Source organism: Carya illinoinensis, chromosome 14, assembly GCF_018687715.1.
Source record: "Carya illinoinensis cultivar Pawnee chromosome 14, C.illinoinensisPawnee_v1, whole genome shotgun sequence".
NCBI classification, from domain to species: domain Eukaryota; kingdom Viridiplantae; phylum Streptophyta; class Magnoliopsida; order Fagales; family Juglandaceae; genus Carya; species Carya illinoinensis.
This window is the reverse complement of record NC_056765.1, coordinates 22,304,232-22,429,966: the sequence shown is the minus strand read 5'-3', so window position 1 is coordinate 22,429,966 and position 125,735 is coordinate 22,304,232. Positions and strand designations below refer to the sequence as shown.

At 38.0% G+C, this 125,735-nt stretch overlaps 4 protein-coding genes across 5 annotated transcripts; all 4 read right to left on the bottom strand.

Moving 5' to 3' along the window:
• Nucleotides 1-31,260: 31,260 nt before the first annotated feature.
• Nucleotides 31,261-41,445, bottom strand: LOC122294861. 2 transcript variants are annotated; one of them, XM_043103848.1, is made up of 4 exons: nucleotides 41,291-41,445; nucleotides 40,005-40,276; nucleotides 39,083-39,330; nucleotides 31,261-31,868 (listed from the first exon to the last, which is right to left on the bottom strand). In XM_043103848.1, exons 2-4 carry the CDS (start codon nucleotides 40,240-40,242, stop codon nucleotides 31,512-31,514), a joined length of 843 nt encoding a protein of 280 aa, XP_042959782.1. In that variant the 5' UTR covers nucleotides 40,243-40,276; nucleotides 41,291-41,445; the 3' UTR covers nucleotides 31,261-31,511. The 2 variants fall into 2 exon arrangements, with proteins under 2 accessions (XP_042959782.1, XP_042959783.1); XM_043103849.1 differs by lacking the exon at nucleotides 41,291-41,445 and adding an exon at nucleotides 41,100-41,255.
• A 6,498-nt stretch (nucleotides 41,446-47,943) lies between these two features.
• Nucleotides 47,944-48,702, bottom strand: LOC122293688. Its single transcript, XM_043102198.1, has one exon. The coding sequence runs from the start codon at nucleotides 48,700-48,702 to the stop codon at nucleotides 47,944-47,946; it is 759 nt and encodes a 252-aa protein (XP_042958132.1).
• Nucleotides 48,703-64,134: 15,432 nt separating this feature from the next.
• On the bottom strand, nucleotides 64,135-100,500 carry LOC122293687. Its single transcript, XM_043102197.1, has 4 exons — nucleotides 98,724-100,500; nucleotides 98,404-98,608; nucleotides 98,157-98,322; nucleotides 64,135-64,305 (listed from the first exon to the last, which is right to left on the bottom strand). Exons 1-4 carry the CDS (start codon nucleotides 100,498-100,500, stop codon nucleotides 64,135-64,137), a joined length of 2,319 nt encoding a protein of 772 aa, XP_042958131.1.
• Nucleotides 100,501-120,925: 20,425 nt separating this feature from the next.
• Nucleotides 120,926-121,408, bottom strand: LOC122293686. The gene has a single exon (XM_043102196.1). The coding sequence runs from the start codon at nucleotides 121,406-121,408 to the stop codon at nucleotides 120,926-120,928; it is 483 nt and encodes a 160-aa protein (XP_042958130.1).
• Nucleotides 121,409-125,735: the final 4,327 nt, after the last annotated feature.

The following is a 125,735-nucleotide window of genomic DNA, read 5'->3' as shown; positions in this document are numbered from 1 at the left end:
CAATGTATCATCTTAGCAAGTAAGTATCTCATGCGATAGTGAATGATCTAATAGGCTTATTCCTGGCAATTTTTTTTCTTATATGCAACAATTGGAGTTGCTGTAATAAGTCAACATTTGTGACAAATTACACTTTTGCCGAATTTGATAGTACAATTGGAAGTTTATTATCTACAAACGTGCGACCATCAGTTTTTGTCAGTATTGGAGATATACGGCAATTTTCCTTGCTATTTGTGGCAAAATTCGTTGCGGGAAAATGCTGAATTTGTTGTAGTGTCTATGAATACTTCCAAGCCATTCGTCAATCCAAAAGGCAATACTGTGAACTCAAATTGTCCATAACAACTTTAGAACGCTATCTTGGTGCATCCTGATCCTTGGTCTTAAGATGGTGATAGTCCAATCGTAGATCTATCTTTGAAAACACTGTTGCTCCTTGTAGTTGATCCAATAAGTCATCTATTCATGGTAGTGGATACTTGTTCTAAGCGGTCACCTTATTCAAATTTTGATAACCGATACACATCCTTAGAGTTTCATCCTTCTTCTCCACAAATATGATAGGGCCTTGCCCAAGGAGATGAGCTAGGGTGTATAAACCCCTTCTCCAGAAGCTCCTTTATCTACCCCTTCAATTCCTTCAATTCTGCTGGGGCCATTTGGTATGGTGCCTTATGTACAGGGCCGTAGCTAGCTCTACCTCAATTATGAACTCTGTTTCCTATTCTAGGGTAATCGAGTTAAGTCGTCAGAAAATACCTTAGGAAAATCTTCCATTACTAGAATCCCTTGACTCCCTTCAGTTCCTTTACCAAACTAGTCATAACTACTAGGTAACCAACTGCTCCCTCTTTCATACTCTTCTTAACTCGCCTTGCCATTACAACTGAAGAGATTGACTTAATTACTTCTCCCATATAACAAATCCTGTCTTGTAATGGCAAATCAAAGACTATCTCCCTTCTACAACAATCTATCTATGCGACAACATTCTCTACACTCTCTCATTTGTGCCACTGAGGACACAGACATTCGTGGGGTTCTCCTAGGTCGTGTCATGCCTTGTTCGAAGGGTATGATAGGTGCATATAAAGTCACAACGAGACCAAACAAAACCACACACATAAGAGTTCATAAGGTGATTATCCTCGTATCACTACTCCTATATCAAGACCACAATTAGTTCTTCCAATACCACATGTTATCTACCCAAAGACATTATTAGAACTTTCAATTCACCCAAATTAATATACAACATCCAAGGATCCTACAAATTAATGCCTCATAGTTTAGATTACATTGTTCATGATTGACGCCTAAAACTAGCATCCAAGCCATTATCACACTCGCTTTTGCTTACTCGCAAACTCCTATGACCTTAACCCTTAATAATCATTGATGCATCCTATGGCATAACCATCTCCCAATGAAATAGGGTCTCCAATTGCAAACAGTTAACTCAATATCCATTAACAAAAACTCCCCATGTGACGCCCCCAAATCCCCACGCACAAACACGGGAAAATCGAGACGTCCGGATGATGACATCACGGGTCATCATCCTATCGACGTGTACCAAGTGTGTGAAAAAGCGACAAATGTGCACGAGAAATACGTAGCGAAAAGCAAGTCAATAATTAAGTACCAGAATTTTTCTTGTTTAATACAAAACTATTCAAAACATACATAAATAAATATTACAAGACACAAATATAATTTTAAACTAAATACAAAACATAACATCAGCACCCCGGCTGAGCCGCATCCTCGGGCTCAGCATCCTCCTCCTCATCCTCGATCTCTGCACCAAAATCTACGGTACCAAAAATGGTGCCACAGGTAAGTAAACTCCAAACACCACTAGATAAAAACATATAAAACTCAAACAATATACATGAAATAAAAACCAATGCACATGCGCCATAAAACATAACTTTTACACGCACGCCAAAAACTCATTTGGCCCACAAAAACATATCTTTAAAACCAAGCCTCGCCATTATCCCAGATAATGGCCCAAACCACCATTTTCCCAGAAAATTGATCAAAAACCTCGGAAACCAAACATCGCCATTTTCCCAGAAAATGGCCCACATCCGAAAACCATAAAAACAATCCGATTATGCATGCACCTTGATCTCCCCTAGGGATCACCCGCATACCCTGGCTCTGTGCCACACCGTAGGTAACGACTACGCATGTGACACCTAAACGAGCGATGCCCAGACTTGCGCCTCGCGCGTGCCTGGCCAGGCCATCCTCTAGTCCCCGTCACTCTAGGGACCACAGAGTCGACATGACAGCGTTACTGTATCGTGCGATCCGGTCGTCGCCCTGCGACAACCCAGGGGATGTCACTCAGTTTTATCCACTCCCGAGTGACCAGAGGAGCTCCACCGAGATACTAACCCATCTCGGCTTGGGCTCGTGAGACACACGCACCCAAAAACCATTTACGCCAATAAAACGGGATTTTTCCGATAAAAACAATATGCACATAAACACAATATGCAACTCACGCCTCATAGCACAAATAATCAAGCAAACACAAACAAGCAAAACCAAGCACTCCGTCCTCAATCCATCCGACCCCCGAACTCCTCGGACTCAGTCCGGAATCAGCCAACGAACAACAATTAATTATTGAAAGAGTAAAATATATTTAAATCTAAAAGTAGGGTTTGAAAAATACTTACAGCGCTATATGGTATTTTTAGAAAACATGCGGCGTTACAAACGGCGGAGGAAAAGTAACGTAACAGTGTAATTTACACTGTGGTCGTGGGTTGTAAAATACTTACTTTTGAACGGGGACAAACCAAGGCTCGGGATTGATAGGAAATGGCCTTGAGATATTTATGAAGCTAAGGGAAATGAGTTTTGGCTGTGGGTGGTGGTGGAAATGGCGGTCGAAGGCCAAAAAGGGGCTGAACGCAGTTGAGCTCGTGCGAGCTGCTCCGGCAACGGATCGAGGCCGGAAATGGGTGTTTTAGGTCGGCAAGAGGTAAGGGAAGAAGCTGTGAAAAGATGGTGGCCGGAGGTGGTGCGACGGTTCCGGAAACGGTGAAAAACAGTATGGCTTGGAGGAGCTCGTGGCGGCTAACGGTGGCTCGGATGGAAGTGAAACTTGGTGGGGATGTTCACCGGTGAGAGGGGAAGAAAACTGGGTGGGTGATGTAGGCCACGCTGCCGGCGAACGGCAGTTCTGGGCTGCGAAAGCAATTGGCGACAGGGGTAAAAATAGAGCAGGTGCAGTAGCTTCCGGCGGCTCTCGAAGGCTAACGGCTGGTCCGATGGCTCTGAAAATTGGTGGGGATGATCTCTGGTGGAAGGGGAAGAGAATGGTGGTGGCGGTGCACTAAACGGTGGCCGGACTGCGGAGAACTGGGCGGTCAAAGGGGCAGCGACGGGAAGGAGAAAAGAGAGAAGTGCTGCGCGGGGAGAGAGAAACCGGGAAGGAAAAGAGGAAGAAAAAAGGAAGAAAAGAAGAAAAGAAGAAAAAGAAAAAGGAAAAGGGAAAAAGAAAAAGAGAAAAGAAAAGAAATGAGGTACAATCCTCACTCCGGAAAGCAAAAACAGATTCGCCGGAAACGATATTAAAAACCGTAAAACGACTAAAATAAATTAAACACCACCTCAAATAAATTAAAAACCAATTAAAACACATTAATTTAAAATGAATAAACTAATATATTAATTAAATTAAAAACAACCCTTCAATGAAAATACACGTAAAAACGGGGTATCACACCCCAAATCATCATATAACAAAGTGCCACATTTCTGTTATGTACTCTTCGTGACCTTTTCAACATGTCTAAAGCTAAGGGTCCCATATAGACATCATTCTCTAAACCAACTTCACTCTTTCTGAATCAACTCTTACCACACACCTCGGCAGTACATAGACAATCTTCCAAAACCATGAGCTTTCACATGTATTCTCGTATTATCTCCTACGTTGCTATTCAAAATTCGTGATTCCTTGAAACTTAGCACCAATCACTCCTACACATCAACCAACAATATCAACACGAAAATGTCTAAGGCTTGATGCTAAGAGGGGTGATCTGATAACTTACTCTTAGAAGTCCCTATTCAAAATTATCCCATCACATTGATAAGACTTGAGACCAAAATAAAGCATTAAGAACTAGAATCTATTCATATAGTTCCTATGGATAGGAGAAAACTGACCTAACAAATGGAATCATACTCCAGCTCAACAGGTGTAATACCCACACCCATAACTTGGCAGAGGCTGTGAAAATTTTAGCCTTTTGGTGAATGACACCGTTTAGGTAAGGGATATTTTTTTTTCTTTCCATGTATTTTTCCCTCCCTCCCACGACAGTTTGTTTTATTTGTTGTTTTGAATATGCATGCTCGCCCCCTTTTCTTCGTGTGCCATTTTTTTTTCTCCCCCAACTGTTTTCTCTTCCCACATGTCTGCTCCTCCCCACTAGAAGAAGCTCCCTGCATCAAGCACGACAACTACATGGTAACTGCTGCCCCCATGCATGTGACCACCTTCCTCCTTTTTCATTCTCCCTTTCCCATGCACTTCATAGATGCCAGGCATTTCGGTTTCTCAATACACCTCACCTTGTAGATGTTCTCTCTCTCTCTCTCTGTCTCTCTCTCTCTCTCTCTCTCTCTCTCTCTCTCTCTCTCTCTCTCTCTCTCTCTCTCTCTCTATATATATATATATATATTTATCTCTCTTCGCACCGAGTTACAAGGCAGTTGGAAATGCCACCATCCAACCACTACAGGTTAGCCCCCATGGACCAGCACCTCTTTGTCCTCAATGGGAACTTGCCCATGCACTCATAAGCCTCCGCTAAACCAAACAAGATCACGCCAAAAAAGAATCCACGAACTAGACAACAACTTCTCTTCTTTGCTCAACCATCTTGCAAGGCACCACTTCACATCAGAGACTCCATGAAAATAGCCCAGCCCTTTCCTTCATCACAACAATGTAGTGAGAACCACCACTAGAACTCCATCTTACACAACCCAACCTAGCCTCTGTTTTTCTTGCACCCTAAATAGAGCACCCTAAAGCCATCCACAGCCCTCCCCGAACGAACATCTCAGCCACCAGTGCTATCATTGAAACTGCCACCATAAACTTCTTGACACCGCCAGTCCGTTTTCTGCCACCCTAGACCTGTAGACTCCTCCTCGCTGTCTCACGATGAGTTTCTGTCTCTCTCACGATGAGCTCTCTCTGTCTTTCCTCTCTCTCTCATCTCCTTCTCTCTCCCTCTCTCTCAACTCCACCACCACACATAAAGGCCACTGTTGTTGACCCCGGTATGGCTGCCTAGAACAGCAGTTGCATGGTGTCTGTATACTCTATTTTCATGGGTAAGTTTTGCCGCCGCTCAAATGTTTTCCTCTTTTTTGGCTGTCTTTTACTTCTGTAACCCTAGTGTGCAAGAGGTTGGTTTTTAATTTACTTTGATGCCCCTTTTATTTTGAAAGATTTAGCCAAATATTTGTGAATGATGTTTTATGGGTTTTAAGTTCTACCAGTTGGCCATATTGTTAAATGAACTTTGTTTTAAATCGGGTTGAGTTGAGTTTTTATAATTCAAAAACTGTAGGAATATCTTTTAACGTATTTCTTCTATAAGTTTGATGTTTAAAGCAGGTTGGTGCATTTTTTTAGAAGCCGTGTTAGCAACTTTTAATGGAATTTATTTTATTATAGTAAGAAACTATGGTTACCTGGTATTATTTATTGATATTTTTTATAAAGTATAATTTTACTCAAATAATTAAATAGCCCATATACTTGATTTAGCATAAAATATTAAAGGTTTAATTATATTATTTAGTATTAATTGATAATCATATTAAATAGATTATTTATTCAATTATTTATTTATGTATGAATTCTATTAAGTAGTTATTGAGGAATTTAGAAAGTGATGGTACTTTTTTAGAGTTAAGAGGATTTTAGGTTTTGAGGAATTAAATGGGGTATTTGAGTGTTTTAGGTGTAAATACGAGGTAATGTATTCAACTGAAAATTTATTCAAGTTACTTGTCCTTTTTATAGGTGACGATTGATTTTCCTTTCACACTGTTGTGGGTAAATGCAGAAAAGCTAAGAAGTACCGGTAAGCAGGGTTCCTATGCTAGGTTTTAAATGAATTGTTTTAGACTGAGATTGACTTTCTAAAATTTTTGTATGTTTTGTTATGAAATGAGAACTTGGGAAAAGCAACCGCAGTCGTTTATTTGCATTACTCATGAAATCTGTATGAAAGAGGAAAATGTTTTCTGACATTCACTGTATAGACATGAGCTTCACTTTGTTATGCTGTCTTTGAATTGTGAAAAAGAGCGATATTAAAATTCTTGAAAAATTGTGCATTGATTAGAAAGATGCTCTAAGTTTTGTTTTCAGAATGTGAGAATGATCTGAATATGTTTCTATACTCTGTTTTGTTTTGATATAGCATCTTAAAACCTTTGGCATGGTGTACTGATTCTGTATCTAACTCTATCTCTGCTCTGCTCTGTTATGCTTTATTTGGGTTGGTACCAACTCCTCTGTCTTTGAGTGCACCCACTTTGGACGTAAGGTGGCTTATTTGTGGTCTTTTCTATGTGCACACTTGGGGCTCTGAGAATAATAAGGGAAAGATTTCACCTCTTTCTCTACCCCATTTGGCCACCAAGTTTAGCACAACCCTACCATGGGGATGAAACATAGTCTCTGCTTTATGGGATGCTCAGTTTATGATATGCCAAAATACTCTGGGTTTTATATGTCTTAAAACCATCGCTCTGTTACGTTTGAAAACATGTTTTGTTATGCATGATAACTCTGGAAAATATTTTATTTTGCATACTGTTCTCTATAAATGATCATGTTTACATACTACTATATGTGCTCTACTTACTGAATTGTTGATAACTCACCCCTTATCTCCACAATATTTTTCAGATATTTGGATATTTCAGCTAATGGTCAGATTATGAAGCATTGGGTGAGATTGTGATGCCCCCAGATTTCGCTTGGGATCGAACGGACATTTGAAGCGTCAAGATATGCAATACAAGGTTACCTGCCCCCGTATGCATCTAACATTATGCAATATTCGCAGCGGATAAATTTTTTTTTCTTTAGCAATACTATGCACCAAACTAAAAATATTCCAAATACTTGAAATATACTTTATACATAAAGGCATACTAAACAACCATGATCACAACACTAGTCCAAAATGGTTGTGATCAAAAGAGTACTAGAGATACAACTCCATAAGTACAAGTAGTAATCTAAGTTAAATACTATGCCATCATCGACGTCGCATTGTGGCTTAGTCAGCCGTATTCAGTTGGTCAGATTCCGATTCTCCTTCGGGTCCTGTAACAAGATCTACCATTTGGGGGGGAATGGTAGTTGGGACTACCACAATGAGATTTTATTACAAATCTCAGTAAGTTAACAAGAAACTCTCATACAAGTTAATGATGCATACATGACAGTAAAAACATGAATGCATAATTAAAGTGTAAGTAAGCATAACATAACTTGACATATAGCATGGCATAACTGACATAACCTGAACTAAAATGTAAACCGAATTTTACTTGACATGAAATGTACTTGAACTTAAAACATAACATGAACGTAAACTTGAAACATAACATGGACTTGAAACATAGCATGAACATGAACATACATAACATAAACATGAACATAAACTTAATATAAACCTGAGCATAACATGACATAAATGTGAACTTGAGATATAATGTGAACGTGAACATAATATAACATGAACTTGAACTTGAACATAATATGTATATGAACATAACATAAACATGAACATAGCATGATGTGAACATGAACTTGAAACTTAATGTGAACATGAACATAACATAACATGAACGTGATCTTGAACATAACATAAACGTGAACATAACATGATATAAACATGAACTTGAAACTTAATGTGAACGTGAATATAACATAACATAACATAACATAACAAGAACTTGATCTGAAACTTGACTTAACATGCACTTGATATGAAACTTGACTTAACATAAACTTGGAATCTTGCTTCTTTACTTGACATGGACTTGGACTGGAATTCTGACAATCAAAATAATTTAGCCAGTCATTTCGTCAGGAATATTGAACAATTAGAATGATTCTACCCAACATATTCCAACAGAAATACTCAGACAATTAGAATGATTCTATCATGAGTATTTTAAATTACGTACCCTAGAAATCAGAATAATTACACCAGGAGTACCTAGTAATACTCTGACAATCATAATGATTCTATCACGAGTATTTTAAATAAGATATCCTAACAATCAGAATGATTATGCTAGGAGTATCTGCATAACTGAACTTGAACTGCATTCTGATAATCAAAATGATTTCGCCAAAAGTACCTCGTGTGAATTACAAATAGAGAAGCTCGGACAATTATAATGATTACATCACGAGTATCTTAGACATAACTGACTTGAACTTAACTCGAAAGACATGACTTACTTGAGATAGAAACATTTCGTAACATGGTATAACATGTAATAGATAAGATATTTAACATGACATACTTACAACAGTGAATATTAAATGACTTGAAATACATGTAATCGATATCATACTTAACTTGGCATACTTATAACATATAGCAATACATGACAGAATAGATTATGTAACAGATAAATATTCATGACAGAATAAATTATGCATAACAGATAAACATGTAATGACGTGGCATGGCATGGCATATATGGTAACATACATATATAAACTATAGTTTCCTTACCCTTCACACATACATAGTAAACTGATAGCAAGTTAAGTGCTAACTTACCTCATTTGTCACATTATATGAAAATAAAGATCGAAACACAAGGAGCTGTAAAAGGATATTCTAAAAGTTAGAAATTTAATTACTAACAATTAAAAATGTGTAAAAGAGAAGAATTAGAGTAAAATTACTATTTTACTCTCTACATGTGGAAAAATGACTATTTTACCCCTAACTTAAGGATTTCACATCCTAACTCCAAAAATTTCTAAATTTACATTCCTCATAAAAATTGTCCTAAATCAAATATCAACTCAAAAAAATTTAAAAAAAATTACAACTATGGAAAACACACTATGGCCAAAACATCCATAGGCCATTTATCTTATTTTTGTTGCAAGTCCTTCGTTCCAACTTCAAAACTCATGCTTAAACCAAAATGTTGCAAACAAAGATCTTTCTATCCTAAGCTTAAAACCAAACTTAAAACATCCATTTAGAAAAATCTGATAATCAACACCAAACTTTTTGTAAAAAGATCCAACCCTTGAATCACAAGCTTTAACCCTAGATCAAAATATCTCCAAGAATTCCAAAAAATCAAATCTTACTTCTAACATATTCATAACATCATCCTAAGATCAACCATGCTTTAAATCATCAAACTAAAGTCACCAAAATCACAAAATAACAATTGGAGTTTTTGGTTTTACACTTAGTCCAAAAATAGAAACTTTTTTCTTAACTAGCTTTGCTAAATCTCTTGATCAATGACGTAAGAATGTGAGATATTCGAAATAAAGCATCACATGGTTTTAAAGAATATCCAGCCATCAAACTTAAAATCACATGGCTAAAAATTAATAAAACATGGATCTAATCCAGAAACATCAAATCTTAGGCCTAACCAAAATCCTCTTGTATAGAAAAATCATATCTTTGAAACTAATACTAAATATCTTCAAAATAACATCCTAAAATGAATATTTCATGGTTTAATCTTCAAAGCCTTTATGTGTTTATGACAAAGCTCCTCTCACAGGCAGGGAAAGAGGTCCTCCTCAAAGCAGTTGTCCAGGCTCTTCCAACATACACCATGGGAGTTTTCAAGCTCCCTAAAGGGCTGTTGATGGAAATTAACAAGGTGATGAACCAGTTCTGGTGGGCCAAATAGGATAAGGGTAAAACAGTGCATTGGGTCTCATGGAGTCAAATGGGAAAATCAAAGGAGTCAGGAGGGATGGGGTTCCGAGATTTTGAGTTTTTCAACACAGCTCTCCTGGCTAAGCAAGCATGGCGTATCATTCAGTTCCCTGCATCTTTGCCCTCCCAAGTCCTCAAGGCAAAATACTTCAGGAATTCTAATTTTCTTCAGTCCAAGTTGGGGGCCAGACCTTCTCTTATTTGGAGGAGTATTTATTCCTCAAGGGCTCTAATTGAGAAAGGATCTATATGGAGAATTGGTAATGGAAGGGAGACTAAAATATGGAAAGATAGATGGTTACCTCAACCATCATCTTACATGGTCCAAGGACACGGGCAAATCATGGATGAGGAAGCTATGGTTTCTGAGCTTATAGATGAAAACACCAAACAGTGGGACAGGGAAAAGATCCTAAGGTTGCTTGGACCTTCAAATGCTGCAGTGATCCAGAAGATCCATGTGAGCACGAGTGGAGCAAGGGATAGGCTTGTCTGGTTAGGCACTAAGGATGGTGGTTTCACAGTGAGGAGTGCATATCACATGCAAAGGGAACTCATAGCAGAACAGAAGGGCCAGTCATCAAGTGGATCTCTTGATTTCGAAAACTGGACATGCTTTTGGAAATTAAAGATTCCCAATGCAGTCAAGGTTTTTCTATGGAGAGCATGCCTAGAATCTTTGCCTACAATGTCGAACCTCTTCAAGAAGAAAATAGTGAGCTCTCCTCTTTGCCCAATTTGCTGCAGTTCTGATGAGACAGCAGGACACATTCTGTGGAACTGCCCCTCAGCCATGGATGTGTGGAGCTATGGTCCAAATAGAATCCAAAAAAGTTCTGTGAGGGCAGAGAGCTTTTTTAAGATCATTGAGGAGCTAAGTGACCTATGTGACACACAAACAATGGGGGCCTTTGCTATGACAGCAAGGGATATCTGGCAAAGAAGAAACAAGCTGGTTTTTGAGGGACCATTTCTGCATCCTAGAACTCTAGCACAGAGGGCTGCCCATCAACTGAAGGAATTTAAACTGGCTCAGGTGGTTTCAAAGTCTGACTCCCGAGTGCACAACAACCAGGCATCAATATGGTCTCCTCCTCCAGAGGGAACTGTTAAGGTGAACTGGGATGCAGCCGTGAGTGAAGCTTACGACAGGGTGGGGATTGGTCTTGTTGCTCGGGATCATGGGGGTAACGTGATTGCTATAAAAAGGGTGGCTAGGGAGGGCTATGTTGCTCCGTTAATGGCAGAAGCTTTGGGAGGACTTCATGCAGCTATGTTTGCAGCCGAGCTCAACCTGTCCTCAGTGGTGCTGGAGGGTGATTCTCTACAGGTGGTCCAGGGTCTTAGCCTTTGTGGGGAGAGATGGGATAATGTTGGCTTGATCTTGTTAGACACTAGAGCCTTTTTCTCTAGGTTTGTTCACTGCAGTGTTTCCTTTGTAAGAAGAGGTGGCAATCAAAAAGCTCATTGTTTAGCTAGGGAAGCTTTGGAGGTTTCAGGGGAGTCATCTACAAGGGCCAGTCAGCCTCATTGTAATATGGTCTCTTCCATGTCTTTAAGTTGAATATACAAGTTTATTTCCTTTCAAAAAAAAAAAACCATGAAATATTCAAACTTTCTCCAAATAAAAACTGTATTTCCACTTCTAGTTTTCAAGTTTCTAGATCTAAGAAAATCTATCACCAACAGCTTTAGTCATGCAACAAAACCTCAATGAACACTCATAAACACATGCTAATAACACTCCATAAAATTTTTGGACCAAGATATGTCCATTAGCTTGGTCAAAAACTCACAAACATAACATACTCTCAGTTTCATGCCCAGAGTGACCTTTCTATGGTTAAAAATACTTTTGACCGACCAAATGACCATGTAATGATACGAATAATGTACATATATAGAAACGATACTCAAAGAGAAACAACTTTTATGGAGAAGTCATCGTGTGAAAATACTTACAAATGGTCGAAAATATCCACGTAAAAAGACCCAGAAATCTACCTGAGAGAGCTCTTTTGGGTTTCTCTCTAAGAATGGGCTAAAGAAGTGATGAAAGGGAAGAAAGTGTGTCTTGAACGACTGAAGAATTCTGGAGGGGGAAGATATGGACTTGAATGACCCTTGATTGGAGGTGGCTATGTGACATAAAGTGGAGAATAATGAGGGGAAAAAGACTGCCTGCAGAAGCTGTGAGGAATGGAGGTTGATGAGGTGGATTCTCCTTCACATCAAGGCACTATTGGGTGCACCCAAGGGCAGTGGATGGTCTTCCATGTGGAGGAGGAAATTTCTTCAAGAAGCTTTGTCAAGGTGGCTAAATTCGATTGCCTTGTTGGGCCTCAATCAAGTGGACTTCAATTTGGCGTTTAAAGGGGTTAGGGTTTGAGATGCTATCAAGCCCAAATCCAATTTAGGGTTTCACTAGGGTTGAAACCCTCCTTGATCTGGCTAAATTTGGTTGTCAAATGAAAAAAAGTTTTGCTTAGGTGGCATGATCTCACACCTTGATTTCCTTCACAAATCCACCTAATGGTTCCTCTTTGTGCCAAATGTCTAATACTATTCACTATGTGTGGCTAAGATCTTGCCAAGTTTCCAATTAAAATTTCTCTAACCTAATTTGGACATTCCACACTGTGATTTTGAAAATATTGCACTATTCACTCCAAAAATGCATAATAAACTTAGTACTGAAAAATCTTTCATATTAACCTATAGTGAAAATTGTTTACCAAAACTCAATCTCAAAGTGTCCTTAAAAATAATTTCACATTTTCGAACAGGCATTTCGTCCGAAATTATGAAAAATGAGTTATTGGGCCATAAAATCTTAAATAATCAACTGAATCTAGTGGCGTAGACCATAACGTATTCTGATACTTCTAATTACCTCAAACAATTAAAATCACATTTCTGGCACAATAGTGAGTGATGACACTAACTATGTTGACAGACTAAAACTTTTGGGATTAGTCGATTTGTGAAAACTTTTGGAGTTTTTCACGAGATTCCTAAAGTCTATAGAAATTCCACCATTAAATTTCTAGCAGGCTGTTACAGAGATGTTTTAAGAATGGTGGATTAAGCATAGAGAATTTTTATATGAGTATTGGCTAAGTTTATCATTTTATTTTATTTTTATTCTAATGACTTAGCATTTTGGGATATTAATTATATTGAGGAAATTAGTTTGAATCATAATTTCTATATGATATTGGGAATTTGGAGTCTATAATTATATTGTTGAAATATGAGTTTCAGTGATCTCCGACCCATGTGGAACCGACGCGTTACAGTTGGTGTCAAAGCCATGTTACAGGTTTTGTAGACTATAAACATTTGAGATTTGGATATCTATGGGTTTTAGGGAATAACGTTCATATTTGAGGTGTCGAGATTTTAGGACTATAAGGATGATGATGTGGATATCTAAGGTTTGAGATTATGTAGAATTTATCATTTCATAACATATCCTATTTCTCATCATTTCATATCATTTCATAGATGTCATAGCATATCATGGCATATCCTATCATGTCATATTATCTCATGGCATTTCATAAAATATCATATCATGGAGCTCAAATGCCTTGTTCATATCATATGATTCACATGTTTGGATACCTCATGGCTCCCATATACACCATGTGCTTTCTATTAGTTACCGCATCAACCAACAATCCACTTGATCGAGGTGACTTCATCATATCATGAACATATTCATGTACAGTAGTTCACTTATTTTGCATTCACTGTAATGTGCACCAACTAGATTTAGGTGCAACCTAGCTTTGGTGTCCTTCCATAGGAAACATCATTGACCTAGGGGTCTCCACTTGATTTTAAACACTCCAAAGTGGACAGGGAGTTCCACTAGGGCATTTTCCAGTCCTAGCATTTGAGGTTGGGATAAAACACCTTTGACTTTTTCTTTTGAAAATCATGGACCCGAATGGATGTAACATATGGCATGGACTCACAATGTCATTAATCTTATGCATGCAACATGTAGAAGCCAAAATACATAGTTCAATCCATAGCATGCATCTCATAACATAGCTTGAAAATATTAGAACATGTAAACAAAACTAATTTCAAGTAAACATATTCAATTCATCCACTTAAACACAAAAACATATTTTTTAAAAACTCCAAAAGACCTTGGCCGAATCACAAACGCCCTCTAAACCATGTATTTTCCATCATTCGAATCTCCATCCTCATGTACCCACTTAATCTTATGAATAAACAATCTTACAACCCAAAATATAAGACCAACCTAAACTTCTAAGTGTCACAACACCTATAATTTCCTCATACTTCATCATAACCAAATATAGCATACCATAACATAAGGTTTAAACAATATCATCCTTCAAGATACTCTTAGGCTAAACACTATACCGGAATATCATACTTTAAATCACACTTTCAACACCAATAACTCATAACTGAATATAGCATATCATAACACAAGATTTAAGCAATATCATTCTTCGAGATACTCTTAGGTCGAATCACTATAACACTAGAATATCATGCTTCAACTCACAATTTCAATACCAAAAGCTCGTAGCCAAATATAGCTTACAAGAGATGATAACAAGAACAAAACAAATCACACAAGAGTTCACATAAAATATAAAAATAACATCAAGGATAGGTTAAAAGTTCACTTACAAGAATCCAACGATAAAAATAGCAAAAATCTGAAATTATAACGTGGCATATTAGAAAGTTTCTAAATACATCAAAACCCTAGATTCTGAAACTCCCAAAAACAAAAACTCTAGTTTTTTCCAAGTGGAAGTGAGTGTAAAGGGTATTTTCAAAATCCTTTCCTTTAAACCAAAAACCTTAGGGCCAAAACCACTTGAAGGTCAAAACATTAGTTTTCTTTCCATGTAAAAACTGAAACACATATCCTTTTAAAAAACTCAAGTTTACATGCTCAAAAGACTTTGAACACCTAGGGTTCCATCTTTTTTTAAGAGAAAACCCTAGTTTCTTGAGGGAGAGTGTGTGGTTGTGTGAGAAAACCAAAAACCAAAAATGAAGAAGTGATTTTCTTCACTTTGGTCATGCATGCTCAACATAAAAGAGTGAAAAGAACCTTACCTCCAAGTGCTATGCTTTCACACAAAATATGGAGGATTGATTTTTTGATGATATATGGAAATGGTGATGAGTATGGTATTGTTTGACTAGTGAAAAAATGTGAGAAAGTGGGAACTAGGAGAGAAAAGGTGGTGGTCAAAATACTCTAACAAAACAATAATTTTGGGCAAAAAGAACTCCTCCAATTTTGGCTACCTCTATATATTGCCTCTCTGAACTTTTTCAGCAAGCAATGCATGTAGGACAAGTGGCATGAGGTGGTGCATGTGGGACAAGCGGCATGGCTTCCTTGTCAAAATTCAAAATCTTAAGAGGCTCCTTAGGCATGCTCCTCCATAGGGTCAAGATTCAATGTAGGGCAAAATTTTCATTTGATAAATCCTAACCCTAGGCTTGATCCTGGTAGGCTTGTGCATGCTTGCCAAGTGGCCAGTGGCGTGTTCCCCATGCATCCTTCCCTTTTCCCATGTGTCTCTTTTACTCTTCCTTAAGCAAGAATCTTCATCTTCCTATACATGTTCCCTATGTGACTACCCGACTTCCTTATCCATCTCAAAAAACTCAAAACATGACATGTGGCAACTGGTGACCGAAACCCTAGGGGCACAAGAGTAATTTTTGTGCATTGTCTCTTCCACTCCTTTCTAGAATCTTTCCTCTCGCTTCATCCCAAGGTGACTTTTCATGTACCATTGGTCCATTTGGTACTCTAGATGACAAGTGGCAAGTGATGGTTATGTTTGGAATAAGGGTTTCTGACATTATAAGGGTAGATTAGTCCTTTGTGCAAAAGTCTTTTCATCTTTTCTTCTAGAAGGTCATTGCATAGTTGACACTTGGCAAAAACTAAAGATATCTTGAGTGTAGGCCAAATTTTCCAAATCCCCTTGTGTCCCTTTAGTTTCTCTATGCAAATCGCCTAGAAAACCCACTTTTATCTTCCCTAGGCCCCCTTTCCAAGAGCATTTACCTTGGAACTCGAATTTTAGCCAAAAGACGAGGTGTAGGTGTGCAAGCCATCCTTGACATCCTTACACTTCTCTCTCCCCCATAGTCCACTATCAACACTAGATACATTGTGCCTCATATGTCTAACACATGGCACTAGTGGCAAGGGTATGGGCCATGGTCTTTGGGCCATTGGGCTTAGGTTTCCATATCAGGGCTAAAATTCATTAGGCTTTCAAGGCTAGCTTCACTTGGGCTCAAGTTGCACAACCTAAATTCTAAGGCCTTCCCTTTTCTTAAGCAAGTGATTAATATCCAAGGGTACTTGTGTAATAAACTTCATGCCTCTTCCTTATCCAATGGGTCAATTTGGGCCTTCCAAGGCCAAAATCCTTAAGGGCCGAATTACATGCACCTAAATCTTCTATTTTTCTTGTGGGCTCTTTAATTCAGAACTCCAAGATCCAATCCAACAAATAAGAATAGAGAATGGCTTAAAAGAAATCCTCCCACACTTAGCCAAATAATCCATAAATAGATAATATCCCAAAGAAATATGAACATGGTCTCTTATTAAAATCCGAGATGTCAAACACTCAGACTAGGGTAAAACCAAATCATCAAAGGTCTTATGTTGCCCAGATGACTAACACAAGAGTGGGGTGAATTGAGTTATATTAAAAAAAATAATAATTATAAATCAAATATACAATATAAAATATAAACAAAATATGAAACAGTAATAAATATAAAGAGTAAGGGTAAGAGAGAAGCAAACTCAGTATGTTAACGAGGTTCGGCCCCACTGCCTACGTCCTCACCTCAAGCTACCCCTTGAGGATCCCCAAATTTACTATTCAACCTCCTTCAGATGGAGATAGAAACCTATTACACCTTTGAACAACACCGCTACAAAGGATCCGTGTAGAACACCCTCTACACTTGCAATCACCTTACACATGGTGATTCAACTATTCTCCGTGTAGAACACTTTCTACACGCACAAGGGTTATACACACCCTTTTTGGGTACAAGAGCTGATAGTGGGTAGGTTATCAGAAAACACTCCTCAATGAGTGAAATAAGAACAATACAACGCAAACTATATCTCTCAAAATGAACAAGGATTAAGGCTCAATGCTTAGAGAAGAGAGAATAAAAGCTTTGAATGAATGTTGTATGCTCTGGATGTTATGAATGTGAAGCTCTCAAATGATCTATTTATAGGCATATGAGACTTCATATTCAAATTTAAAAAGATTCACATGTCAAAGACAACATCATTCACTTTTTAAAAAAAATCAAACCTAATCTTTTACTTTTGGCATATGACAAAAGGAGCACACTTTCCTTTTCAAAAAATTCAAACATAATCTTTTACTTTTTGCATATGACAAAAGGAGCACACTTTCCTTTTCAACAAATTCAAACCTAATCTTTTACTTTTTGTATATGATAAAAGGAGCACACTTTACATTTCAAATTTTTCAAACAAAATCATCTACCTTTTGCATAAGTCAAAAAAAAATCAATCACTTTTGAAAATATTCAAATAAAACATGCACATGTGAAAGATGACAATCAATCATCTTTAATATTTTCAAAGTTTAACCCTTTAATCAAGGCATGCACATGTAAAAGATGACAATCAATCATCTTTCAAAATTTTCAAATTTAATTTTCAAAAATATTCATGCACATATGGAAAATGTATTTTAATGCTTTATGATAAAATATTAATTTTGAGCATTAATCCTAATTTCGAATTTTGAAGAGATTTACAACATTACTCTATAACTTTAATGTGAACTTGTTCCCTTCTTGCTCATGCTTGTTTCCTTGATGTGCTTGACTCCATTGTGTAGACAACTTGAGCTTGAGACTTCTTTATTCTTTGAATTCATTTGTTATAATCAAAATTCATGTGTAGATATATAATTACACAAATCTTGAAATCTTGGGTTCAACATCTTAAAATAGCAATGTCATTTTTTATGGGCACCAAGGTGGACCAAGATTTAAAGATCCTTTGTAAGTTCCAAATCTGCCAATTACAAAGTTAAAATCTAAGAAGATCAAGAAAGTTATTCAAGTATGGGTGCAAGAGCCCAACACTCTAGATGGACTTTCCCTTGGGATGAAGCTAGCAAGAATCTGATACTCAAGATGGGCTTGAGAGATTAAGGTCTGGTTTTGATCTACGTGATTCAAGCTATGGAAGAGATGACTTAGAGTTATTGTTTGGGCACTTGGAGTCTTTTAACTTGTTTAATTCATTTAAAGAACTTATTTTATTAGTTTTGAATAATTGGATTTATTATGAGACTTAAGGGGGGTGCCTATTCAATGGAATGTTTGGAAAGTTATTATTTTGTTGAACTAGAGTTTCAAGAAGTTACTATAGCCACATTGCTATAGATGCGGCACTACTTACACAAAGTTATTTTCCGAAGATAGGGATTTATTTTGGCTAGGGTTTTAATTGGGTTTTTGTTTAAATACTCTTTGCAGCCGCATTTTAATGAGTTTATGAAGTTTAATAAATTTTATTCATTGTGAGTTGAGTTTTTCTCCTCTTGTTCTTGATGAATTTTTGAACTTATCAAAGGTAAATTACAACCTTTGTGGCATTCCTCCTTATAATCTGGGTTTTTGAGATAGGTTCTTTAACGGGTCTAGATTTTCATATAATCTAAGTTCTTGAAACGAGTTCCTCAACAGGTCTAGATTTTTCCATTGGCTTGATATTGACTTTCTCGAATGAGTTTTCAAATTGATTGTGCGTTCAAGGCATTCCATTCCTGCGGGTTTATATCATTTGCTCAAGTTCTTTAAGATCTAGTTCAAATGATATGAACCTGCTGGAATGGAATCCCTTATACTCACAATCAATTTGAAACTCACCTAAGAAAGCCAATATCAAGCCAGTGGAAAAATCTAAACTCATTGAAGAACTTGTTTCAAGAACCTAGATTATATGAAAATCTAAACCCGTTGAAGAACATGTCTCAAGAACCTATATTGTAAGGAGAAACACCACAAAAGTTGTGATTTACCTTTGATAAGTTCAAATTTTCATTCAAGAACAAGAGGAGATAAACTCAACTCACAATGAATAAAATTCATCAAATTTCATAAACTCATTCAAATGAGGCTACAAAGAGTATTTAAACTAAAATCTAATTAAAACCCTAACCAAAATAAATCCCTATCTTTCGAAAATGCCCATGTGTAAGTAGTGCCACGTCTATAGTAACGTGGCTATAGTACTCGGCTACAGTAACTTCTTGAAACCCTAATTCAACAAAATAATAACTTTTCCAACATACTCTTGAATAGGAGCCCCCATTAAGTCCTTCTCATGATAAATTCAATTATTCTAAACTAATAAAATAAGTTCTTTAAATGAATTAAACAAGTTGAAACCCTTCAAGTGCCTAAAATGTGATACCCAATTTTTATGTGTATTTTTACTAAATGAGTATTTTAATTTAATTAAAATATTAGTTCTTTTATTTTAATTTATTGTATGTTAATTGGATTTATTTTAGTCGTTTTATAGTTTTTAAAATTGTTTTCGTCGGATAAGTTTTTGGACTCCAGGGGTGAAGATTGGACCTCATTTCTTTTCCCCATCTTTTCTTTTTATCTTTTTTCTTTTTCTCTTTTCTTTTTCTTTTTCTTTTCCTTCTTTTCTTTTTTCTTCTTTTCTTTCTTTCTTCTCTTCCGCGCGGTATGAGTTCTCTCTCTCTCCTCTGTCACTGCTTGCTTCCTCAGCCCAGACCGCCGCCGTCCGGCCACCGTGGCCTACAACACCTACCCAGTTCTCTTCCTATCCAACCGGTGAACCTCCCCACTAAGTTTCACCTCCGTCCGAGCCGTCGTTTGCCGCCGAGAGCCCCTCCAAGCCGCACTGTTTTTGTGCATTTCCACCGCCGTCGTTCCACCTCCGGCCACCATCTCTTCACCACTTCATCACCTACCTCTTGCCATCTTAAACCACCCATTTCTGGCCCCGATCCGTTGCCGAAGTAGCTCCCACGAGTTCAACTCCGTTTTACCTTTTTTCGCTTCTACTGCCATTTCCATCGCCACCCACGGCCAAATCTCACTTCTATTAGTTTCATAAATATCTCTAGGCCATTCCTTATCAATTTCAAGTCTTTTTTTGTCCCCGTTCAAAAGTGGGTATTTTACAACCCACGATCACAGTGTATTTTACACTGTTAGGTTGTTTTTTTTCCGCCGTTTGCAGCTCCTTAATCCTTCGAAAGTTATCATATAGCGCTGTAAGTATTTTTCAAACTCTATTTTAGATTTAAATATATTATTACTTTTACAATAAATTCATTGACTGATTGGTTAATTCCAGACTGAGTCCGAGGAGTTGTTTGTTATTGTTGATATTGTTATTTGTTGGATGAATTGTGTCTTGAGGTGTGCATTGCATGGTGCATTCATGTGCATGTATTAAATTAAGAAAAATTGGTTTTATTTGTGTAAATGGATTTTTGAGTGCGTGTGTATCACGACCCCAAGTCAAGATGGGGTATTATCTCAGTGGAGCTCCTCTGGTCACTCGAGAGCGTAGTATACTGAGTGACGTCCCCTGAGTTGTCGTTGGGCGACAATGGGAGCGGGTGAGATGGTAACGCTCTCATACCGACTCCGTGGCCCTTTGCTGGGGAGGGCTAGAGGATGCTTGGCTACATACGTGCGGGGTGTGGAACTAGGCATCGCTCGTTACGAAGTCACACGCATGGTCGTTACCCGTGGTGTGACGATGGGAGCCAGGGGGTGCGGATGACCCCTAGGGAAGGTCATGGTGCATTCGAATAATTGGATATTGAAATGAATTTGGATTTGGGCCAAATGAGACTTTTGGCGTGAGTTGGAAGATAATGTGTTTTTGGGGCCAAATGGAATTTTTGGCATGCGTGGAAATAATGTGGATTTATAGAATATGTGCATTTGGCATTCTTTCATGCATATTGTTGAGTTTAATATGTTTTTATCTTGTAGCGTTTGGATCTTTACTTACCTGCAACACCATTTTGGTACTATAGATTTTGATGTAGATGTCGAGAAGGAGGAGGAGGCCGAGCTCGAGGAGGTGGCTCTATCAGAGTTTTGATTTGGAGTTTTATGCTTTGTAGTTTGGTTTTGAAACGATAATTGAGACTTGTAATATGTTATTATGTATGTTTTGAACGGGTTTGTATTTAAACAAAAAAATTATGGTACTTAGTGATAAGACTTTTTTATCCGTTGCGCGATTCTATTGCACACTTGTTGCATGTAAACACACACTTGACACTTGGCGATAGGATGGTGACCCATGTTGTCATTATCCCGACGTTTCGATTTCTACGTGTCCGTACGTGGGAATTGGGGGCGTCACATAAACAATAACTCTAAGTCATGTCTTCCGCAGCTTGTATCAAGTAGATCAAAACTGTACCTCTTTCTCTCAAACTCATCTTAAGTGTTTGACTCTTGCTAGCTTCATTCCAAGTGAAAGCCCATCTGGAGTATTGGGCTCTTACACCCATCCTTGCATAACTTCATTGATTTTCCTAACTCTTAGCCTTGTAATTGGCCTATCCGGAACTTGCAAATAATCTTTAAGACTTAGTCCATCTTAGTGCCCATCATTACCCCTCTCCTCAAAATGATTCAACATCAAATTTTCACTTACATCAAAAGGAGAAAGATTAGAAATATTGAAAGTAGTAGAAACATTATACTCACCTTAGAGATCCACTTTATATATGCATTGTCATTAATTTTCTCAAGAATTTAGAAAGGTCCATCTCCTCGATAATGCAACTTAGTCCTTTTATGGGTTGGGAATCTTTCTTTGTGCATGTTCTTCTTCTCTGGCTAGCCATGAGGTGAGTGAGGAATAGGCACGCCAGCTCATCAAAGTTCTTGTGGAACCAGGCGCTAGGGAGCCAAACCATGTTTTCGCAAGTCCCCTTAGGGTCAACGGGAAGGCTCTGCATGCCACTTCTCCTAAAAACTCAAGCAACATCATGTGGGCCTTGAAAGTCTCGAAGTGCTCAATCGGATCTCGTGTTGGGTCCTACACTTCCATGGGTGGGACTCAAAATTTCAATGGCAATGGACTGCCATCACCCTTGCATTGTACGGCAAGCCTGTGCTGATAAGTCGCTGATCTACTATGGACGAGCTCCTCATTTTTCTTATCACCTCCTCATATTTTCCCTGGAGATTTCACAGCTCATCTTGCATGCGCTTTCTTTCTTCCACAGCATTGTCACCCTCTTCTTCCTTTCTGGATTCCTGGTGTTCGTTGGCACTGGGGTCTTCTTAATGCACCAAATCGCGGAAGTTATCCTTGAGGGCCTGATTTTCTTCTTAAAGGATCCACCTAGTTAATGAGCCTTTCAACAAGCTGCTCCACAGTAGCCACCCTTGCTTCCACGCCATTTGTCATCTCTTCATCTTGAAATTGTACTAACTAAGAGCAGGTACTCGCAGGCATATGAAGGACACGCTCAACTTAAAAATTTGTTGAATCCCACAAACAGCGCCAACTGTTAACATTGTGTTTCTTACGCCTTTAGGCTAGGTTGCTTAGATGTCCGAGCCTTCACTCGATCAGTGTCTTGCAACTGGGAAAGGAATGGCCCTTAGTGACCCGTGAAGCCTCCAATGACAAAGTCAGTTTTCTTCTTTGGAAAATGCTACAAAGAAAATACAGAAGTCTAATAACAATTTTCTAGTCATCAATTCATCTCCCCTTTTTACCTCGTAAGTCTAGGCATCCCTTTATACTCGGCTCCTCAAGTTAAGAGGCCATACCTTGTGTTCTGGAGATGAGGGAGGCCTCTCCCGAATCCTCCACTGCCATGCTATCTTTAATGCGGTGTGGTCTCTTGGTGTCAGCCATTTAATGCAGCATTGTTGTCTAGTAGCGTGGTCCTCTGGCGTTACTGCTCAATTTCGTCCCTTCTTCTTGACGTGTTTCTCTCCATTTCCTCCAACTGAGGCTTCCCGCGTTGTTCCAGCAACGTCCCATCTTAAATGAGTGGTTGCCTCCAACCCTTACGGGCCAGGGGCTCTCGTAGGCTTGGACTGATGACATCTTGACTCATGGGGTCAGGGGAAGGTGATGGGCTTGTGGCTGTTAGCATGGGCTTTAGGCCCCTAACGAAAATTTCCCTTAATATATTATATTTTACTTGTGAACTTATCATTTAATACAACATCATAAGATGATAATAGTATGATGAGAAAAGAGACGATGAGTAGAAGCGGAGTCACTACCAACACCTTGGGTTGTACCGACATTACAACTCAGAATTTTTCCATATGTTATTGAGTAATAAAGACCACCAAACACAATATAATAAATAATCAAACACATCAAATACATAACCAAACACATATAATAAATAGAGTAGAAATCATATACACACAACAAAATCACAAACCTTAGCAGTACTATTTTTTTTTTTAGCTTGGAATTACATGGATTCGTGCTATATATATAGAGTGGAAGCAGCCCAAAACCTAGGTGTACACACACAAATATATATATTTCGATCTATTTAACTTTGATTTTTTGTTTTTTTTTTTAATTTGTTCCAATAACCCAGAAGAAATCAGGAAGAAAAATACTTAATTGGCCCGCCATTGTCTCAAAACAAAGCAATTAACCTAACTCATGACTTTGGAGATCAGGCTAATTAATTACAAACCTAAAGTATTATTGCAGTCTTGTGTCCAGCTAGATAACCCACGGTCTTCCATTAATTAATGTGAATTGGACATTGGTACAGTACTATTTCATTATCAATGTCATTAGAAAGGGTTTTAGATAATTGAGCGTCATTAGAAAAGATTTTAGATAATTTAGCTTCATTATCAATGTCATTAGCAAGGGTTTTAGATAATTGAGCTTCATTATCAATGTCATTAGAAAGGGTTTTAGACAATTTACCTTCATTATCAATGACATCGGTATAGTACTATTTCATTATCAATGTCAGTAGTCTTGTGTTCGGTACTACATATCTTTGTTTATCAAATGAGTTTTGCTATATACAAGTACAGTCGCGTACTAATCTGTGTACCAATACTGATTCATTCATACTTATAATTTAAATTAATACTGTTTTTAATAAAATCAACTTGTTGACCAATCACTTCACATTGGTGTACAGATTAGTACACAATTGTGCTTGTAACTATATTTTTCCTTATCCAAATATATATGTGTAGGTAGGCAAGTAGCCAGGACTGAAAAAACTATTTTAATCAAATTTCATATTTTGAACAACCCATAATTTCCCTGTTAAAGGGGAATAGACAGAGAACTGCACAATAAGATATTAATTGTGTGCCATGTATTTTATATATAGATGATCACAAGTTGGTCTAAACAAATCATAAACTCATCAATTAGAAAAGGAATCAGAGATATAAATAATCTTCTCTCCTATACAATTGTTTCCTCTTAGAAGTTGACAAAATTGTAATTCTTTACATTGTTCAACTATGTTTTCGTACCATATATTTTTGGGTTTATTATCATGAATGTAATATGAAGGTTTTAAAATCCATTTTGGGTCTATGCTAAAAATTTGTTCCAATGGAAAATTCAATGTGTCCTAATTAATTCGGGCCATATTTAAGCCATAAACAACCTTTAGTAATTGGTAGTATGATTTTTATATACTATGGGCTCGGTTTCGTTTAGGGTTCTTGTTGGGTAAGTCTAGTTTAGAAATTAAGGAACTAGAATAATAAAATGGTAGCAAATAGAATAGATTCTACGGCCTAATAAGCGTCCAAGATCAAAAGAGGTAGAGGTTGTGTGGTGAATTTTATCTAACAAATCAATCACATTTAACTTTTCAAAATGAGTAACCATAGATGAAACTAAAGGGAAATCATAACAAAACAAAAATTTTGAACAAAATAGAAATGAATTCATCAGAATAAGATAAACCATCAACTAACAAAATTTTTCACGTCATTACAGAAGCACCTATTTTGTAAGGTTCTTGCAAGAACCTTCAGCACTATACAGACACACGCAGGGAACTATCAAGAATCACTCACACACACAGAGGAAACTCAAGAATTGATGAGCAAGATTCAATGATGAATCATGCAGAGAATCTTCGAGGGATTCTCAACCTCCAAGAAATCTACTTCACTGAAAAATCCAAGATACAAACTACTAGCTTACTACTGCTTATATACTACAGTCGTGAAGCACTGAATCAGTATTTGGTTCTGCACAAAACGCAGGTTACAAGGAATAAAACGCCAACTACACACACGGGTAGTTAAACTCCCCGTTTCATTAACACCAAACGCAGCCCACTAAACACTAAACGACACCTCCCTTATTAAGCCTCAAAACAGATCGTTTTATTAACACCATTCTTTCCGTTAAAACAGTTATTAACATCTTCTTCCTCAAAGCTTTCCCCCAAGGCATCCGTAACAATCTCCCCTTCTTCAAGGCCTTGCCCCCAAGGCACCCGTAACAATCACAAGACAGTGCCCACTAAATGAGGGTACATGGATCTCAGTTTGTATAAGTATTCCCAAGAATTATCCTCAACTGCAGCTCCTAGCCACTTTACCAATACCTCAGTAACAGCACGGTTGCCCAACTTCTTCATCCTCCTTTCTAAAATCATTTCAGGCTCAGGCTGAACACTCCCTTCATCATCAACTGGGGGAAGAGTGGACAAGGGAGAAATCTGGTCTCCTAACTTTTTCTTGAGGCAAGAAACATGAAAAACTGGATGGATTTTCGATGTAGGAGGCAAGTTCAACTTGTAAGCCACTGAACCAATCTTTTGAATCACCTGAAAGGGACCATAGAAGCGAGGGGCAAGCTTCATGTTATGCCTCATAGCTACTAATTTCTGTCTATAGGGTTGTAGTCTAAGAAAAACCCAATCTCCTTGCTCAAAACTCCTCTCTGACCTCTTTCTATCAGCAAAGAACTTCATCCTCTCTTGTGCCTTCTGTAAATTCTCTTTTAAAAAAGACAAAATCTGTTCTCTAGACTTCAAGTGTTGATCAACTGCAGCATTAGCAGTAGTGCCTGCCACATAAGAGAGTAACCTTGGTGGTGGCAGCCCATATAAGGCCTGAAATGGAGAGATTCTTGTGGAAGAATGCACAGTTGTGTTATAATGCCATTCAGCCATAGGCAACCAAGTACTCCAGCTTCTTGGTTTAGAACCAGTATATGCTCTTAGATAAGCTTCTACAGCTTTGTTTAATGCCTCAGCTTGACCATCAGATTGAGGATGGTAAGCTGAGCTCATATTCAAGATGGTACCTTGCATTTTAAAAAGCTCTTGCCAAAACCTGCTTGTAAAGACCACATCACGATCTGAAACAATGGTCCTAGGCAGACCATGAAGTTTGAAGACTCCCGAAAAAAATACTTCAGCCACTGTAACTGCTGTATATGGGTGAGACATAGGAAAGAAATGACCAAACTTAGTCAATCTATCCACCACAGTTAGGATGACTGTCATACCATTTGAACTAGGAAGCCCTTCAACAAAGTCCATAGAAATATCTAACCAAGGACTCTGAGGAATAGGTAAAGGCTGAAGAAAACCTGCTGGCAGCACATTCTCAGATTTATTAACCTGACAGACTTGACATTCTTTCACTACTCTTCTGATATCCTTTCTCATACCAGGCCAATAAAAGTCAAGCTTGGCCTTTTGCAATGTTTTATGATACCCACGGTGACCTGCTTTTGGACTGTAATGCACATGCTGCAATACTTTCTTCTGAAACAACGATCCAGGAACTATAGCCAGTTTCCTCTTCCTTAAAATCAAGCCTTGTTGCACAGAGAAATCCTTATGAACCTGTCCACCCTTTTGTAGTTCATCAAGTAAATGAATGAACTCAGAAGACTCCTTATAGCTCTCTTTAAGTTCATCTATCCATAAAGGATTTGGAAATGAGATCATGGCCAATGTAGCTGAATCCTCTTCCATCTTTCTTGAAAGTGCATCAGCTACTTTGTTGTCCCTCCCCCTTTTGTACTCTACTTTAAAGTCATAACCCATAAGCTTGGACATCCATTTATGCTGTGCTTCTGTAGCCACTTTCTGTTCCAACAAATGCTTTAAGGCTTGTTGGTCAGTTTTGATTTTAAATGGCTGACCCAACAAGTATGGTCTCCACTTCCCCACTGCACTTACAAGTGCCAGAAATTCTTTCTCATAAGTTGATAAGAGTAATGCTTTACCCTTAAGAGCCTTACTGAAAAAAGCTATAGGCTGATTTTTCTGCATCAACACAGCCCCCAACCCAACTCCGGAAGCATCACATTCAATTGTAAATTCATGGCAAAAGTCTGGTAACCTCAAAACAGGAGGCTGAGCCATGGCATTCTTGAGTTGTAAAAAAGCTTTTACAGCTTCTTCAGACCAAGAAAAAGAATTCTTTTTTAATAAGATGGTCAATGGGGCAGCAATTGATCCATAGTTCTTGATAAACTTCCTATAATAGCCAGTTAAGCCAAGAAATCCTCTTAAAGCCTTAACTGTTTTAGGAAGAGGCCACTCTATCATTGCTGAAATCTTAGAAGGATCAGCTTTCACCCCTTCTCCAGATATAATATGGCCTAAATAATCAACTTCCATAACACCAAATCTACACTTAGACTTTTTAGCAAACAAAAAATGTTGTTGTAAAACAGATAAGACCGTCTTTAGATGCACTAAGTGTTGTTCCAAATCTTGACTGTAAACCAAGATATCATCGAAAAAAACCAATACAAACTTTCGAAGAAAAGGTTTAACATGATTCATTAAACCTTGAAAAGTGGCAGGTGCATTAGTAAGCCCAAAAGGCATTACTAAGAACTCATAATGGCCCTCATGAGTTCTAAATGCTGTTTTAGGAATGTCTTCTTCCTTTACTCTGATTTGATGATAACCTGACCTCAAATCAAGTTTAGAGAAATACCTTGCTCCATACAACTCATCAAGGAGCTCATCAATCACAGGAATTGGAAATTTGTCCTTGACAGTTTCCTGATTTAGAGCTCTATAGTCCATGCACATCCTCCATATGCCATCAGCTTTCTTTACAAGAAGGACAGGTGAAGAAAATGGACTTTGACTTGGTCTAATCACACCATTACTCAACAAGTCTTGAACAATCTTTTCAATTTCTGTTTTTTGATAGTGGGGGTATCTATAGGGTCTTACAAAAATTGGAGCAACTCCCTCCTTCAAGACAATTTGATGATCAAAAACTCGAGGTGGTGGCAACCCCACTGGTTCTGCAAAAACAAATTGAAACTGTTGCAAAACTTCTTCAACTTCAGGTAAATGCTGCACATTCTCTTTATCATTCTGTAGTGCTACAAGTTGCAGGAACCACCCTTGTTGGCCAATGAGAGAAGATTTCATCATATGAACTCCAGCTTCTACATGCACCTTGTCAGATAACAACCCTTGCAAGAGCAACTGCTTAGCACCAATCTGAAATTGCATTGACATTCTTGTAAAATCCCACTGAATAGGACCCAATGTTTTGAGCCATTGGACTCCCAAAACAATGTCACAACCCCCAAGCGTTAGAACATGGAAAGGGACCAAAAACTTAGTTCCTTGAATGCTTATCATCTCCTTACATGTACCTTGACTAACTATGGTAGTCCCATTAGCCACTTTAACTTGAAGCCCCCCATCATCAATCACCTTCATTTTAGTTGCCTTTATCACCAAAGGATCCAAGAAGTTGTGAGTACTTCTTGAATCCACCAAGATTTCACAAGAAAAAGAACCAATCTTGCCTAGCAACCCCATTGCATTACTATTTACACATCCAGAGATAGCATGAATAGAAACCTCAAGTACCTCGGATTCCTTCCTCACTAACTCTGTGGATTCTTGCATCAGTTGTGGTTCAACTTCTGTCACACTGTCAATAACCTCCTGTTCTTCAGCATCTTCTCCATGTAAGAAATACACCTTAGGATTCTTGCACACATGACCTGGATTCCACTTCTCATCACAGTGAAAGCACAATCCCTTCTTCCTTTTTTCATCCATTAGAGAGGCATTAACCTTTCTTAAAGGAAACATACCCTTTGAAGCATTATTCAACAACTCAGGAGAACCTGTGTTATCACCAGAATGCTTTTCTGAGTACTGACCATACTGCCTCCAAGACCTTCTTGAAGCTAAGACATATTCTTCTTGCAATTTTGCTAAGCCAAAGGCAGCCCCAAGATTCAGAGGATTGAACATTTTAACAGGTATTCTAATCTCATCTCTCAAGCCACTGATGAAACAACTCATCTTATGCCTCTCGGATAAACCTTTCAGCCTATTTGATAAAGATTCAAATTGTGAAGTATACAAACTAATAGAAGTAGTTTGTCTCAACCTGGTTAAAGCTTCCATTGGATCATCAAACATTGATGGTCCAAATCTCCCTTGCAAAGCAACCACTAATGATTCCCATGAATTAAACTGCCCTGAGTCCAATGCATTTTGATACCACACCAATGTCTCTCCTTGCATATGGTGTGAGGCCATCATCAACTTTTGATGGAAAGGTATTTGAAAGCAATCAAAGCACTGATTGGCTTTAAAGACCCACCCCGAAGGATCATTTCCACTGAATTGTGGAAATTCCAACCTAATACTTCTCTGAAACACAGCCCTATCCTCATGATTCCTAGGCTCACCAGATACCTCTCTGTCTCTAAACGAATTTACATTTATAGATTCAACCAAGGAACTCAAAACATTCGAAAACTGATCTAACCTTTCTGTTATAGCAGCAATTGCCTGCTGATGTCCTTCCAATTGCTTCTGAACCAAATCTTGTTGCTTCTGAGATACTTCTTTCATCGCTGCACGTGTACCTTCTGCCATCAGAATCTCTTCCCCAAGGATCGCCCACTGCTGATACCACTTGTAAGGTTCTTGCAAGAACCTTCAGCACTATACAGACACACGCAGGGAACTATCAAGAATCACTCACACACACAGAGGAAACTCAAGAATTGATGAGCAAGATTCAATGATGAATCATGCAGAGAATCTTCGAGGGATTCTCAACCTCCAAGAAATCTACTTCACTGAAAAATCCAAGATACAAACTACTAGCTTACTACTGCTTATATACTACAGTCGTGAAGCACTGAATCAGTATTTGGTTCTGCACAAAACGCAGGTTACAAGGAATAAAACGCCAACTACACACACGGGTAGTTAAACTCCCCGTTTCATTAACACCAAACGCAGCCCACTAAACACTAAACGACACCTCCCTTATTAAGCCTCAAAACAGATCGTTTTATTAACACCATTCTTTCCGTTAAAACAGTTATTAACATCTTCTTCCTCAAAGCTTTCCCCCAAGGCACCCGTAACATATTTACATAGATCGGCACGAGGATGAAGACGAAGGCACGAGGCAACGAAGCTTTGATCAACAAAGGTATCTAGGGTTTCCGACGTGAGAGAGAGAGAGAGAGAGAGAGAGAGAGAGAGATATAACAATATGACAAAACTTAAAGGTGAAAAGAGTTGACATAAGGGTTTGGGTGTATCCATTTTGATACCTAAATGACGCCGTTTTGGTATTAGATTTTTGTTTTTAAAGATCCAAGTTTCTGGTTTAAAACCCAGAACCCGACCTAGGTTTACTAGTATTTCATTATGCAAATTCCGCTCGGATCAAATCAGGGTTAGAACCTCTAACCAAAAATCGAGACAAGGAAAACACTCAGCCTCAATAAATAGTGCTACCTATGATATCCTAACAAACCAAGTTCAAAAGCAATATCAACAATACATATTGATAATATATATATCAAAATTCTGTAAGTAATAATAAAATAATTTGAATTAAGATATTTTATTAAATTTTAGAAAATGATTGAAAAAAGATTGAATAAATATATTATAAAATTCAAAAATTATTTAAATATTATTTTTATTTTGAAATTTATAATAATCATATTGATTTTTGTGTTTTGTTTTAAAGTCTGTAAAAGTTATTTTGATTTTTGTGTTTATATAATTATTAGATGAAAAAGTTTAAAATTTGAAATTGAAAAGTGTGTTGTTTTTTAGGGATGTTTGAAAATAAAAATATGATAAGTTTTGAGAATTGTGTATCTCATCTCTGTGTGAGTCCTTAATCAGCAAGCCAGCTAATAAACAACCATGGATTCTGAAACACAATAATCCCTGAATTTAACAATGCTTCTAAATGCTGAACACGAGATACTGATTTCACATAAACAAAGGGGGAATAAAGCGGGAGAAAATGGTATGATACTGCAGAAGATAGAACATTTACAGCACCAGAAGTGTAGTACCAGCCTAAACGGTATTGCGTAGACCAGACACCAGAAATCAGCAAGGCATGCGTGAATCGAAATTAGTAGTAACGGGAGCCAGTATCATAAACACGACCACCAGGATAGGGACCTCTAGACTCGAGTCCCTGATCTCTGGCACCCCCAAGAAATCGAGCCCGTTCTCTGTATGAATCAAAATGATCACTATTATAGCCTCTACGTGCTTCTCCCACAGCAGCTGAGCTTGCAATTCCAATGTAACCATGAGGATCGCTAGAGCCCATGCTACTGTTTGGGTACTGATCCATCATGGCCTTTTGGTACTGATGATGCCGTGCTTGTGATTCCCTCTGGAGGAATTCTTCTCTACGACCAGCATGCCGAGCTCGAAGTGCTACTAGTTGTTCCTCATACTGAGCGTTTATTGTGTTTATTCTCTGAAAAATGAGAGGACATTGTGCAAGATATAAATCGTGTTGAACATAGGTTGAGTATCATGTCAAAATTTATGATCGAAAGTGAAATAAGATGAGTGAGCAACAAGGAATGGGTTGATGGCAACCAAAAATAAAATATATAAAGCTTGATTTAGAAATACTTAAGATTGTCGTCTTTAATGAAAGGGAGAACAAATCTTGCGGCCAAAAATACAAGTTAGACACTGTTTAAGAAGCCTCTTTGGTAATTCTCAAGAAAAGGGAGTTAGAACAATAGCAAATAAAACGCTTCCTTGGCCTTTAGCAGCATTTCTATGGGTCAAGTAGCAGTGTTTAGTCACAGACATCCCAGTTTTGACGTGAGGAATGTCACTGACTGACCAAAACCTAAAATGCATCGAGTAACTGAAGGCCATATTGTCCATCTCCATGAAGCATTTTACGCACATGATTTATGGTGCCCAAATTTTTCCTTGAGGACTTCCAACCAAAGAGATGAAAAAAATACATTCTGCTATATAATTTTGCTCCCACATGTAAATATCAAAGTAAGAAAAGAATCTTCGTTTAATGGGCTGTAATCATCTTGATGATGAAGAGAAAGACTTGAGCTTTTTATATATAAACTTTTAATATTGTTCAGAAGTGGGGCCTCCACATCACAGAGGAGAATAAGATAATAAATGCAGGAATGGAAATAAGACTACAAGTATAATGACCGAAAGAAGGCCCAAGCCACATCTTGGCTTATACTCCAAAAAGATTAATCAATATTACAATTAGAGCCTAGTGAAATAATTATAAAGTGGAAGAACTTCTTCTTATTAAGCAATATAAAATCTCATTCACCATCTTACCATACTCGATCTGTGAATTAGAATGTTCCCTTTTACATCCATGACGTCCTCATCAAGCCATCTCATCATAGGTTGCACAACTCAAGTCTCACACCTGTTGTTCGGATTGGCTTTGATACCATTTGTTAAGACCTAAATAAAGCACAAGCTACAGCTAGGTTTTTACTCCAAAAAAATTAGTCAATGTTATAGTTGAAGCCTCCTAGAATCATCATAAACGGTATAGCTTCTCCCTTCTAGGCAATGTGGGATGTCATTTACAACCTTCTTATACTCGATGTATGATAATTTCCCCCCCTAATCCCTGAAATCAAATCATCATCATACCGTTCCAACACAGGTGGCACAGCGTATGTCCCACATTTCAGCTAGGATTGGCTCTAATACCGTTTGTGACAGCCCAAAGAAAGCCTAAAACACGTAGACTTGTACTTTAAAAGACACATAATCAATGTCACAATTGGAGCCCATTGGAATCATTATAAAAGGTAAGAACTTATCCTTCCCTCGTAATATGGGATATCATTCACCACTTGTAAGTAGCCCATTGGGACTTTGCACCCATGACTACCTCTATAATCAACCCACTCCGTGTGGGTCATCCATATTCCAATGTAGGACTGAGGAGTAAACAATAAGTAGGCTAAATAGCTTTGCACTTAACTGAGGTGGGACTAGAGATGGTACATCCATCACAACTCACCTCGTGTTATCACAAGACTGAGTACGAGTGGTTCAACCCAACAGACAGGACCATTTTCTAGGCCTTCAAAAATATTTCAATTCACAGAAACAGCTCAACATGGATTTACACTGAATTTGAAGCCAAGAGGTCTCTCTCTCTTATTAATAAAACTCTTATTTACTGATAAACAAATGTTTTTAACCACTCTAGGTGAGGATCACTATGAGAATGTAATTGCATGATGGGACTTGGCTCAAGGAGATGAAACAGAGGCCTAGTGTGAGAAACTGGACTTTGCCAAAGTCCCCGTTTCTTCTTGTCATTTTATTTTAGAAAAGGTTTCCTAAACCCTTCTTTTTTTTTAATAAGAGATGAATAGATTATTGGTTGGATGAAAAGCCCTTAGTAGGTTTTATTTTGGACCTTGAGGATTCTTATATTAGAAGGCTTTAAGGGAAAAGAGATGAAGAGAGCCCAATAAGACCCACATGGATTTCGGCCACCAAGGAAAATACTAGGGTTGGAAGGTTGGAAAGCCGAAAATATTTTCCAAGGCATGTGGTAGGCACCACATGGCACTTGAGGGCCATTTGGTCTTTTAAGTGAGGAACCTACTAGGGAAAGGGCATGGTGAGACACTTGTCTTACATGCATGAGTGTCTAGAAAGATGAGTGGAGGATGAGGTCACCTCAGGCTAGGGCTTACATGCCCCTTTTGGCAAGAAAGGCCAAATTGTGCCATTTGTCAAGCATGTGTAGAGTAAGAGAAGACCTTTGGAGTTCCAATAAGATCTTACTAGGGAAGGGAAACGGTTTGGTTCTAGAAGGATATCGGAAGAGACTTTTGGAGAGGAAAAGAGAGAGAGCGACAGCTTGTAGAGAGAGAGACACCTTGGGAAGACAAAGAGACCCTTAGAGTGACTTAGGGTTTCGGCTAGCTCAAGACACACACTTTTCCGCCACATGGCAACCATGCAAAAGGTTGGAAGAGCCCAAGGAGGATTTGAAGAGCATTTTACCGTTTAACCTTTAGATACAATGAATATGTACAAGTGAATGAAGGGCAAAGGTGCAATTGGAACAAGAGAGGGTCGGTTGGGAGGAGTCACATGTCATCCCTCGGAGTTATCCTTTGGGTTTCAAATGCAATCCCACCTAAGAAAAGTGGAAGAGCCACCTTACCAAGTGGCATTCATGCATGAGACTTTTGGGAGGAAGAGAAGGTTCTCTTTTTAAAGAGGCAACCGAAAAGGTGGGAGGCCTTTTTGCTCCATTCTTCATTTTCTTTCCTAAGGGTTTTGGCACACACAAGTTCTCCCAAGCCATACACTATCTCACCACCCAAATGCCACCTTCTAAGTCAAGAAGCACAAGAAGGTTAGCCTACACCATTCGGCTAGGGATAGAGTTCAAGGAGGTGAGCACCATTCCACTCTCTTCCCCACACACACAGCCAAGAGGGAAATCTCTCAATCCTATTTGGCTTTAACCCTTTTCTTCACAACCACACACTCCCACTTGGGTAACTAGGGTTTTCTCTTCAAGAAAGAATGAACCCTAGATATCTATGGCTTTTTGAACAAAAGAAACACAAGGTTGTTAAGGGTGAAGGTTTCAGTTTTTTTTGCTTGAAAAAGAAAAGCTAGGGTTTCACTCCTAGAGAGAGGAAGAACCTAAATGATGTTTGGTTTAACTTGAAAATACTTGGTAGAAAGAGGGAAGGAAGGTCACAGCTAGGCCTGCACAGTAGCCCACCCGAATTGAATTTGGGCCTGACCCGACCCACAGGAAAGACCATGTCAACTAAATCTGATCCGGCCCGTAAATTTCGGATCGGGTCGAACCTGTTCCTTTCAATCCTTCACCGTTTGTGTACGCAACAGACCCAAAAAAGCCTTCTGATCTTACTGTTGCTCTCGTACTTTCTCGCTAGCTATCTTTTCAATCTTCATAGCTTTCTTTGAGATCAATATCCAGTAAAACACCTAAGGCACCACAATCAGAAAAAGAAAACAAGAACCAAAAAAAGAGGGGAAAAAAAAAAAGAAGAGAAAAAAAAAGGAATTGCCAAGCACAAAGGAGAAGAGTTCGCGCACCGGAGGAAACTCCACCAAGCCTATGTCCACTACAATAAGGAATCCAAGACTTCTATCTATATAGTCATCCGAAACTTTGATCCCTCCTTTTGCATTGCATTGCATTGCGCAGTTGCACCTGGAACTAGAGAAGTGACCACGATGGCATCGGCGAGAGAAAAATAAGGTTGTTTTCATCAGAAAGAGTTCACTGTTCTCTCTCTCTCTCTCTCTCTCTCTCTCTCTCTCTCTCTCTCTCTCTCTCTCTCTCTCTCTCTCTCTCTCTATGTGCAGTGCTCTACAACTCTTGTGAGCCATCTTTCTATTATTTCTTTTGGATAAAACAAGATCTTTAATGGTGGAGAATCCATTAAAACGCTAAAGTGGAGAAACCCAGATAGTGGGCAGTGGTATAGCAATGAAGAAGAAAAAAAAGATGAAGAACAGCGGGTAGAGTTTGAGGAGAAAGAAAACCTTATAGTCGGGTGATCGGTTTTGACCAACTTTGTGAGATGTTGAGCCCGATTTGTTGCCTAAACCGATCAACTCGATTTTCTTTGGATGGGCCCAATCGGGTCTTTCGGTTTGATCAGATTCAAGGCATTTTTGCACAGGCCTAGTCACAACCATGACCATGGGAAGAGCTAGGGTTTTCAGGTTCTAGGGTTTTGAACTCTAGGGTTTGGTTTAAAAGGTCATTTTTCCCGGAAAATCCTAAGTACACACACATGTCCAACCTCACCTCTAAACTAGGGTTTTTCTCTAGTATTTTCTAATACATTTTGTATATATATTTTCAGATTTCTTTTGCTAAGTATATACAATTGGATTTTGTAAGTAAACTTCCAACTTACCTTGCATAACTCTTGTATATGTATGATGAACTCTTGGTTGTTATTTCTTGAATTGATTCTTGTTATATGATAGAGTGCTTTTCGGTTTTGCTATAAGAATGGATTGCCATGCTTGTACGATAGAATGTAATGTATATCTTGGATATGCCATGATTAGGGTTTCAGGTTTGACCTAGTTGTATGCTATGTATGCTTGTTTTGATCCATGAACATGTAGAAGCTTGTAATTATGAAATGTGATGATAAAAATCTATGTTTGGAAGGTTTGGAGGTTTCGGCCAAGGTTCCTTAGGGGGAAACCGAATCTGTTGTGTTCTAAGAGTGTATTTTCTGCGTGTTTATGTGTAATCATCCTATAATTGCATGTTCTAACATTTTCAAGCCGTATCGTGAGATGCATATGGTGATTTGGCTTGCATATATTTCGGGTTGTCTAAGTTGCATGTGTTTGAGGAATTGTTATGTCATGTCTCATGCATTGAGGTCTTGAGCTTTTCAAAAAGAAGAGTCAAAAGTAGTCTTTATCTTTATCATGACCCCAAACGCTAGGACTGGAAAATGACCTAGTGGAACTCCCTATTCACTCTAGACTGTTTAAAGTTAAGTGGAGACCCCTGGGCCGACGAAGTATAGTCGACGCCTTGGAAAGTTCCTATGGGAGGATACCGGAGCAAGGTTTCACCTAAAACTAGTGGGTGGGTGTTACAGTGAAGACGAAATAAGCGAACTGCCATAAAATAAGAAGAGAATGTTTATGATATGACGTAGTCACCTCGATCAAAGGGATCGATGGTTGATACAGTAACTAGCGGTGAACATACGGTGCTTAGGGGAGCCGTGAGGTATCCAATCATGTTAAGCATGAAAGGACTGAGGCATTTCAGCTCTATGAATGATAAGTTGTGCCATGAAATGTTATGATATGGCATGTTATGCTAAGTACAAAAACCCGAGCTCAAATGATATGAACACGTGTTAAAAGTTTAAAAGATGAAAAGAACGTTTATGATAGGTTTAAGTTGCATGTGTCAAAGTTTACATGTCAAGGTTCATGTTCATGCATTCATTATAAACTGTGATTGTTTGTAGTTTGCTTATGTATGCCTGTGTTATTTATTGTATGTTGACTGTTTACTTGCCGAAATTTCTTGAAATCTCATTGTGATAATTTCCACTACTATTTCACCAACTAGAATGGTAGAAGTTGTGGCAGGACTAGATGACCAAATGGAAGAGGACAGCACTCCCTCCGGAGAGGATAGTGCCAAAAATGGAGGTTAACTCTTCAGAGCCTTCGATCCCTGAGCTTTTGCAGTCCATCGACAAGACCCTCACTAAAGCATTACAACTCATTGATGCACTCAAGTGACTCAGGAACCTAAGCAAGGATCGGTTCCTCGAGAAAAGGATTAAGCCGGAAAGGCTTTAGTTTTAGGATCAAGTGTTATGAGGGTTTTATTTTGGAGACAAAACTATATTTGGATGGTCCCTTGTTTTGGGGAGATGATTTCAAACCATTAACTTTCTGGAAACTATGATGGAACACTATCTTTTGGGATCTTTATTATGCTACCATGTTTAATTATTTGTCACCGTCCTTAAGTAGTTTAAGAAAGTTTTCCACTGCAATTTACTGCATATTGCTAGATTATAGATGCATTGCATCTTAACTGTCATGTATGAGGGGTATATAACCTTGTATTGCATGTTACAATGTTTCAGTCACCATTCAATCCCAAGCGGGGGCTGGGGGCGTCACACCTAGAAAATTTCATGGTTTTTCAGTTTTATGCTTCAGTATTTAAGAGATATTATTAAGTATATGAGACTTGAATGATTTTTTTAATAAGTGCCTCTGCACACTTTTATATTTCCAGAATTTTAAATAGAGGAGGATTTTTTTTATCTTATAGAGTCTTTTATACTGGGCTTCTATGTAAATAATCTGACGGTTAGTAGCATTCTGGATCCACTAGATTTCTAAAACTGAAATTATTCTTATAACCCTAAGGGGACGGGGTGTTACAGTAGGATACCTAAGAACATGAACGTATCAGGTAATTCTTGACATCTACTATTAAAAATTGAAAATGTACCATGGTTTAACTAAGATCAAGCAGCTGAATTTAATGATATGTCAGCAGCCTAATTTATATACGCTCAGATGTAAATAAACAACCATTTCATAGCATGAGTCCCCCCTCTAGAAGGATCCTGAATTCAAAGAAGGGTTTGAAATTTTATGTTGTTAAGGCTTCTCCCATTGTCAACCAAGATTTAAGAAGGGAAAAAAAGTAGAGAAAAAGCCTCCTAGGTAAAAAAGTTATTTTGACATTTTATTGTTACTGTAAGCTGGAACCAGATCATTTTTTTAATAGGTATGTCTTTTGTCCCTTGACCCCAAACCCAGTTTCATTCTTGTAAAATTTTTGGTGTCAATTCAGACCATGTATTTTGGTCTTCCTACATGAAAAAATTCGTCACTGCATCCCTTTTTATCATGATGAAACTTATAAAAAAATGGATGCACAAATAATATTTATCACTTCAATATGACTCCATATAGGAGATAAATTGACAAAAAATTTCCGGATACAAAACTGAATTCAGGTGATTTTGCAAGAGACCAATGGCATACTTCAATGTTGTAACCTCATGAAAATGTGTATTAGTAAGTCACCCAAAGTAGCTACGAAAATGTACTTTGAAACATTTTTCTATGCACTTTCAAACATGAACTAACCTCTCTGTGCCGAGCATTTTCAGCATCCTCAATGTCATTCTGCTCCTTGGCTAGTTTCATAATATCATCATGGAATTTTTGCTCAAGACCTTCAAAAGTCTGCAACAGAGCATTGCCCTCAATACCAATGTCCATATTTTCTTCATGAGTTTGGGATCTGGTGTCACTGTTGCTTTGTTTTTCTAAAGCCAGTTTTGGATCAGGCCTCTGACCATGAAAATAGGATCTTGGAGCATCACTCCCTTGGCCTACATGATAACAAGCATGTTTCTCAAAGTGTAAGGAGTCCAGAACACAGTGATAGAAACTAAAATGCATGTCAAATCCACAACAATTCTAAATTGATATCTTGAGCTTATGAAGCAAATATGGTATGTACAAACACAAACATAATTAAGACGAATTGAAAACATATCTATCCTATTCAGTTCTCTAGGCTGGCTCATTCTGTGTTCCATTTATATGTAGCACTTACAAAAGCCTCCCTAAGAAGTCACCCTAGCCCAGTAACCTTGAGCAAGTAATAAAAAAGTTCATTAAAAATGCAGGATGAACAAAAGAGGAACACACCTAGAGAAAGATTATTAAATTCTGGTCTCAATATCACCATTTTCAATTTTTTTTTAATAAAAGTAATGAAAAAAATAAACTAGCATTAGCAATGGTTTAGATAGAGACAAAACCCAATTCTACGAGCATGAAGATTAATTAAAAAAAATTAAAATTAACATAAGATATAAATCAGACTTAGCATTTCATCTCTCAGATATATATTCTTTATGATAAGTAGTATTATACATATGATTAAACACACTTACTCCCGTCTTCTTCATGGAGAGCATATGACTAAGCAATTTACAAGGGACCCCTACTATCCATGTACGGGTTCAAAGATGCATACGCACAGAAAAATAACACTTGCCTTCATTGGACATATAAGATGCCACTGAATTTGAGACTTTTGATCCATCCCTTTCCCATTTCCATCGTCCCTCTGCATTCGAGGTCCCATATGGATGTTCCCTCTCAGGAGTGAAGGCCTCTAGTCGTCCTTCGAAAGGACCCAGCTTCTCCTCCATCCTCTGAGTAGACATTTGATGCATCTGGTTGCCGGCATATGTACTGACACCCGAATGGGTATACTGCCCCTGCTGTCTCATTGTTGTTAGATTGTTGAACGCTTGATTGGTAGACCTATCAAACATAAAAGCCATCAGAAGAATTGTCAAATTATTTATTAGATGCACAGACACAAGCAAACCTTGCTATAAGTCAAATATATTATAGTGCACAATGAAGAGGCATTCCATTCATGGATATCAAAAGACTGGGTTTGAAGTTGAACACTCCATGATCATAAGCAAATGTCTAAGGCATGTTTGGTAAAAGAAAACCTAAGGCTCTAATGAAGAGTTTGTTAACAATCACTTTCATAAACGTTTCCAGTTTTTTCATAAAACATTTCAACATTTCTTGGGCAATAAAATTGAAGCCAATATGAGGAGATTATCATAGTGCCTACAAAAGAAAAATAAGGACTAGCATTATTAAGTATATTATGTCAATAATAACCTCAGCAGTTAGCTTAATTGTCTAACGGAACAACGAAATGACAAAACAACCCGTGATGCAATGTTCTTGAGGTTTCAAAGTGAATGTCGAAACAAACAACAATAAACCTGAACATATAAAAAAGAAAAGCGAATAACTACCGTCAAATGCCATCAGGGGTTCATAGACCAAGTTGTACATGTTTTGTTTGATAGGTAAGTTGTACATATGTACGCACACACGCAAACATGCATGAACAAACACGTATCCGAGCATGAAGCCCACAAAAGAGGCCAATCAATTTCATAGTCATTTCATCAAACAAAATACGTGCAAGACCCTGTAAGAAAAATTAGGGTTAATTTTTGTTCATAAGTAAGGGTTTAACATATCTAGCAAAAAAAACAAAAATTTGTGAAGGTTAACATTTATAATGAAACACCAACTTAAGAGAAAAAAATCTTACAGATAATGTAATAATATCAAAGACCCAGCTAGACCCCTAATGCTCAGCTCTTTATGAAACCCAGGCGAAGAAAACCTTTAGAGTTAACAGGAAAAAGAAAAAAAAAATAACAGAACAAAAAGATCGGAATTCAGAAAACATTAAAAGTTAATTTTCTTTCCTGAATTATTTAAATATTTTCATTACACTACCTTCTTCAACTCTGTTAGATGAGAGCGAACTCCGAGCAGCGCTAGACTATAAATGGTAAGATCTTGGTCTGCTAATCTTTTCGTCCATTACGGAGCTGAACCGGGTCGAGTAGAGTCTGGTCATCGATTCTTTTGCGATTATCTTTATGAATTTTTTTTTTATTTTTTTTTATTTTTTTATTTTTTTTTTTAACTTTATGAAATAATCTTGAAGCAGCAATGTGGTCTAAAAATTACTTTTACGTTTATATTTTCAAGCTAAAAGCAGTCATAGTTGTTTTCTTTCTTTCTATTTTTTTTTTAAAAAAAATTTATGATAAAGAAAATAGAGGAACCCACGCTTATGATTAATCTGAACATCTGATGAGTGCAGACGTTGCTTAAACTTGTTCTTTAAAATCTTGTTTGGATAGGAGAAATATTTAATTTTATCTCATCTCATTTTATTTTTATAATTTTATTAAATTTTAAAATAAAAATAATATTTTAATAATATTTTATTTACTTTAATTTTAATCTTAATTTATTACTAATTTGATCTCAATTCAATATCTAAGCCGTCCTAGGAACGGCTATGGAATTATGCTATGAGATGGGGTTTCTCTTGGGTTTTTTTGAGGGAGATGCCAAGAATATTATTCAAGCTACTAAGGAATTGGATGAAAATTGGACAAAGTATGTGCAGATAATTGCAGACAATAGAGTCATGCTTGTTCGAAATCCCGGTTAAAAAGTTTAACATCAAAGCTAGACAAATATTAATCGTCTCTCTCTAAGGAGAGTTCCAGTCCTCGGTAAGGAGAGTCCCAAGGGAAGGGTGATGGATGAAATTGAAGATAGGTGGAATAATCTAAGGCTTACGAAGGAAGAGGAGGAGGTCATTGAGATCCCTCAAGGAGGAGAAGAGGAGATACAGCGCAAGGGTGATAGAAGTCTTATTGGGAAGATATGTTCGAGTCGAGTTATTAGCAAGGAAGTTATAGCTAATGCAATGGGGAAGATTTGGAGAATCAACAAACGAGCGGTGTTTCAGGAGGTGGAAAAGAACGTTTTTGTTATTACTTTCGCTAACCATGCTGATAGACAGAGGATCCTAGATGGTAAACCATGGCTATTTGCAAGTATGTTATTTATGATTCTACCTTATGATGGAGACCTACAACCTGGGAATATGCATGCCGATAAAGAAACATTCTGGTTACAAGTCCACAATCTCCCTTTAGGCTTTATGACAGAGGAGTGGGGTCATCGAATCGGAGCATCGGTAGGAGAGGTGCTGGATGTCGATGTTGATGAGGACAGGATAGGATGGAGTAAATGTCTGAGGGTGAGAGTTGATATAAAACTACAGAAGGCCATAGCTAGAGGTAGAACTATAATGGCAAATGGGAAAAAGGTATGGCTAAGCTTTAAGTACGAGAAACTTCCAAAGATATGCTTCAATTGCGGGTGGATTCTACACGGCGAAAACGGGTGCATGAATGAAGAAGAAGGAAACCAGGGTTCCAGTTCTCAGTTTGGTTCATGGCTAAGGGCAGAGGACAATTATAAACGACGGCCAGTTTTTAGTCCCTCAAATGGTAACTCAAATGGCCGTGAGGAAGGACAACAGGATCCTATAAAGGAAGTTGGGGGCAGCGAAGCAGAAGGTTCTATGGGAAGCATTGCGAGTAGGAGACAAGTTGAAGATTTAGTCTTGAACCAAAACAGAGTGTGGTTCAGTGGCAGTGAGAACCATGGCCTTGGAGGGGGAACGGCAATAGTGGAAAAGAGGCGAAAGGTTTTGGCGGGAGAAGGAGGGAAGACTACTACAGAGGATGAGACTGATGGGACACAGTATGGGGCAATGCAGAGCGTAGGTATGAGTCTACACTGTGGAGGGAACATGCATGGGGACGAGGATCATGCAGGGCGGGAAAGAAGTGATGCATTGATGGGCCTAACTGAAAAGGGCTTGGCAAACGTGGCTTTGGAAAAGCCTAAAGCTAAGAACGGGCCCAACAAACAGACTCAAGAGAGGAAACAAGATGATGGGGAAGGGCCGACGAAGGAAAGGGATATGTCCAAAAGTCAGTTATTAGCAACGGATCAAACAGAAGGAGTAGCGACTTATAACCAAGGAAGTCACAGGTGGAAACGCCATGCTAGAGGACAGGGACCAACTCCTATAGAGGGAGGTCTGCGACCGGGGACCAAGAGACCAACAGAGAATAATGAAGAGGACCAAGTTGCACCAGCAAGGAAAAGACGAGGTAAGACTGTTTGTTACAAAAGTGATGGAAATGTCACTTCTAAAGCGGTGGAAGCTGGTGACCAGCCCCACTGAAGGCCATGAAAATCCTCAGTTGGAACTGCCGGGGGCTTGGGAACCCCCGGACAGTTCATAGCCTTTGTTTCCAAACAAAGGAGAAAGATCCTGACTTGGTTTTCTTGATGGAAACCAAGTTGTCCCAAGCAAGAGCTACCAAGGTAGCAAGGAGGGCCAGGTTTGAGTGTTGCATGGCAGTAAATGCAGTAGGGAGGAGTGGTGGGATGATACTCATGTGGAAGCAAGAAGTTCAACTAGAATTGATTAACTATTCTCAACGACATATTAATGTGCTAATTAAGAATGATGAAAGCAATGTAAATTGGGTTCTTACCTGTTTTTATGGTCATCCTGAAACAAATAAAAGGAGGGAAGCATGGCAGCTTTTACAGTCATTTAATCCTAGTAATATGGGGTGGGGATAATAGGAGATTTCAATGAATGATGAGAAGGTGGGAGGAAGAGTTAGATCAGAGAATCAGATGGGGTTATTTAGAGAGGTGGTTGAAAATTGCAATCTTTTTGATCTAGGATGGGAGGGGCACAAATACACGTGGTGTAACAAACACGAGAATGAAACATTCACCAAGGAGAGATTGGATAGGGGATTGGCCAATAGAAGATGGTTGGAGGCATTTCCAGACGCTAAAGTTAGCACCATGATGGCCTTATGCTCAGATCACAGGCCTATCCTACTGGAATGTTCAAGAGGAAGGGGGGAGAGGACACCTTTCTATCACCACTTCAAGTATGAGATGAATTGGAACAAGGAGGATGGATGTAAAGATTTGGTTGCAGAAGTTTGGCAAAGAGGAGACCACACTTTAAGGCAAAACAGTTGGCTACAAAGCAAGCTAGAGAGATGTAGCAAAAGGCTTCTGTCTTGGAGCAGGGACATGAGAAGAAACAGATTGGCAGCCATAAAACAGAAAACAGAAGAAATTAAACAGTTGCAGGAGGATGAGAGAGCAGATAACATGGGTGCCCTCAAAAGACTGCAAAATGAGGTTGGCCTTCTACTGGACCAGGAAGATGTAAGATGGAAACAAAGGGCCAAAGTCCATTGGCTAACACATGGTGACAGGAATCCCAAATGCTATCACGCCTGTGTTAACCAAAGGAGAAAAAAGAACTTTATAAAGAAGATAGTAGATGGAGATAGGAGAGTGTTAAGTTCAAAGGAGGAATTGGCATCAGGTTTCAGACTTCATTTCACTAAGGTTTATCATTCCTCTAACCCCACTGAAAGGTCCATCCAAAACTGCCTGAATGGTGTAGGACACAGAATCTCAAGAGGCAAGAGTGAACTTTTGGACAAAGAGTTCTCTCCTGATGAGGTAGCTATTGCTCTCAAACAAATGTCACCATTTAAGTCACCCGGGCCAGATGGATTCAGTGTTGGCTTCTTCCAAGACCATTGGGACATAGTTGGCTCTGATGTAGGCAAGGCAGTCCTTGATTTTCTCAAAACTGGTGAGATGCCAGCAGGATTGAATCACACTCTCATAGCCCTTATCCCTAAGACAAACTCCCCCAAGTCAGTTAATGATTATAGGCCAATCAGCCTCTCTAATGTGTGGTATAAACTAATCTTGAAGGTCTTGGCTAACAAGCTGAAATCAGTGCTGCAAGAGGTCATATCCTAGAACCAAAGTGCTTTCTTACCTGGCAGGTTAATCACAGACAACATCATGGTGGCGTATGAGCTTCTTCATACTATGCAAACCAGACAAAAGGGAAGAGAAGGCAGCATGGCAATTAAGCTAGATATGTCCAAGGCATATGATAGAGTGGAGTGGGATTTTTTGCAAACAATGCTCACCAAACTAGGCTTCAGTGACAAATGAAGGGGGCTAATCATGACGTGTGTGAATTCTGTCACCTACTCAGTAGTGGTGAATGGGGTACCGGGGGACATTATTAGGCCAACAAAAGGATTAAGACAAGGGGATCCTCTATCCCCTTACCTTTTCCTCCTGTGTGTAGAAAGTCTAAGTACCCTACTGCATCAAGCTGAAGCTAGAGGCCTCATCAAGGGTGTAGCAGTTACAAGGGGAGGAAGAAGAATCAGCCACCTTCTGTTTGCTGATGATTGTGTTATGTTTTGCAGGTCAAAGATAGAGGAATGGTCCATCATTGTTCATTTGTTAAAAATTTATGAAGAAGCATCGGGACAGACCCTGAACAGACAAAAAACATCCATCATTTTTAGCTCAAATACTAATACAATAGAGAAAGAGAGCATTTCCCAACAAGCTGAAGGAGTTATTTGTGATAGTTATAACAAATACTTGGGTTTGCCCACTATGGTAGGGAAATCCAAGTATAACACTTTCAGAGGTCTAAAAGAAAAGTTATGGAGAAGGATCAACAGTTGGAAGACCTCCTTTCTATCTTCTACAGGGAAGGAAGTCATGATTAAGAGTGTGCTTCAAGCCATACCTACATATACAATGAGCGTGTTTAAACCGCCAAAAAGGCTCCTCAGAGAAATGGAAGCCATGATTGCAAAGTTCTGGTGGAACCACAAAAAGGAAGGCAGGGGTATCCATTGGAAGAGTTGGAGTAAACTTGGTGCAGCAAAAGGCAGGGGGGCATGGGGTTTCGAGACCTTAATTGTTTCAATAGAGCCCTTCTTGCCCAGCAAGGGTGGAGGATTTTATAGGAACCTTCCTCTTTAATGGCTCAAGTGTTCAAGGAAAAGTATTTCAAGACATGCAACTTGGTGGAGGCACGAGCAGGTTACTGTCCTTCTCAAATTTGAAGAAGTTTGATGTTAGTAATGGATCTGATAAGGGCTGGAAGTGTTTGGAGGGTAGGAAATGGGAAAAGCATAAGAATATGGAAAGACAAGTGGGTGCCTATACCCTCTACCTTTCAGATTCAGACTCCTATCAAGATGTTGGACCCTGATGCAACTGTCGATGAGCTAATTGAACAAGAAAGCAAGTCATGGAAGAAAGTGCTTGTACAAACCATTTTCAAACATGAGGAAGCTCAATGTATCTGCAGTATACCAATAAGCATAAGAGGGACGGATGACAAAGTAATTTGGGAGTTATCAGACAAGGGGACATTTTCAGTCAAGAGTGCATATTATATAGACCTGGAGAGAAAGAGACAGGAAACAGGAGAGACATCGAATGGAGAACAAAATGATAGATGGTGGGGGAAAATATGGAAACTAACAAGCCCGGGTAAGGTGAAACAATTCATATGGAAAGCCCTCAATGAAATTCTACCAACAAGGAGCAACCTTTTCAAGAGAATGATAGTTGATAACGCCACTTGTCCAACTTGTAGCAGGGGAGAGGAAACAGTATTACACGTGCTATGGGACTGTCCTGCTTCAGCAGATGTATGGGGAGAGGACTGCAGTCCAGTCAAAAAATGGAGAAGGAACTATGCTGACTTCAGAACACTATGGTCTGATTTTCAATCCAAGCTCGAAGAAGGAAAGCTTCACATAGTAACTGAGGTGCTCTATGGCCTATGGAAAAGGAGAAATGAAGTTGTTTTTGAAGGAAAGTTCAAAAGCCCTTCTGTCACCTTTAAGTTGGCATTGCAGGAAGTAGAAGCAACCAGGCTGACTTAGGACAAGCCGAGAGAGAATCAAGCCAGTTTAACAGCAGTGATGAGAACCTTGTTGAAACCCCCTAGAATGGATTATATGAAAGTGAATGTTGATGCAGCCATGGATAGAAAAATGGGAAGGATAGGGATTGGCATTGTAGTAAGGGACTGTAATGGTGAGGTAAATGTGGTGTTGGCCTCTCCCAATCAAATAACAAGGTCTGCTTATGTAGCTGAGAGCTGGGCCATGCTTCGAGCTATTCAGTTGTGCAGGGAACTAGGCATTAGACAGATGCAATTGGAAGGAGATGCGAAGAAGGTAGTGGATGCAATCAATTCAAATACACAAGATTCTTCATGGGATGGACAAGTGATAGAGGACATCAAATCGGTATTGAAAGCCCAACCAGGGTGGTCAGTATCGTTCTCGGGTAGAAGCAGCAACAAAGCAGCACATGATACTGCAAGACTAGCCTTATCCTTAGGTTCTGAATGTATTTGGGTAGAGGAGGTACCACCTGAGGTCCTCCCTCCAATTATTTCAGACAAGAATGTTTCTGTTGAGTCATATTAATGAAGTTTCATTTCATTTAAAAAAAAAATAAAAGAAATCCCGGTTGGATTAATTTTATAAATAGGGAAGCAAATGTAGACAAGTTTGCTTTATCATGTGAATGACAGTGTTTGGATGGAGGATGTTCCAACTTCCAGCGCCTATCATGAGTGTTGTTATATCTGATTTTTTTTTTTGAAAAGAGGCTTGTATTAATATCTATGAAACCATAGTTTGAATACAAGGTGGGATGTGTACAAAAGTAGTGGTACTACCACTGATTTTAAAAGCATCCCTACTCAAGGCATGAGCAACTTCATTGGTTGCTCTTACAACATGCCTCACTGACCACGAACTAAACGTGTTGAGAATCTCTTTGGTGTCTGCCACAATCTGTCCTACATAGTTGGGAGCATTTGACTGTGATTTTAGGCCTTCTACCACCAGCAAGGAGTCCCCCTCCAGAACAACATCCCGATGACCAAGTGAATTACATAACATAACAGCCTGTAGGGCTGCATAGGCTTCTGCCATGTGAGGATCAGGGAATAACTCCTGCACCATACGCAATGTTGCTATCACCTTGCTATTCCAGTCACGCAGTACAACTCCCACTCCCACTTTGCCCGAAGCTTTATCTACTGAAGCATCCCAGTTTGCTTTAACTTTGCCTTGAGAGGGAGCCTCCCACGCTTGGATGGTTTGTTGCTTCAGCACCCTTGCCTTCTTGTTCACCGATAGCTTATGCAAGTCTTCTACCAGTTGTTTTGAATGGCTTGCTACTGAAGAAGGATGAGTGAGGTGCCCCTGGAAGACCACTTCATTTCTCCTTTTCCATATGTTCCAGGCAGTTACTGCAAATATTTGAAGCTCTTTTGTCTCCTTAGATTCCATTAAGCTCTCTAGCTTCTCTGCAAAAGAAGGGGAAACCATGCTAGCCTTTTGAAACTTCCTACTGCTCATGGACCATACATCCATTGCTGACGGACACTCCCACAGCACATGTTCAATGGTCTCAGATGTTTGGAAACAGTTGGGACAAGCTGAGTCTTCCACCACCTTTCTTGCCTTTAGATTTGCCCGGGTGGGAAGTGCATTAAGACAAGCCCTCCAGAGGAAAATTTTTGTGGCATTTGGAATGTTTAAACTCCATAGACCAGACCACGGGCCCTGTTGTGTGGTGACTTTTGATGTCTATCCCCTTTCTCGATCTTCCAGTTCATTCTTCAAGTGATAAGCTGATTTTACTGTAAAAATGCCTATAGATGTGCATCTCCAAAACAAACTATCTGGCTTTGACAATGTGTTGATGAGGATTTTCAAAATAGCCTCAGCCTCCTTTTTGGAAAACATGGTGGTTACTAGGTCTCTCTTCCACTGAGAAGTTTGTTCATCGATCAACATAGAAACTTTAGTGCTCTCATGCATAAATCTAACTGACTCTTGAGGCTTGAACGTAGTAGGAATGGGAAGCCACTTGTCCTTCCATATCTCAGTTGATTTTCCATTCCCAATTCTACTTATCATCCCTTCCCATAATAATGGTCTAGCAGCCAAGAAACTTTGCCATACAAAAGAAGAGTTATGACCTTTTTTTGTGAGGAAAGAGCCACTTGGAAAATACTTTTCCTTCAGTACTTGTGCTGCTAATGAACATGGATTAGAGACAATCGTCCAGCCTTGCTTGGCTAATAGTGCCAAGTTGAAATTTGAGAAGTCTCTGAACCCAAGCCCCCCATTGCTCTTACCCTTCTTCATCTAGTTCCAGCTAACCCAATTTATTTTGGATTCCTGATTCTGTTGCCCCCACCAATAATTCCTGACCAGTTTGCTGAGTTCTTGCACTAAATTCTTGGGAAGCCTGAATATGCCCATGCTGTATGCTGGTATGGCTTGGATGACTGCTTTAATAAGTACCTTCTTACCAGCTTGGGACATGAATCTATTCTTCCAGTTGGAAATCTTTGCTTGCACTTTGTCGATCAAGCCTTTGAAAGATTGGCTCCTGTGCCTTCCTACTAAGGCTGGTAACCCGAGATATTTTTCATACATATTGGTGCCCCTTATCCCTACTATGCTGATGATAATTTCCTTAGTTTCCTCTCGGGTATTTGAACTGAAAAAAATGGAGGTTTTTTCTTTGTTTAGCTTTTGGCCAGAAGCTTTTTCATACTTTTCCAGCAAATGGTAGAGGTTGCTCCATTCAATGGAATTAGCTTTACAAAAAAGGATGCTGTCATCTGCAAAAAACAGGTGGTTAATGGATAACTTGGATTTTCTGATTGGTAGGCCTGTAATGATCCTGTTTCTCTCGGCTTGGTTTAGCATACAACTTAACACCTCAGCACACATGATGAACAAATAAGGGGATAAAGGGTCCCCTTGTCTTAAGCCCCTTGATGGAACAAAATTATCTTGAGCTTCCTCATTAATGAGGATGGAGTATGAGACTGTTTCAACACAATTCATAAGTAGGTTGACCCAATGCTGATCAAAACCCATCTTTTTCAGGACTTCCCTCAGAAAAAGCCACTCTATCCTATCATATGCCTTACTCATGTCAAGCTTGAGTGCCATGTAACGCTCTTTTCCTTTTAGTCTTGATTTCATTGTGTGTAGAGCCTCATATGACACTATTATATCATCTGTGATCTGTCTGTTTGGAATAAAAGCTGTCTGTGTATGGGATATGAGGTCTGGTAACACTTCCTTTAGCCGATTGGCTATAGTCTTTGCAATGATTTTGTAAAAAACATTGCAGAGACTAATAGGTCTGAAATCTGCCACCTGCAGGGGGTTAGCTTTCTTGGGGATAAGGGCAATAAAGGTTTCATTCACCCCATTAGACCACTTGCTATCATTCAGGGCTGAGAGAGCTGCTTGAGTAATTCTTGGACCCACTATCGACCAATGATCTTGGAAAAACACTACTGGAAACCCATCTGGCCCAAGGGATCCCAAAGGATTCATACTGAAAATGGCCTCCCTAACCTCCATTTCTGTAAAATCCTGGCCTAGCACTTCTGTCATTCCAGTAGTAATTTTGCAAGGAAGTGATTCCAGGCAATCTTGCATACTATTTGGTTTAGAAGAGGTGAAGATTGCTTTGAAATGATTTTGTATCTCTTCACTTATGCCTTCTTTACTAGTTACCTCCTGCCTGCCCCATTTCGGATCTTGGTGATGGCGTTGTACTTTCTCCTCTGATTTGCACACTTGTGAAAAAAGGAAGTATTTCTATCACCTTCCCTAAGCCAATTCTATTTAGCTCTTTGTTTCCACATTGTATTTTCCTCATCTAGTAACTGGTCTACTGCCTTCTGAATAGCTCTGATCTCATCATAATACTGGCCTTCATTCTGGTCTTTTAGGTGGTTTAGCAACTCAGTTTTTGACTGTAGGGCAGCTTTGTCTTCCTTGTTCTGGTTATGGCTCCACTTCTTTAGACTGGTTTTGTAGCATCTCAACCTTTGCAATGTACTTCCAATTTTGTCCATAGACCCTCGGATATCCTCCCAGGATCTTTTGATGAGAGCTTCACAACCTTCCTTTGTTTTCCATTTGGCTTCATATCTAAAAATTCTTTTTCTCCTTGGCCTGTTATTCCTTGTTTGCAAGGTTATCAATAGAGGCTTGTGGTCTGATGAGTAAGTAGCTAGGTGCTGCACTGAGTGGTCTTCGAACTTGTCAATCCAGGAGGAGTTCCCAAGTACTCTATCAAGTCTTTCCTTGGTGAAATTGCTTCCCTCTCTATTATTTGCCCAGGTATACTTATCCCCCTGAAAACCTAAGTCATTTAGCTCGCATTGTGCTAGGGTTTGTCTGAATTCCCTGACTTGCTTATATGGTCTTATAGCTGCCCCATATTTTTCACTTAAGCAAGTTATTTCATTAAAATCACCAAAACACATCCACGGGTCTTGAGGTGCTGGTTTTAATGCTTGAAGTATTTGCCACATTTCAGACCTCTTAGCAGTATTAGGATGACCATAGAACCTCGTTAGTAGCCATGATTTGGAAGTTTTACATGAACTGAAATGTGCCAGTTAGTGTAGGTATCCACCTTCACCTCTATGCTAGAGTTCCACAAGAGGGCCAAACCACCACTTCTTCCAACACTACCTATTACAAAACAGTTATCAAAACCCGTTTTAACTCTAATTGTTTCCATCTTTTCACTAGAGCACTTGGTTGCAATAAGAAAAACCAGGTGTGGGGTCTTAGTCTTCACCAGTTGGAGAAGCTCATGAATTGTTCGGGGGTTCCCAAGCCCCTGGCAATTCCAACTTAAGCAAATCATTTGGATAGGTGGGGCTGTTGCATAGTCACCACCTCTGGTACATTGTTTGGTTTCAAAGCAGTTGCCACCTCTATTTTCTGTTTCTTTGATAATCTGTTTTTGGATCTAGTCTCAGTGCCATAAGCTGCCCTTTTGAGGTTAGGGGAAAGGGTGGGTATGAGTCGTTGGTTAGTGATGTTAGCCAGGATGGGAACTTGTTCCCTAGCTTTCCTTTTCCACTTAGTAGCCTCTCTAGTTCCCTTTCCACTTTCCCGTGCCACATTTTCCTTAAAAAGTACAGAGTTACTTGGCTTATAGTTACTAGAGGACTTTGGTGGTGTACTATGCTCTACACACATATCACTATTCTATAAGAGGAAAGGTAAGACTTGGACAGTGTTACTTACTTGTGTCAGAGGCCTTGAGGAAGGATGGGGGATCTCTTTCCTTTTGATTTCTATGTTATCTTGCCGAAAGAGACCCTCGTGAACATTGGTTGAATAGCTGGCTTCTAAATCTGTGTTGTTCCATGTCTGGTCAGTCTGACATGTCAGGGTAAGGCCACTACCATGCTTCTGATCTCCAACTGCAGTGTTCTGACTGGTAGCTTCCCCCTCTACACCTACGCTGGACCATCCTGAGTTGTCCTTCTAGGCCTCAGCTACCTTTGGTTGCACCGGAAGGGAGTTGTCCTGTGAGGACTGTTCCGGTGATCCACCATACCTCTTAGTTGAGAAATTCTGGGATGGAACATGAGAGGCTCGCATCCATTGACCATACTGAACCTGGGATTGCTTGGATGTGTTTTGACTTGAGCACTTGCCTTCCATGTGCATCAGCACATTTGAAACAGAAATTTGGGAGACGTTCATACTTGAAATAAATCCAACACTGTTTTCCTCTTCCTTTGATCACCTTTCCTCTAGGGAGAGGTTTGTTTATGTCGACATCTACCCTTATTCTGAGGTGCCTTCCCCACCCACAGCGCTGATCATTTGTAACCACTTTGTGAACCTTTCCAATTACTGAGCCTAGTATTCCTCCTTGTTCTGCATTCATAACTGTGAACGGTACATTATGTAATTGTACCAAGAATGGTTCTATCTTGAAGCTTATCTTGTTTGGGGCCAGGTCGTCTTCGAAGTCCTTCATGCATATGAGGTGCCGGTTAAACGACCATGGTCTACCTTGAAGCACCTTCCTCTTATCTGAAAGCAGTTGATATTCTATGAGAAACTTGTTGAAACCTATTTCCTTGAAGGTGATCCAACCTTCCAAGTTCCACACCTTAGCCATTGTGGACTTGAATGCCTCTCGGCTAACACTTCTATCATTCAGGTTGAGGGTAAAGATGCAATGACTTCCTCTCAGTTTTATGGATTTGATAGTCTCCTCTGGCAGGACCAGTTCCTGTTGCTCCTCTTCTGTTAGTTTCAGGGAGCTCCATATCGTTGCTAGCTCGTCGGCCATTAGTCAAAACAAACTAGAAGTAAAGAATCACAAGAACTCACAACCACTCTATGAACTTCCGTTCAAGAGACATAAGCTTTGCCCAAAGACAAAGCAGAAAACCTCTACCTTACGGAGAGGACTCTAGTTTTGAAGGAGATTTCATTGATATGCAGGTTTTTAAAGTATATAATGTTTTCTAATCAATGTCCAATCATAAAAAATTAAAAAAATGAAAATTTATAAAGAAATTAAAAAAACACAAACTTGTAAAAAAAACATTTAAAGAGTAATGCTCTATATAGTCGTAGAGTGCATAAGTGCCGTTCAGTCACTTTAAAAAAGAGTGAAGTTCATTATTAAAAAATTATTATTTTCATTTGGATACTATATTTATTTACTTTTTTTAAAATAATTGCATGATACTTAAACACTCATGACTGCAAGTATTATTTCTCAAATTTAAAATGGATGCCAGTTATCACCGAGGAAATACCTTTGATTATTTCGATCATAAGGATTTTAAGATTTATACTTTTATATTTTAGTGTTTTAGTTTAGGCAGGAATAATTGTGTGATCATTTTTTTAAAAAAATTGTACATCCTCTGCGTCGTGGTTTGAGTTGGGTCCAAAAATGCACTCAATTCAATAAATAATTTCATTCAAGATATTTTTAACAATTTTATACTACGATAAGACATGTCTCTAATTAGGGCTGGGTTCTAACTTTGATGGAGTTGGAAAGTTTAACTTTGAAGTTTGGTTTCAACTCCGATTCTGACTTTGAGCTCCAATCAGAGTCAAAAGTCGAAAGTCAGAATTTCGATCAGAGTTGGGCCTGCCCCAAGGTTCACTGGGCTGCTGTTTCACACTAGGCCAAAAAAAAAAAAACTAAATACAATTTAAAAAATTCGATATAATCAATTTAAATCTATAAACATAAAAAATGTATATAACTTATACAATTTAAATAAATAAATTAAATCAATTTAAATCCATAAACTAAGAAATGTATACAATTTATACATTTAAACTCAACAAAAGAAAACAAAAGAAAAAAGAAAAAAAAAGGATGATCATTTGAGGTTATTAATTGAACAAACAAGCAATATTAAACAAAACAATGAATAATTAATTATTAAAAAAAAAAACATCTAAATTCATTATGTAAATGAAAGGACATCATCATCCTAGCAAAAACACCTAATTCCATTGAATCATAAACATGAAAACACAATCATGCATTCAACAACACTAGATCTAACTAAATGCACAACCCTACAAAGTGTAAACAAAAAACATCACACAAGAACACACTAATGAGTTCTTATTATAGAAGATAGATATTACAAATTTACAACATAGATTTACACTACCACCACCAAAGTGACAACCGAAGTTACAAAGTGTCGATATTAAATTAACAACTCTCCAAATTGATAAAAATTAACAATTCCAACAAATCCAAATCCATAGTCCCCACCATCACCACAGTCCACTACTAGGCACAAAGTAACAACTCCAACTCTAAATATCCTGTATTATTTTGGAAATTAAACAATTTTAAACATTATACTACTTAAGTAAAGGATAATATTAACAGTAAAGTTAACATAAAATTTAAACAATTAAATTCATAATTCATCTACTAGACTCTGTCCCATAATGCATTTGTCTCGATCCTTCTCAATTATTGTGGGGGTTCATATATAGGTCTACAAAAATATAAAATTATAAGTTAAAGAATTAAAACAATTAAAATATCTTATTAGTCAATTAAAAATGAAGGCTAAAATCCTAAAGCTATCTAACTCAAGGCTAACTCTTGTTATCACTAACACTATCTAGTCTAATAGGCTTTGACCTTAGGCAATTCTATGTGCATAGAGGGCCTCTACCGTTCTTAGAGCTAATGAATTATGATAAGCATCCAACACACGATCGGAGGCTCTAAACGATGATTCTAAGGCAACCGTAATTATAGGAATGGCCAGCACATCTCAAGCTATTCGGAAAAGGACTAAAAACTTTGTGAAATTAACCTTCTACCAAGTTAAGATATGAAATGTATCATTAGGTGCCTCGACATCCTACAAAAAAATATCTTTCAACCTCAGATTTACACTACATAATATTCCTCGATGCTTGGATTTAATGATACATTTGCATCAAAATTGTTGAACTCCTTGAGTGTGTGTCATTTATGGAAGATGTCGAGTCTATTGATCTTGAGGAGCTCCCACCTGTGCTTGAAGACTGACTACCACTATACAAGGCATCAATATCATGCTTCAATGCTATAATGAACTTCTTAGCCTTGTCATCACCGAGGACGTCTAATCCAAAACTTTACAATAACCAACTTATATCGGGGGTCAAAAATTGCAGCCACAAATAATAATCTATTTATTTTCTCAACATCCGAATACCATTTATCATATTTGGATCTCATCCTTATAGCCATACCATTCAACAACCCAACACTGCTTTCATAACTATCTTGCAAATAGTCATAAAGCCTTGAAAGCTCCTCAAAATATATGTTCGCGGTCTAGTATAAACTACCATATGTGAATAGTGATATTATAAAATAATTTCAAGAACTGAATAAAGTACCTAGATCCCATCAACAGTGTCTAGCGGTCCAAGCCCCCATCTTCTCCCAACAAAGCATATCTCATACATTCATCTTCGACCTTTATCCTCTCGAAGGCTCTCCGATACTTTTGTGCTACCTTCAACATCATGTATGTCGAGTTCCATCAAGTGGGAATGTCCAAAGTTAACATACTACCACATGGAATTTTTAGTTGCTCGACTATATTCTTAAATTTGTCAAGCCTTTGTGATTGAGCTGAATTATTGCAATTTTTAATACTTTTGGAACCAATATATATTAATTCTTTCATTATTTTATCATTGGTTTTATATGAAAAAATGAATAAATCAAAGTTGTGATTTTAATTGATTAAAAGTATGAATTTCTGTTATAATTTTATCAACTGTTGATTAATATGGTTTATGGTACATATCGCTCGAGCGGCGGCTTTTGGCCGCTCGAGTGAAGTCAGGCAGATTCAAACGCTCGACTTCCGCTTGACAGTGGGCTCGAGCGAGTTGCGAGAAAAGAGATCGCTCGAGCGGAGGCATTTGGCCGCTCGAGCGAATTCAAGCAGAGTCGAACGCTCGATGTTCGCTTGACAAACCGCTCGAGCGAATTTAGGCAGAGTCAAACGCTCGATGTTCACTCGACAGGCTGCTCGAGCGAACTTAGGCAAAGTCGAACGCTCGATGTTCGCTCGACACTCCACTCGAGCGAATATCGTATTTTACAGATCAGGGTTTATTCCGCCGTCAGAGTATATAAATGATTTTTTACATCTTATGGCCGACTTTTGGTTGGGAAAACTCGGTTTTGAGTAGAGAAACACTGAGAATTCATTTTTTCCATTGATTTTCATTCAAATTCGGAGAGGAGGATTCATACAATCGATCATTCACGCAGCTACACAATTTCCACTGGATCATTCACTCACACTGCAGCAGATTGAAGAACTCCTTGAGGGGTCCAATTGCCACTACAGCTCAACCTCCTCCACCGCTTCGAATCTTCATCTCCATTCAATTGGCTTGATCTTTTCAATTCCCTACTTGCTATTTCATTTCAGTTTTGAGTTTCTGAATCATTTTGGAGAATTTTGATTTAAATGTTTGAGTAATTTATTTGTTATTCATTTAATTCATGTTATTTATTTTTATCATTTCGTTAAGCTTTCATTTTAATAGTGATTGCAATTAGAGTAGTTTAATTTGAGAATTTGTGATTTGAATATAATGATGAACCCTAAAACATTGATTTTTGGGGCTTTTCAATTTTCAGTGCATGTTTTGTCAATTACTTCCTAATTTAGTTTAATTCTTAATTTAATTTTATTAATTTTTGAGTTTAATCTATTAGTCCTTTACATTCCAATCCAACAATCAAAATCTAAAAAATGAATATAGTCCATGACTAGTACCCTTTTCCATCCCTTGCACATACCATCATTTTATTTTCTCTTTGTGAAGTTTTTCACATTTTTCAACGAGTTTGATTTTTAAGTGACTTTCCCTGAGGAGACGATCTAGGAATTTATTCCTAATTATTACACGACATCCTCCTGCACTTAGGATAGCTTTAGTGATACTCATTTTTGAGTGAGTTGGGAGGAAACCTTTCTATCATTGGCACTTGCATTATCAACTATGATGGTAGGAAATCTTTTAATTCTCCAATTGGTCATACAATCCATCCAACTCCTTTCCAATGGATAAACCCTTATGATCTTGAATTGTCTCGAACTGCAAAATTCACTTATCTAATGTCCATTCATTGTCAATGAAGTGGGTTGTGATACACATCTAACTAAGGTTCTGAATTGATGTCCATGTATTAGTCGCAAACGAAACTCTCTGCCTAGTGTTGATAAGCTTCTCCTTTATTCTGGTCGTCTCCCTAGCATGCATCCTCAAACAATCTCTCATGACCATATACTGTGAAGGAATGAGAAATTGGGTGTGACATCCCCATATTTTCGTTTGGGATCGGATAGACATTTGAAGTATCGGGACATGCAACACAAGGTTACCTGCCCCTGTTCATGACATATACGATACAATGTTCCTAACATGCATCTAGCATTATTGATGGGCCCCAAGGTGGACCAAGTCTTAAAGATCAATTATAAGATCAAGAGTCAAGAAGATCAAGGAAGTAATACAAGGATTGATGCAATCCAATTGGGATGAAGATAGCAAGAGCCCAACACTCAAGATGGGCTTGAAAGAAGGAAAATCAGTTTTGATCCACTTGATCCAAGCTTTGGAAGACATAGCTTAGAGACAAGGTGTAACAGCCTGCTAGAAATTTAATGATGAAATTTCTATTGGCTTTAGGAATCTTGTGAAGTCTCTATAAGTTTTCACGAATCTATTAATCGTATAGGCTTTTGTCTACCTACATAGTTAGTGTTGTTACTCATTATGGTATCAGAAGTGTGTTTTTTATTATTAGAGATAGTTAGAAAAGTTTTAATTAGATACATGGAAAGATCTTAGCCACCTCACCCTTCTAAATCTACTCTCCACTTTTAGAAAATAGCCTAAGCTGATTTTCGTAGATATTATTGGGTAAGAGAGACCTACACTTAACTCTCACTCCAGGTAAGAGAGACCTACACTCTACTCTCATTTCAGGTAAAAGAGACCTACACTTAACTCTCACTCTGGGTAAGAGAGACCTAGACTCCACTCTCACTCCGTGTAAGAGAGACCTATACTTAACTCTCACTCTGGGTAAGAGAGACCTTCACTCCACTCTCACTTCAGGTAAGAGAGACATACACTTAATTCTTACTTCGGGTAAGAGAGACCTACACTCAACTCTCACTCCAGCCTCATCTTCTTCCATATTTTGTCCATAAATACCTCCAACCACTCCCCACGAAAATATCTTCCTTTACACCTTTCATTTCCAAACTCTCTTGGACAGCTTTCAAGTATTCTTTTGCACGCCCATTTTGAAGCTTTTGTAAGTGTTTTATCATAAAGTCTCTTTCGTACAAGTTGTTCCTTTTGAGTCTAGTTTACGTGGATATCTTATTTGTTCCATTTGAAGGTCATTTGGTCAGTCAATATTGTTTAAAATCTAGAAAGGTCATTCTGGAAGATAAATTGGAGAATATGTTATAGTTCGAAGTTTTTGACCAAGCTAATGGATAGATATTAGTCCAAAATTTTGATGGAGTATTGTTAACATGTGTATATGATTATTGGTTGAGGATTGTTGCATGATTAAAGGTTTTGATGAATGATTTTTTTAGATCTAGAAACTTAGAAACTGGAAGAGGAAAAACAGTTTCTGTTTTGAGAAAGTTTAAATCTTTGGTGGTTTAAACCTATTCCAATGACTTTGATTATTTTATTGAAGGATCCTAATCCTCTTATATACATGTTATAATATTATTTTAAAGATATTTGATGTTAGTTTCAAATATATGAAATTTTATGCAAAGAGGTATTCGGATAGGCCAAAGTGTGGATGTTCTTGGCTAAATTTATATTTTGGTTATTTTTTAACCATGTGATCTTGAATTAGAAGCTTATATATGTTTTAGGACATCCTTTTAAATTATGTGATGGTTTGGTTTGAAGATCACATCTTTATAATTCATAGATCAAAAGGTTGATCAAAATAAGTTAGAATCAATGGAAATAGTGTAACAGCCAGCTAGAAATTTAACAGTGAAATTTCTATTGACTTTAAGAATCTCGTGAAGACCCTATAAGTTTTTATGAATCTATTAATTGTATATTTAATGTTATTACTCACTGTGGTATCAGGAGTGTATTTTTTGATTATTGGAGATATTTAGAAAGTTTTATTTGGACACATGGAAAAATTTTAGCCACCTTACTCTTCCAAGTCTACTCCACATTTGAAAAATATCTTAAACTGATTTTTGTAGATATTATTGGATAGAATATTATGAGATAATCTTTTATAGATATTTTGGGTATGAGAAAACTACACTCAACTCTCAACTCTAGCCTTATCATTTTCCTTATCTCATCCATAAGTATCTCCAGCCATCACCCACGAACTTATCTTCATTTACACGTTCCTTTAAAAGAATATCAAACATTTTCTCTCGGACAGCTTTTAGGAGTTCTTTTGCACGCCCATTTCGAAGCTTTTGTAAGTGTTTTATCATAAAGTCTCCTTCATATAAGTTGTTCCTTTTTTAGTCTAGTTTACATGGACATCTTATTTGTCCTATTTGAAGATCATTTAGTTAGTCAAATATTATGTAAACTATAAAAAGGTCATTCGAAATAAACTAGAGAAAATGTTATAGTTTGGAGTTTTTGACCAAGCTAATGGATAGATATTGGTCTGAATTTTTTATGGAGTATTGTTAACATGTATATATGACTATTGGTTGAGGATTTTTGCATTATTAAAGGTTTTGATGAAAGATTGTCTTAGATTTAGAAACTTAGAAACTAGAAGAAGAAAAACAATTTTTGTTTTGAGAAAGTTTAACTCTTTGGTGGTCTAAACCTATTCTAATGACTTTGATAATTTTATTGGAGGATCCTAAGCATCTTATATACATGTTATATTATTATATTAAAGATATTTGATGTTAGTTTCAAAAATATGAAATTTTATGCAAAGAGATATTCAGATAAGCCAATGTGTGGATGTTCTTGGCTAAATTTATGTTTTGGTTAATTTCTAACCATGTGATCTTGAATTAGAAGCTTATATATGTTTTAGGACATCTTTTTAAACCATGTGATGGTTTGGTTTGAAGATCACATATTTATAAGTCATATATCAAAAGGTTGATCAAAACAAGTTAGAAAACAAAAAATCAATGGAAATAGCATATGAGAATTTCGGCCGTATGGAGTTTTAATAGTTGTGATTAGTTTTAAATTTTTCTAAATTGATATTTGAATTGAGGATAAAATTTACATGAGGTATGTAAATTTTGGTGACATCTGGAGTTAGTATGCAAAATTCTTAAGTTATGGGTAAAACGGTCATTTTTCTACATGCAGAGAGTAAAATGGAAATTTTACTCTTTAAGTTAGTATTTTTCATATTTTAATTTATTAGTGATTTAATGCTAACTTTTAGAATCACTAATTACAGTTCCTCGTGATCACACTTAAGGTTTTATAAGAAATGCGGAGATCGAGGTAAGTTAGCTTTTAACTTACTAGCAGTCTACTGTGTATGTGTGCTAAGTAAAGGAACTACAGTGTATGTATATATGTTATCATATATGTCATGCCATGCCAAGTTATCACATAATTGTCTATTAATTTATTTTGTCATCAATTTTTATCTGTTACATAATATATTCTGTCATGTATTACTGTACATTACAAGTATGTCATATTAAATATGTTGTCTATTATATGTTATGCCATGTTACGAAATGTTTCTATCTCAAGTTGGTCATGTATTTCAAGTTATGTTCAAATCACGATATGTTACGTCAGGGCTTCAGTCCTTTCGTATTCCAGTCACGTTTCATCTTGAGTACATTCAGTTTGTGTAGAATACATGGGGCCACAACAACTGTGGAGTATGTATTTACACGTAGAATACATGGGGCCACAACAACTGTGGAGTATGTATTTACACGTAGAATACATGGGGTCACAACAACTGTGGAGTATGTATTTTTCATGTTAAGTCAAGTTTGCGTAGAATACATGGGGCCACAACAACTGTGGAGTATGTATTTACACATAGAATACATGGGGCCACAACAACTGTGGAGTATGTATTTTTCATGTTAATTCAAGTTTCAGAGCAAGTTCATGCTAAGTCAAGTTTCAGATTAAGTTCATGTCAAGTCAAGTTCAGTTCATGTTTCAATTTAAGTTATGTCAATTATGCTATGTTGTACGCTAAGTTATGCTTTAATTACTTATGAATTTGATTATGCATTTATGCTTTTACTGTCATCCATGCATCATTAGCCTGTGTAGAAGTTTTTTGTTAACTTGCTGAGATTTTTAATCAAATCTCACTGTGGTAGTCCCAACTACCATTCCCTCCGAATGGTAGATCTTGTTACAGGACCTGAAGGAGGATCAAGAGCTGACCAACTAGACACAGTCGACTGAACGACGGTGCGTCGTTAATGTTAATATAGTAGTTAAATTACTACTTGTACGATGGAGTTGCATCTCCAGTACTTTTGGATCATAACTATTTTAGACTAATGCTGTGATCTTAGTTATTCAATGGATCTTTATATATGAAGTATGTTTTAATTATTTGGGATATATTCAGTTTGGTGCATAGTATTGCTAAAAAAAAAATTATCCGCTGCGAATATTGCATAATGTTAGATGCATGTTAGGAATATTGCATCTTATATGTCATGAACGGGGGCAGGTAACCTTGTGCTGCATGTCTCAACGCTTCAAATGTCCGTCTAATCCCAAACAGAATTTGGGAGCGTCACAGAGTGGTATCGGAGCAATACGTCTCTGGGCAGTAAATCCACATGTCCTTAGGAAATGCACCAAATATTAGGTTTGAAATTTAGTCGTCATTAGGCTTGAATTTCTTAAAGGTATGACAGGTATTATGTGGTTGTAATACGTATACTCATGTGTTACAGGAAGGGACAAATGACTCATGGTAGAATAACTCAAAACCCTGAAGGTGGTATCAATCAGGAGAATCATAATTTCCCGATGGATGGAGGATTAGCTGAAGCTGTGCGTATGCTGACTGACGTGCTTAGACATCAGCAACAGCAACAAGTGAACGTACCTAGACCCGAAGTTAGGGGTTGTCCATATGAGAAGTTTATGATTTACCGTTACCCAAATTTTTTTGGTAATTCAGGGCCACTGAGAGCCGAGAAATGGATTATAGATCTTGAGAGAACGTACAAGATTTGTGGATGTCTTGAGGACCAAAAGGTTCAATATGCTGGATACCTATTCCAAGGAGAAGCTGGAATATGGTGGGATACACGTAGGCAACTTCTAGTTAGGGAACTAGGTAGTATGGCTGCATTGTCTTGGGAGAGGTTCAAGGAAGAGTTTGACAACAAATTCTTCCTAGACTCTGTCAAACAATTGAAAGCCTTGGAGTTTGCATCCTTAACACAAGGTAGTTTGACTGTAGAGCAGTATGCCGCTAAATTCATGGCATTGGGAAGGTTTGCACCACACTTGATTTCAACTCAAAAGATGCAGGCACAAAAGTTTCAAGCAGGACTTCTGCCTAGAATCCAAAGTCAAGTAGCTTGCCTTAGAATAGAGAATTACCAAGAGTTGGTAAATGTAGCGGCGATAGCAGAGGCTGAGCAGAAGGAATTGGTGATCCAGAACATGACCGATCGAAAGAGGGCCATGCTATTTACTACAAGCAGTAGTGCTGAGAAAAATAGGCCTTTTTCTAGTTCAGAGAAAGGCAAGGGAATAATAATAGGAGGACAGAAGCCGTCCTTTTATTCACCATGCCCTAAGTGTGGTAAGCTTCATCCTGGAGAATGTTACAGGGGATATGGAGTCTATTACCGATGCGGAAAACCATGACATATGATTAGAGATTGTCCTAATGCCAAGCAAGGTAGTGGAGCTGGTGATCGCAAGCCAAGGCCCCACATCCCGGTACGCGTGTATGCAGTAACACCAGGTGATTTTGATGTTGACGCACCTGAAACTGATGAAGCTGGCATCATGACTGGTTTTTTTTATTTTATTTTTTTCCCTTTCCTTTTAGTATTTATGATGTTGCAGGTATTATGAACGTGTTAGAATTAGTATTAATATTGGTGTATATATATATATTTTTTTTAGGAAGGGTTAATTTGTTTAGGTTCTCGTCTTGTGCACTATTCGATTCAGGTGCATCGCAGTCCTTTGTGTTTGCAGCGTTTGCATGAATTTGTAGTTTGCAGACTGAACTCTTACCACGACGGGTTGTAGTATTAATTCCTGATGGGAATACAGTATCTTGTACCCGTTTAGTTAAGGATTGTCCTTTAGAGCTAGAAGGAAGGACACTGAAAGCTAACTTGTTAGTATTTGGTCAGATGGAATTGGACCTGATTTTGGGGATGGACTGGCTTTTCAAGCACTACGCTAAGATAGCTGTCAGAAATGAGAGGTTGTGTTTAAATCTCCAACTGAAGACAGGATGAGGTATGCAGGAACATCAGTTAAGGCCACCCCACCTTTGATCTCGGCGATGCAAGCTAGGAAGTATATCAATGATGGAGCCTCAACGTTTCTATTGATAACTGTAGAGGAGAGCAGCATGAATTCCTACAAAAGAATTTTCCTTTTTAGAGAACTCAATTTTTGCAAGAGCAAATCAGCCAATTCAATCAGAAAGCTGATGAGACTTTTCAGGGCAGTTAGGAAAAATTTAAAGATTTGGTAAACATCTGTCCACATTATGGTTTTGAATCTTGGAGATTGGTAAGCTATTTTTACACTGGTCTCACTCCAGAATGCAAGCAATTTGTTTAGATGATGTGCAATGAGGAATTCTTTAGCAAGGAACCCGATGAAGCACTATCATGTTTTGATTATCTTACCGAGAGCGCACAATAGTGGAACACTCATTTTGATCAAGTGTCGTTAACAGCACAGCCACTAAGGGCTATTTCTAGAGGGGGCAGATATGAGCTTAAGGAAGGCACTGATGTTCATGCCCGAATAGCTACTTTAACTAGAAGACTGGAGGTCATGGAAATGAAAAAAGTGAAGGCTGTGAAAGTAGTAGAGGCATGTTCTATATGATTCGAACTATTAGACCCAAGACTGTCCGATTATGCCAATATTTCAAGAAAGTGGGTCTGACCAGATGCAATCAGCTAACTGGGTTAATAGAGCACATAATCAGCCTTTTTCCAACACATATAATCCAAAGTGGAGGAGTCACCCAAATTTCTCATGGAGAAATGATCAGCCTGGCTAGTCTCCACCATCTCAGTAGTAGCCATTTCATCAGGGTGCTCTTTAGTACCAGTATTAGCCATATCAGAGTTCTCAGAACTATCATTTTGTAGCTCCTCCTAGATTTTAGCCTCATGTAGCTGCATAGAGTTCTCAGCTTTCGTCATCTACAAAGAAGTCTCTAGACGACAGTATAGCACAGATGGCCAATACACTTCAGCAAGTCATGCAGATTCAGGCCACCACAAACAATCAAAACACTCAAGTCATAAATGAGTTGTGAGGCACTATTAATAAGATAAGATGACCTTGAGCACACTAGAGAAAGGGAAATTTCCAGCACAGCCTCAGCCTAATCCTAAAGTATATAGGCAATAACAACAGCAAGTGTGTAATGTCTCAGGGGACATTATTGAGACAGTGAAGGCCGTTCTTACTTTGAGAAGTGGGAAGGAAGTTCATCGACCTGAGATGACCATGGACAGAAAGGTAGTTGGTTCTAAACCTGAAGATGTAACAGAGACTGATGAAGTTGAGAAAGAGCCAGGGGTAGTGAGACCAGAGCTGAAGATGCCTGTGAGTGCATATGCTGAAACTATTAAGGGGTACCAACTTGTGGTTTCCTATTCTCAGAGATTGGCAATTGGCCAAAAGAACGAATACCACACTGAGATTCAGGAGATTTTCAAGCAAGTAAAGATTAATATTCCACTCTTGGATGCCATACAACAAGTGTCTTCATATGCAAAATTTTTGAAGGACTTGTGCATAGTGAAGAGGAAGCTGAATGTAAAGAAGAAAGTTTTCCTAACGGAGCAAGTTAGTGCATTGATATTGAGCAAGACTCCTTAGAATTTCAGAGATCCCAGCTCTCCCAACATTTCCATTATGATCGGTGAGTCACTCATCGAGAGAGCTTTACTTGATTTTGAGAGTAGTGTGAACTTGCTACCATTCTCAGTGTATGAGCAGTCAGGATTGGGTGAGCTGAAAAAGACCTCCATCATGCTACAGTTGGCTGACAGATCAGTTAAGGAGCTGAGGGATATTGTAAAGGATGTGCTGGTCCAGGTGGACAAATTTTACTACCTAGTGAAGTTTGTAGTTCTTGATATGTAGTAGGCAGCCTCCACTATTTACCAAGCTCCTGTCATCTTTGGAAGACCATTTCTAACTACATCAAATGTTTTGATTAATTGTAGAAGTGGAGTTATGAAGCTTACTTTTGGGAATATGGCACTTGAGTTGAACGTTTTCAATGCTTGCAAGATGCCAACACATTTTGATGACACAAGTGATTTGAATGCTGTGGAGAGTTTGACACCAACTGAATTTATTTGCTCAACTTTTCTTTTCTTTGATAATGATTCTACTTTTCAGACACCTGAATTTTTACTTGATGAAAAAACTGACCATGTTGATGAAGATGTCTTTGAATTTTTGGATTGTTTAGTAGATTCTTCTTTACTACTTGAAGCATAATTTGCAGGCGCAAGATGGAAACTTCAGTTTGAAACTCTACCACCACCAAACATACTTAAAATTTTTAGAGGAAGAAGTTCCCCAATTGGAAATGAAACTACTTCCTCAAGATTTAAAGTATGTTTTTCTTGGTCCTGAAGAATACATTTTTCCTATGGTGATTTCCTCAAAGTTAAATCAGAAGGATGAAGCCCAGTCGATTGAAGTCTTAAAAAAGCATCTAGGCTTAATTGGTTAGACAAGGTATTGATGCTGCTGTTTGTACCCACAGAATCCATCTTGAAGATGATGCTAGACTGGTTCGTGATGCTTAATGTATACTCAATGTAGGCTCAATCCTACCATGAAGGAAGTTGTTAAAGAGGAAGTACTTAATCTGCTCGCAGTGGGTATCATTTACCCCATCTCATATAATAAGTGGGTAAGTCCAACTCAAGTGGTACCAAAAAAATCTAGTTTAACTGTTGTCAAAAATGATAAAAATGAGTTGATTCCAACTAGAATGGTTATTGGTTGGAGAATGTGCATTGATTATAGAAAATTTAAATCAGCCAGTAGGAAGGATCATTTTCCTTTACCATTCTTGGATCAAATTTTAGAAAGAGTGGCTGGTAATACATTTTATTGCTTCTTGGATGGATATTTTAGTTATTATCAAATTGCTGTAGCGCCTGAGGACTAGGAGAAAACCACTTTCACCTGTCCTTTTGGCACCTTTACTTTTACCAGAATGCCTTTTGGTTTGTGTAATGCTCCAGCTACTTTTCAGATATGCATGATGAGGCAAACAACTATCAAAAGATTTTCCAAAAACAGAGAAGTCATCCATGAATATTTCACAAATATCATCAATTGGGATGTATTCTCTTGATATGTGAGGAAAAAAATCTTTTACTTAATTGGGAGAAATGCCAATTTATGATTACTCAGGACATTGTCTCGGGACATATTATTTCTTCTGAAGGTATAAAGTCGACAAGGCAAAAATTGAATTAATATCTAAACTTCTATCCCTAAGATGATTAAGGATATTCGTTCTTTTCATGGTCATGTTGGCTTTTATAGGCGGTTTATTCAAGGATTTAGTTCTATTGCAAAACCTTTGTGCAGTCTTTTACAAAATGATATTGAATTTGTTTGGACTGATGAGTGCCAAAAAACTTTTAATACCCTTAAAATATCGCTTACCACTACCCTTATTATACAATCCCGCAGTGGGACATTCCATTTAAAATCATGATAGATGCAAGTGATTATGCCTTAGGAGCTGTTTTCGAGCAATGTGTGGATAATAGACCTTTTGTGATTTATTATGCCAGTAGAACCTTGAATGATGCCCAGAAAAATTATACCACTACTGAAAAAGAATTGCTTGCAGTGGTTTTTGAACTTGATAAATTTTGGACTTACATTCTTGGTTCTTTTGTTACTATTTTCACTGACCACTCTGCTCTTAAGTATTGTTGGCTAAGAAAGATGCAAAACCACGCTTAATTCACTGGATTCTACTACTTCAGGAGTTCAATATTAACATTAAGGACAAGAAAGGAATTGAAAACGTGGTAGCTGACAACCTCTCTAGATTGCCATCATCCTCCTCTTCAAATGTCAGCCTTCCTCTTGATGATAGTTTCCCAAATGAGCAGTTGTTTGTGATTAATAGAGCTCTCTGGTATGTTGACATAGTCAATTTTCTGGTAACTGAGCGAATGCCTTCTAAATGGTCTGATTGAGCTAAAATATTGCACATTTTAGCTATTTAAAACCAATGTATTTTAAATTCATCATGACATTATTATTGGTTTTAAATAGAAAAATGGTTAATAAGGATAAATCAAAGTTGTGATTTTAATTGATTAAAAGCATCAAATTAATATTGCATATTATTTGCATGCAGGAGTTTAAAGCATGTATCTTCAGTGCCCATAGCAAGTAGTTTGGTTCAACTCCAAAAGTTACTCATAATTGGTTGTGAAAATATAGAACAAATTCTCTCTTTGGAAGCAGCCCATATCTACCACCCAAACATCCTTGTATCAAGAGTGTGAGAAGATGTTATGATGCGGGAGTATGCATGGATTTTGAAAGGATGGCCACGTCCAACCAAATAAATCTAAATTAAGGTGAGGAACATGTGATGGATTGGAAGACAAAGGCTGCTGCTGTCCACCAACTACTGTCCACCGAAATGAAGGAAGAAATGCACTGCCGTGTTTGACTTGAGTGAGGTTTGAGTGAGAAGTCTAATAAGAGAGTTGCTGGAAAGCAAAGAGAGGGAGTCGGTGAATAAAATAGAGAGAGACGTGTGAATGAATTATGGTGAGGAGGATCGACTAGAAGTAGCTATATATATATGTATATTGCTGGACGTAAATAAAACAAGAAGTGGGGAGCAATCGGTGTAGGGGTTGAGGGGCAGATTACGTAAGAGAGGGAAGGTGAGTTGATAAATAGAAAGAGACGTGCTAGAGTTTTGTACTGAGAACCATAGAGAGGGTGAGTGAAAGAAAGTGCTGGAGAAATTTAATTGGTTGGGATTTGTTTTGGAGGGAAGTAGTAGGCTGAAGTTGTTGATTTGTGAAAAGTATTAAGGAGAGTCGGCTGCTTATGATGTGAAAAGTCGGTGGGTGCATGCTTAGAGAGAATTGTGTGCTGGATAGAGAGGAGTTGAGGTCGGCTGGGATTAGTTTACGTAAATAAGAGAGAAAGGGGAGCAGTAGGTGGGAGAGTGGCTGGGCGGCAGAATTGAAACAAAAACAGATTGAATGAATTTTCAATAAGTTAGGCATGAAGAAACCATGTTGGACTTGGTTGTTTGGTTTGAATTAAGAAACCAATTGAATAAAATGAGAGAGGAGGAATGCAAGACACGGCAATTAAAGATTGAATGCAAGATTGAAGTGTGAAACCAATTAAGGTGTGAATGCAAAAGGTGGCTGAATTAAGGTGTGAATGCAAGATTGAAGTGTGAAACCAATTGAATGGAGATGCAACTAGTCAAGATGTTCGGCTATAAAATGGGTGCAGTCCGAAGCTTACAAGCCATAACTAAAACTTAGACAAACACAACTCAATACACAATTTTCTGCTATGTACTTGAAAGAATTAGCTCCTTATTGTTTTTGGAAATTTTGTTTCTCCTTTTAGCTTCAAAGCTTTGTTGTTTTAGCATTTTTTTTAGTGCATTAAGATTTGTTCTAGAATTGTATTTCATTAAGTGTAATACCTTAATTTCCATTAAGTGTGCTAGTTTGTTTCATTACTAGTTTGTTTCATAACTAGTTTGTTTCATTACTAGTTTGTTTCATGCAATAAAAGAAATTGTTTTAGAAGTTTTAATTAAGTGTGCTATTTTGTTTCATGCAACAAAAAGAAATTGTTTTAGAAGTTTTAATCAAGTATGCTAGTTTGTTTCATGCAACAAAAAGAAATTGTTTTAGAAGTTCTTATTAATTGTGTTACCTTAATTTATTACAAGAAAGGTTTGGTTGTAAGCTTTTGTTTTTGTTTTTGTTTTTAATTTTTCTGAAACATCATATGTGAGAAATTGTTCCTTTTTGCTTTTAAATTTCAATTGAATAGTGAAAGGAAGTTTTCGTTTAGATTTTTCGTTCCCTATTTTATTTAACTTCAGTTTAAAGTTTATAGAATACTTTTGAGATATTTTTTTTACTTAGAAGTTAGGGTAATTTATTTTCTGTTTACTTATTTCGTGTTTTTATTTTTTGCACATCTTTAAGTTTTCATTTAATAGTGATTACAATTGTTATGTGTTATTTTGAGGATTTGTGATTTAATTACAAAGATGAATTCTAAAATCTTGGTTTTGGGCATTTTCAATTTTCAATTCATGTTTTGTCAATTACTTTCTAATTTAGTTTAATTCTTAATTTAGTTTTATTAATTTCTGAATCTAATTTATTAGTCCTTTACATTCTAATCCGACAATCAAAATCAAAAGACATGAATCTAGTCCATGACTAGTACCCTTTTCCATCCATTGCATATACCATCATTTTATTTTCTCTTTGTGAAGTTTTTCACATTTTTTCAACAAGTTTAATTTTAAGCAACTTTCCCTGAGGAGACGATCTAGGAATTTATTCCTAATTATTACACGACATCCTCCTGCACTTGGGATAGCATTAGTGCTACTCATTTTTGAGTGAGTCATGGTCCACCTAAGATAAGCGTCGATTTCTCTCTGAGGTATGATACTTTTATGTTGATAATCCATACCTTTTCAAATATTGTTCGAACCAATTGATTCGAAAATGCATTCCTGATTATGAGTTTTCTTTGGTGTTGAGATTTTGTCATATGGGTGCATTTGACGGTCATTTTTCAGCAAAGAAAATAGTCACTAAAATTTTACGAAGTGGTTTTTACTGGCCTTCCATGTTTAAAGATACTTATAATTTTTGTAAGGCTTGTGAGCCTTGTGAAAAATTGGGATCCATTAGTAAAAGAGACATGATGCCTCTTTCCCCTATTCTTACCTTAAAAATTTTTTATTATTGGGGAATAGACTTCATGGACCTTTTCCAGTTTCATTTGGAAATACATATATTTTATTAGTTGTGGATTATGTTTCAAAATGGGTGGAGGCCGTCGCTTGCAAAACAAATGACCATCGTATTGTCCTAAAATTTTTACAATCTCTGTTTACTCATTTTGGCATGCCCAAAGTTATCATAAGTGATGGGGGTTCTCATTTTTGCAACAAACCATTTTCTACACTCATGAAGAAATATGGTATCACACACCGAGTTTTTACCCCTTATCACCCTCAAACAAATGGGTAAGCAGAATTGGCAAATAGAGAGATAAAAATCATTTTAGAGAAAACTATCAATCCTAATAGGAAAGATTGGTTAGTTAAGCTTCTTGATGCTTTGTGGGCTTATAGGATAACTTTTAAAACAAATCTAGGGATATCCCCTTATCGATTAGTTTATGGTAAAGTTTGTCATTTACCTGTTGATATTCGGCATCAAGCTCTTTGGGCTATAAAACATGTTAACATGTCACTTGATGAAGTTTCAGGGTTGAGAAAATTGTAGATCAATGAATTAGATGAAGCTCGTTGGAATGCTTATGACAACGCTCAACTGGCGAAGGAACGCATGAAAATTTTACATGATCAAAAAATTCATCCAAAGCATTTTACACTTGCCCAGGAAGTTCTTCTTTACAACTCTCACTTACATATTTTTCCTGGTAAATTGAAATCCCGATGGAGTGGGCCGTACATTGTAAAGAAGGTTCATCCTCACGGCACGGTAGACATTGTCAATCCGAAAAATCACAATTGCTTCACTATCAACAAACAACGTCTAAAGTCATTTCTGAAGGTCTTTGATTCACACAAAAAGATATTTCTGGTGCAAGATTCTAGGGAAGTGTTTTGATTTTTTCCCTCTTTACAATTTTCTTTACTTGCATTTTATTATTATTATTATTATGTGTTATTTTGCTTTGATTTTATATTTCACATTGATTTTATTTTTTTTTGCTTGCTTATTTCTGTGCACTTTGTTTTCTTTCATTCGATTCATTGAGGACCATGTCTCTCATTAGTTGGGGGTAGCGTGTGTGTATAGATTTAAAAAAAAAAAATTAATATGATGTGCATTGATACATATATGATTGACACACACTCCATTTTTGGTATTTTGTGAAATCTGAGTATCTTGATGGAATAGTTGAGCGGAATCATTTTGTGAAGATTTATTTTCAAATTTAAGCATAGAGCATAATTTTTTATGCATCATATTTTGTTGATGTGTGGCTTGAAACATCGGGATGCTATACTTATTGAGATGAGACTTGATAAGATTTTTGTAAAATGAAGGACAATTTTTGAAGGACATTTTGCACATGCTTACGCTTGTAGTGTTCATTATTTACTATTTATTGATTTAATATAGGAGAAGTAAATTGCAGGACTATCGAGCCATGCTTCAAAAAAAATGAAGAAGAAAATGAAAAAAAAAAAAAGAGATTTGAAAAGATTAGAAAAAAAAGGGGGGAATAAAGGTGACTTAGTGAACATTTATAAGTAAAAGGGCTAGAAACAGTTACACAAGACTTTGGGGGTTGAGTGTTCAACCTTTAAAAACGGAGCTGGCGTGAAAACTGCTAGTCCCTTGGACTTTTAGATTGGTAGAATAAGTAATGATTAATCTTAAGGTTGAAAAATTCTATGACAAATCATGGCTAGAAATGAGGAACACAGCCAATTTAGCTCCACACACACATTTGAGTTCTGAGACATTTGTGAGATTCTATGTGAAAGATTGTTGAGATAATCTTGGTGGGTATAGTCCCGGGGGTTGAGTAGTAACGTGTCACTTTTGTGAGAATTCAGAATTGTGTTTGATTGTTTTTGTTTGAATTTTGATCTTTATACAATATTCATCTTAATTAATTTTCACTATTTTGCTCAAGGATTAGCAAAATGCTAGTTGGAGGTGTGATTGAACTGAAATATTACATATTTTTATACATTTAGAACTAATATTTTAATTCTTTCATTACATTATTATTGGTTTTAGATGGAAAAATGATTAAGATGCATAAATCCGAGTTGTGATTTAAATTGATTAATAGCATGAATTTATGCTTAATTTTATAACTTGTGATTTAATTGGACGATATTTCTTTACATGCATAACATATTTTTGATATTCTATTCTTTATTTTTAAAGTATTTTATTTTATTTCTAATTCTTGTTTTTAATTTTTTTTATATAGGCAAATAAATGAAAATGAGACTTTGGTCTTCATGGAGTTGGACGTGGGAGACACATGCTAGTAGTTCTTTCAGTTTGACTTGGTCTTCATGGAGTTGGAAAGAGATTCATTGAGTGCCACACGTCAATTGGTAGTGGTAGGAGGAATTCAAATCACATATGGACTTTGATTGAGGCATGGAAGTATAATAATTATTTTCCTCGAGGCAACATGTCAATTGCATTAGGACTTCAACTCACACGCACATAACTCATATTAATCTTTGACCTGGGGCTAAAAAGAGAGGGCAACATCTTTTATGATATAAAGCCAATTCACACTGCACAAGAAAATTTTTGCTTCTTTTCATTTTTCAATTCAAGCTGCATGAAGTATTCTTCTCTAGGGCATTTTTATTCATTTCAACGCTGTGGGCATATATGCTGCATACTTCTATATTTTCAATCAAGCAATTCAACACCAGATGCACTTTTATTTCTCTGGGTATTTTTCAATGCTATTGAAGAGCTCATTGAGGAGTCCAATTGTTGCTACAGTCCAGCCTCCTCCACTGCTTCAATTTCCATCTCCATTCATTTGCCTTGCTCTTTTCATTCCCTACTTTTTATTTAATTTTAGTTTAAAATTTATGGAATATTTTAAAGATTTTTGGCTTAGAAGTTTGGGCAATTTATTTGCTGTTTATTTATTTTGTGTTATTTATTTTTTTCGCTTCTTTAAGCTTTCTTTTAATAGTGATTACAATTGCTATGGATTAATTTTGAGAATTTGTGATTTGAATACAAGGATGAACTCTAGTATCTTGATTTTGGGGCTTTTCAATTTTCAGTTTGTATTTTGTCAATTACCTTCTAATCTAGTTTAATTCTTAGCTTAGTTTTATTAATCTCTTAGTTCCATTGCATATTAAATTGATTAAAGTTTAATTAAGACTTAAATAATTTCAGTTTTATTGTTTAATTTTTAGATTAATTAAGATTGTTGAGTTTCGTTGATTCTTTGATTGTTAATTTCAATTTGTTACTTTTACATTTCATTTCGACACTCAAAAATCTAAAAATTTGAATCTAGTCCATGACTAGTGCCATTTTTCATTCTTGTTGCAGTATTCCATCCATTGCACATGCTATCGTTTTTATTTTCTCTTTATGAATATTTTCACCATTTTAAACAAGTTTTGATTTTAAATAACTTTCCCTGAGGAGACGATCTATGAATTTATTCCTAATTATTATGCGACATCCTCCTGTACTTGGGATAGCGCTTGTGCTACTCATTTTTGAATGAGTCATTAGGCCCCATTCGTAACCTGTTGATTGTATTTCGTCAACCTAGGGAATTTCACATATATTTAGACACTTCAGCATGAACAAATGAGTTCCACTAGGATATTACCCCATAATAGCGCTTAGAGTCGTGATTGGCACGAATAACTTAACATGACTATTCTCGAGATACACAAACTATATTCAAGACAGGATGTGACATGAATATGAAAGGACAAAAGTCCTAACGTAGCATAATGTGACATGAACATAGGATGATAGATAAGAAGTACTTTGAGACATTAACGTAACAAACAATATTTCATAACATGGCATACATGTAACAGATAATATTTTATAACATGACATAACATGTAACATACAATATTTTGTAACATGGCATAACATATGACAGGCAGTATTTTGTAACAAGGCATATATATAACAGATAATATTTCATAATATGGCATAACATGTAACAGACAATATTTTATAACATGGCATAACATGTGACAAAATATTTTGTAACATGGCATACATATAACAGACAACATTTTATAATATGGCATAACATCTAAGAGACAATATTTCATAACATAGCATAACATGTGATAGAATATATCGTGTAACAGATAAGTATTTAATGACAAAATAATTCATATAATAGATAAACATCTGATGAAGATGCATTACATGGCATAGATAACAACATACAAACATAAAATGTAGTTCCCTTATCCATTATACATATACAGTAAACTGATAATAAGTTAAGGGTTAACTTACCTCGTTTTTCATGTGCAATGAAAATAAAGCGCAGAACACAAGGAATTGTAAGAGGGTATTATAGAAGTTAGAAATTTAATTACTAACAATTTGAAATGTGTAGAAGAGACAACTTAAAGTAAAATTACCATTTTACTCCCTCCATAGGAAAAATGGTCATTTTACCCCTAATTTAAGGATTTCACATCCTATCTCTAAAAATTACAAAAGCTTACATTTCTCATATAAATTTTATCCTAAAATCAAATATCAACTCAAAAAAAATTTAAAACAATTCACAATTATGGAAAACTCTCGATGACCGAAACATTCATAGGTTATTTCTCTTGATTTTTATTACAATTTTTTCCAACTTCAAACTCATGATAAAATCAAAATTTTGCAACAAAAATATTCCTATCCTAAGTTTAAACCATACTTAAAACATCCATTAAGAAAAAAAATCATCAATATCAAACGTTTTGTAAAAAGACCCAAACTTTTTAACAAATAGCAAACCTTTAAATTACAAGCTTTGACCCTAAATCAAAACATCTCAAAAAATTCAAAAAAATCAAATCTTACTTCTAACATATTCATAACATCATCTTAAGATCAACCATTCTTTAAATTATCAAACAAAAGTCACCAAAATTCACAAAATAACACTTGGAGTTTTTGGTTTTACACTTAGTCCAAAAAGCAAAAACTTTTTTCTTAACTAGCTTTAATTAATCTCTTGATCTATGGCTTAAAAAGTTGAGATCTTCAAACTAAAACATCACATAGTTTAAAAAAGTGTCCTAAAGAAGATCCACCATCTAACTTAAAAATCACATGGCTAAAAATCAATAAAACATGGATCTAACCCAAAAACATCAAATCTTAGGCCTAACCGAAATCCTCTTGCATAGAAAAATCATATGTTTGAAACTAATATTAAATATCTTCAAAATAACATCCTAACATGAAACTAAGAGACTTAGGATCATCATATAAAAATATCAAAGCCTTTAGAGTAAGATCAAACCACCAAATACTCAAATTTTCTCCAAATAAAAATTGTTTTTCCACTTCCAGTTTTCAAGCTTCTAGATCTAAGAACATCTATCATCAAAAACTTTAGTGATGCAACATAATCTCAATGAACACTCATAAAAACATGCTAACAACACTCTATAAAATATTCGGACCAAGATATGTCTATTAGCTTGGTCCAAAGTTCCAAAATATAACATACTCTCTAGTTTCACACCCGGAATGACCTTTCTATGGTTAACAATAGTTTTGACAGACCAAATGACCATAGAATGAGACGAATAATATATCTACGGAAACTATACTCAAAGAAGAACAACTTTTATAAGGATTCATCATGTAAAAATACTTACAAAGGGTCAAAATATCCAAGCAAAAAGACACAGAAATCTGCCCGAAAGAGCTCTTTTGGGTTTCTCTCTAAGAATGGAGTGAATAAGTTATTGAAGGGAGTGAAATGTGTCTTGCACTACTCTAGAATTTTGGAGGGGGAGTTATGGGGTTGAATGACCCTTGATTGGATGTGGCTATGTCACAAAAAGTGGGGAATATTGAGGGGCAAGGTTTGCCTCCTGCAGCTATGAGGTATGGAGGGTGATGAGGTGGATTTCTCCTTTACATCAAGACACTATTGGGTGCAGCCAATGGCAGTGAATGGCCTGCCATGTGGGGGAGGAAGCTTCTTCAAGATGCTTTGCCAAGGTGGCAAAATTCGTGGGCCTCAACCAAATGGGCTTCAATTTGGAGTTTAAACGGAGTTTGTTTAGGGTTTGAGATGCTATCGAGTCCAAATCTAATTATTCTTGGCCTAATCAAATTTCCAAGGTTTAAAAGGTTGGATAATGATGTCACAACAAGAATTTGGTGAGTTAATAGTATAACAGCCTGCTAGAAATTTAATGGTGGAATTTCTATAGACATTATGAACCTCGTGAAAACTCTATAAGTTTTCATGAATCGATTAATCGCAAAGATTTTAACCTGTCAATGTAGTCAATGTTATCACTCGCTATGGTGTCAGAAATACAATTTTAATTGTTTGAGATAGTTAGAAGTGTCAGAATACGTTATAGTCTATGCCACTAGACTCGGTTCAATATTTAGGATTTTATAGCACAATAACCCATTTTCATAATTTAGGACGAAACGACTGTTCGAAACTGTGAATTTATTTATAGGGGACTTCGGGGTTGTTTTTTGGTAAAGGATTTTCATTGTTGGTTAATATGAATATTTAGGATTTTTCAGTACTAAGTTTATTATGCATTTTTGTGGAGTGAATAGTAACCTCGATAAGCGTACTAAGTGTAATGTTTTCAAAATCATAGTATGGAATGTCCAAATTAGGTTAGAGAAGTTTTATCTGGACACTTGGCAAGATCATAATGAATAGTATTAGACACTTGGCACAAAGAGGAACCATTAGATGAATTTGTGAAGGAAATCAAGGTGTGAGATCATGCCACCTAAGCAAAACCTTTTTTCATCTGATCTACCAATTTGAGCCAGATCAAAGAGGGTTTCAACCCTAGTGAAACCCTAAATGGTTGGAATCTAATTGAAACCCCAAAAGCTTGGTTGAAACTGAAACCTTAAACGGTTTCCCCAAATCCTAAAGTTGGCCTTCAAACCCTTTTTGATCAAATTTCTAGCATTGTGTTTAATCACTTGATTAAATCACTTCCATATACTATTAATTTCTCAAATGCTTATTATGACATCATTATCCAACTTTTTAAACCTTGGAAATTTTATTGGGCCAAGAAAAATTGAATTTGGGCTTGATAGTATCTCAAAACCTAACTAAACCCCAAATTGAAGTCCACTTGGTTGAGGCCCACCAAGGCTCATGAATTTGGCCACCTTGGCAAGGCTTCTTGAAGAAGTTTCCTCCCCCACATGGAAAACCATCCACCGCCCTTGACTGCACCCAATAGTGCCTTGATGTGAAGGAGAATCCACCTCATCAACCTCCATACCTCACAACTTCTGCAGGCAGTCCTTTGCCCCTCACTATTCTCCACTTTATGTCATATAGCCACCTCCAATAAGTGGTCATTCAAGTCCATTTCTTCCCCCTCCAGAAGTCTAGAGTCAAGCAAAACACACTTATTTTCATTTAATCACTTCTTCACCTCGTTCTTAGAGAGAAACCCAAAAGAGCTCTCTCGGACAAATTTCTGGGTCTTTTTGCGTGACAATTTTTGATCCTTTGTAAGTATTTTCAAACAATGAATCATTCTTAAAAGTTTTTCCTCTTTGAGTATAGTTTCCGTAGATATATTATTCGTATCACTCCATGGACTTTGGTCAGTCAAAACTATTTTTAACCATGAAAAGGTTATTCTAGTCGTGAAATTGGAGAGTATATTATGTTTTGAAATTTTTAACCAAGCTAATGGACATATCTTGGTTCAAAAATTTTATGGAGTGTTTTTAGCATATTTTTATGAGTTTCCATTGAGGTTTTTTTGTATGAATACATTTTTTGATGATATATTTTCTTAGATCTAGAACCTTAAAAACTGGAAGTGGAAAAACAGTTTTTGTTGAGAGAAAGTTTGAATATTTTGAGGTTTGATCTTGCTCTAAAAGCTTTGATATTTTTATATGATGATCCTAAGTCTCTTATTCTAATTCTTGTATGTTATTTTGAAGATATTTAGTATTAGTTTCAAAGATATGATTTTTCTATGCAAGAGGATTTAGGTTAGGCCTAAGATTTTATTTTTTTGGATTAGATCCATGTTCTATTGATTTTTAGCCATGTGATTTTAAGAGATTTATCAAAACTATTTGAGGAAAACGTTTATGTTTTTGGACTAAGTGTAAAGCCAAAAACTCCAAGTGTTATTTTGTGATTTTGGTGACTTTAGTTTGATGATTTAAAGCATGGTTGATCTTAGGATGATGTTATGAATATGTTAGAAGTAAGATTTGATTTTTTAGAATACTTGGAGATGTTTTGATTTAGGGTTAAAACTAGTGATTCAAGTGTTTTGATCTTTTTACAAAAAAGTTTAGTGTTGATTATTAGATTTTTTCTAAATGAATATTTTAAATATGGTTTTAAACTTAGGATAGGAAGATCCTTGTTGTAAAATTTTGGTTTAAGCATGAGTTTTGAAATTGGAATGAATTACAACAAAAATCAAGAGAAATGACCTGTGGATGTTTCGGCCATAGTGTGTTTTCCTTAGTTGTGATTTGTTTTAAGTTTTTCTGAGTTGATATTTGAGTTTAGGACAAAATTTATATGAGGAGTGTAAATTTTAAAAATTTTTGGAGTTAGGATGTGAAATCATTTTGTTAGGGGTAAAATGGTAATTTTACACTATGTTAGCTTGTTTTCATATTTCTAATTGTTTGTAATTAAATTTATAACTTTTAGAATATCCTCTTATAGTTCCTCGTGTTTTGCACTTTATTCTCATAGAACACGACGATCGAGGTAAGTTAGCTTCTGACTTATTATCAGTTTACTGTGTATGTATGATGGGTAAGGGAACTACAATTTATGTATGTCTGTTATCATATATGCCATGCCATGCCACGTCATTACATGTTTATATGTTATGCATGATTTATTCTGTCACGAATATTTATCTGTTACACAATCTATTCTGTCACATATTGCTATATGTTATAAATATATTGTATGTTACATGTATGTCATATCATGTAATTTTCACTATTGCAAGTATATCATGTTAAGTATGATATATGTTACATGTTAGGTCATGTTACGAAATGTTTCCATCTCAAGTAAGTCATGTCTTTCGAGTTAAGTTCAAGTTCAATTATCTAGATACTCCTGGCATAATCATTATGATTGTTAGGGTATCTTATTTAAAATACTCATGATGGAATCATTTTGATTGTCTGAGTATCTCTAATGGAATATGTTGAGCAGAATCATTCTGATTGTTCACTATTCCTAATGAAACAACTGGCGGAATCATTTTGATTATCAAAATTTAAGTCCAAGTTCATGTTAAGTAAAGAAGTTAGATCAAGTCCAGTTTCAAATCACGTTCATATTAATTTTTCATGTCAATCACGACCCTAAGTGCTAGGATGGGGTAATATCCTAGTGGAGTTTATTTGTTCACGCTGGAGTGTCTAAATAGGTGTGAAATTTCCTGGGTTGACGAAGTACAGTCAACAGGTTGTAAATGGGGCCTAACTAGCTAGTCATCAGAGTGTGCCATGTACTAATGCCAATGGAGCCATATTTTATTTTATGTGTGTTCACAGCAAGTGTGTCACAAACCATTCTTGGGGCCACAACAACTATGGAGCATGAAGTATAGGGCCACAACAACTGCAGAGCATACACTACATGAGACACAACAATTGTAACATGTAGAATACGTGGGACCACAACAATTGTGACACACTTAATTTCTGTTTGGGATCGGAGGGACATTTGAAGCGTCGAGACATACAGCACAAGGTTACCTACCCCCGTTCATGACATATAAGATGCAATGTTCCTAACATGCATATAACATTATGCAATATTCGCAACGGATAAATTTTTTTCTTTAGCAATACTATGCATCAAATTGGAAATATCCAAAATGCTTAAAACATACTTCATACATAAAGACCCATTGAACAACTAAGATCACCACACTAGTCCAAAATGGTTATGATCTAAAAAATACTGGAGATGCAACTCCATCGCACAAGTAGTAATTTATGTTAACTACTATATTAACATTGACGTTGCACCGTCGCTTAGTCAATTGTGTCTAGTAGGCCAGCTCCTAATTCTCCTTTAGGTCCTATAACAAGATCTACCATTCGGGGGGAATGGTAGTTGGGACTACCACAGTGAGATTTGATTACAAATCTTAGTAAGTTAACAAAAAACCTCCACACAGGCTAATGATGCATGGATGACAGTAAAAGTATGAATGCATAATTAAATTCATAACTAATTAAAGCATAACTTGACATACAACATAGCATAACTGACATAACTTAAATTAAAACGTGAACTAAACTTGACTTGACATAAATTTGATCTGAAACTTGACTTGACATGAACTTACTCTGAAACTTGACTTAACATGAACTTGCTTTAAAACTTGACTTAACAAAAACGTGATTTGAAACTTATTCTTTAACTGCTTAAATACATACTCTACATTTGTTGTGGCCCCATATATTCTACGTGTCACAATTACTGTGTCTCACGTAGTGTATGCGTCACAATTGCTGTGACCCCATATTTTATGTGCCACAGTTGCTGTGGACCCCATGAAATTGAATGTAACTCAACTTTTTGGGTGCTACATGGGTCCCCTAGAGCCATGTGTCTCTGCCAATTACCGCATCACAACACATGCATCTGAACCAGCTGTGAGTGCGTTAATGCATACTCCATAGTTGTTGTAGTCCCATGTATTCTACGTGTCACAATTGCTGTGTCTCACGCAATGTATATATGCATCATAATTGCTGTAACTCCATACTTCGTGTGCCACAGTTGCTATGGATCCCATGAAACTTAAAGTGGCTCCATCGGCATTAGTGCCTGGTGCACTCCGGTGACCAGCTGGTTAGGTCCCCGCCTGCTACCCGTTGATAGTATTTCATCAACTCAGGGGATTTCACACCTATTTAAAGACTCTAGTGTGAACAAAGGAGTTTCACTAGGATATTATCCCATCCTTGCATTTAGGGTCGTGATTGACATAAATAACTTGACTTGATTGTTCTCGAAATACACACACTATACTCAAGACGAGACGTGATTGGAATATGAAAGGACATAAACCCTGATGTAACATAATGTGACTTGGAACATAACTCAAAATACATGACTAACTTGATATAGAACATTTCGTGACATGACATAAACATGCAACATACAATATTTCATAACATGGTATCACATGTAACGGAAAATACACTTAACATGACATACTTGTAGCAGTGAACATGACATGACATACATGTAATAGATGACATATTTAACATGATTTACTTGCAATATATAGTAATAAGTGACAGAATATCTTATGTAATAGATGAAAACTCATGATAGAATAAATTCTATGTAACAGACAAATATGTGATAACTTGGCATGACATGGCATATATGATAACACACATACATACACTATAGTTCCTTTACCTAGCACACATACACAGTAAACTTCTAATAAGTTAAAAGCTAACTTATCTCGATATCTGCATTTCTTATAAAAGCTCAAGCGCGATCACGAGGAATTGTAATTAGTGATTCTAAAAGTTAGAACTAAATCACTAATAATTGAATATGGAAAACTACTAACTTAAGAGTAAAATTTCCATTTTACCCTATACATGTGAGAAAATGACCATTTTACCCATAACTTAAGGGTTTTGCATGCTAACTCCAAAAGTCACCAAAATTTACATGCCTCATATAAATTTTATCCTAATCTACAATATCAATTTAGAAAAATTTAAAACTAATCACAACTATTAAAACTCTATAGCGCCGAAATTCCCAAATGCTATTTCATTGATTTTTGTTTCTAACTTGTTTTGATCAACCTTTTGATCTATGACTTATAAAGATGTGATCTTCAAACCAAACCATCACATGATTTTAAAAAGATGTCCTGAAACATATATAAGCTTCTAATTCAAGATCACATGGTTAGAGAAGTGTTTGGGGAATCAAAAAGTACACCGTTCTCTCTCCTTCTCCGCTCTCTCTCAGGAAACAACCTCACCTTCAGAGATTTCGACGGGGGTGGGGAGCTTTCGGCTCCTTCCCCCCCCCCCCTCTCTCATCCCCTTCCCCCCTCTTCTTTCTCTTTAATCTCTTCTTTCTTGTTTTAGTTTTTCTTCGACAGGTTTTGTGTTCTCAGGCAAATAAAGGGGAGTTACCGACGGAGTCGTGTCCAGCCATCGACCGCCAAAACGCGTCCCACCCGGACGTTGGCCAGCCGCCAATCTTCAAGACCACCGAATGCGGCGCCAAATGGCGGGGAGCGTAGCCCGCACGCGCGGGGTGGAGTCTCGGCCTGAACAGAACGTGGGGGTCACGCGCCGCTGGGGAGCCACCTGCCGACTCAGATCTTGGATTTTCCGAGACCTTAGACTCCGGGAGATCATTGACCGGCCGTCGGTTCTCCCCAAAGAATGGTTTGCTCAGCGAGCACCACTTTCTTGTGCTTTTTGTCCATCAGTTTTAAGTGTTTTTTTAGTTGTTTTTCTCGGTTTTTATTTCATTTTTCTAGTTTTTGTTCTGTGTTCCATGGTTCAAACCGAGCGAGGCTATGAGCTTTTTGTTCGGACACAGCTTTGGGCTGGTGCCAGTGGGTAAGGCAGTCGACGTTACGGCCGGTGGACGTACGGCTGACCTTTGCAGTGGAGGTAGTGTGGTCCGTACGCGAGCTGGGTACTCGTGCTGTTCTTGTGCTCCTAGTGCCGACGCTTGGGGTGGGTGAGCCGCCGGGGCTCACGCCAGTGCTTGGTTTTCGTGGTTTTGTTGTTTGTTCTTCGCTTTGCAGTATAGTTTTTTGTAGTATATTAGTTTTTTAGGTATACTGATTTGGACTTAGGGTTCAAATCAGTGTTGGTTTTGTCGTTGTTGGTTTTTTGTTTTGTAGGTTGTCTGTGTCTTTAGGTTTTAGTCTAGGTTGTATGCTACTGGACCATTTGTTCATAGCGTTTGTCTCCATAGTCCGCCTCCTTGGAGGTAGGAGGAGCCATCCAGTCTCTGGTCATACAGAGCTGTTACTCTCTCTTTTGAGAGTTTTAGAAGTTCTTAGACAATGTCCGTCACTTTGTGTGCGGAGAAGCTCCTAAGCAGATGCGTTAGTTGATTTTATAGTCGAGTTCTCTTGGCTTATAAGTCACAGTTGTAACTTCGCTTATTGAATGAATGCAATGAAGTATATTTCCATAAAAAAAAAAAGATCACATGGTTAAACATTAACCAAAACATAAATTGAGTCAAGAACATCCACACTTTGGCCTATCCGAATATCTCTTTGCATAATATTTTATATCTTTGAAACTAACATCAAATATCTTCAAAATAATATTCTAACATGTATATAAGAGGCTTAGTATCCTCCAATAAAATTATCAAAGCCATTGGAATAGGTTTAAACCACCAAAGTTTAAACTTTCTCAAAACAAAAACTATTTTTCCTCTTCGAGTTTCTAAGTTTCTAGATCTAAGAAAATATTTTATCAAAACCTTTAATCATGCAACAAATCCTCAACATATAATCATATACATAGGTTAACAATATTTCATAAAAATTTCAGACCAAGATCTATCCATTAGCTTGGTCAAAAATTCCCAAATACAACATATTCTCTAGTTTATCTCCCAGAATGACCTTTCTAGAGTTTGAACAATATTTGACTAACCAAATGATTTTCAAATGGAACAAATAAACTATCCATGTAAACAAGACTAAAAAAGAAATAACTAATATGAATGAGACTTTATGATAAAATACATACAAAAGTTTCGATATGGGCGTACAAAAGAATACCTAAAAGCTGTTTGAGAGAGTATTTGGTGTTCTTTCAATGAAAAGTGTAAAGGAAGATGATTTCGTGGGGAAATGGGCTGGAGATATTTATGCACAAGATATGGAAGAGGATGAGACTGAAGTGAGGGTTGAGTGTTGGCCTTTCTTACCCAATAATATCCACAAAAAGTAGCTCAAAATATTTTTACCCAATAATATCCACAAAAATCAGCTCAAGATATTTTTACCTAATAATATCCACAAAAATCAGCTCAAGATATTTTCTAAAGGTGGAGTATAGACTTGGAAGAGTGAGGTGGCTAAGATATTTCTGTGTCCAATTAAAACTTTTCAAATTTAAACATTCCACACTGTGATTTTGAGACTACAGTGACAATCGTTTATCAATAATCAGCCCCAAAGTGACCTTAAAAATAAAATCACAGTTTTGAACAGGCGTTTCGTCCGAAAATATGAAAAAGAGTTATTGCGCTATAAGACCTTAAATAATCCACCAAGTCTAATGGCACAAACCATAACACATTCTGACACTTCTAACTATCTCCAATAATTAAAAACACACTTTTGATACCATAGTGAGTGATAACACTAACTATGTGGTTAGACTAAAGCCTATATGATTAATAGATTCGTGAAAACTTATGGTGTCTTTATGAGGTTCCTAAAGTCAATAGAAATTTCACAATTGAATTTCTAGTGTGCTGTTACAACAACTATGTAGTACGTATTAACGCACTCACAGCTGGTGTAGATACCTGTGTTGTGATGCGATAATTGGTAGGGACACATGGCTCAAGGGGACCCCGTGTAGCACCCATATGGTCACTTTATTAATTAAGTCTATTGAACAAGATTCCAAGTTCATGTATTTCACGTTCAAGTCATGTTCCACATTACGTTATGTTCAAGTTTACGTTCATGTTAAGCTTCAAGTTCACGTCCAAGTTATGTTTCAAGTTCACGTACATGTTACGTTCATATTCATGTTAAGTTTCAAGTTTATGTTCATATCATGTTATGTTCATGTTTATGTTATGTTCAAGTTCATGTTCATGTCATGTTATGTTCACGTACATGTTATGTTTAAGGTCACGTTCATGTTATGTTATGTTCCCATTTCCCTTATGTCTCAAGTTCTCGTTTATATCATGTTATGCTAAGGTTTATGTTAAGTTCAAGTTCATGTTTATGTTATGTATGTTCACGTTCATGCTATATTTCAAGTCCATGTTATGTTTCAAGTTCACATTCATGTTATGTTGCTAGTCCATGTTATGTTTTAAGATCAAGTTCATGTCATGTCAGTCAAGTTCAGTTCAAGCTTCAGTTTAGTTTATGTCAGTTATGCCATGCTATATGTCAAGTTATGCTATGCTTACTTACAACTTTAATTATGCATTCATGCTTTTACTACCATGTATGCATCATTAACCTGTGTGTGAGTTTCCTGTTAACTTACTGAGACTTGTAATCAAATTTCACTGTGGTAGTCCCAACTACCATTACCCCCGAATGGTAGATCTTGTTACAGGACCCGAAGGAGAATCGGAATCCGACCAACTGAACATGGTCGACTAAGCTACAGTGCGACGTCGATGATGGCATAGTATTTTACTTAGGTTACTACTTGTACTTATGGAGTTGTATCTCCAGTACTCTTTTGATCACAACTATTTTGGACTAGTGTTGTGATCATGGTTGTTTAGTATGCCTTTATGTATGAAGTATGTTTCAAGTATTTGTGATATTTTTAGTTTGGTGCATAGTATTGCTAAAGAAAAACAAATGTATCCGCTGCGAATATTGCATAATGCTAGGAACATTGCATCTTATATGTCTGTTAGGAACATTGCATCTTATATGTCATGAACAGGGGTAGGTAACCTTGTGTTGCATGTCCTGACGCTTCAGATATCTGTTCGATCCCAAGCAGAATCTGGGGGAGTCACAAATAGCATGTGAAAGTCATTTAATTAAGTGATTAAATACAATGCTATAAATTGGATAAAAAATGGTTTGGAGGCCAATTTTTAGGGTTTGGGGAAACTGTTTAGAGTTTTGGTTCAACTAAGTTCTTGAGATTTCAATTGAATTTCAACCATTTAGGGTTTCACTAGGATTGAAACCCTCATTGATTTGGCTCAATTTGGTTAATCAGATGAAAGAATAGTTTTTTCCCTAGGCAGCATGATCTCACACCTTGATTCACTCACAATCCATGTCATGGTTCCTCTTTGTACCAAGTGTCCAAAATTATTCACCAAGTGTCGAAATAAAACTTCCCTAACAATTTGGACATTTCAAGCTGTGATTTTAAAAACAAAGCACTAGGTGCTACTAAGGTTACTATTCACATCGGGAAAGTGAAAAATAAACTTTCCATTATAAAATCTTAAATATTCATACAAACCTAACTGTGCAATTTGCTTATCAAAATTCAACTCCGAAATGTCTCAAAAAAAGCAAAACGCGTTTTTGAATAAGCGTATTGTTCGAAAATTGAAAATGGGATTATTGCGCCATAAAATCATAAATAATCAACTGAGTCTAATGACGCAGACCATAATATATTCTGACACTTCTAACTATTTCAAATAAATAAAATACATTCCTGACACCATAGTGAGTAGTAATACTGACTATGCTGACAAACTAAAGCCTATACGATTAGTTGATTCGTGAAAACTTACGAGGTTTTCGCGAGATTCCTAAAGTCTATAGAAATTCCACCATTGAATTTCTAGTGGGCTGTTACATTGGGGCTCAAGACATTACACAAAATATAGAACCCTTGTCCCTTAACGGTGAGAAATGACAGCTCATTTGTTATAATCATAGATGCAATCAACTCCCTTAGTCTTTTCTCATTGTAATGAGGGATTGATAGTATTTTACTTTGACTACCATCGTTGGCCATCATTATTTGTAACTTAACTTCGTTTGATCTTTGGCCACCATCCCGTTGTGTATCTTATACCGCTGACAACCCGTAAGACGTGCTATCAAAACAACCATGCCTTGCTTCTTGGAACGACAACCAAAGCCTCCTACAATGGTGGCACCTTGTGTAACACCCCACTTAAGAGAACCTTAGGCCTTAACCCTAGTAGTTTTGACTCTACCTAGGTAGAAGTTGAGATTCTAGAGAAAAAAAGGGAATTTTTGCACTGGATTAGTTTAGTAATATTATTAGAAGATTATAATGCTTATTAATTTGAGGAAATGTGCCAAGAGGCCAATGGGAGAATGACACATGGCATATTGGAGGCTCGAAACTGGATGGATTTGGAGAATGCCCAATAATGACCTAATAAGGCCCTAGTTTACCAAGATGTGATGGGCTAAGGATAGATACAAAGACTTTAGGCCTAACTTGATGGACACAAGACATTAGGCCCAACTTAATGGATACAAGACATTAGGCTTAGCTTAGAAGAAATAAGACTATTAAACCCAACTTAGTAAGATTCAAGGCTATTGACCTAATTTAGAAAAGACTAAAAGTTAGGACCTAACCTATTGAAATTTTGAGGCCAAGGAAAAGCCCAATAAATCTAGACATAAAGCTCATGGATAAGCCAACATCTAGGCCCACTACAAAGACTTGTTCATAGGGCCCAATAAAGAACCCAACACTTGAAGCCCAAGTTTTTTTTATTTCATTTATGTGATGCTCCCAACCTTCGCTTGAGATGGAACAGAAACTTAGAGTTTCAAGATATGCAACACATGATTACATACTCCCATTCATAATAGTTAAAAATAAAATGCATCTAGCAATAATCACAGTGGAATAAGGGTGACTAAATAAAACTTATACCAGAATAAACAAAAATATCCTGATGTCATTCATATCATCATAAGTTCAAAGACATGAAGTAGCATATCCTTAATACAAATAAGCCTCCATAATTAGATTAACTGCTTCATGCAATCTAAGGTAGGGAGGGTTAGAGCTATAAACATTAAAATAAGGTCTAATAGCTTCTCGAGGTCTGGCTCCTCCTCAATTAGTTGGATCCATTGGTCCATTCGGTGCGTCCTCATCGATTCCTGGCACAACTTCTATCATTCCATTCCATTTGGAATGATAATGGGTTCACAAGGGCGAGATTTACTTGAAATCTCAATAAGTTAAACAACCAATATGCACAAAGTTGCATGATAAATGATAAACATGAAATGCATGCTATGCAGATAACCATATTTATCTCCCATCCAGACTTCTCAACATTTTTCAGAAAGACCTTGATGCACATTTTCTTACATAGAACATATATATATATATATATATATTTAAAAAAAAACATGACATTTCATCAATGAGAAGCATCATTACTAGCAATAACATTCGTACTGAGCAATTAACAACAAAATGTATTGTATCATCACAGTTCCCCCCATATGCACTGTGTGTACTTGCTGGTGGCTGCAGTACAACTTACGTTGAGACTATGTTGTCTGGAGGCTCGTTCTCAATGCATTGGTAATATAACCTAACATCATAATATCATAACATATACACCCACTAGCCTTAGGTGTCATAATATTTGACTTCTCTCCGGCATCTCTTAAAAGGAACCTGTTCAAAACTCATTAACTGTTATTCGTCAAACCAGAGGTTATCACTCAATTCTTAAATACTCTAAAGTGTATAGAGGAGTTCTATTAGGATAATTTTCCCACAATAACCTTTGGGGTCATGACAAAAGTTTCTTTTCATGCAATGCTTTAAAAAATTTTCTTTCATGACATGTGTTTATGAAAATGACAGTTGGTGATATATGTTCAAATGATGAAAATTGTACATGTCATGTAGGCATGTACTCAATGTGATGGGCCTAAGGTAGACCGAGCCTTAGAGATACTTTGCAAGTTCCAGATGGGGCAATTAAGAGATTGAGAGCTAAGAAGAGTAAGGATGCAATGCAAGGATTAATGCAATCCACTTAGGAAGAATCTAGCAAGAGCCCAACATTCAAGATGAGCTTGAAAGAAGGAGATCCAATTCTCATCCACATGATACAAACAATGGAAGAGTGCAACATAAATTACGACCTATTATTATGTTTATGTGATTGAAGGTCTTGGACTTATTTATTTCATTAAAAATACTTATTTTATTAGTTTAGAATAATTGGGTTTATTATTGTAAGGATTTAAGGGCATGCTGGGAAAGTAATTATTTTGTTGAAATAGGGTTTCAAGAGGGTTACTATAGCCGAGTTACTACAGTGCGATACTGTAGCTTCGACACTATTTACTAAGGGGCATTTTTTAAAGATGAGGGCTTTATCTTATCTAGGGTTTTGTGAGGTTTTAGTTTAAATACTCTTTATTGCGTCATTTTGAAATTATGAAAGTTTATGACATTTGCTGAATTTTATTCTTTATGAGTTGAGCTTATCTCTTCTTATTCTTAATTGAACTTTTTAACTTATCAAAGGTAAATCAAAATCTTTGTAGCGTTCTTCCTTTGTAATCTGGGTTCTTGAGACAGGTTGTTCAACGGGTCTAAATTTAATATAATTTAGGTTCTTGAAATGAGTATCCAAATGATGTGAACCAACAGAATTGGAATCCCTTGAACCCACAATCAATTTGAAAACTCACCCAAGAATCAAGTCAATGGAAGAACTTAGACCTGTTGAGGAACTCGTTTCAAGAACCTAGATTATATTAAAATCTAGATCCGTTGAAGAACTTGCCTCAAGAATCCAAATTACAAAAGAAGAACGACACAAAGGTTGTGATATACTTTTGATAAGTTCAAAAATTCAATTAATAACAAGATGAGATAAACTCAACTCACAATGAATAAAATTTATCAAATGTCATAAACTTTCGTAATTTCAAAATGACGCAATAAAGAGGATTTAAACTAAAACCTCACAAAACCCTAGGTAAGATAAAATCCCCATCTTCCAAAACTGCCCCTGAGTGACATGGCTACAGTACCACACTACAGTAACTCGGCTACAATAACCCTCTTGAAACTGTAGTTCAACAAAATAATTACTTTTCCAACATGCCCTTAAGTCCTTCTCAAAATAAATCCAATTATTCTAAACTAATAAAATAAGCATTTTTAATGAAATAAACAAGCCCAAGGCCTTCAATCACATAAACATAATAATATGCCATAATTTATGTTGTACTCTTACATTGCTTGTATCATGTGGATGAGAATTGGATCTCTTTCTTTCAAGTCCATCATGAATGTTGGGCTCTTGCTAGACTCTTCTCAAGTAGATTGTACTAATCCTTGCATTGGTTCATTGCTCTTCTTAGCTCTCAATCTCTTGATTGCCCAATCTGGAACTTGCAAATGATCTCTAAGGCTCGGTCTACCTTGGGGCCCATCACAATATATCATATGATATGATGTTTCATGCTTAAAATGAAACTTATAATATGAATGTGGCATTTATCAATAAATCATAAAAACTTATCAAGGTGTAAGTCAAAGGCCAACTTACAAACTGCCCGAGTTTGAAAAAATCATAGCAGCTTTAAAAAAGGTTATACTAAGTTAGGAATTAAGCTTCTAAGGTTGAGGTTCATAATAAAAAGGTACAAAAATTAGATATTTATAAAAATATCCCTAAACATTCCAAAATTGCTACTCAAGCCCTAAATTTTCACTATTTACAAATAAGCTGTGATGACCCGTTTTTACGTGTATTTTCGTTGAAGGAGTTGTTTTTAATTTAATTATATATTAGCTCTTTTATTTTAAATTATTGTATTTTAATTGGTTTTATTTTATTTGATGTGGTGTTTAATTTATTTTAGTCGTTTTATGTTTTAAAAATCGTTTTCATTGGGTTAGTTTTTGTACTCTGGAGATGAGGATTGGACCTCATTTATGTTCTCCATTTTTTCTTTTCTCTTTTTCTTTTTCCCTTTTTCTTTTCTTCTTTCTCTTTTCTTTCTTTTCTTCCTTCTTTCTTTTCATTTTCTTCTTCTTTTTCCTCTTCTTCCCCCCGTGCGCTCGACCCAGCCTCCCCTCCATTTCCGTCTGTTCCTTCCACCGCCCAGTTCGCCACTGTCCTGCTACTGTGTAGTGCACCGCCCCCATCGGTCATTTCCCCTTTGGCTGGTGATCACCTCCCCCAATTTTCAGGCCAACCCGTGCAGCCGTTAGCCCCACACACGGCTGGAAGTCACGGCACCAGCTCGCCCTTCTCTCTCTGTTACCGGTTGCTTCCTCAACCCAGAACCGCCGCTCGCCGGTGGTGTGGCTGACACCACCCATCCAGTTTTCTTCCCTTCTGACCAGTGAACATCCCCACCAAGTTTTACCTCCATCCGAGCCACCTTTAGCCGCACGGTTTTTGTGCTTTTCTGTCGCTGTCGTTCCACCACCGGCCACCACCTCTTCATAACTTCTTCCCCTACCTCTTGCCATCCTAAACCACCCAATTCAGGCCCCGATCCATTGCCAGAGCAGCTCCCACGAGCTCAACTCTGTTCAGCCCCTTTTTGCACTTCCACCGCCACCCACGGCCAAATCTCACTTCTTTTAGCTTCATAAAAATCCCTAGACCATTCCCTATCAATTTTGTGTCTTGGTTTGTCCCCATTCGAAAGTGGATAATTTATTACCCACGGCCAGAGTGTAAAATATACTGTTACGTTGCTTTTTCTCTGCCGTTTGCAACGCCGTTAGCTTTCAAAAAATACCGTATAGTGCTGTAAGTATTTTTCAAACTCTGCTTTTAGATTTAAATATATTTTACTCTTACAATAAATTATCCGGTTGGTTGGTTGATTCCGAACTGAGTCTGAGGAGTTTAGGGGTCGGATGAATTGAGGGTGGAGTTGATTGGTTTTGTTGATTTGTGATTGGTTGGTTATTTGTGCCTTGAGGCATGCATTACATGGAGCATACATGTGCATTTTATTTAAATTGAGAAAATCCTGTTTTATTTGTGTAAATGGATTTTCGGGTGCGTGTGTATCACGACCCCAAGTCGAGATGTGGTATTATCTCAGTGGAGCTCCTCTGTTCACTTGGGAGCGTAATATACTGAGTGATGTCCCCTTAGTTGTCGCTGGGCGACAACGGGAGCGGGCGGGATGGTAACGCTCTCGTATCGACTCCATGGTCCTTTGCTGGCGAGGGCTAGAGAATGCTTGGCCACAAATGCGTGGGGCACGAAATTGGGCATCGCTCGGAATTGTAGCCAAGCATCCTCTAGCCCTCACCAGCGAAGGGCCAGGAGTCGGTGCGTAGGGCGATGCCCGGTTCTGCGCCCGGCGCGTTCGTAGCCAAGCATCCCCTAGCCCCCGCTCCCGTCGTCGCCCAGCGACAACTCAGGGGACGTCACTCAGTTTATTCTACTCTCGAGTGACCAGAGGAGCTCCATCGAGATAATACCCCATCCCGGCTTGGGGTCGTGATACGCACGCACCCGTAAGTCCACTTACGCCAATTAAACAGGCTTTTCTCAATTAAATAAAAACACACGTGCATGCACCATGTAAATACTATATCAATGCACAAAAATAAACAACCAACACAATTCAATAAAACAAGCAACTCCGTCCTCCATCCATCCGACCCCCGAACTCCTCGAACTCAGTCCGGAATCAACCAACCAGCAGATAAATTATTGAATGAGCAAAATATATTTAAATCTGAAAATAGGGTTTGGAAAATACTTACAGCGCTATATGGTATTTTTAGAAAGCTTGCGGAGTTGCAAACGGCGGAGAAAAAGTAACGTAACAGTGAAAATTCACTGTGGCCGTGGGTTGTAAAATACCCACTTTTGAATGGGGACAAACCAGAGCTTGGGATTGATAGGGAATGGTCTAAGGATGATTATGAAGCTATTGGAAGTGGTGGTTGGCCGTGGGTAGCGGCGGAAATGGAGGTTGATGGCTGGATTTTCCAAAATGGAAAGCTAGCTCGTGAGAGCTGTTCCGGTGACTATTGGAGGCCGAAAATGGGTGGGTTAGGACGGCAAATCGGAGCAAAAATCGTGGGGGCTTTGATTGCGTTTTTCGGCCAAACGGTTGGCCGGATGGGGCTGGGATTTGGTGGGGAGGTGCGCCGGAGGGAGGGGCTTCGACCGGTGGGGGCGGTGTGCAGCAGGGTGGCCAGATGGCGGTGGGTCGAGAGGTTGGGTTGCAACGGCGTGGAAGAGGAGAGAGAGAGAGAGAGAGACGGGGTCAACGCGGGAGGAAGGAAGAAGAAGGAAAAGAAAAGAAAGAAAAAAAAGAAAAAGAAAAAGAAAAAGAAAGAAGAAAAAGAAAAGAGAAAAAGGAAAAAGGAAAAAAAACGGAAAAAAGAGATGTAGGAAAGAGATGAGGTCCAATCCTCACTCCGGGAAAACAAAACAAATCCACCGAAACGAAATTAAAAATCGTAAAATGACTAAAATAAATTAAACACAACATCAAATAAATAAAAACCAATTAAAATACATTAATTTAAAATAAATAAACTAATATATTAATTAAATTAAAAACAACCATTCAGTGAAAATACACGTAAAAGCAGGTCATCACATCCTCCCCCCCTTAAAAACAAATTTCGTCCTCGAAATTTGCAAGATCAACCACCAACTTAAAGAAGCCACATAAAAACAGACAAACCATCTTTGACCAAGATTAAGATACATACCTTCATCCTTCAAACAAGTACGGGTACTGCTCCCTCATGTCCGCTGCTCGCTCCCAAGAGAAGTCTTGAGCTAACGGATCTCCCCAAGCCACCTTAACCAGAGGTATCGTCTTGGACCTCAACTGTTGCTCCTTCCAATCCATGATTTACGACGGAACAACTTCATAAGTGAGATCTGGCTGCAACTGAATACCCTCTGGGACGACGAAGCATGGCTCTTGCTGTCCAAAGCTCTTCTTCAGGGATGATACGTGGAAGACATCATGAATATCCCCAAAATATCCTGGCAAAGCAACTCTATAGGTGACGGACCCTACCTTCTCCAGAATTTGAAAAGGGCCTACATACCTCGGATCTAACTTCCTCTTCTTACCAAAACACTTAACACCTCTCATGAGAGAGACTTTGAGATAAACCCAATCACCAACTTCAAAAGACAACTCTCTCCTCCTGGTATCAGCGTAGCTTTTCTGGCGACTCTGAGCTGCCGCCATTTTATCTCTGATGATTCGAACTTGGCTTTGCATCTCTTGAATTATTTTGGGTCCAATTATCCTACTCTTCCCGACTTCATCCCAACACAAAGGCGACCTGCACTTTCTCCCATAAAGAGCTTCATAGGGAGCCATCTGAATGGTCGCATGGAAGCTATTATTATATGCAAACTCGATGAGCGGCAAATGGTTTTCCCAATTCCCTTGAAATTCCATGACACATGCTCGCAACATGTCTTCAAGGGTCTGAATGGTGCGCTCTGATTGGCCGTCTATCTGCGGGTGATATGCAGTACTGAACTTCAACTTAGTACCCAAAGCTGCCTGCAAACTCTTCCATAACTGCGACGTGAACCTCGGGTCTCGATCCGACACTATACTCTTTGGTATGCTGTGCAGCCGCACTATTTCTTTCACGTACAAGTGTGTCAACTTACCCAAGGAGTCGGTGTTATTAACAGGCAGGAAATGAGCACTTTTCTTTAATCGGTCAACAATCACCCAAACAGAATTTTTCCCACTAGGCGTTCTCGGCAAACCCACTACAAAGTCCATCGTGATGTCATCCCATTTCCACTCAGGAATAGGGAGGGGTTGGAGCATACCTGCAGGTCTTTGATGCTCGACCTTCACTTGACGGCATGTGTGGCATTTCTCAACATATAAGGCAATATCCTTCTTCATTCCATCCCACCAGTAATTTTTCTTCAAGTCCCGATACATCTTTGTACTGCCGGGATGAACTGAATAAGGAGCCGCATGAGCTTCTGCCATGATCCGCTCTTTGAATTCTGAATCTTTAGGAACCACTCTGCGATCTCAGAACCGAAGTATCCCATCTTTATCCATGCTATAATGCAACGGCCCTCGAGATTTTCTGACTCTTTTTCTAATATTCAGCAGCTTCGGATCCTTCCTTTGAAGAGTCTTCAATTCTTCAAAATCGATTACCGGAATATCCAGAACTAAAGATAAAATCTCTTCTTGCTGTGAACTCTCAATAAGGAGCCTTCTCATCCCACAAAGCAACGAATCCAATTCTGATGGCTCAGCTTCATCTTCCAAGTGCGACTTTCGGCTCAAAGCATCAGCAACTATATTAGCCCTTCCCCGGATGGTACTTGATCTCACACTGATAGTCACTGATTAGCTCTAGCCATCGCCTCTGCCTTATATTCAGATTTTTCTGGGAAAACAAATGCTTCAAGCTCTTGTGATCAATAAATACCTCGTAAGCTTCCCCATACAAGAAGTGCCGCCAGATCTTGAGAGCAAAAACAATCGCGGCCAATTCTAAATCGTGCGTCGGATAATTCTTCTCATGGTCCTTTAGCTGACGAGATGCATAGGCAACAACCTGTCCTTCCTGCATAAGGACACAACCCAAACCAAACTTAGACGCATCACTGAAGACTACAAATTCTTGGAAGCTTCTCTCACACTTATCTGACCAAACAAATTCTATATTCTTACGAGTCAAAGCTGTGAGAGGTCCGGATAGGCGAGCAAAACCCTCCACAAATCTTCGGTAATATCCGGCGAGCCCCAAGAAACTCTAGATCTCGCGCACTGTAGTCGCGCGCTGCCATGACAAAATGGCTTCTACCTTAATAGGATCAACAGCCACTCCGTCTCGGGAAATTACATGCTCAAGAAATTTAACTTCTTCCAACCAGAATTCACACTTGCTGAGCTTGGCGTACAACTGGTGTTCTCTCAATTTCCCCAGTACCAGACAAAGATGATACACATGCTCTTCAACATCTCGGGAATAAATCAAAATATCATCAATGAATACTACCACAAAGGAATCCAGATAAGGTCGAAATACTCGATTCATTAAATCCATGAAAGCAGCAAGGGCATTAGCTAACCCAAACGGCATCACCTTAAATTCATAATGCCCATACCTCGACCTGAAGGCAATTTTAGGCACATCCTTGTCTCTGATCCTCAGCTGGTAGTATCCGACCTCAGATCAATTTTAGAGAACACGGCTGCTCCTTGAAGCTGATCAAATAAATCATCTATCCGTGAGAGAGGATATTTATTTTTGATGGTCACCTTATTCAATTCCCGATAATCTATGCACATACGGAGGGTTCCATCTTTCTTTTTAACAAACAAAACTGGTGCACCCCACGGTGAAGTACTAGGCTGAATAAATCCCTTCTCTACCAGCTCTTGTAACTGAGTCTTCAACTCTTTTAATTCAGCCGGTGCCATGCGATAAGGAGCTTTATGCACAGGAGCCGCTCCAGGTTCCAAGTCTATAACAAATTCCATTTCCCGCACAGGGGGTAGTCCTGGCAAGTCATCCACAAACACATCGGGGAATTCTTCCACAACTGGAATGTCTGCCAAAGACTTCTCCTCGGACGGCGTGGACACCATCTGAACCAAGAATGCATCCGCTCCCCATGCAATCTCCCTTCTTGCTTGAATTGTCGATATAATTACCGGCTTTTCTTTCAATTTACTCCCCGCAAATTCCAGACAATCACCATCTGGAAGCTGAAAGCTAATTATCTGACTTCTGCAATTAATACTCGCAGAATATCGGTATAGCCAATCCATCCCGAGGATGATATCAAAACCCAACAGCTTAAACACCACCAAATCAGCATCCAAGAACCTTCCATCAAAATTTAACGGGCATCCCAAAGCAACCTTGGAACACTACACCATTTCACCATCGGGTAGAGCCACTACCATAGACTTCGGTAATGGTTCCGTGACCAAATTACACACCCGAGCAAAAGTGGAAGATACAAACGACTGTGACGCACCGGAATCAAACAAAGTGCAAGCATAAAACTCATACAAACGGACTCTTCCTGAACCAAACACATTAACCAAAGTTTTGAATACCGTACCGGATGTCGTACCGGTCAAGTCACTGGAACGAAATATTTCGGTACCGGTACCGTTTCGCGTACCATTTCGGAATAATATTTCGGTACCGATACCGTTTCGGTACCGGTACCGTTTCGTGTACCGTTTCGGAATAGTTTATACCTGAATAAATTATATATATATATATATAAGCATTAACTGTATTTCAAAATAATAACAAAATAAGTCATAAACTCAATACTTCTCAATACAAGTTTTAAGTTTTAAGTTACAAACTAAATAAGTTCTTAATCCAACTATTAAAATAAAATCACTCATCCTCATCAAAAAGACAATAAGGAGCAAGATTCGACATGTTAATCAAAATATTTTCATCAATGTCACCACCATCATCAACATCAACACCAACATTATCAACGTCTTCCTCATTTAGTGAGATTAATGGCTCCTCAATACTTGCCCAATCCAAATCTTCTCCATCAAGAAGCTCAGATTCTTCACTCACCCATTCTTCCATCAAGTCAATATTTTCAAGATTGATTGGATTTAAAGCATCTCTTCCCTTTTTTATGCTCCTGTCAAAATAAAATCAAACATAATTGAAAATATTATATATATTTTCAAAAGTGAAAGACATTAATATTAAAAAAATTTACCTCTCTCGCAGCTTCAAGTTATAACGAACAAATACTAAGTCATTCAAACGTTTATGTACTAATCTATTTCTCTTCTTCGAATGAATAAAATCAAATGTACTCCAATTTCTCTCACATCCAGTTGCACTACAACATTGACTTAGTACTCGAACAGCAAACCTTTGAAGTGTTGGAACCTCGCAACCAAATTGGGTCCACCATGCAACTATAACAATAATGCAATTATAAATTAGTAATTAAATGCAAGTAAAATAAAATAAGATAAAATTTAAAGTACAAAGTCACAGTATTTAACAAATGATATTAATAAATGATAATACCTGGATTAAGCTTATCACGCTGGCGGATTGCTAAAGCATGTCCAAACTCACCTACTGCATTATTATACGAGTCAAGTTCTTCAATGATCTTGTCTTGATCATCAGGATCAAGTGCCATCTTCATAACACAACTGTTGAAGCCTTTTATAACATCATTTTTTTTTTTAAAGCTGGGGCTATAGAAAATTCCAGGGTTAAGAAGACAACCCGCCGCATGTAATGGACTGTGAAGCTGCTTATCCCATCTAGAATCAATGATCCTGGTGAATGGACTGAATATACTAACTTTGTTATTACATCTTGCTTTTATATTCTCTTTGGCTCTTTCCATTGCATCATACAAGTATCCCATTGCAGGCTTCTCATCCCCGTCAACAAGTCGTAGAACACGAACCAAAGGCTCACTAATTTTAACAATAAATTGACATTGAGCCCAAAACTCTTTATCTTCTAAAACAATCCCAGCTATCTCTTTCCCTATGATACTTTTAGAATGGCTTGATGCAATCCATTTATCACAAGTAAACATTTGTCTCAGTTCTTTCTTAAACAAGAGCAAGCATTGGATACTTAAAAAATTTGTCGCAAACCTTGTAATTGCAGGACGACACAAATCATGACCTTTGGTGAACTCTTGTCTCATCAATGCCAAAACCCAACCATGGTTATAGATGAACTTTGTTATCTTTTTTGCCTTTTTTATAGTATCATCAATAAGGGGAAAATATCTTGGATCAGAAAAATTCTCCAACATCAAGTCTATGCAATGAGCTGCACAAGGGGACCAGTAGAAAGAGCCATACTTCTGCTGTAACTTTTTTCCTGCAGCTTTATAACTTGCATCATTGTCCGTTATGAACTGCACAAGATTCTCAGCTCCAATTTCTTGAACAACCTCATCAAAGATATTAAACAATGTTTCAGCATCTTTTCTAAGGCCAGATGTATCAACAGACTTCAAGAACATTGTACCTTTTGGACAATAAACTAAAAAGTTGATTATTGATTGTTGCTTCTGATTTGTCCAACCATCTGCCATTAGTGTACAACCGGTGTCATTCCAAACCTTCTTAATTTGTTGCAAATAATCTTGAACCTCATTCACAGTCATCTTTAACAAATTTCCTCTCAACTCATATAAAGAAGGGCCCTTAAATCCTGGCCCGATAGCAGTCATGGCATCGATAGCTGGTTGATAAAACTTGGATTGAGCCGCATTGAAAGGCAGATTAGAATCATACCACCAGCGTGCTACAGCCATCTTTGCTTGTACAAGCATCTCATTCGAACACATAGAACTCTTAATTGAAGGTTGGGCCCCAGGAGTTGTTCTTGGAGCAAAAAATCTACTTAATCCCCCCACTGACTTTCCAGTTCCAGATTCTCCTGACTTCCCCTTACCTTTTGAAAGCTGAGATTGTCCTTCCATACTATTACTATCATCAATATCATCAGATGTTAAATCTATATCACCTCCAATCTCTGAGCTTATTTTTCTTTTCTTCTCTTTGCTTCTTTTAATTTCATCAAGCAACTCCTTCATTTGCCATTTTACATCTTCAGAGACCTTTTTACATGCCTCTACATTGCCTGGAATCCCAGCTAGATGATACTTCAATCGAGTGATCCCGCCACCTCTAATTACTTTATTACAGTATAAACATTCAGTATTATTTCTTGCCCCTGGCACTGCACGTGCATGGGCCCATGCTGGATCTTCTGATCTTACAGGAGCAAGTGTTGTAGATGTAGCACCGGTTGATTGACAACTAGACATTTTTATACTCCTATAAAACAACCTCATAATTCAACACTTATTCAAATTTAAGTGTTCAACACTTAATAGATTGAAACTTAACATAATTTATCAAATGGATTAAAAAATATTGTTGTCATTTGTAAATTAATTAGCCTCAATAAATTCAAGTTTCTATACATGCATGCATGCGTGTATATATATATATAGAGAGAGAGAGGATAGAGAGAGAGAGAGAGAGAGAGAGAGAGAGAGAGAGAGAGAGAGATCCAACCTTTTCAAAGTCTAAGCTCCCTTCACAAACTATGTTGACAGAAGAAACGCTAGGATCATGACTGTGATCATGAGAGTGGTGATGATCATGATTTCTGCATATGAATACCAATATAATTGTTATAACTTATAGATTTATATAGTTGTAAAACCTAAAAGAGTAACAATAATTTTTTTTTGTTATTTGATATTTAAATAACAAAATTAAACCTACTCTTTTTGTTTGTCTGATGTAGTTTAGTCAACTATAATATATGCTTTCTTTTTTTAACACGTACAGCTAGGGCTTTTCCTAAACATTTTTTTATATATTGGCATTGCATGCAAATATAAAATAGGCTAGTTTGATCCATCATAGAGATATTAACGATTGATTTTAGAAATAAATTTAATATTTAAATTATATTTTATAAGAATAATGTTAGACTTAGATATAAATTATAATTCTAATACATGTAAATTTTGCACTCTTTTTTTTTTAAAAAAGATTTGTCATTAAAAAATAATTTGTTTTTAAATATCAAATTTATATACTTATTGCTAATTCTTATTGCTAAATCATGAAATATTATAGGCCCATATATCTTCTCAATTACTTTTCATCAATGTGCAATTCCTTCAACTCAAGTTTCTAGCCTCCACATGAACATATAACCCATGTTAGACATTTTAAGAGACATCTTACGACCAATCATTCGCTACAGTGAACTATATAAAATCATTTTTTTTATAAGTGAACTATATAAAATCATTTTTTTTATCCTTCCCTGTAATGCCCACAATCCCTTCCTACAGCCCAACACCAAAACATGCTATTTCTTGACTGCCCATTTTACTGTAGAGCATTTACTAAACTCAAAATTCAATCTGACCCATTTATCCAATTACTCGAGTAAACACTTGAAAACTTTGAATAACAGAGCCAAAACCAAAGCTCTGGTATATGTCCAGTGAACTTGGACTATGTCTATTTATATCAATAAAATCCTTATTTTACTGATAACAAAAAAAAAAGAGACAAAAGTCACAAAACCAAAAGCATGAACTTTTTATCAATTGCAGAAATAAAGATTAGAATAAAAAGCCAAGAAGAGAAGGAAAAAAAAAAAATTTACAGTGCCGGCAACAAACAGATCATCAGAGAAGAAAAAAAAAATAAATAAGAGAAATAGGCCAAAATATAAAAAACAACTAATTAATTTAATGAGTAGTAATTATTAATTTATTATCTTTTTATCTATGCTATTACTACCTGTAATGGAGAATTGGAGATGATGCAAATGGACTCCAGGAGACGGGCTGCAGCTGCACGGCGCAAAGAGAAGCAATTCACGAGAAAGATGAGGATGCATCAGTAAAGACAAAGTAAAAGCAACTAAAGTCTAAAAGTAAACCTAAATGCCTAAATGACATAAATAACCTTGGCCTTTCACATAAATTACAAAATTGCCATAATAATAAAACCGGCTGAAAGCCTGAAACTTTCTTCAGGAATTTAAAAATGTGTACCGGCCGAAACATCTATTCCGGCCGAAATCCGGAATACCGGCCGGTACAGTCACATACCGGCCGGTACACCCGGTATTTTGACCGGTACGAAATACATATTTTTCTGTACCGGTCTAGATACCGGTACGATATGTACCGGCCGGTACGACGGTACGGTACGGTATTAAAAACACTGACATTAACCCATAAAATCCAAAAAGCAAAGGAGAAACCAAAAATACCAAAAATTAAATCCAACTTAAAAATTAAATTAATCCATACCTGTAATTACTCCAGCATCATGGGTCACTGGTGCCTCATCATCCACCTCTCCAGGTGTGACAGCATAAACCCGGGCTTGCACTGCTTGTCTCGGATTGGTTCTTCCACCATGTCTACCTCCACGGCCTCCTTGAACTCTGACGGGTCACTCCCGAGCAATATGTCCCACTTGGCCGCACCGGTAACATTGGGGTCCACTACTCAGCCGACACTCGCCCTCATGAGCTCTATTACATGCTCCACAAATTGGCACCCGTCCTCCCATACGAACACCTGAGGACGTTTGAGGTCGAGCTCCAGTCCGCTAAACAAATTTCTGAGGCGAACCCGAGCTGCTTCCTCCACCAGAAAAACTCCGCCTCTTATGTCCTGGAGGGGAGCCCATACTCAGATTATTTTCTCACTCCACAAGGGGGGCCACATCCACTAATTCCTGAAAAGTGGATATCCGATGGCTAACCACCATACAGCGTATATCAGGGCGTAGTCCCTCCTAAAAATGATCAGCTCGCATCTCCTCTGTGGCGATAAGGTGGGGAGCAAATCGCCCAAGTTCTATGAATCTTCGGGCGTACTGTTCCATTGTCGCGCCCCCTTGGACCAGATTTGAGAACTCTCTTGCCTTTTGCTTCCTTAACCCTACGGGAAAGAAGCGGTCATTAAATTCTTTCTTGAAGCGCTGCCAGGTCACAACAGCGAAAGATCCCAATTCCGATTCTAGCATCACCCTCTTGGTATCCCACCAATCAGACGCGGTGCCTTGCAACAGATAGCTGGCGTAGAGTACCTGTTGCGCCTCGGTGCATCCACACACCTCAAATGTTCTTTCCAGGTCTTTGATCCATTTTCTAGGTTGGAGTGGATTCTCTTCTCCAGTGAAGTGTGGGGTTCTATGCGCCAAGAAGTGCTCATAGGTGCATCCGACTTGCACCATGCTACTGGACCCTCCCGGGTACATCCAAGGCCCTCCCTGATGTGGCCAAGGACCTCCTAGTTGTGGCCAAAACCCTCCTTGCTGTGGACAAGGCCTCCTTGTTGTGGCCAGGGACCCCCTTGTGGTGGCCAAGGTCCTCCTTGTTGTGGCCAAGGCCCTGTCTGTTGAGGCCTAATATTCTGCTGCATGAACTCCGTCATCTGCCGTATTGCTTCGGCTATGGAGTCATCCCTTGAGGTATTGTCCCGTGGCTCCTGAGTAGATTTCCTTGGTCTCCCCATTTTTTTCCTGCCACCACAACCTTTGACCCCCTTTCAGAAAACAAAAACAAATAAAACCAACAACAAACAAAAATAGAACCACAGACCATCACCACATCACAGAAAACAAAAGAAACCAACTTGCAAAAACATAACCAAATAAATAAAAACAAACAAACACGCCCAAACAACTAAAGCAAATAAAACAAATAAAACAACTTAAATAACTGTACTTAACATAATTTTAAAACACAACTTTAAAAGCATTCTGGTACTACCTACGGGACATGTGGTTTTACCCAGAGCCAAACCGCTCTGATACCACCTGTGACGCCCCCAAATCCCCCTGCATGGACACGGGGAAATCGAGACGTCCGGATGATGACAACCCGGTCACCACCCTATCAATGAGTGCCAAGTGTGTGCAAAAGCAACATATGTGTACGAAGAAACACGCAGCGGATAACGAAAGTCATATAACTAAGTACCATAATTTTTCTTAACGTAATACAAGCTGTTTAAAACATACATAAATAAAATATTACAAAACACGAATATAGTTTTAAACCAAACTATAAAGCATAACATCAGCAACCCGGCGGAGCCGCATCCTCGGGCTCAGCCTCCTCCTCCTCATCTTTGAATCCTGCACCAAAATCTACGGAACCAAGAAAGGTACCGCAGGTAACTAAAACCCAAACACCACCAGATAAAAGCATATAGAACTCAAACAATATGCATGAAATGATGCCAATGCGCAAGACCCATAAAATCATATTTTTACCACACACGCCAAAAATCCCATTTGGCCCAAAAACAAACCCTTTCCAAAAATCACGCCAAAAGTCACATTTGGCCTTTGTTCATCTCAAACCATTATCCATTTTATCCATATGCACCATGACCTCCCCTAGGGGTCATCTGCACACCCTGGCTCCAGTGCCACACCGCAGAGTACCACCACGCATGTGACACCTAACGAGCGATGCCAAGTTCCACGCCCCGCGTATTCGTAGCCAAGCATCCTCTAGCCCTCACCAGCGAAGGGTCACAGAGTCGGTGAGTAGGGCGATGCCCGGTTCCGTGCCCGGCGCATTCGTAGCCAAGCATCCCTTAGCCCCCGCTCCCGTCGTTGCCCAACAACAAATCAGGGGACATCACTCAGTTTATTCCGCTCCCGAGTGACCAGAGGAGCTCCATCGAGATAATACCCCATCCCGACTTGGGGTCGTGATACACACGCACCCGTAAGTCCACTTACGCCAATTAAACAGGCTTTTCTCAATTAAATAAAAACACACATGCATGCACCATGTAAATGCTATATCAATGCACAAAAATAAACAACCAACATAATTCAATAAAACAAGCAACTCCGTCCTCCATCCATTCGACCCCCGAACTCCTCGGACTCAGTCCGGAATCAACCAACCAGCAGATAAATTATTGAATGAGCAAAATATATTTAAATCTGAAAATAGGGTTTGGAAAATACTTACAGTGCTATATGGTATTTTTAGAAAGCTTGCGGCGTTGCAAACGGCGGAGAAAAAGCAATGTAACAGTGAAAATTCACTGTGGCCGTGGATTGTAAAATACCCACTTTTGAACGGGGATAAACCAGAGCTTGGGATTGATAGGGAATGGTCTAAGGATGATTATGAAGCTATTGGAAGTGGTGGTTGGCCGTGGGTGGCAGCGGAAATGGAGGTTGATGGCCGGATTTCCCACAATGGAAAGCTAGCTCGTGAGAGCTGTTCCGGTGACTATTGGAGGCCGAAAATGGGTGGGTTAGGATGGCAAGGGGCCGGTGATGAAGTGGTGAAGAAGTGGTGGCCGGAGGTGGAGTGACGGCAGCGGATCGCAGCAAAAACCGTGGGGGCTTTGATGGCGTTTTTCGGCCAAACGGCTGGCCGGATGGGGGTGGGATTTGGTGGGGAGGTGCGCCGGAGGGAGTGGGTTCGACCGGTGGGGGCGGTGTGCCGCACGGCGGCTGGAAGACGGTGGGTCGAGGGGTTGGGCTGCAACAGCGTGGGAGAGGAGAGAGAGAGAGAGAGACAGGGTCGATGCGGGAGGAAGGAAGAAGAAGGAAAAGAAAAGAAAGAAGAAAAAGAAAAAGAAAGAAGAAAAAGGAAAAAGGAAAAAAAAGGGAAAAAAGAGATGTAGGAAAGAGATGAGGTCCAATCCTCACTCCGGGAAAACAAAATAAATCCGCCGAAACGAGATTAAAAACCGTAAAACGATTAAAATAAATTAAACACAACATCAAATAAATAAAAACCAATTAAAATAAATTAATTTAAAATAAATAAACTAATATATTAATTAAATTAAAAACAACCATTCAGTAAAAATACACGTAAAAGCGGGTTATCACATCACACGCGTGGTCGTTAACTGAGGTATGGCACAGGAGCCAGGGTGTGCGGATGACCCCTAGGGGAGGTCATGGTGCATACGGATTAATTGGTTATTGGTATGAGTTGGATTTGGGCCAAATGAGACTTTTGGCGTGAGCTGGAAAATAATATGTTTTTAGGGCCAAATGGGACTTTTGGCGTGCGTGGAAAAATATTGTTTTGTGGGACATGTGCATTGGCATTCTTTCATGCATAGTGTTTGAGTTTCAATACATTTTTATCTAGTGGCATTTGGATCTTTACTTACCTGCGGCACCATTTTTGGTACCATAGATTTTGGTGCAGAGATCGAGGAGGAGGAGGAGGAGGAGGCTGACCCCGAGGAGGCGGCTCTGCCGGAGTATTGAGTGGAAGTTTATGCCTTGTAGTTGGATTTGAACTATATTTGTATCTTGTAATATTTTATTATGTATGTTTTGAACAACTTTGTATTAAATTAAGAAAAATTCTAGTACTTAATTATGACTTTCGTTATCTGTTGCACATTTCTTTTTGCACATTTGTTGTTTATACACACACTTGACACTCGTTGTTAGGGTGGTGACCCGTGTTGTCATTTGACACTCGTTGTTAGGGTGGTGACCCGTGTTGTCATCATCCGGACGTCTCGATTTGCCCGTGTCCGTATGTGGGGATTTGGGGGCGTCATAGGTGGTATCAGAGCGGTTTGGCTCTAGGTAAAACTACATGTCCCGTAGGTAGTACCAGAATTTTTTTAAAGTTGTGTTTTAAAATTTATTTTAAATAAAGTTGCTATTTGACATGTTTTAATTGTTTTGAATTTATTTGAGCTTGTTTGCTTGTATTTATTTATTTCGTTATGTTATTGCATGCTGGTTTCTTTTTGTTTCTTGTTATGTGGTTTGGTTTTGGTTTTTGGTTTTATGTTGTTGGTTTTATTTGTTTTTCTTAAATGGGGTCAATGGTTGTGTTATGGCAAGAAGATGGTATGATTGACAATACTGTTAGGTATGAATATTTAGCGTAATAGGCTGGAATATTTATCGATGTGGCTTGCTGTTATAATATCGAGACTTGAAGGGAATGATATGGTTTAGGCGATCTTTGTGGAGTAATAACTCAAGTCATAATAGGAGGGGGCAATTAGCTTTAAGTCACCTAAAATGATTGAGATCTTAGGTTTTGTAGAATTTATGTAATGAGTCTTTAGAGTAGGAGATTGTAAGTTCAACTAACATCAAGAATAAATTGATGAGAGTTTCATTTAAGGTTTAAGGTTTTGTGGACTCTAGGAAATGATTTGTTATCAATTAATGTTTTAGATTTTGAAAGTTTTGGGAGGCGATTGTTTTATTATCGGATCTAAGGTCTTCAATCTTGTTGATTTTAGAGAATGATCTTTAGATGATCAAAGGTTTAGAATGACTTGATGAACTGCTTTATAGTAAGACTTGAGTTTTAGATACGCGGATTTGGTATGCTAACTCGATCTATCTTAGAGTTTGATTACTCTGTAACCATTACCATAGGGGTGATCAGAGTTAAGTTTTTGATATGGAAATTTTCGAGGGGCGTATTTTCTAAGGTTTAGGGGTATTGCTCTAATTCAAAAATGGTTATTATTATGTTGAAGATATAATATTCCTTTGCATAGATGGAGGTTTCAAACCTTTTAGAGTACAATGATGGTCCTAGATAGAGTGCGCGTACTTGGGTTAGATGGCTATTTACTGATTTAAGCTTGGGCAGGGAAATGTCATGGTTTAGTTGAATCCATAAGGACGAAGGCATGAGCCGTGAATGAACGGAGGTAACAACTAATAAGAGCGCAAAGAATCTAAAGTTAAAATTCTATAGGATTTACGGAATGAGTTTATGGAACCTGAGATGCTAGGTTCAATGAGCATTTGAGGTGTCGATTAAATTGGAACTTTCAGATTTTGCCTAAAGCAAATTGATGAAATTTTGTGAGTTAATTTGTCCACAACCATTAAGACATCAATTCGTCTAATTTAAGTAATCGATGTGTAGATTTTCAAGAAGAGATTTTCTCTATGAGACTCGAAGGTAATGTTTTTGCTGACTCATGAAGAGGGTTGTTTTTTTTTTTTTTTTAAAGTTTTGGAAAATTATGGTTTAGAAGATGCTTATTCTCGAGTTGGGGGATATAGGGTTGGTAAATTATAGGAAATGATTCTTTTCAGATTTCAGGACTAAGGTGGTATAGGTTAGGAAATAATTTTGTCGATCCTAAAAATATAGGTCCATCCGGGGTGTTGGAGGTGGTAGTTTATGTGTTGGTATTAAATGAGTATGTTAATTTGAGTGTTGGTATTTTAGTATTTTTTTTTTTTTTTTTTTGGGTTGAGGCTATATGTTCGGCCGACTTTTAGGAATGGATTTTGGCATATTTAAGGATATAAGTTGAGCAGATTCAGGAATGATTTTTGTTGACTTGAGGATATAAGTCTAGATGATGGAAATGGTAGCAGTGGATCACTTGTACCTTGGATGATTATTGGTTTTGGCTATGAGTTTTTGGTAAGATGATTGAAGTGTACAGTCGAAGTGGGTTACTCAATAGAATGATGGTAGGCAATGATTGTTGTGATTATTTGCAGGAATTAATCGTGACTTGAGTTCACTTAAGAATTTAAATTCGGGAGCTATATTGTGTCTTAGAGACTAAATGTCCAGTCGGAAGAATTATAGACATTATTATTTAGTTTGAAGAGTGTTTGTTGGGTCACCATGTGTAGTGTATGATGAAATCTTGGAGGTTGGAACTTAGGCATCAACGGTGGATAACATAAATAGATTTAGAAGGTAATATGGCTTTAGGATCCAAGAGTGTTGTGGAATAATTTTAGAGGATTGAAGATTTGAGTAGTATGGCCTGCCTTGAGATTTAATGGGGATGTGCAATTGAAGAAACTAGTCGTGTAGATACTGGCTTATGGAAGTAGATATAAGTGGGCAAGTTACCAAGAAGGTTTCAATAATGTTTCGGTGAGTTTTATGGTAGATCGTATTAAGATTAGTCATTATCAGGTTTTATGATATTCAGAATTTAGGTGATGAGCTTTTAAATATAGACTGCCAGGTAAAAGTTCATAGTCACTCTTGTGGGTTGGTCGATATAGATTTGAGCCTTTTAGGTTATGTTCCTTACCTGAGATGTGGTAGTTTTATTTTGAAAGGATGATGCTTGTTTTCATTTTGGGATGTTGAGGTTGATGGGTATTGATTTCTATCAACAATCATGGACATATTTTTGTGGAATGTTGATTTTTGATTAGGGTAGTGATGGCCAACTGAGGAATGAGTGGAGATTTGTGGTTTTGGAGGTATATTATTTTCTATAGAAATGTGGTAAAGGTTTTCTTGTGATTAGGTATGGATTGAGATTGTACTTGACGATGTTAATTTATGAGGATATATAACCTTTAGGTATTTTGGCGAGTTATCAGAGTGCGCGCGAAAGCATGATTTTTGGAGATACTTAGGTATTCAAATTTTGTATTGATTTTGAGGAATTAGTAGTGATTTGAAGTTTTAATGGGAGATTAATCTTTTCGTCGTGCAAATTTTGCTTATTGATGGTTAATTTTGGAAGTGGCTATTAGGTTACCAGAGTTGGAATAGGATGAAAGTTTGGAAGGTAAAGTAGAGATGTCGTCGATATTAGCAATTTATGGTATGAAGATAATAACTATTGGAATTGTTGGGAGTTGTTGATGATATGTATCTCTCAATTATGTTCAGAGTTTTATCTTGTATCTTTCTGGCCCTGATGGTTGATCTTGCAAATTTTGAGGACGAAATTTGTTTTAAGGGGGGTAGGATGTGATGACCCCATTTTACGTGTATTTTCCCTGAAGGAGTCGTTTTTAATTTAATTATATATTAGCTCTTTTATTTTAAATTATTGTATTCTAATTGGTTTTATTTTATTTGAAGTGGTGTTTAATTTATTCTAGTCGTTTTATGTTTTTAAAATCGTTTTCGTCGGGTTAGTTTTTGGACTTTGGAGATGAGGATTGGACCTCATTTCTGTTCTCCATCTTTTCTTTTCTCTTTTTCTTTTTCCCTTTTTCCTTTTTTCTTTCTCTTTTCTTTCTTTTCTTCCTTCTTTCTTTTCTTTTTCTTCTTCTTCCCCCCGTGAGCTCGACCCAGCCCCCCCTCCATTTCTGTCTGTTCCTTCCACCGCCCAGTTTGCCGCCGTCCCGCCGCCGTGCAGTGCACCGCTCCCATCGCTTGTTCCCCTTCAGCCAGTGATCACCTCCCCCAATTTTCAGGCCAACCCGTGCAGCCGTTAGCCACCACCACGGCTAGAAATCACGGCACTAGCTCTCTCTTCTCTCTCTGTCGTCAGTTGCTTCCTCAGCCTAGAACCGCCGCTCGCCGGCGACTTGGCCGACACCACCCATCCAGTTTTCTTCCCCTCCGACCAGTGAACATTCCCACCAAGTTTCACCTCCATCCTAGCCACTGTTAGCCGCCACGAGCTCCTCCAAGCCACACGGTTATTGTGCTTTTTGGCCGCCATTGTTCCACCTCCGGCCACCACTTCTTCACAACTTCTTCCCCTACCTATTGCCATCCTAACCCACCCAATTCCTGCCCAATCCGTTGCCGGAGCAGCTCCCACGAGCTCAACTCCGTTCAGCCCCTTTTTGCCACTTCCATTGCCACCCACGGCCAAAGCTCACTTCCTTTAGCTTCATAAACATCCCTAGACCATTTCCTATCAATTTCGTGTCTTGGTTTGTCCCCGTTTGAAAGTGGGTAATTTATTACCCACGGTCATAGTGTAAAATACACTGTTACGTTGCTTTTTCTCCACCTTTTGCAACGCCGTTAGCTTTCAAAAAATATCGTATAGCGCTGTAAGTATTTTCCAAACTCTACTTTTAGATTTAAATATATTTTTCTCTTACAATAAATTATCTGGTTGGTTGGTTGATTCCGGACTGAGTCCGAGGAGTTTGAGGGTCGGATGGATTGAGGGCAGAGTTGATTAGTTTTGTTGATTTGTGATTAGTTGGTTATTTGTGCCTTGAGGCGTGCATTACATAAAGCATACATGTGCATTTTATTTAAATTGAGAAAATCTTGTTTTATTTGCATAAATGGATTTTCGGGTACGTGTGTATCACGACCCCAAGCTGAGATGTGGTATTATCTCGGTGGAGCTCCTATGTTCACTCAAGAGCGTAATATACTGAGTGATATCTCCTGAGTTGTCGCTGGGTAACAACGGGAGCGGGCGGGATGATAATGCTCTCGTACCGACTCCGTGGTCCTTTGCTGGCAAGGGCTAGAGAATGCTCGGCTACTAACGCACGGGGCGCGGAACTGGGCATCGCTCGTTTAGGTGTCACATGCGTGGTCGTTACCTGCGGTGTGGCACAGGAGCCAGGGTATGCGGATGACCCCTAGGGGAGGCCATGGTGCATACGGATTAATTGGTTATTGGTATGAGTTGGATTTGGGCCAAATGAGACTTTTGGCGTGAGTTGGAAAATAATATGTTTTTGGGGCCAAGTGGGACTTTTGGCGTATGTGGAAAAATATCGTTTTGTGGGACATGTGCGTTGGCATTCTTTCATGCATAGTGTTTGAGTTTCAATATATTTTTATCTAGTGGCGTTTGGATCTTTACTTACCTACGGCATCTTTTTTGGTACCGTAGATTTTGGTGTAGAGATCGAGGAGGAGGAGGAGGGGGCTGAGCCCGAGGAAGCGGCTCCGCCGGAGTATTGAGTGGAAGTTTATGCCTTGTTGTTGGATTTGAACTATATTTGTATCTTGTAATATTTTATTATGTATATTTTGAACAGCTTTGTATTAAACTAAGAAAAATTCTGGTACTTAGTTATGACTTTCGTTATCCGCTGCGTGTTTCTTTTTGCACATTTGTTATTTATACACACACTTGGCACTCGTCGTTAGAGTGGTAACCCGTATTGTCATTATCCGGACATCTCGATTTTCCCGTGTTCATATGTGGGGATTTGGGGGCGTCACATAGGCCCCCAAATTTAACCAAACTTTACAAATGTCACATTTTCAATATTCTAAAACCACCTATACTCTTAGAATTGTAAAACTAAAAGTGAAACTATGCTACACATACTCAACCCGTGGCATGCAATTCCTTGGGGCCTAGATGAGATTTTAACTATTCACGTCTATGGGTACAATGTGTACTCAAATTCATCAAGCGCCAATAGTAATTATAACCTTAGGGATAAATTACAACTTAGATTTAGGACATACGAGTTCATTCCAACACAAAAACATGGCTCAAGTCCTTAATCACCATTAATCTAACCCTTAAGCATGCATGGTATCTCTTAGTCTTTTCCATTGAGAAAAGTTTCAAAAACTGAATTCAAATCATGCATTTTCCTTCTTATCCCAACCACAAGGTCATCTAAATGTTCATTATTCAAGCCTAGGTAAAAAAATAAAAAACCAAAACCTCATGGTTCAACTAAAACTAGTCAAAATCGATGCTTGCCTGATGATCAACCCAAGTTAGAATTAGAACCTACTATGGCATGCTTCTAATTCCAAAATTAGACCTTTAAGATTCAATCTAACTCATTTATACAATAAATAAAAATCATAACAAGTTATACTGTAACAGCCCGCTAGAAATTCACTAGTAAATTTCTATTGACTTTAAGAACCTCATGAAAACTCCATAAGTTTTCACGAATCAACCAATTGAACCAGTTTTGGTCTATCAACATAGTCAGTATTATCACTCACTATGGTGCCAGAAATGCGATTTTAATTAAATGAGATAGTTAAAAGTGACAAAATGCATTGTGGTCTACGCCATTAGTCTTAGTTGATTATTTAGGATTTTATGGCGCAATAACACATTTTTATAATTTCAAACGTAATGCATGTTCGAAACTGTGAGATTATTTTTATGGGTACTTCGAGGCTGAATTTTGGTAAACGATTTTCACTATAGGTTATATATGACTATTTAGGATTTTTTCAGCACTAAGTTTATTATGCTTTTTTTGAAGTGAATAGTAACCTCGATAAACACACTAAGTGCAAATGTTTTCAAAATCATAGTGTGGAATATCCAAATTAGGTTAGATAAGTTTTATTTGGACACTTGGCAAGATATTAGCCACACATAGTGAATAGTATTAGAAACTTGGCACCATGAGGAGCCATTAGATGGATTTGTGAAGGAAATCAAGGTGAGAGATCATGCCATATAAGCAAAACACTGTTATTTCATCTAATCAACCAAATTTAGTCAGATCAAAAAGGATTTCAGCCCTAGTGAAACCCTAAATTATTGAAATCCAATTAAAACCCCAAAAACTTGGTTGAAACCGAAACCCTAAACGGTTTCCCCAAACCCTAAAATTGGCCTCCAAACCCTTATTGATCTGATTTCTAGCATTGTATTTAATCACTTGATTGAATCACTTTCACATACTATTAATTTACCAAATTCTTGTTATGACATCATTATCCAACCTTTTAAACATTGAAAAATTTATTGGGCCAATATAAATTGGATTTGGGCTTGATAGCATCCCAAACCCTAACCAAACCACCTTTAAACCCCAAGTTGAAGCCCACTTGGTTGCGGTCCACCAAAGCCCACGAATTTGGCCACCTTGGCAAAGTTTCTAGAAGAAGCTTCCTCCCCACATGGAATTCCATCCACTGCTCTTGGCTGCACCCAATAGTGTCTTGATGTAAGGATAAATTCACCTCATCACCCTACATACTTCACAGCTACAGGAGGCAGTCCTTACCGCTTACTATTCTCCACTTTATGTCACATAGCCACCACTAATCAAGGGTCATTCAAGCCCATACCTCTCCCATCCAAAATTATAGAGTCATACAAGACACATTTCACTCACTTTCATCACTTCTTCACTCCATTCTTAAAGAGAAACCCAAAAGAGCTTTCTCGGGTAGATTTCTGGGTCTTTTTGCGTGGAGATTTTCTACCCTTTTTAAATATTTTCACACAATGACTCCTTCATAAAAGTTTTTTTTCCTTTGAGTATAGTTTCCGTAGATATATTATTCTCTTATTAAATGGTCATTTCATAGGTCAAAAGTATTTTTAACCATGAAAAGGTCATTTTGGGCATGAAACTGGAGAGTATGTTATGTTTTGGAATTTTTGACCAAGCTAATGGACATTTCTTGATCCAAACATTTTATGGAGTGTTGTTAGTATGTGTTTATGAGTGTTCATTGAGGTTTTGTTGCATGACTAAAGCTTTTGATGGTAGATTTTCTTAGATCTAGAAACTTGAAAACTGGAAGTGGAAAAAACAGTTTTTATTTGGAAAAAGTTTGAATATTTCGTGGTTTGATCTTACTCTAAAGGCTTTGATATTTTTATATGATGATCTTAAGTATCTTATTTTAATGTTAGGATGTTATTTTGAAGATATTTAGTATTAGTTTCAAAGATATGATTTCTCTATGCAAGAGGATTTCGGTTATACACATTGTCTGGTATTGCGGTTAAGGCTATGCATTGCCAAGTACTAAGGTGAAAGAATATAATCTGTGTGACACCCCAAATCCCTACGCACGGATATGGAAAAATTGAGATGTCTGGATGGTGACATCATGGGACACCACCCTATCAACGAGTGCCAAGTGTGTGTATAAGCAACAAGTGTGTATAAAGAGACACGCAGCGGATAACAAAGTCATAAACTAAGTACCATAATTTTTCTTAGTTTAATACAAAGCTGTTCAAAACATACATAATAAAATATTACGAACTACAAATATAGTTTCAAGGCCAAATACAAAACATAAACTCCAACTCAGAACTTCAGCGGAGCCGCATCCTTGGGGTCAGCCTCCTCCTCTTCCTCGAACTCTGCACCAAAATCAACGGAACTAAAAATGGTGCCGCAGGTAAGTAAAATCCAAACACCACTAGATAAAAACATATAAAACTCAAACAATATGCATGAAAGAAAAGCCAATGCACATGTCCCATGAAAACCACATTTTTCCATGCACGCCAAAAACCCATTTGGCCCAAAAACATTACCATTAAAACCATTCCTCACCATTATCCTAGATAATGGCCCAAAACAGTAACCACCATTTTCCAAGAAAATGGATCATATAGCCTCAAAACGAACCTCGCCATTTTCCCAGAAAATGGCTCGTAACCAAAACCATAAAAATTGATACAATTATGCATGCACCATGATCTCCCTTAGGGATCATCCGCACACTCTGGCTCTGTGCCACACCGCAAGTAACGTTTACGCGTGTGACACCTAAATGAGCGATGCCCAGTACTCGTGCCCGGCGCATCCCTGGCCAGGCCATCCTCTAGTCCCCGCCACTCTAAGGACCACGGAGTTGACACGATAGAGTTACCGTATCGTGCGATCTGGTCGTCGCCCTGCGACAACCCAGGGGATGTCACTCAGTATTATTCACTCCCGAGTGACCAGAGGAGCTCCACCGAGATAATGCCCCATCCTGGCTTGGGGTCCACACGCACTCGAAAATCCATTTACGCCAACAAAACATGATTTTCTCAATTTAAATAAAATGCAGGTGCATGCATCATATAAATGCAATCTCAATGCAAAAAACAACCAACCAACCATAAATCAACAAACCAAGCAACTCCGTCCTCAATCCATCCTACCTCCGAACTCCTCGGACTCAATCCGGAATCAACCAACCAACAACAAATATTTATTGTAAGAGAAAAATATATTTAAATCTAAAAGTAGAGTTTGGAAAATACTTACAGCGCTATACGGTATTTTTCAAAAGCTCGCGGCGTTGCAAACGGCGGAGGAAAAGCAACGTAACATTGTATTTTACACTGTGGCCATGGGTAATAAATTACCCACTTTCGAACGAGGACAAACCAAGACACGAAATTGATAGGGAATGGCCTTGAGATGTTTATGTAGCTAAAGGAAGTGAGTTTTGGCCGTGGGTGGTGGTGGAGACAGTGGTGGAAGAGCTTAAAGGGGTTGAACGGAGTTGAGCTCGTGGGAGCTTCTCCGACAATGGATCGAGGCCGAAAATGGGTGGGTTAGGACGGCAAGAGGTTGGGGAAGAAGCTGTGAAGAGGTGGTGGTCGGAGGTGGAACGACGGTGCCGAAAAAACTCAAAAGCCGTGTGGCTTGGAGGAGCTCATGGCAGTAACGGTGGCTCGGATGGAGGTGAAACTTGGTGGGGATGTTCACCGGTGGGAGGGGAAGAAAACTGGGTGGGTGGTGTCAGCCATGTCATCGGCGAGTGGCGGTTCTGGGCTGAGAAAGCAACCGACAATAGAGAGAGAAGGGTGGGCTGGTGCTGTGACTTCTAGCCGTGTGTGGCAGCTAACGGCTGGACGGATGGCCCTGAAAATTGGTGGGGGTGATCACCGGTGGGAAGGGAAGATTTTGGTGGGGGTGGTGTACTACACGGTGGCGGGACGACAACGAACTGGGCGGTTGAAGGGTAGGCGACGGGAAGGGAAGAAAGGGGCATTCGGGCGTGCGGGGAGAGAAGAGAAAAAGAAGAAGAAAAAGAAAGAAAGAAGAAGGAAAGAAAAGGAAAAAGGAAAAAGGGAAAAAGAAAAAAGAGAAAAAAAAATGAGGTCCAATCCTCACTTCCGAAAACCAAAAACTGATCCGCCAAAGACGATATTAAAAATATAAAATGACTAAAATAAATTAAACACCACATCAAATAAATTAAAATCAATTTAAAACACATTAATTTAAAATAAAAGAACTATTATATTAATTAAATTAAAAACAACTCCTTTAGTGAAAATACACGTAAAAATGGGTCATCACATCCTCCCCCCCCTTAAAATCAAATTTCGTCCTCGAAATTTGCAAGATCACACACCAACTTGAAGCAAGCCACATAAAACCACTGAGACCAAGATTAAGAGACATACCGTCATTTACTCAAACAAGTAGGGGTACTGCTCCCTCATGTCAGCTACTCTTTTCCAAGAGAAATCTTGAGCTAACGGATCACCCCATGCCACCTTTACCAGAGGTATCATCTTGGATCTCAACTGTTCCTCTTTCTAATCCATGATCTGCAACGGAACAACCTCATAAGTAAGGTCCGGTTGCAACTGAATACTCTCTAGGTTGACAAAGCGCGGCTCTTGTTGTCCAAAACTCTTCTTCAATGATGACACATGGAAGACATCGTGGATATCCCCAAAATATTCTGGCAAAGCAACTCTATAAGCGATGGACCCTACCTTCTCCAAAATCTGAAAAGGGCCGACATACCTCGGATCCAGTTTCCTCTTCTTACCAAAACGCTTAACTCCTTTCATGGGAGAGACTTTGAGATAAACCCAATCATCTTCTTCAAAAGATAACTCTCTCCTCCTGGTATCAGTGTAGCTTTTCTGACGACTCTAAGCTGCTGCCATTTTATCCCTGATGATCCAAACTTGGCTTTACATCTCTTGAATTATTTCGGGCCCAATTATCTTACTCTCCCCGACTTCATCCCAACACAAAGGTGATCTGCACTTCCTCCTATAAAGAGCTTCATAGGGAGCCATCTGAATGGTCGCATAGAAGCTATTATTATAAGCAAATTCTATGAGCGGCAAGTGATTTTCCCAACTCCCTTGAAATTCCATAACACATGCTCGCAACATATCTTCAAGGGTCTGAATGGTGCACTCTGATTGGCCGTCCGTCTGTGGGTGATATGCAGTATTGAACTTCAACTTAGTACCCAATGCTGCCTGCAAACTTTTCCAAGACGTGAACCTTGGGTCCCAGTCCGACATAATACTCTTCAGTATACCGTGCAATTGCACTATCTCCTTTACGTACAAGCGGGTCAACTTACCCAAGGAATCGGTGTTATTAACAGGCAAGAAATGAGCACTCTTTGTTAACCGGTCGACAATCACCCAAACTGAATTCTTCCCACTAGGAGTCCTCGGCAAGCCCACTACAAAGTCCATCGTGATGTCATCCCACTTCCACTCCAGAATAGGGAGAGGTTGGAGCATACTGGTGGGTCTTTGATGCTCGGCCTTAACTTGACGGCATGTGTGGCATCTCTCGATATACAAGGCAATATCCTTCTTCATTCCATCCCACCAATAATTTTTCTTCAAGTCCCGGTACATCTTTGTACTGTCGGGATGAACTGAATAAGGGGCCGTATGAGCTTTTGCCATGATCTGCTCCTTGAATTATGAATCTTTAGGGACCACTCTACGATCTCGGAACCGAAAAATCCCATCTTTATCCATACTATAATGCAACGACCCTCGAGATTTTTTGACTCTTTTTCTAATATCCAATAGTTTCAGATCTTTCCTTTGAAGAGTCTTCAATTCTTCAAAATCAGCCACTCGAATATTAAGAATTGAAGATAATACCTCCTCTTGCTGTGAATTTTCAATAAAGAGCCTTCTCATCCCGCAAAGCAAAGAATCCAATCCTGACGACTCGGCCTCATCTTCCAAGTGTGATTTTTGACTCAAAGCATCCGTAACTATATATGCCTTCCTCGGATGATACTTGATCTCGCACTGGTAGTCATTGATTAGCTCTAGCCATCGCCTTTGCCTCATGTTTAGATTCTTCTGGGAAAACAAGTGCTTCAAGCTCTTGTGATCGGTGTATACTTCACAAGCTTCTCCATACAAAAAGTGTCACCAGATCTTGAGAGCAAAAACAATCGCAGCCAATTCTAAATTATGTGTCGGATAATTCTTCTCATGGTCCTTTAGCTGACGGGATGCATAAGCAACAACCCGTCCCTCCTGCATAAGGACACAACCCAATTCGAATTTAGACGCATCGCTGAAGACTACGAATGGCTTGTGCGGTTCTAGAAGAGCTAACACTGGTGCAGTCGTCAACCTATTCTTCAATTCCCAGAAGCTTCTCTCACACTTGTCTGACCAAACAAATTCTGCATTCTTCTGAGTCAATGCTGTGAGAGGTTCGGATAGGCGAGCAAATCCCTCCACAAATCTTCGGTAATATCCGACAACTCCCAAGAAACTCCGGATCTCGCGCACTGTCATTGGACGCTGCCATGAAAAAATGGAAATCACATGCCCAAGAATTTTGACTTACTCCAACCAGAATTCACACTTACTGAGCTTGGCATACAACTGGTGTTCTCCCAATTTCCCAAGAACCAGACGAAGATGATAAACATGCTCTTCAACATCTCGGGAATAAATCAAAATATCATCAATGAATATTACAACAAAGGAATCCAAATAAGGTTGAAATACCCGATTCATTAAATCCATGAAAGCAGTAGGGGCATTGGCTAACCCAAACGGCATCACCTTAAATTCATAATGCCCATATCTCGGCCTGAAAGCAGTTTTGGGCACATCCTTCTCTCTTATCCTCAACTGGTAGTATCCTAACCTCAAATCAATCTTCGAGAACAGAGCTGCTCCTTGAAGCTGATCAAACAAATCATTGATCCGTGGGAGAGGATATTTATTCTTGATGGTCACCTTATTTAATTCCCGATAATCAATGCACATACAGAGGGTTCCATCTTTCCTTTAACAAACAGCACTAGCGCACCCCATGGCGAAGTACTTGCTTGAATGAACCCCTTATCAACCAGCTCTTGCAACTGAGTCTTCAACTCTTTTAATTCTGCCGGTGCCATGCTGTAAGGAGCTTTATGTACAGGAGCCGCTTCAGGTTCCAAGCTGTTAGAATTCCAAGATCGACCACCAAGAGGCATTAACAGTTTCAAGCACAGTAGCTAATCTGAGATAACCATAGGTCTTACTCTAAGTCAAAACCATTGCAGTGGCGGCTTTCAAGCTATTACACTTTAAAAGGCACCTACTTTCTTATTTAGTAAGGACCCTGGTAATAGGCAGCCTTTTCTAATACACAAATGTAAATCATTTTTTTTAAGGTTTTCCTAGTGGGAGAATCAAGCCTATGAATGTGCGCCTACCCACACTTTTACAAGTCGGCCCTTACCACTAGGTAGAAGGATTTTTTTTTTTTTTTGATCCCTGGCTTGTCCCTTTTCTCATTTAATTCATTCCAGATTTCTTCCTAAGCCATTAGGATATGGTTCATTAGAGTCTCAAATAACCGAAGTGTAAATCAACAAACAATGACCAAATGTAGTCTTTCTAGGCATTCCGGGCATGTGTTGTGTATGTTTTAGCAAAACTTTTAACATCTTTCCCTTGGTTCAACAACTAAATAAAATGGATAAATCCCTCTTTTGACATATACTCATATTTGGACTATATTCCACATGTTCCATGATCTCAACAAATCTTTTTTTTTTTTTCAGTTCACTTTCTAGCATGTAAAATTCAAGAATATGGTGCTTAATCTGCTTTGAATTCAATACCAGCACTCCCCCAAAGTGGATCAACATAAGTGTAAAGCATGCAAACAAAAAAATAAATTCTCTTCCACCCCCCAACTAGATTGTAGCATTGTCCTCAATGATGCAAGAGAAAGTAAGGAATTTACACAAAGAGAGAAGTTAAGGGACAAAACAACCAAAAGAAGAACCAAATATTCAAAGAAAAATTGAAGGAAAGAGGAACAGGAAGTACCTGAACAGCTTTGAAAGGAATGCAAATAAAAACTGAACAACAAAAGAAAACAATGAAAAGCAAAGTGATAGTGAAGGGAATGAAGGGTTAGCTAGTCAGAAGAGAAACATATGACAAGAAGAGAACAACGAAAAATAGAAGAGAGAAAAACACACCTGCAAAAAATAAAAGGTAAAACAGAAAAATGCAAGGAAGAAGTGAAATAAGATGACAAATAAGTCAAACATCAAGGCTCGGTTGGAGGGTCAGGGTCCAATAGATGGATGGTGGTATCCTCTGGTGAAAAATGGTCAAGAAAATGTTTGAGTCGCTGTCCATTAACCTTAAAGATATTACCATTGTGTGGATTGAGGATTTCAACAGCCCCATGAGGAAACACTGTCTGAACAATATAAGGACCACTCCATTTGGATCGAAGTTTATTGGCAAACACATGGAGTGTAGAGTTGTAGAAGAGAACCTTTTGATTGGGGAGAAAACTCTTTCTCAAAATGTGCTTATCGTGGAAAACCTTAGTTCTCTCTTTGTAATGTTTGGCATTATCGTAGGCATCGTGTCTCAACTCTTCTAATTCATTCAGCTCCAATTTCCTTAAAACACCATAATTGTTAGTAGAAAAGTTAAGGTGCTTGACAGCCCAATAAGCCTTGTGTTCTAGCTCAATAGGGAGATGGCATGCTTTACCGTAAACCAAATTATAGGGAGACATGCCTAGGATAGTTTTAAAAGTTTTCCTATAAGCCCATAAAGTGTCTGAAAGCCTCAAAGACCAATCTTTCCTATTTGGGTTGACTTTTTTTTCAAGAATGGTTTTGATCTTCCGGTTGGCCAACTCAGCTTGGCCATTGGTTTGAGGATGAGGAGTTGAAACTTTGTGATGGACCCCATATTTTTTCATGAATGCCGCAAATGGTTTATTGCAAAAGTGGGAACCTCCATCACTAATTAAAACCCTTGGTATCCCAAACCGAGTGAAAATGTTGTCTTTTAAAAATTTTAACACCACCCGATGATCATTGGTCCTACATGGTAATGCCTCGACCCATTTAGAAATATAGTCCACAGCAACGAGAATGTAAAGATAAACAAAAGAAGATGGAAAAGGACCCATAAAATCAACCCCCCAACAATAAAAAATTTCTAATGCTAAAATAGGTTGTACGGGCATCATGTTTCTACGGGTGATTCCTCCTAACTTTTGACATGGTTCACATGCCTTACAAAAATTGTAAGCATCCTTGAACATGTGGGGCCAATAATAACCACATTGCAAGATTTTAGCCACTGTTTTTTTAGCTAAAAAGTGGCCTCCACATGCACTAGCATGACAAAAATTTAGTATGTGCAGAATGTGACAATTAGGCACACACCTTCTCAAAATTTGATCAGAACAATATTTGAATAAATATGGGTCATCATAAAAGAAAGATCTTACCTCCAATTTAAACCTTTTGATGTCTTGAGAGCTCCAATGTGGTGGGGTCTATCCTGTCACCAAGAAATTGACAATATCAGTAAACCAAGGTAAAGAATGAATAGCTAAAAGTTGTTCATCTGGAAAGGAATCTGAAATGAGAGTAGTAGGTTCAGAATTTTCAACGACGAGTCGAGATAAATGATCGGCAACCACATTTTCTACTCCCTTTTTATCCTTGATGCTGATATTAAATTCCTGCAATAACAAAATCCATCTAATCAGTCGAGGCTTGGCATCTTTCTTTGTGAGCAAATATTTAAGAGTTGCATGGTCAGTGAATATAACAATTGGAGAGCCTAAAATGTAAGCTCTAAATTTATCCAAAGCAAAAACAACTGCTAGTAACTCCTTTTCAGTGGTGGAGTAATTTTTCTGAACAGCATCAAGTGTTTTACTTGCATAATAAATCACAAATGGAAGCTTACCTCTCCGCTGACCAAGGACAGCACCCATGGCAAGGTCACTGGTGTCACACATGATCTCAAATGGCAATGACCAGTCAGGTGGTTGAATTATAGGTGCAGTGACAAGCATAGATTTGAGTTGCTCAAAAGCAACTTGACATGCATCAGTCCAATTAAACACGCAATCCTTAGCTAACAACTCACACAAAGGTCTCGATATGGAGCTAAAGTTTTTTATGAAACGCCTATAAAACCCGCCGTGTCCCAAAAATGATCTAATATCTTTGACTGATTTTGGAATGAGTAAAGTCGATATTAGATCAATTTTAGATTTGTCAACTTCATTGCCTCGGGCTGAGATGATGTGACCAAGGACAATACCTTGCAGCACCATAAAATGGCATTTTTCCCAATTTAAGAGAAGATTTTTCTCTTCACATCGAGCCAGAATAGCAGTAAGGTGAGTAAGGCATGCATCAAATGAATCACCATAGACTGAAAAATCATCCATAAACACCTCCAAGATATGCTCAACCATATCACTAAAAATACTTAACATGCATCACTGAAATGTGGCGGGTGCATTACAAAGTCCAAAGGGCATTTTCCTAAATGCAAAAGTTCCAAACGGGCAAGTAAAAGTAGTTTTTTCTTGGTCTTCAGGGGCTATTTCAATTTGATAATATCCCGAAAAACCATCAAGAAAATAATAAAAACTATGGCCCGCAACTCTTTCCAAAGTTTGGTCTAAAAATGGTAATGGAAAATGGTCCTTTCTTGTGACAGCGTTTAATTTCCTAAAATCAATGCACATGCGCCATCCTGTGATGGTCCTAGCTGGGATTAATTCATCCTTTTCATTTTTCACAATTGTAACCCCAGATTTCTTAGGAACTACTTGAGTAGGACTTACCCATTGACTATCCGAGATGGGATAGATGATACCTACATCCAAGAGCTTCAAGACTTCATTTTTAACCACCTCCTTCATCGTAGGATTCAACCTCCTTTGCATCTCTCGAGTTGGTGATGAATTCTCCTCCAAGAAAATTTGATGTGTGCAAATGGTGGTGTTGATTCCTTTAATGTCAGCAATTGACCATCCAAGTGCTCCTTTCTGTTGCTTAAGAACCCGGAGGAGTTGCTCCTCTTGCTCAACTGACAAAGAAGATGAGATAATACATGGAAAAGTGTTAGTTGGCCCAAGAAAAACATATTTCAGCGATTCAGGTAGTGGTTTCAAAATCGGTGATGGAGGAACTTCATTCGATGGTTGTTGGTGTATGGATTGAAGTGGCAGATCTTCGAACTTAAGTCGCCACAATGAGTCCCTTTTGCTACCTGCACCAGAATTTACTGCATTAGTATCCAACAATTCACTATTTTCTAAGGTTCCAGGTAAAACAAGTTCCATTTGACTCTCTTGCTCTAAAAAAAATTCTTCAGCAAGTAAAGATTCCAAACAATTAATTTCCTGGAGTTCCTTCAAATCTTGTGGTTGCCTACAAGTGTTGAACACATTTAACTCCAACGTCATATTGCCAAAAGCCAATTTAAGGATGCCACTTCGACAATTTATCAAAGCATTGGAAGTAGCCAAAAATGGCCTCCCTAAAATGACGGGTGCCTGAAAAACAGAGTGAGGAGTTAATTGAACATCTAAGACCACAAAATCAACAGGATAATAAAATTTATCCACTTGCACCAATACATCTTCTACCACTCCCCTAGGCTTCTTAATTGAACGGTCGGCCAATTGCAGGATGATAGAAGTTGGTTTTAATTCTCCTAAACCAAGTTGTTCATAGGTGTTATAAGGAAGCAAATTGACACTAGAACCTAAGTCTAGTAGTGCTTGGCCTATTTTGGAGCTTCCTATAACACAAGCTATTGTTGGAGAACCCAGATCTTTATACTTAGGAGGAGTATTGGATTGGATAATGGCGCTGACTTGTTCTGTGAGAAAAGCCTTCTTTTTCACATTAAGTCTTCCTTTAACCGTACACAAATCTTTCAAAAATTTGGCATATGTGGGGATTTGCTCAATGGCATCAAGAAGAGGAATGTTAATGCGCACTTGTCTAAAAATGTCTAAAATCTTAGCATGATGTTTATCTTTATGTAAAGGAACCAATCTTTGAGGAAAGGGTGCCGGAGGAGTTACCTTTGGTTCCAAAGAAACATCAACATCAAAATTTTTACCTTGTACATTAGAAATGGAACTTTCACCTTTCTTGCCAGCTTCATTACCCAATGTTTCAGCTTCTTTGCCACTACGGAGAGTTATTAAGGCCTTGCAAGTCCTGACATTTGCTTCTGAAGAAGATGAAGACTCTATGGCAGCAATTTGGACTTGAGGATTTGGTTGGGGTTGAGAAGGGAATTTTCCTTTCTCTTGCGCACTCAAGGTTGTGTTCAGCTTGGTCAAATTATTCCTTATGTCATTGATGGCTTGAGAAGTTTGGTTATTTATGGTGGATTGACTTTGCATGAACTGCTGAAGAGTAGAAGCCATTTGTTGAAATGGGTCATCCATGGGTCTTCTAGGGGCTGGAATTAATGCATTTTGCTGGGTATGAACTGAATATTGAGGTGCACCAGCTCCCGGATGTGCTAAATTTGTGGGATGATCATTTCTCCAACTGAAATTAGGATGATTTCTCCAACCTATATTATAAGTGTTAGAATATGGTGCAGGAAAAGGTTTAGAAATCATGTTAACAGGGTGAGAAGTATCACACAAAACTTCTTTAAAAGCTGGAATAGTAGGACATTCAGATGTTACATGGCTAATATCCTCACAAATGTTACATTTTCCTTGTTTTGGAATGCCCTGAATTTCATGCACTTTCTTCAACTCAATCACCTCCAATTTTTTTGACAATAAGGCAAATTTAGCTATCAAATCATCTTCCTCATTTAAAACATATTTACCCCCCCCCCCCCACTTACAGTCCTTAATGGTTTAGCTCTATCATAGACACAAGAAGTGTCCCATGATTGAGCTTTTTCAGCCAAGTAATCAAAATATACAAATGCTTCTTCCGGTTTCTTATTAAAGAACTCTCCATTACAAATGGTTTCAACAAATTGTCGCATTTTAGGTACCAAAGCTGCATAAAAAAAAAAAACTAATAATGTGCCAATTCTCGTAA

What these genes read in the sequence shown, in the direction of transcription:
- LOC122294861 (XM_043103848.1), bottom strand. Translation starts at nt 40,242, where the DNA reads ATGAGACAGCAGGGGCAGTATACCCATTCGGGTGTCAGTACATATGCC. An exon ending in ATCTTATATGTCCAATGAAG is followed by an intron (nt 39,331 to 40,004) that starts GCAAGTGTTATT and finishes GTTATCATGTAG; the next exon opens with GCCAAGGGAGTGATGCTCCA. An exon ending in AAAATGCTCGGCACAGAGAG is followed by an intron (nt 31,869 to 39,082) that starts GTTAGTTCATGT and finishes CTCATTTTTCAG; the next exon opens with AGAATAAACACAATAAACGC.
- LOC122293688 (XM_043102198.1), bottom strand. Translation starts at nt 48,702, where the DNA reads ATGGATGTATGGTCCATGAGCAGTAGGAAGTTTCAAAAGGCTAGCATG.
- LOC122293687 (XM_043102197.1), bottom strand. Translation starts at nt 100,500, where the DNA reads ATGTCTAGTTGTCAATCAACCGGTGCTACATCTACAACACTTGCTCCT. An exon ending in AACTTGAAGCTGCGAGAGAG is followed by an intron (nt 98,323 to 98,403) that starts GTAAATTTTTTT and finishes TTATTTTGACAG; the next exon opens with GAGCATAAAAAAGGGAAGAG. An exon ending in ATGAGGAAGACGTTGATAAT is followed by an intron (nt 64,306 to 98,156) that starts GTTGGTGTTGAT and finishes ATTCTTTTGTAG; the next exon opens with GAATTCATGCTGCTCTCCTC.
- LOC122293686 (XM_043102196.1), bottom strand. Translation starts at nt 121,408, where the DNA reads ATGTCTCCCTATAATTTGGTTTACGGTAAAGCATGCCATCTCCCTATT.